This window comes from Ornithorhynchus anatinus, chromosome 2 (genome assembly GCF_004115215.2).
Source record: "Ornithorhynchus anatinus isolate Pmale09 chromosome 2, mOrnAna1.pri.v4, whole genome shotgun sequence".
NCBI lineage: Eukaryota > Metazoa > Chordata > Mammalia > Monotremata > Ornithorhynchidae > Ornithorhynchus > Ornithorhynchus anatinus.
The window spans coordinates 23,397,222-23,541,400 of NC_041729.1; the positions used below are offsets into that span (position 1 = coordinate 23,397,222).

A 144,179-nucleotide genomic window follows, 5' to 3' on the forward strand; every position below is an offset into this window, starting at 1 on the left:
ATCAATGAAAATTTTGAGTTACCCCATTTAAAATCCTTTTCCTTTTTGTGAAGTCGGGTATATTTGAAAAATGTTGACACCATCTAAGAATCAGTCACATCAGATTATATCTGCCAAGATGTCTAAAACCTAAGAGCAGGATGAGATTGTAGATTATAGGATCCTAAGCAGCATCAGATGAAAATGTCAACATTGTATGTGCCCGTAATGAAGTGCAAATAAAACAAAAATTGGACAGCAGAGTTAGTCTATGATGCTGTTGAATAGTTGAACAAGGAGTCCAGAGATTTAAAGACTTACATCTTGCTATAATTATCACTCAAACCTTCAAAACATTATTGATGAATCCTAATACGTCTGGTTTAACTTAGAAGGAAAAAGGGTGAGTTAATAAAATTGTGGCACAGTCAAAATTTCGGATCTCAAAAATCAAACTAAGAGATTCTGCTCAGAAATGGCATATGGGACCAAATAGGAAATAAAGTCCGAAGCAGAGAGGGGCACTCTCATACAACACTGCAAGCTAAAAAACAAAATGTGCATCATAGTGACTATTAAGCTGCTACTTACAACACTAGACTTCATTGCTGTGATAATGATCAACTTTTCTGACTGATAAAACCTGTGTTCCTTTTGACAGGTTAAACACAGATGCACCAAAGCTGTTTGTTACATATCAGCTTAGGATGCCTACTTCTGCTGTCATTTGTTTTTGACAGTAAGCTTTTATGAATATGCTGGTTTGCAGTATAAAAAAACCCCAAACCCCCAAAAACTTTGTATGTACTGGCCGAAAAATAAAAATTATGAAAATGTAAGTGAACTGTTGGTGTATTGCAGTACAGGTTACATCCGAGGACCAGGAGGGAGAAGCACAATAGAGTAGGAAGAGATAGTGAGATGGGGTAGTGACAATGGCCAGTCACCCAGGAAACTGTGTGTGCCTAAGATTGGAGGAAAGCAACTGTTTAGATTGTGAGCCACAGGTAGGACTAGTGTTTGGCACATAGTAAAGGCTTAAATGCCACAATTATTCCTATTAATAACTTGCTCCAAAGTGGCTTAAAATGTCCATGTCCTATCCCCTCAATGGCCTCACCTATTTGGCTAGGGTCCACCCCAGCTCAAGATATATCGAAGTGTGGGACAGTATTCTACGCTAACACACATTTTTTTTGCATGTAAGGGGTGCCTCAGTCATCAAGCTAGTGAGGGGCCCAAAAAGGACCCACGAATGGGGAGATACAATGGGGCAGACCACCCAGTTCAGGCCCGGCCCAGCCAAGGGCTGGCCTGGACCATTACCATATCAAGCTTCTATATTATGAAAGTCACCCAGCCAACCCAAGGAGAAATTCAGTGCTGATGGCCCTGAGGCACTGCTGAATTAACTAGTCGAACTTGATGAGTTTATCACTGCTGTTTAAATTTGAGCAGGATGAAGCACATTACCAAATGCTTCCAATTATTTTAGGGAAACGCAGACACTTTGGTTCAACAGATGGCCATGTGACATTTCTGTGAAGGTGGGGGGGAAAAAAGACAAGGCATATAGAGTTAATATCCCCAAAGCGGCATTTATTTTATCCATTTAATTCCAAAACATTTAATTTAGAAGTCTGGCATTTCATTATAATCCATCTTGATATGGGCTGACACACATGGTGCTGTCAGAATACACAGAGACAACAGCCAAAGAGTTACAAAAAAATAAATCCATGATTCTTTAAAACAACTGCAACCCAACAAAAAGTTACAAGTATCAAAACTTTAGGTGCATTGCATTAAAAGAAGGTTTGTGCACATCATAATTTAAAGAGGCAGAAACAGGGCGCTACTGAAACCTCACATTTTAAACAGTTTATAGTAAGCTGGTGCAGAGGGGCAAACTGTGTCAGCAACAGCTTCCACTCACTGTTTCCCAACAGCTCAAAGACAACGGTGGAGGGGGATGAATTTATTTTGCATGCACAAGATGTACTGCTTAACAAAACACTATCAGCTCGTATTAAATGGAAAATTTAAAGATCAATTTTAGCCACTTGGATTCATTTTCCATCCAATCTTTCATGACTTTTGTCCAGGTTTTCAGATCACTGGGCAAACTACAACGCCTCTTTAGAACGTACCCTTCTGAACAATTCGAGTGGGCTCAAACCAACCATCGATCCAGCAATGCCCTTGAAGACATATCTGAAATTGCTTCCCGATTAGCAGGAGAGCAAATCTGAAGAGCTGTGCTGACAATACAGACATGTTTAGCACTAGATATTTAGTGATCGTGGCAAGGAAGTATTGGTGATGATGAGGGGATGGTGGTAAGTGGTGAAGGGTTGTGGAACTGAAAGCTCTTCAGTTGTTGCCCTCTCCTGCTTCCTCATCCTGCTGGTCGCTTGTCCAGAGAGTGAGGTTGTCTCGCAGTAACTGCATGATAAGAGTGGAGTCCTTATAGGAATCCTCATTTAGTGTGTCCAGCTCTGCTATGGCGTCATCGAAGGCTTGTTTGGCTAAAAGGCAGGCCTGCTCGGGGGCATTCTGGATTTCGTAGTAGAACACGGAGAAATTGAGCGCCAAGCCCAGCCTAATTGGGTGAGTCGGCTGCATGTGCTCTTTGCTGATTTCAAAGGCCTCTTTGTAGGCGGCCTCGGAAGCTTCCACGACACTGTTCTTCTTCTCACCTGCAGCAACTTCTGCCAGGTAACGGTAGTAATCGCCTTTCATTTTCAGGTAGAAGACCTTGCTCTCATACTGGAAGTCATTGCAATTCTTGATTAGGAATTTATCCAGCAGAGCCAGGACGTCGTTGCAGACTGTCTCCAGCTCCTTTTCTATCTTCTCCCTATAGGCCTTGACCTTTTCCAGCTTCTTCTCATTGCCATCAGCCATGGTTTTCTGCTCAATACTACTGATGACTCTCCAAGAAGATCGCCTAGCACCAACCACATTCTTGTAAGCAACAGAGAGCAGGTTTCGATCTTCATTTGAGAGGGGCTCATTCAGTTCGGTCACCTGTAAAACCCACAGAAACAGCATGAGAATAGTTAGGCAGGCTTGAAGGGAGAGAGTCCTGTGTTTGTGACCCTCTTCTAATACCATTTGTTAAACCTTCCCAGAATCAGGCAAGTGTCAGGGAGAAAGCCACACTGGTCACTGGCTGGTCAGAAATCCTTATTCTGAGAGCCAAATAATAAGCTCTCTTGCATTTCTTTAGGAAAAAAGATCCAATTAAAATGAACTGGGATTCTACTTTTAGTTTCATTTCCCTGGGGCCAATGTCAGTTAAAAAATATATACACCTTTGCTTAATATAACTTCATTTCCTTACAGTTTCTTCAGGGCCAAAACATTTTGAACCCCATACTGTATATAGAAACTGACTGCTTGACCAGACAGTCATCCACTAGCAATGCTCATTTCTAACTGGAGACTTCAAAACAGAGAGGGCCCAGGATAAACTGAAATTTATTCATTCAACTGATTCATAAGAAGTCACGAGGTAACTTACCCACACTATTCTCAGACTTAACATTCATGTCCACCAGATAATGGAAACAGTGCTTTTGGGCCTGAAGAACTAGCACAATGACCGACAGAATAAATACTACTACTAATAATAATGATTATGGAATTTGTTAAGCACTTACTATGTGCCAGACACTGTAGTAAGCGCTGGGGTGGATACAAGCAAATGGGGTTGGACATAGTCCCTGTTCCATAGAGGGCTCACAGCTTTAATCCCCACTTTACAGATGAGGTAAAAAGCACAGAGAAGTCAAGTGTCTTGCCCAAGGCCACACAGCAGACAATTAGAAACCATGACCTTCTGACTCCCAAGGCCATGCTCCATGCCACACTGCTTCCCTGAGTGACATGCTGAACCTCCTACTATAAAGTAGCAATGCAATATGCAAAGACGTTTTCACTACACATGATGTTTCTGGGCATTCATTCAGGCAGACGTGGTCCCTGCCTCACAATCTAAAGTGGGGAAGGAATAGACACATACAGAAAATATGATAGGCTTAATTTAATAACTCTGAAACACAAACAAAAAAAAGTTTACTTCTCATCATCATCATCAATGGAATTTATTGAATGCTTACGCTGTGCAGAGCATAATAAGAAGCACTTGGGAGAGTACAACACAACAGAGTTGCAGACACAACCCCTGCCCACACAAGCTAACAGTCTAGAGGGGAGTTTACTCATCAGGCCCAATGCTCCAGAATGGGCTCCATTTGCCTCATCCATGCTAATGGAAGGGAGGATCTTCTATCCTAATATGGTGGGCAGGAGGATGGGGAGTGGTTTGTTTTCAAGCCAGACCCCCCTTCCACCCGCTCTAGACTCAGTGGGCTGGTTCAGTTATTTGGGGCCCTTAGGACTCGGATGCCAATTCTTTTTTTATGGGGCTCGATCCTGTTCCCTTCGCATCTCAGAGCAACCACACCACACGAGAGGATCCAAACCACTGAGACTTTACCCCCTCCTCACGTACCTCCAGATGTGGAACCCTGCTGGAAGACCCTTCTGAGGTCTGATTAGGCTTTCTGGATATTAACTTACCATTTCATGCGTATTTTAATTGCTACATTAAGAGAAATACTTGGTTTGCAACCAGAATCATACCATTTTTATACTCTCCCCAAAGTACCTTTCTTCCTGTTCTTCTCAGTTTTAGGCCACAGGCACCGAAACTGAGCTAGGTAGTGTGGGCCATTGAACTTGCCTAACTAGCTAAGTTACATTTTCAGCCCCACTGCTTGATGTCATTTACAGAATATTCTAATAAAATTATCAATACTACTATCAATTTTTTTAAAAAAGATATCCTCAGACCAGTGACTCCAAATTCTTCTCTGCCAAGGATTCATTTGGCATCTGAAAATATCTTGCCCCACCACTCTTCCCACCCCAACACTTCTCCCCTCTAGCCCCAATGCTTCCTTTCAGGCCCCATTAAAGCAGAAGACTTTGCCCTTAATTCCCTGGAATAATCCCTGCAGCACCTCCTCACACTCTCTAAAAGCACCCATTTCCTGAAATGCCCACACAATCCTGGGAATATGTTCTTACACTCTCTTGAGGTACTCCAATTAGAGAGAAATTACTTCAGAGCAACTCAGGGGGCTGGAACTAATGACTCAAAAAATTCCCTTGTAGTCCTAATATTTACAGGCTCATGAGTGCTACAGCCATGAATCACAAATTTTACATCTCAAAATGTTAGTTTTAACCCAGATGGGTAACCCACCCCCAATATTTCAATGCAACTGATTTACAATACAGTAGGCACAAATCCTTAAAGGGGGGGGGGGATATCCTCCATGTGTACAGCAAAACAAACTATACATACTTTGGTGAAACACAGTGGAATGACAATGCCTAAATTTTTTTTTTCTGTTAAATCTTGAATGAGGTTAAGTAGTTTCTCAAACTGAAAAATTGAGTTACACTAGCTAAATATTAAAACTCAGAAAGCTTTACATAGGTTTCACATTAATCCGAGATTCTCGTAAAAATTTTGGCGTAAACTTAATTCATATATTTTCAATTGTGTACAAATGATAAAAAGGTATACTTCAGCTGTAATCTACCCATAAATGAGAAACCAAAATACCCTAATATCATACCTAGCAAACAAATATTTCACACCATATATACTGTACTCTTCTTATTTACTGATGGGAGCAAAGAAATCAATCAGCATTTTTCTCCCTTCCTGCAGAAGGAGAAAATGGGCTGCCTGCCATAAGGCTGTGGAGGGTCACCGCTGCAGACCTGCAGAAGTCAAGGAAAAACACAAGTTTTAAAACCTCATTCAAGGTTAAAGAGTGATCTGTGGTTCCATCCTCTCTGCACTTTGGGTCTCTAACAATTGGGCTGGGAGAGACACACTCTGGAATGGAGGTTCTAGCATCACTAGACAGCTTCATATATATGCAGTTAGTTATATGTGACAAAGTTCATATGCGTTTGCTGGGAATAAGCTTCCCAACAATGCAAAATAATCACCAAGCATGACATATCACTCATGCATGATCTTTTTCCTCCCTCTCCCCTAAAATTGTGGAGATTCCACCCCACCCACAATGCAAGAATGCAATACCGCATTCTTGAGCTGACACAATGCCATTCAAGGGCACAAGAGTAGGGATATTTTCCTGGCCCTTCTGCTCCTCCAAAATATCTGAGAGGTGTGTTGAGACGCTGCTGCTACGGAGCAATTCTGTTGGGCAACAGGACAAGCTTGCCTCTAGGGAGCGTAGAGGAAGATTTGGAGAGGTTATTCCCCACCACATCGTTTCTGAAATATCTGAAATACCATGCCTACCCCAAAAACAGACAGATTTTAAATACTCTGAGCTCCCCACCCCTCAATTATCTTCAAGAGATATTAATCTTCTCATTTTCCCTCTGATATGAGTCTTAGTATTGTTCGGAGAGTGTTGTCTAGTTAGTTAACTACTGAAGGTTATATTGAAAATGAAACATACAAAAATAAAATTGCTAATTTCACAGCGGACTGCCCAGAACTCCTGTTTCACCGAAGGGAAACAGGGAAATGATGAAGTGGTGCTTTTCCCTAAAATTCAAACAACTCATCAGCCCAGGACAAAGGTAGTAAAAATCTAGCAAACCAGAGAAAATCCCCAAACCTCATTTTAGCCACCAATTTCAACATCCTCCTCCTACTGAGTGCATATTAGACGAGGGGGCTGCTGGGACTCACAAAGAGAGCGTGTAACATATATATATATATATATGTTCTATTACAGAGGAGCTTCCTTATAAAACTTTTACTATATCAAAAAGCTCTCAAAACAGTTACCTCCTGCCTACTCAGGGATCCTTTGCTTCTCCTATAAATTGTAAGCTCATTATAGGCATGGAATGTTTCTACTAATGCTGTTGCATTCTTGTATTGTACTCTCCCAAGCACTTAATACAGCGTTCAGCACATAGCAAGTGCTCAATAAATACCATTGATTGATTGATTCTTCTCTGCCTCTGACTGCCCGACTAATATTCCAGCAGTATCAGCATTCCCAAAGGTGGTTGGGGGGTAAAGGGGGAGGGGAAATAAGGTGAATCTGAGAGGCTGAAACTACTGGATGAAAATGGGAGTCTGGATTACCAGTAGATTTTAATGAAAATATTGTTACTTATTACCAAACATAAGCAGCGTGGCCTAGTGGAAAGAGCATGGGGCCTGGGAGTCAGAGAACCTGCGTTCAAACACAGTCATTTAACTTCTCTGAGGCTCAGTTTCCTCTAAAATGGGGATTAAATATCTCTTCTCCCTCCTGCTTAGCCTGAGAGCCTCATATGGCATAGGAACTGTGCCTGACCCTATGTTTTGTCCAGGGCTTGGCACAGAATTTAAGTGCTTAAATTCCACAATTACTACTATTATAGTCAAGGGTTGATTTTTACCCTATTGTGAATACAGACACTTTCAAAAGTGATTCAGTCTGACAAACTACCATTTGACTGTTTCATAAGCATTATTAAGACCAGGTGAGAATTACTAACATTGCCAACAGACATGTTGTGGAAAATGGATTGTAAAGGAAATAAAGCTGAACTCATCAGCTTTTGTTCATGGGGCAATTATTTTAACAAAGGAAAATATTTTATTTCAGTGATGAGGTTTCTTTACTACTAGTTTAGGAGACTGCAAAGAATTGAGACCTAAACGCATTATGGAAGTTAAAAAGCTTCATCCTAATGTCTATACGAAATAGCATCCCAACCTGCTCAACATCAATTCCAATTAGAGCAAAACACTATGTAGTGACTCTGAAAGAATTCAAATAGCTCATGAAAGTGAAAATAAGGAAACTATTTAGTGCTAAGCAGTAAGAAAATTTAATCCCTATCAAGTTTTGGGTGTCTCACTTTCCCCAGTCCCACTTTTGGGCTGTTCCTAAGCTCATAAGGAAAAGTGGTCACCGCTGCCTTAGTAATAAGACACTCAAAATGGTTCTCAGCAAAGCACCCTTTTTGAGAGAGGAGGTTCCTCAGCTCTTCCTGCCTCTATGAGGATCTTCGGCCAGATGCTGTTTGGCTTATAAATACATTTTTTCCTTATTTTCAGTTCAGTTTTGGAGGTTCTAAATTCTCTCACTTGCCTTTTTTTAATATATTAAATGCTAATCCCATTTCTACAGAGGATGGTTACTGATAAAACCAATTTTTTTAACCTACTCTACACTTTATCTGAATCTTTTTGTTCCCCCCGCCATTAGCTTGTAAGCTCCTCGAGGACAAGGGATCACAATTTTTGCTTCTACTCTATGTTCCCACCTGCCTGGCACACTGGCTCTGAACAGAGAAGCCACTAAAAATGTTGATGCAAAGGAAGAGCAGAAGAAAACAAAGAGAGCCGATATTTGGCACTTACTTCCAACCGCCCCCAGGTCTATTTCGACAAAGAAGATGGATGATCTTTCTTCCTGGCTTCTAAGTCAGGACAGAATATTTATAGAGTCCACTGCTCACTCTAGAGGTCTCCTCAATGTCCCGACTTCCATCCTGCCCTCTGTAACTAGACACTCCTGGCTCTTTTCTTGGCTTCTGACAACCTTTACTTCCCCAACCTCCCTTAGTAGTCAGCAGCAATGCCAGCTTCTTTCAACCCAAACTTCAGGATGAGGGAAAGGAGGGAATTCTCTATAGGTCCATAATGATTTACAGCACTGGCTATTCAGACATTTTGCTGGTTCCTCACTAATTGAATTTGAGTCCATTATTCCAAATGCAGCAGTTTCCTTCATGTAGACGGGCCAAACAGTAGATCCTTACTTCTGTATTGAAACACACACTTCCAATTTTGCATTTTCCAGATCTACCATATTTAGTTCCTTCAAACCCCAGGCCATTATGTCCTCGATTCTTCTTTTCATAAGCACTTGGCTAGTTAGACATTTCACAAGAGCCTTTTACAACTGTTAGAGCAAGCATTTCTTCCTCTCTGGCTCCTGCTTCCTGTTTCTTGCTCTTTCTTGACCTCTATTCCAAATTTTATTTGAAACACAAATTTCCCCCTCCATTGTTGGAAACAAAGTCACCGCTGTACCAAGTGTTTTGAGATAAGGTAGACGTGAAGTGACCCAAACAAGTGGTAAACCGGATTTGGAATTTCACATAATCATTCCATCCAACTTGGTTTTAACTCCAAAAAATGTCTAAGCACTAGAAAATGCTCCTAAATTATTCATAATGGCTCAGGGCAATCACTTGCTGAAGATTCATCCTTCAGATAATTAGCTGTCTCCGGAATTTTGTTGCCCCTAGAGGCATGACGCTTGCGAGACAAAGACAAGCGAAGGTCATATACATTAAAACACACATAAATCCAAGCTGAGAATGTAGAAAAAGTGGAGTTTAAAACTGACCTTTAAGTAATTGGAAATTACAGAATAGTTTCCTTCTCCTAAGGAGATTACATTAACAAAGGAGACTGACATAAAAATATTTCCAACGAGAATAGTCAAAGTAAACAACTGAGTACACACAAATACAGGAGTGCTAAGAAGGATATAATAATTGTGGCATTTGTTATACATTTATGTGCACAGCACATGAGAAGCAGCGTGGCTTAGTGGCAAGGGCATGGGTTTGGGAGGCAGAGGACATGGGTTCTAATCCCACCTCCGCCCCTTGTCTGCTGTGGGACCTTGGACAAGTCACTTCACTTCTCCATGCCTCAGTTACTTCATCTGTAAAATGGGGATTAAGACTAGGAGTTCCATAAGGGACAACCTGTTACCTTGGTTCCAGGACAGTGCTTTAAAACAGTGCTTAGCACATAGTATTTAAACAAATACTATTATTATTATTATACTTAGCCCTTGGGTGACACAAATTAAGCAGATGCCTGTTGCAAACAGGCCTTCTTCCTCTAACAAGCTTCCCCTGATTAATTTCACAGTAGCCTGAGCCAGATCATCCCTTCAGTCAATTCTAACACTGTTGGGAAGCTGTGTGACCTGGTAGGAAGAGCATGTGCTTGGGAGTCAGAGGACTTGGGTTCTAAACCTGGCTCCACCACATGTCTGTTGTGTGACCGGTCAAGTCACAACTTCTTTGTGCCTCAGTTACCTCTTCTGAAAAATGGGGATTAAGGCTGTAACAAAACAGGTACCTAACAAATACCATTTAAAAGATGGAGCTCACAGTATAAGAGAGGGGGAGGTAGAACAGGCATTGTATTCCCAGATGAGGTAATTGAGGCACAAATGAGGTGACTTGGCCAAGGTCATACTGCAGGCACACTGCAGAGCCAGGATTAGAACCTATGTCCTCTGACTCTCAGGCCCATGCTCTAGCCACTAGGTCACGCAGCTTCCCAAAAGCATCAGAGTTTGACTGAAGAGATAATTTGGCTCAGGGTACTGGGAAATTAATCAGGGAAAGCTTGTTAGAGGAGGTGGAATTTTAGGAGGACTTTGAATGTGGGGACATCTGTGGTCAGTCTGATGTTTCAAACTGGGGGAACAGGGTGAGCAAGAGGCAGGAAAGTCAAGAACAAGATATATCCAGGTTAGCTTGGGAGGGACAAAGACAATGAATTGGTCAATAGCAGGGAAAGAGAGCAGATAGACATGGCAGGATGAGATGGTGGAGTATTGAAGCAGATTTTTCAGAGGAGTTTTTAAGTCACAGAGAGCATTTTTAGTCACACACTGGAAAATGAAAATTTGGGCTACTCATGCTTCAACTTTCAGCAACTCAGTATGAAGAATAAATGGGGATGGCATGGACTGTGTCCAACCTGATTATCTTAGAACAGTGCCTGGCACATACTAAGTGCTTAGCAATACTGTTTTTTTAAAAATATTTTAACAGTCACTCCTGCTTCAGCAAGGGATAAATCCCATATTTATAAGACTTTATGAGAACTGTCTTGGGAATAGCACATAACACATTACCCATGATCACAGCAGAGTTATACCTATAATACAGGCAGTTTCTTTTTGAAAGCTCCCTGCCTTGTAAGTGCAAATTTATTTAAAAAATTACCTTCCATCTAAATTTGGCCTAGATTATATGTAGTTTTGCAGAGTCTAGTAGAAGCCTCCTTACAGTGCCTTTTCCTGTTATACTCATGAATGTTCTTCCAATAAAAATCAGCCCAATTATGAAATAAACTGTCTTTATTCAAGCCCATTTCAAATTATTTCTAAGCCTACCCTCACTTACACTATCTAGGAAAGTATTAACATACCTAAACCTAGAAAAGTAGACAGAAGATAGATATGGCTTTGCCAAATTTGACAGAATTTCCCCTCTCACTTGCCTCTAATCAGCAGAGGTTGAAAAAGAGTAAAGCCAAGGCTGAGATGGGGTCACTCCAGGGTCATGACTCCCCTTCTGGGAAATGAGGTGTTTAGGTCCACCCATAGCACTTATGTATCAAACAATGGTATTTTTCTGAGCACTGTGTGCAAAGCACTGTATTAAGTGCATTGGAGAATACAATGGGATTGGTAGACATTTTATACCCACATTTCCCCTATTTTGTAATTTTAAAATCTGTCTCGCCCTCTACTAGACCGTAAACTCCTTGTGGGCCAGGATGATGCCTACCAACTCTATTGTACTTCCCCAAAGTTTAACATAGTGTTCTGCACCCAATAAACATCCAATAAATACCACTGATTCAACGACTGGGGGTGGGGGGGGGGAGGGGGGAAAGTGTATCACAAAGACCTCAAAGAATATTCAAGCAGCAAAGAATTGGGATGACAATTTTTTTTTTCCAAAGGGTCTTTAAGGGCTTCTCAGACCCATTTAAAACATCAAAATTGCAATTTAATTATACAAAAATTGTCCTCCCCTCAATTATAACCAGCAGCTACTATCAAATTTCCCCTTCACCTCACTGTTCTTTTCTCCACCCAAGCCATCCTCACTTCTCTTCAAACCCAATCTCTGTTTGCTCTTCTGGTTCTCCATTTTATAGCAGCCTTTTCAAGCAACAAGGACCTTCACATAAGCAACTGCACATACCCTGGGTACCCTAGAATGGCTTAGACCTTGTTAAAAAAAAAAAAGTCAAAAAGGTAACACTGTCTTCATACATTTTAACACTAAACTATGAAAAAGGAGTTCAGGTACTTTAGTCTCCCAAGCACTTAATATAACGCTCTGCACACACTGTGCGTTAAATACCATTAAGGGATTCATTTTATGTAATATATACATTCAACTAGCACTGTAAACTTTCATTAAGTTTGTCAAAATTAGGATCATCCATTTGACCAGAAAATGAATTTTCCCTAGGAAATTATCTAGCTGACTTGTTCTTATGGGCAGTCCCAAAAACAAACACTTTTAGGCCTTGCATGGCCAAATTAGACTCTTTGTACTGAGAAAAATCAGACCAAAAGAAAAATTCTTCACTAGGTCTCAGCAGATCAAACTGAAGGAATGAAAATTGGTCAAACATCTTTCCTGACTTATAGACCTGACTCTAATCAAATGCCTTTTTACTAGAATCCTTAAGGATTTCAAATGCTAATTAGCCACTGAATAAGAAATGTCTTTTTCTATAACATGTTTGAAAAAGAATACATGGCAGACCTGATACAGTTTCAAGAGTCCTGAATTTGGGAGTCAGGCGACTTTGTTCTAGTTCCAGTGTGTGACCTTGGACAAGTCACTTCACTTTTCTCCACTTGCCAGAAGGGAGATAAGAATACTTGTCCTTTACCTATATAATTTTAAGGATAAAATAAATGTGACGGATTTGTTTTTCTCCGATTAGAATCCAAGGTATTCTAATCCAAGGTATTATCACTATGATTAGGTGATTGATTCCTTAACCAGCCCCACAAAAAAAAATCAATTATGAAGCAGTGTTCTATGTCCTGCAGATTAACACAGGGCAGAAAAGGTTTTAAAAAAAAATCAGATCTAACATACCAACTGGGTGTTCAACTTCCCGTTGCTGGGTGTTAACACAGCCAGTGGCTCTGAGGCACATGAAACAAACCTTGAAAATATGACTGCAGCATATCAAACAGCCACCAGAAAGTCAATATTCTCCCCAAGCTGGGGCAGCAGGATGTACAAGACAGATGGGCAGACTTCTTAGACAAAAGTAATTTTAAAAATACACCAAAACTAAAAGCAGTACTGAATTATGAAAATTCTATACAGAGAATGAAGTCTAAAGGAACTAGGCACTATTATAATAATTTCAGGAGGGTCAAACACAAACCTGGGCAACAGGCTGACATCCTCACACAAAAGAAATATTGAGAAGAATGCCGCTTCTATAGTTAACGTGTATTTTAACTGGATTAAAATAACCCTAGTACCCCAACTCCAAGAACCCCAAGCCTTTGAAGGGCGTGTCCCAGAGACGCAGCGTGGCTCAGTGGAAAGAGCACGGGCTTGGGAGTCAGAGGTCATGGGTTCGAATCCCCGCTCTGCCACTTGTCAGCTGTGTGACTTTGGGCAAGTGATTTAAGTTCTCAGTGCCTCAGTTACCTCATCTGGAAAATGGGGATTAAGACTGTGAGCCTCATGTGGGACAACCTGAATACCCTGTATCTACCCCAGCGCTTAGAACAGTGCTCTGCACATAGAAGCGCTTAACAAATACCAACATTATTAAAACCCAGATTCTCATTTCACGGTAAAAATCTGGGAAGCACGCTCATCCCTGAATGGCTAGAGGAACAGGAAAACCCAACAACTGCTCAAACTACAGAGAATAACAGCAGCCCGTCTCTGGCAGGACATGGGGAAGGCATGTCTGAGTCGGGGAGAGGAGAGACACATCCTGCCAAGGTGATGGATTAATGGACCCCAGGGAAGATCAGTGAAAACATATGTACAAGAGGGAAAGAGTGGAACTGGACAATTCCCAGAAATGGGGCAATGGAAAAACCCAACCTGAGTCAGACTGGTTGAAGTCTCTCCCTGGCCCACAGCACTTATGTATATATTTATAGATCTATAATTCTATTTACACTGATGCCCGTTTACCTGTATTGATGTCTGGCTCCCCCCCCATCTGGACTGCGAGCCAGTTATAGGCAGGGACTGTCTCTTTATTGCTGTATTGTACTTTCCAGGCACTCAGTACAGTGCTCTGTGCGCAGTAAGCACTCAAGAAGTACGAGTGAATGAATGAAGAAACCACCTACTGAGGGACACACCCAAGGTAGGTCAGAGGGAGGCACCAACGTGCCAAAGAGAAAGGGATCACTTTGCTTCTTTTTCTGAATTCTACATTGTCAGCTCGGTGGGGGCGGAGAACGTGTCTACCAATTCTGTCATATCGTACCCTCCCAAGTGTTTACTACAGCGCTCTGCACACAGAAAGCGCTTATTAAAGTGCTCAGTGGCTTTAGAGAGGCTCAGTGGAAAAGAGCACAGACTTGGGAGTCAGAGGATTGGGGTTCTAATCCGAGATCCGCCCTTTCCTCTCCACCCAAACAGCTACTTTACTGCTACGGGGGGGGGGGGCTCGTTATATCCCGGCTAGACTACTGTGTCGGCCTTCTCTCTGACCTCCCTTCCTCCTCTCTCGCCCCACTCCGGTCTATTCTTCACTCCGCTGCCCGGCTCATCTTCCTGCAGAAACGATCTGGGCGTGTCACTCCCCTTCTTAAACAACTCCAGTGGTTGCCCATCGACCTCCGCTCCAAACGAAAACTCCTCACTCTAGGCTTCGAGGCTCTCCGTCACCTTGCCCCTTCCTACCTCTCCTCCCTTCTCTCTTTCCACCGCCCACCCCGCACGCTCCGCTCCTCCGCCGCCCACCTCCTCACCGTCCCTCGGTCTCGCCCATCCCGCCGTCGACCCCCGGGCCACGTCCTCCCGCGGTCCTGGAACGCCCTCCCTCCTCACCTCCGCCAAACTGATTCTCTTCCCCTCTTCAAAACCTTACTTAAAACTCACCTCCTCCAAGAGGCCTTCCCAGACTGAGCTCCTCTTCTCCCTCTACCACCCCCCCCTTCACCTCTCCGCAGCTTAACCCTCTTTTCCCCCCATTTCTCTCCGCTCCTCCCCTCTCCCTTCCCATCCCCTCAGCACCATACTCATCCGTTCAACTGTATATATTTCCATTACCCTATTTATTTTGTTAATGAAATGTACATCGCCTCGATTCTATTTAGTCGCCATTGTTTTTACGAGATGTTCTTCCCCTCGTCTCTATTTATTGCCATTGTTCTTGTCTGTCCGTCTCCCCCGATTAGACTGTAAACCCGTCAAACGGCAGGGACTCTATTTGTTGCCGACTTGTTCATTCTAAGCGCTTAGTCCAGTGCTCTGCACATAGTAAGCGCTCAATAAATACTATTGAATGAATGAATGCTTCTCTGCTGTGTGACCTTAGGCAAGCCACTTCACTTCTCTGTGCCCGTTACCTCATCTGAAAAATGGGGGATTAAGACTGTGAGCCCCATGTGGGCCAACCTGATTACCTTGGATCTACCCCAGAGCTTAGAACAGTGCTTGGCACAGAGTAAGCACTTAACAAATACCATAATTATTATTAAATATGATTAAGGGGTCGAGGGAGAATAACATATACCGGGAAAAGCAGAGGGCTGATGAAGTGATCAATCAATAGTATTTATTGAGCACTCACAATGTGCAGAGCACTGTACTAAGCGCTTAGAAGAGTACCACACAATCCCTGCCCCTAAGGAACAGTAGATGGGGGAGATGGAGGAGTGGGTGGCCAGCATCCCGTCCTGGGGTCGGTCCTCAGGGTCACCTCATCTGGAAAATGAGGATTAAGACTGTGAGCCCCATGTGGGTCAGGAACTGAGTCCAACCTGATTAGCCTGTATCCACCCCAGCGCTCAGAACAGCTGCAGCAGCGGGGCTCAGTGTAAAGAGCATGGGCTTGGAAGTCAGAGGTCATGGGTTCTAATCCCCACTCCGCCACTTGTTAGCTGTGTGACTTTGGGCAAATCACTTAACTGCTCTGTGTCTCAGTTCCCTCCTCTGTAAAATGGGGGTTAAGACTGTGAGCCCCACATGGGACAACCTGATTAGCCTGGATCTATCCCAGCGCTTAGAACTGTGCTTGGCAGAGAGTAAGTGCCTAACAAATGTCATAATTATCATTATTACCCCGGTGCAAACAGTGCTTGGCACACAGTAAACGTTTAACAAATCCCATAATTATTAAGGGTTTAACAAATACCGTTACATCACACAAGTGTTTGGCACCAAGTATGGGCTTAACGAATGCCCTAATTCTCATTAGGAGGAGTAGAAGGGGAGAAGCACTATGGCTTAGTGGCAAGAGCCTGGCCTTGGGAATCAGAGGACATGGGTTCTAATCCCGACCCCGCCACTTGTCAGCTGTGTGACTTTGGGCAAGCCATTTCCCTTCTCTGGGCCTCAGTTCCCTGCTCTGTAAAATGGGGATTAAGACGAAGCGCCCCACGTGGGACAACCTCATCACCTTGGCTCTCTCCCAGCGTTTAGATGAGTGCTGAGCACATAGGAAGCGCTTAATAAATACTATCTTAAAAGAAAAAAAAGAGGGGAGGCTGGGCCCCACCCTCCCCATGTCCGGGTTTCATGCGCTTCACAATGGCCCTGCTTCCTTCCTCCCTCCCGATCTGACTGGGCCTGGGGGAGGTTAGGTTGCCACGGGGCCCCCCGGGAGTCACCCACTGGTGCCCAACTGTCCATTCCAAGCGCTTAGTCCAGTGTTCTGCACAGAGTAAGCACTCACTAAATACGACTGAATAAAAGAATGAATCCCCCCCCTTCTCCCGCCCTCTGCTCTTCCCCTCCCCACAGCACCGTGCATATTTCTACACATTATTTTCGACTATTTTGCTAATGAGGTGTCTAGATCTATGATTCTATTTATCTTGATGGTATTGACGCCTGTTTACTTGTTTTGTTGTCTGCCTCCCCCTTCTAAACTGTCAGCCCGTTATGGGGTAGGGATGGTCTCTATCCGTGGCCAATTGTCCATGCCAAGCGCTCAGCCCAGCGCTCTGCACATAGTAAGCGCTCAACGTTTAGACTGCAAAAGCCCGTTATGGGGCAGGGATGGTCTCTATCCGTCGCCCAATTGCACATTCCAAGAGCTCAGCCCAGCGCTCTGCACATAGTGAGCACCCAACTGCACATTCCAAGAGCTCAGCCCAGTGCTCTGCACATAGTGAGCGCTCAATGTTTAATTGTGAGCCGGATGTGGGGCCGGGATGGTCTCTGTCCGTCGCCCAAATGCACATTCCAAGAGCTCAGCCCAGTGCTCTGCACATAGTGAGCGCTCAAAGTTTAATTGTGAGCCGGATGTGGGGCAGAAATAGTCTCTATCCGTTGCCTAATGGTCCATTCCAGGCGCTCAGGCCAGTGCTCTGCACATAGTGAGCGCTCAATTTTTAATTGTGAGCCGGATGTGGGGCCGGGATGGTCTCTATCCGTTGCCCAAATGCACATTCCAAGAGCTCAGCCCAGTGCTCTGCACATAGTGAGCGCTCAACGATTAATTGTGAGCCGGATGTGGGGCAGGAATAGTCTCTATCCGTTGCCTAATGGTCCATTCCAGGCGCTCAGTCCAGTGCTCTGCACATAGTGAGCGCTCAGTGTTTAATTGTGAGCCGGATGGGGGGCAGGGATGGTCTCTATCCGTCGCCCCATTGCACATTGCAAGAGCTCAGCCCAGCGCTCTGCACATAGTGAGCGCTCAGACTGTGAGCCGGCTGTGGGGCCGGGATGGTCCCTATCCGTGGCCCAACTGCCCATCCCAAGAGCCCAGCCCAGCGCTCTGCACACAGCACTGGCTCAAGAAAGGCGACGGAATGAATAAAGGAGTGCCTGCGTGCATGCCCGCCCCGCGCGGCGCGCTCACCGCCTTCATGGCGGAGGCCATGTCGTCGTATCGCTCCGCCTGCTCGGCCAGCCGGGCTCGCTGCAGCAGCTGCTCCCGGTCCCCCATCGCTGCGGAACCCAAGCGGACTCGCCGCCGAGGCGCGAGGCAGCCCGCGCGGCCCTTCACCCCCCCCCGCGCGCCGCAGCCGGTCCCGGGACGCTCGCGCTCCGCCCGCCGCGCGCGCCGCTCGGCCTCGCTCTGAGACGGCAACGGGCGCGAGGCGCTGGCAGCGACTGCGCCTGCGCACTGCCACCAGACGGGCGAGGCCGGGGGGACCGCGGGGGGAGGGGGGAGTGGGCGGGCCCCCGACGTTCTATTTCAAGGTGACGTCATCTGCTATAAATAGCTACCCCCCTCCCCCCGACGCATGCGCGTTGCGAGTGGTGCATTTTACTGCTGCAAAGGTGGAGGTGGAAAACCCGGCGAGGCAACGTGCAGAGGAATGGCTGCAGTCAGAATAAGAATAATAATGTTGGTATTTGTTAAGCGCTTGGTATGGGTCGGCTTGTCCATTCCAAGCGCTTAGTCCAGTGCTCTGCACATAGTAAGCGCTCAATAAATACTATTGAATGAAGGTGCAGAGCACTGTTCGAAGCGCTGGGGGAGATACAGGGTCATCAGGTCGTGCCACGTGAGGCCCACAATCTTAATGCCCATTTTCCAGATGAGGGAACTGAGGCCCAGAGAAGTGAAGTGACTCGCCCACAGTCACACGGCTGACAAGTGGCAGGGCCAGGAGTCGAACTCATGACCTCTGACTCCAAAGCCCAGGCCCTTTCCACTGAGCCACGCTGCTTAGAGCTTACTATGTGCAGAACGGTGCTTGGCACATAGTAAGCGCTTAACAAATACCAACATTATTATGATTATGTGCCGAGCACTGTTCTAAGCGCTGGGGTAGACACGGGAATCAGGTTGTCCCACGTGGGGCTCACAGTCTTCATCCCCATTGTACAGATGAGGTTACTGAGGCCCAGAGAAGTGAAGTGACTTGCCCACAGTCACACAGCTGACAAGTGGCCGAGCCAGGATTCGAACCCATGACCTCTGACTCCAAAGCCTGGACTCTTTCCACTGAGCCACGCAATGATAATGTTGGGATTTGTTAAGCGCTTACTATGTGCAGAGCACTGTTCTAAGCGCTGGGGTAGACAGGGTAATTAATAATAATGTTGGGATTTGTTAAGCGCTTACCATGTGCAGAGCACTGTTCTAAGCACTGGGGTAGATACAGGGTAATCAGGTTGTCCCACATTAGGCTCACAGCCTTAATCCCCATTTTACAGATGAGGGAACTGTGGCACTGAGAAGTTAAGTGACTTGCCCAAGGTCACACAGCTGACAAGTGGCAGAGCCGGAAGTCGAACCCATAACCTCTGTCTCCCAAGCCCGGGCTCTTTCCATTGAGCCACGCTAGGTTGTCCCACATGAGGCTCACAGTCTTAATCCCCATTTTCATATGAGGTAACTGAGGCACAGAGAAGCTAAGTGACTTGCCCACAGTCACACAGCTGACAAGTGGCAGAGCCGGGAGTTGAACCCATGACCTCTGACTCCCAAGCCCGGGCTCTTTCCATTGAGCCACGCTGCATCTCTTACGTTCAAATATTAACATGCATCCAGTTTAGAAACAAGACCCACTGGTAACTATATTCAATGAGTTGCATGGTGTTTACCTATTTGTTAGTCTTGATAGATTATTTGTAATTATCTCTCAGTCATAATAAAATAAATGGTGGTATTTGTTAAGTGCTTACTATGTGCAAAGCACTGTTTTAAGCGCTGGGGGATACAAGGTAATCAGGTTGTCCCACGTAGGACTCACAGTTCGAATCCCTATTTTACAGATGGGGTAACTGAGGCACAGAGAAGTGAAGTGACTTGCCCAAAATCACACAGCTGGCAAGCGGCAGGGCTGGGATTATAACCCACCACCTCTGATTCCCAAGCCCGGGCTCTTTCCACTGGGCCATGCTAATTCCCAAAAGAGAATAATAGAGAATAATAATAGAGAACTATTGTAATATATTATGATTATTATAATAGAGAAGCAGCGTGGAAAGAGCCAGGTCTTGGAAGTCAGAGGTCGTGGGTTCTAATCCAGGCTCCACCACTTATCAGCTGTGTGACTTTGGGCAAGTCACTTCACTTCTCAGGGCCTCAATTCCCTCCTCTGTCAAATGGGGATGAAGGTTGTGAGCCCCACGTGGGACAACCTGATTATCTTGTCTCTACCCAGAGCTTGGAACAGTGCTTGGCACATAGTAAGTGCTTAACCAATACCAAAATTAATAATGGCATTTGTTCAGTGCTTACTGTGTGCAAAACACTTTTCTAAGCGCTGGGGGGATACAAGGTGATCAGATTGTCCCACGTGGGGCTCACAGTCAATCCCCATTTTACAGATGAGGGGAGTGAGGCACAGAGAAGTGAAGTGACTTGCCTAGAGTCACACAGCTGACAGGTGGTGGAGCCGGGACTAGAACCCATGACCTCTGACTCCCAAGCCCGTGCTCTTTCCACTGAGCCCCGCGGTATTATTATGCTTGCTTCTGCATCACAGATGTGGGCTAAATAAACTCACATCCAAACCATCATCCATGCAAAAACAAGCCTATTCAGACCAAGAGATTGTTAAATCACCACCTTTAAAAAAAAACATTAAAAGCATCACGTTAACGATTTGGCTTGAGAGTGCCCCGAGGCCAAGAAATTCAGGCATAACCCTTGTGCTCCACACTTTGAAGAGCGGCAACAAATTGAAGAAGACATCCAGAGAGACTTGGAGAAAAATCCACACGTTTGGACACGTAGAGGGATAGCTACAATTCGCCCCCACTTCAGGATGAAAGTGGCCGGGGAATCATCGCACAAAAGGCCGACCCCCAGTATTCCTGCAAGAATGAACCGCACCCATGACAAAAAACTGACTTTCTGGTCTGCAATACTGCATCGTGTCTGATAGGCTCACCGAAACGCCACACCCGTGATTCTGATCAAACTGCATTGCAATACTGTATTTCATTCAGTCCTATTTATTGAGCGTTTACTATGTGCAGAGCACCGTACTAAACGCTTGGAATTGCAGCTGTCAGCGATTGATAATACTTCACTTTCAAGAAAATGTCCAAAACTCTGGTGACAGCACAGATGCATGGGCATTTGACCATAGCTGCATTAATTACTATATATATGTATATGTAATATGCTGTGCATAGTGTGAAAAAATATTAACATGCACCAAGTTTAGAAACATGACCAAACTGGTAACTAAATTAAATCAGGTGATTGGTATTTACATATTTGCTAGTCTTTACAGATGATCTATTTATAATTATTTCTCAGTATTATTCTGCTTGCTTCTGCATCACAGATGTTGACTAAATAAACACATCCAAACCATCATCCATCCAAAAACAAGCCTATTCAGACCAAGAGGCTAATAAAAATTAAAAAAAATTGACCTTCCTTCCTTGGATAATAACCATCCAGTGATTCAAAAGACTATAGGGAACAGAAACTGCAATCATAAAAACGATTGAGGAAACACAAAAATCTCCTTGGAAATTTTTAGAGAACCAAGTCCAGTTGTAAACCAATTACGTCAACTAATTGGGGCAGCAATTTCTTCAAAAAACCCAAAATTCAAATAGCCAAATCCAATTTTCTTCGCTTCATCTAGGGGTATGCCTAATCTGGTCTATGGTAGTTACAAATTAATCAGCTCAGACTCAGTTCCCGTCCCATATGAGGCTCACTGCCTGAGGTGGGGGGAGAACCATTACTATGATTTCCCCTTAAACAGAAGAGAAAACTGAATCAATCAGTCAACCAATTGATAGTATTTTTTGAGCGCTTACTGGGTGCAGAGCTCTTGGGAGAGATCAATATAATGGAGTTGTTAGGCCCATTGCTTGCCTTGTATACAACGAATTTACAGTTGAAACAGGGAGACAGGTATTCATGTAAAGGAATATATTACAGAGATGTACATAAGAGCTGTGGGGCTGAGAAAAGGGTGAAAAAAGGGTGCCAAATCCAAGTGCAAGGCTATGCAGAAGGGAGTGGGAGTAGAGGAAATGAGGGCTTAGTTAGGGATGGCCTTCTGGCGAAGATGTGGTTTTAAAAAGGCTTTGAAGGTGGGCAGAGTCATGGTCTGTCAGATATAAAGGAGTGAATTCCAGGCCAGAGGCAGGATGAGGATGAGGTTTCTATAGTGAGATAGAAGTGATTGGGGTACAGTGAGTAGGTTGGCATTAGAGGAGTGGAGTGTGCGGGCAGAGTTGTAGTAGGAAATCATAAAGGCAAGGAGATTCAGGTGAGTGTTCTAAACACAAAGAAATGGGGTTTCCATTTGATGCAGAGGTGGATGGGCAACCACTGGAGGTTCTTGAGTGGAGAAACATGGATGATCCGGGCAGCGAGTGAAGTGGGGACTGAAGTGGGGAAAGATAGGAAACAGGGAGTCAGCAAGGAGACTGATGCAGTAATCAAGGCAGGATAGGATAAGTGCTTGGATCAATGTAGTAACAGTTTGGATGGAGAGGAAAGGACGGATTTTAGCCATGTTGGGAAGGTTGAACTGATGGGATTTGGTGATGGAAGCGCTTAACAAATACCATCATTATGATTATTATACGTGGGTTGAATGAGACAGATGAGTTGAGGATAACGCCAAGGTTTGGGCTTGTAAGGCGGGGAGGATGGTGGTATTGTCTACAGTGATGGGAAAGTCATCGGTAAGACAAGGTTTGGGTGGGAAGATGAGGAGTTCTGATTTGAATATGTTAAGTTTGAGGTGTTGGCAGGACATCCAAGTAGAGATGACCTGAAGGCAGGAAGAAATATAAGACTGTAGATTAGGAGAAAGATCAGAGCTGGAGATGTAGATTTGGGAATCATCCACACAGAGATGGCACTTGAAGCCACCAAAGTGAATGATGTCTCCTAGGGTGTGGGTGTAGATGGAGAATAGAAGGGGACTCAGAACTGAACTTTGAGAGACCCCCCAGAGTTAGAGGCTGGGAGGCAGAGGAAGAGCCTGCAAAAGAAACTGAGAATGAACGGAGAGATAGGAACATAGAGAAGTTAAATGACTTGACCAAGGTCACACAGCAGGCAAGTGGCATAGGTTCTCTGATTCCCAGGCCCATGCATGTTACCCTAGGCCTCACTACTTCTCCAGCTATTCAAATTTTATTATCATCTGATTTAGTTTAAACAGTTAACCAAGAATGGGTTGTTTAGCTTTTTACTATACCTGACTCTGAACACAAAATTAAGTTTCACTGGGACTGCAAACATACTTAGGGCTTCCCCGAGACAAGGTGAGGGTACCTGAAAGGAAGAAGATGATGGGAAATGGGAAGAGGGTGGAGATTGTGACTGGGAGAAAGACCCAAGAGGAAAGGTGCTAAAGGGACCATTGTGGGGTGTTGACAAAAGTGTGGGCAAGGTAGGGAGCTGAGAGGGCCCAGAAATAAAGGCTAAAATAAAGGCAGAAGGTAAGAAAAAAGCAACAGTCAGAGGGGAAGAAGAGAAAGGAACAATTAGCAGGGGAGATAAGGAACAGAGGAAAAGGAAAATGGAACAGGAGAGCAAATCAATCAATCAGGAATATTTACTGAGCCCTTAATGTGGGAGAAGCAGTATGGAATAGTGGGTAGAGCACAGGCCTAGGAGTCAAAAGGTCATGGATTCTATTCCCGGCTCCAACAGTTATCTGCTGTGTGACCTTGGACAAGTCATTTCACTTCTGTGGGCCACAGTTACCTCATGAAAATGGGGATGGAGACTGTGAGACCCACGGGGGACAGGGACTATGTCCAGCCAGATTTGCTCTTTTCCATCCAGCGCTTAGTAGTACAGTACCTGGTACAAAGTAAGCACTTAAACACCATCATCATCATTACTGTTATTATTAAGCACTTGCATTATACTAAACAAAAAATCAGACAAACCAATTAATAGGATGAGAGGTTCAGAAAGAGAGAGAACAACAAAATCTAATAGAAGAGACTAGAAGGGACAACAGAGAACCATGGAAGAAGGGAAAGAGGAAAGACAGAGACACAAAAGGAAAAAATACTGTGACTACTCCAGGAGTATTTTATCAGTGGGCCTACCATCAGAACAATTAAATACCTGATGTGTGTGGATAGTACAGTGCTAAACACTTAGTACAGTGCTCTGCACATAGTAAGTGCTTAATAAAGACTGTTGATTGAAAGAATGTAAATCTGGCTCTGAAATCAGGATTTCTGAGGAACAAGTTCCTCTAATACAGCCTGTCATTCTGAGTCACATTCCCAGACTGGGAAAAGAAACAAAATTGAGGTTAAAGAACCAGATTGGCCCTTCACCCACTGAACGTCTTTCAAGTGTTTTACGGATAGTAATTATTTCTCTAATTCAACATCGTTTTTAAGATAGAATAGGAAATAAGTGTCACTTAACGTAACACCCTGGAATGTGACTAATTTAAGAAGAATACAATGGATCACATTAAGCTGGAGTTTTAAGTGATTTCAGTAGTTTAGGTATTCAGAAATGATACCGTATTTCAATTATTCAGAGAGCTGTAGGAATAACTTTAATTTAAATATTTCAAAGATTTGTGTTTCCAAAAGTTCAAAAACAAAGAGTCCCATTATACTTGCCTAGCTATTTGCTCCCCTCAGGCCAGGAAACAGGAATTCGGCAGAAGTGTGTGAAGATGGAAGTTGCTGGAGCAGTGAGCAAGACGTCGGGAGTACTTGTTCAAAACCATCCTTCCTCTATCTCTTCCAAGGATAAAACTGAGATTATTCATTCAGTCAGTCAGTCATATTTATTGATCACTTACTGTGTGCAAAGTACTGCACTAAGGGCTGGGGAGAGTACAATACAGCAATAAACGGACACATTCCCTGCCCACAACAAGCTCACATCTATGGCAGGGAGAAAGACATTAATTTAAAAAAAAATTACAGATATGTACACAAATGTTTTGGGGTTGGGGGTGTGAGAGGGAAGAACAGAGGGAGCAAGTCAGGGTGGCACCGAAGGGAGTGGGAGAAGAGGAAAGGGGAGAATTAGCCAGGGAAGGCCTCCTGGAGGAGATGTGCCTTCAATAAGGCTTTGAAGGGAGGAGAGTAACTTTCTATCACATTTGAGGAGGGAGGGTGTTCCAGGCCAGAGGCAGGACACAGGCAAGGGATCAGGGTTGAGATAGGCGAGATTGAGGCACAGTAAAAGGGTCAGCATTAGAGGAGCGAAGTGTGCAGGCTGGGTTGTAGTTGGAGAGTAGCCAGGTGAGGTAGGAGGGGGCAAGTTGATGGAGTGCTTTAAAGCCAATAATGAGGAGTTTTTGTTTGATGTGGAGGTGATGGGCAACCACTGGAATGTTTTTATTAAAATTCAGATTAAAATTCAGAAATTACTCTTGTTAGCAATTGACAGAGGGAATTATAATAAAATTAGTCAATCCAGGTTTGCACAGGCTATGCCCATGAACCAATAGAGTAAAAATAGAGAGAATGGCATCTAGCCCCAAACCCTGCAGGTTTATAGGTTTGGACCTAAATCACAGAGATCTGGGAGCTTTCTCTGGTCTACATGAGCCCAGGCCCAATCTTCATCCAAGGACCCCCAGTAGACTGAGTCTTTTCTGGAGCAGTGGCGGGATGTACCTCGATATCATCTATTTTGCTGTTGACCCTCGCCCACATCCTGCCTCTCCTCAAATCTGATAGACCCCACCCTTCGAAGCCTTATTGAAGGCACATCTCCTCCCCAAGGCTTTCCCTAATTAAGCCCTCCTTTCCTCTTCTCTCACTCCCTTCTGAGTCACCCTGACTTGCTCCCTTCATTCATTCCCACCCCCCAGCCCCACAGCCCTTATGTACATATCTGTCATTTATTTATTTATATTAATGTCTGTCTCCCTCTCTAGACTGTAAACTCATTTTGGGCAGGAAATGTGTCTGTTTATTGTTATTTTATCCTCTCTCAAGCACTTAGTACAGTACTCTGCACACAGTAAGTGCTCAATAAATACGACTGAATGAATGGACTTGAACTAAGTCAGAACCTAGGCCCACCCTTAGCTGAACCATAATCCCTGAATGACCTAGGACAATCATTTACCTCAAAACCTACCCTCAACACCTGTAGTCTAAATCACAGCACAAGAAGTTGGTCCGGAGCTAAACTAGCCTCCAGGTATTGTGTTCAGCTAGAAGTTCACCTCCCTAATTTCTCATCTACATTAGCCTTCAGTATCTCCCAGTGGACCCATGGGTCCAGGCATCCACCCCAAAATTGAGCCAGGCCTAAAAGAAATCAAACTCTGGGGAAGTGAGAAATGTAGAGAGAAACTGTTGTGAGTCACAGCGTTAATCTATTCTTCAGGCCTCTAATTCTCATTGCCCTCTGATGCGTCATCACTTTAATGTTTGTGAATTCAGGAATGCCTAATTAAAATTTGCTTGGAGATGAAAATGTTTGGAAGGCAAAATATTTTCTAAGCCTACCTGTAAGGCTAAATCCTAAAGCCATCTGAGCTTAGTCAAATTCAATCTTTGGGGCAAATTGGCCATTTAAGAATGGCGCTTAAGAATGGATTTAAGTGGACTTCCCATGACTCCTCTTAAATAGTGTCCAGTGAATAGATGACCCAGGTAATAGATGTGTTTTTCCATAATGACATGTTGTTCTGCTGTGTGTCCTTGGGCAAGTCATTTAACTTCTCTATGCCTCAACTACCACATCCCTAAAATGGGGATTAAGACTGTGAACCCCATATGGTACAGGAACTGTGTCCAATCTGACTAGCTTGTATCTACCCCAGAGCTTGAAGCAGTGTTTGACACATAGTAAGCACTTAACAAATATCATCATCATTAATATTATTATTATTATTATTCTGACCTCCCCCTTGAGGCTCAGTCACACTAGAGTGAATAAAAAAGAATATCTAGTGTTGTTCTTGTAGAATTGTGCAGTGAGCCAACTGAGGAGGTGGTGAATTGGAAGGGAAGCTTCCAGTTACTTCATTGGATTTAGCAAACAACTGCTAAATTCCCCTTGGCTTCCAGTTTTGAGTTGCTGTGTAGGCTAGTGGAAAGAGCACATGCCTGGGAGTCAAGAGGACCTGGGTTCTAACCCCAGATCAGTCACTTGTCTGCTGTGTGGCCTTGTGCAAATCACAACTTCTCTGTGCCTTAGTTTCCTCACCTGTAAGATGGAGATTCGCTACCAGTTCTCCCTCTGACTTAGACCGTGAGCCCCATGTGGGACAGGAATTGTGTTCATATGATTAACTTGTATCTACTCCAGCCCTTAGAAGGGTGCCTGGCACAGAGTGCGTAACAAGTATCAATATAAATAATACATGACTCTGAATCAGCTGCGGTCCATACAGCCTGGAAAAACCTCACCTAGGAGAGTGGGAGTGGGGAAAGAGCTGCTCTCTTTGCCTCATTCGTGAACTTTAGCACATCTACTCAGAGAGTCCGGCCATGAATGTGTTCACTAAAGTGGGTACAGTGGCAGGGAATGGAGTCAGCATCATTCTATACCCTAGTAACAATAATTATAATAATAATGGTATTGGTTAAGCACTTACTATGTGCCAAGCACTGTTCTAAGTGCTGGGGTAGATACATAGTAATAAGGTTGGACATACATGGGGCTCACCACTCTTAATCCCCAATTTACGGATGAGGTAACTGAGGCCCAGAGAATAATAATAATTACTATGGTACTTGTAAAGCACTTAATATGTGCCAAGCACTGTTTTAAACGCTGGCGTGGCTACAAGTTAATCAGGCTGGACACAGTCCCTGTCCCACATGGAGTTCACACTCTAATTCTCCAATTTACAGGTGAGGTAATTGAGGCTCAAAGAATAATAATAGCAGTAATGGTAGCTGTAAAGCACTTACTATGTGCCAAGCACTGTTCTAAGCACTGGGGTAGATACTAGTTAATCAGTCCTGTTTTTGCCGCATCGTTCTCCCTTGGCTACATGCCTGCCTTGTCCTTTGATCCTGCCCTCAACCAATGGTCAATGCTGATGGGGTTACTACACCTATCCTCACCCTCAAAAGCTGAGGGCTGGGCCCCTCTGATAAGAGAGTTTGGCGGGTAGGGAAGAGGGGACGATCCAAATTAAATACTATTACCACTACCCTTCTGCCTGGGTCACAGAAATGGGTAAATCCAGTGGAGTCTTTCATTTCTAGTTATCTGGGAAAATACCTTTCCTTTTAGTAATCCAAAATGTAAAAATCAGGTAAGAACTGTAGCTACTAATAAATGCTCTACTAACAGAAATTAAATGGCTCTAGAATAGAATCGATTATAATCTATTTTAATTTAAAGACTGTCTTTCCCACTAAACTACTTGAAGGCAGGGCTCGTGTCTACCAACTCTATTGTACTCAATATATATCATTAATTGATTGATTGATTTGGGAGTCCTGTGGTAACTTGGGTATAGTCTACCAGCCTATCCCACCTTCTTTTTTTCATGTTTAGCCTACAGATTTTGTGGCAGTTTGGGCCAAAGATAAACTCTGAATCACATTCTGCCACCATGTCCCCTCTTTAACATATATTGATATATTACATCGTAACTCCAGGAACGGAATCTTATTAGGACTAAAGAGGATTTTTTTTCTTGTTTCCCATCACCAGCAGTCTTCCTATGAATTTTGTTATGAAAAATCCCTGGGTCTCTTTTTCCCCTCTCTATAATTCTAAAATAACAATAATAATAATAACTTTGTTAAGAACTTCTATATGCCAAACACTGTACCAAGTCCCGGGGTAGATTAAATATAAGAATATTGGGCAAAGTCACTGCCTGACTGGGCTCACAGTCTAATGGAGAGAGAACGTATCCCCATTTCTACAGATGAGGTAACTGAGGCACAGAGAAGTCAAATTACTTCCTCAAGGTGATGATGATGATGGTATTTGTTAAGCGCTTACTATATATCACGCACTGTTCTAAGCACTGGGGTAGATACAAGGTAATCAGGTTGTCCCCTGTGGGGCTCACAGTCTTAATCCCCACTTTACAGATGAGGTAACTGAGACACAGAGAAGTTAAGTGACTTGCCCAAAATCACACAGCTGAGAAGTGGTGGAATCGGGATTAGAACCTATGACCACTGACTCCCAAGCCTGGGCTCTTTCCACTAGGCCACACTGCTTCTCATATGTAGTTATGGTATTTTTTAAGTGCTTACTATGTGCCAGGCACTGTACTAAGTGCTGGGGTAGACACAAGAAAATCAGATTGGGCACAGTCCCTGCCCCACATGGGTCTCACAATCTCAATAATTCCCATTTTACAGATGAGACAAATGAGGCCCAGAGAAGTGAAGTGATTTGCCTAAATTCACACAGCAGACGAGTTGCAGAGGTGGGATTAGAACCCATAACCTTCTGATTCCTAGGCCTGTGCTCTATCCACTATGCCATGCTGATTCATCAAGGTCACACTGAGTTGCACTGATTCACACACACACACACACACACACACACATGCACGCACGCAAGCCACCCCCCCCCCCCCAATCTATATTCCAGGCAAAAATTACTCTACCCTTTAGATAAAATGTGGAGGAAAGGAAATCCCCACAAAAATGAGTTTTGTACATTATTTGCAGGGAGTGGATATTGAAATACTTCAGTAGATTCATTACAGGGGTCTCACAGAAATGAAAATCTAGTAACTCCATTTGGCAAGTGCTGGATCATGGCTAGAGAAATGACCTCTGGGCTGGCCTGAGGAGAAAAACCTACTCTATAGATCAGAAACAGAAGCAGAAACAGCTTCTACGGGTGCAGGAAACCTCCAGCCACATTATTCAGAAATGTTCCCTTTTGCATCTCATTGTCCAGTCGAAAAAGATGAAAGGTTAAAAAAAAACAAAACCAGGCCTTATTGAGTATCAGCTATGAGACGTGCTGCTTCTCAGTGTTTGAGTGCAAAAATTCCTTGCTCGTTTTTTCCCCTCCTCCCAGGGTGACTCACCAAAACAGGTATTCTCAACAGGATGGCATCCTCATCGTCACCTCTAACTCTTGGTCCTCCCTGCCAATTCATTCATTCAACAGTATTTATTGAGCGCTTACTATGTGCAGAGCATTGTACTAAGCGCTTGGAATGGACAAATCGATTACAGATAGAGACAGTCCCTGCCCTTTGACGGGCTTACAGTCTAAGTGGGGGAGACGGACAGGCAAGAACAATGGCAATAAATAGAATCGAGGGGAAGAACATCTCATTAAAACAATAGCAAATAAATAGAATTAAGGTGATGTACATCTCATTAACAAAATAAATAGGGTGATGAAGATATATACAGTTGAGCGGACGAGTACAGTGCTGAGGGGATGGGACGGGAGAGGGGGAGGAGCAGAGGGAAAGGGGGGAGATGAGGGTTTAGCTGCGGAGAGGTGGGGGCAGTGGTAGAGGGAGCAGAGGGAAAAGGGGAGCTCAGTATCCTGTAAGTAATGTTGGTATTTGTTAAGCGCTTACTATGTGCAGAGCACTGTTCTAAGCGCTGGGGGAGATACAGGGAAATCAGGTTGTCCCAAGTGGGGCTCACAGTCTTAATCCCCATTTTACAGATGAGATAACTGAGGCCCAGAGAAGTGAAGTGACTTGCCCACAGTCACACAGCTGACAAGTGGCAGAGCCAGGATGCGAACCCATGATCTCTGACTCCCAAGCCCATGCTCTTTCCACTGAGCCACACTGCTTCTCCCGTACTGTCTCTCCCTCTAGACTGTAAGCTCGTTGTGGGCAGGGAACACGTCCACCAACTCTGTTACATTGTACTCTCCCAAGTGCTTAGTGCAGTGCTCTGCACACAGTAAGTGTTCAATAATTACAACTGCTTGATGGACTGATCTCAACTCTGACAGAATCTCCTGGAATGTCTGCTTCCTAAATTCCATAGTCGGAGCACTTACAGGATTGTTTTTCTACATATTCTGCTGCTGCTTGAAAGCCACAGAGAGAAACCATAATCTACATGCTATTTGTTAGTATTTCATATCACACCTGGTTTTTGTTTGTTTTTTGGTTTCGTTCATTTATTCAATTCATTCATTCAATCGTATTTATTGAGCTCTTACCATGTGCAAAACACTGTACTAAGCACTTGCAAGAGTACAATATAACAACAGACACATTCCTGCCCACACTGAGCTCACAGTCTAGAGGGGAAGATGGACATTAATATAAATAAATATATAAATGGATAAATAAATGAACAATTTTATTTCTGCAGTTTCTGCAGTCTCCATGGGATGGGGGTCACCCTAATAACAATTATTAGTAATTGTAGTATGTGTTAAGCACTTACTATATGACAAACATGGAACTAAGTGCTGGAGCAGATAAAAGATAATCAGATCCCACATAAGGTTCACAGTCTAAGTAGTAAGGATAGCAGGTAAAGAGTCCCCATTTTGCTGTTGAGGAATCTTACAATCCTACCAGGTTGAAGGCAGGAACATATTTTAGAGAAGGTTTTTGTAGGGAAATTCCCTCTGGGCCAGAATCTCTAGGAGGTGAACATAATGTTAGGGTGTGTCCTTGCCAACAAGATTAATGTTTTGAGGGAGCCATATACCACTAACCCCTCCTTCTTAGGCACCGAGGAATCTTGATGTCAACATATTCAGGGACAGTCTTGGACATTCTTCAAGTCCCAGTGCCCTTTCTTTCTTCTAGCCTGGACAGCCTCTACATCCAAAGAACTATATAATTGTGCCCTTACTGCAACTGGCCACGTTCTATTTCAGGCGTTGGACGGAAATGGGGAGCGGAGGTGTGGGAGAGTTATATTCCAGCTCCACCACATGTCTGCTATGTAACTTTGGGCAAGTCATTTCACTTCTCTGTGCCTTTGTTCCCTCATCTGTAAAATGGGGATTAAGACTGTGAGCCCCACAAGGGACAGGGACTGTGAACAACCCGAATTGCTTGTATCCACTCCAGTGTTTAGTATAGTGGCTGGCACATAGTAAGTGCTTAACAATTATTACTCTATTTATTTTGCTAATGAGATGTACATCCCCTTGATTCTATTTATTGCTATTGTTTTTGTCTGTCTGACTCCCCCGATTAGACTGTAAGCCCGACAATGGGCAGGGATTGTCTCTATCTGTTGCCGAATTGTACATTCCAAGTGCTTAATACAGTGCTCTGCACATAGTAAGTGCTCAATAAATACTATGGAATGAATGAATGAATGAATGAAAATACCTGTGTGTGGCTGTGTCTAGTGACTCATATTTATGAACCCAGCCCAGCCAGCGACAGCAATTCTGGAAGATATGGAAACCAAACTGGAGCAGATGAATGAAAAGAATAAGGGGCTCTTACAGGCAGGAAAGGTACTTCAGAGCAAATTAATCCATTGTATTTATTGAGCACTTACTGTGTGCAGAGCACTGTACTAAGCTGTTGGGAGAGTGCATTGTAACAATATAACAGACCCATTCCCTGCCCACAACAAGCTGACAGTCTAGAGGATCTGGAGGTAAGCACTGTCTATCCAGACTATGGGGAATGGGTACTTGAAGAGATCTGGACAGAATCAATCCCTTTATGAACAGTTTTGAAGAAAAGTTTTTCTGTGAAGAAATTATTCGTCAATGCTACAAATCTCCTTAGTTTCCAGGTTTGTCCCCCTTGCCTCAGGCTGTCCTTAAGGATAGTCTGCAATCAAATCGGTACAATTTGCAAGGATATGTAACATGAAAGTCAGGTTCCTGCCAGGAAAAGATAATGTCCCCAAAGAGGTATGGTAAAAATCACTCAATTTCCTGTCTTTAAAATCATTCTGTTGATGTGTAAACAAATACCAAAAGGAATCCAAGGGAATAAGACACATTTTTAATATCCACTGTCTAAAACAGATATGAGTCAATAATCAGTGCCGCTTCAGTCTGTACTTCACTCTGTTGCCTGGCTCATCTTTCTGACAGAAAATCTCTGGGCAAGTCACTCCCCTCCTCAAAAATCTCCAGTGGTTGCCTTTCAACCTTCACATGAAGCAAAAACTCCTCACTCTTGGCTTCAAAGCTCTTCATCACCTTGCCCCCTCCTACCTCACCTCCCACACACTCCCAGCCCAGCCCACACACTCCGCTCCTCTGCTGCTAACCTCCTCCCTGGGCCTTGTTCTCGCCTGTCCCGCCATCGACCCCTGGCCCACGTCCTACCGCTGTCCTGGAATGCCCTCCCTCCTCACATCCACCAAACTAACTCTCTTCCCCTCTTCAAAGCCCTACTGAGAACTCACCTCCGCCAGGAGGCCTTCCCAGACTGAGCCCTCCCTTTTCCTCTGCTCCTCCTCCCCTCCCCCTCACTCCTACTCCCTCTCTCTGCTCTATGCCTTTCCCTGCCCCACAGCACTTGTGCATATTTGTACTTATTTATTGCTCTATTAATTTTATTAATGATGTGTCTATATCTATAATTCAATTTATCTATTTATGCTATTGATGCTTGTCTACTTTATTTGTTTTGTTTTGTTGTCTGTCTCCCCACTTCTAGACTGTGAGCCCGCTGTTGGGTAGGGATTGTCTCTATCTGTTGCCAATTGTACTTTCCAAGTGCTTAGTACAGTCCTCTGCACACAGTAAGCACTCAGTAAATACGATTAAATGATTAAATGAATGAATGCCAATAATCAGGACTTCATCTGATGAAGCAGCATGGCATAGTGGATAGAGCATGGGCGTGGGAATCAGAAGGTTATGGGTTCCAATCCCAGCTCTGCTGCTTGTCTGCTGTGTGAATTTATGCAAATCACTTCACTTCTCTGGGCCTCATTTACCTCATCTGTAAAATGGGGATTGATTGAGATTGAGAGGCCCATGTAGGGCAGGAAGAGTGTCCAACCTGATTTTCTTATATTCACCCCAGCGCTTAGTACAGTGCCTGGCACATAGTAAGCACTTAACTACCATAATTATTATTATTATGAAAAACTACCTCCCTTTTTTGCCAAGATATGCTTAAAAATGTTTTGAGCTTCAAGGATAAAGACAGCTTTGTATACATTTATATAAACTTTCTTATTGCTTCACAACCTCAGACTTACAACTTGGTTATCAATTGTTAATTTCCAAGTTATAAATAAACTCCCTAAAGAATGGATTTAAGTGGACTTGCCATTATTCCCCTTAAACAGTGTCCAAAGAATAGGTGACCCAGATAATAAATGTATTTTTCCATAATTCTGTGGTGTTCTGACCTCCCCCTTGAAGCTCCGGCACCACGGAGTGAATAAAAAAGAATATCTAGCATTGTTCTTGTAGAACTGGGATTTGAAACTGTTGGTTGGCATGGATACCACCTTGGACAGGAAGTTGCAACTTGCCACACTGCAAACTGGTGGTCCAGTTAATTCCTCTGTCACAGAATGAAGAAACAGCACCTTGTTAGAATCTCAGATTATTGTAAGTGAAAAAACGGCACAGTATCAGAGTGAGAAAAGGAGTTTAAAGAAGAGGGATGTATTTGTCTCTTGCTGAGACTGAGCTTTCTGAATGGATACAAAATCATAACGCTAACAGATTTTTTATCACATCATAAACCATAATTACTTAGTAATGCTTGCAAATCATACTTTGTAAACAGAACCATCCTCCACCACTCCCGGGTGGTTTTTAGCACTTTTAAAATGTATGAAAATATTTTGGCTCTTTGAAATCTTTAGTCTGGTAATAAAATGGAATTCATTTACCAGAACATTATCATGAGTCTTCATAAAGAGGCTGTGATCTGGGTTTTCAGGAATGAATTATCTAAGTGCCAGACTGCCAGCATTTTCTAATTGTTTCGGGGGAAATCATTTTGGGGCATGAAATATAAGGATAATAGCTTGTTGTGGGCCAGAAACTTGTCCACCAATTCCATTTTATTGTACTCTCCTAAGCACCTAGTAACAATAATAATGATGGCATTTAGAGCTTTGGGGCTTTGGAGTCGGAGGTCATGAGTTCAAATCCCGGCTCTGCCACTTGCCAGCTGTGTGACTGTGGGCAAGTTGCTTCACTTCTCTGTGCCTCAGTTACCTCATCTGTAAAATGGGGATGAAGACTGTGAGCCTCACGTGGGACAACCTGATTCCCCTGTGTCTACCCCAGCGCTTAGAACAGTGTTCTGCACATAGTAAGCGCTTAACAAATACCATCATTATTTAGTACAGTGCTCTGCTCACAGTAAGCCCTCAGCAAGTTCCATTAATTGAGTGATAATAGGGACAAAATGTCCTTTGAGGGTCTGAGCTAGGCAAGTCATTTACATGTATCTATCCAGGGTTGGTCTCTCCAGATAAAGCCAAGTGAAAGGTTAAGGCAATTATCCAGATCATTCAAGCCAAGAAAATTTTTAGCCTCAAGGATTCTGGATTTTTGCCCCGCTGACCTAGTTAGTTACCTAAACCCTCTTTGTTTGACCATGTAGACACAGTCAGACAAAAATGGGAAAAAGAAACTGGGTGAACATGGACTCTTGTCGAGGGCAGGGAATGTGTCTGTTTATTGTTATAGTGTATTCTCCCAAGTGCTTAGTACAGTGCTCTGCACACAATAAGTGCTCAATAAATATTATTGAATGAATAAAGTAACCCAGCTGTAGCTACCGCAGTGCTTCAATGCCGGCACATAAAAGCACTTAAATACCATAAAAAACAAACAAACAAACAAACCTAGCAGGTGAGAGTGATTCTGGGGCTGCTACCAAAGGGATTTCTAAAGTTGCAGTTGAGGAGCCCTTGTTTGGATAGCCTGGTAGTAAAAATCACCTATCGAAATATGGCACTGAGCATATCTAGACTATCTTTTAATATACCCCAGCCACCCAGCTCTTTGCAGCTGAGAGCTACGTTTTTGAACAGTTTTTCCACTTTAAGCAGATTCAGCCACAGCACTTGGGTCATATCCATAATTTATTTTAAGGTCTGTCTCCCCCTCTAGATTGTAAACTCCTTTTGACCTGCGAACATGAAGCAGCGTGATGTAGGGGATAGAGCACAGGCCTGGGATTCAGAAGGTCATGGGTTCTAATCCCAGATCTGCCACTTGTCTGCTGCGTGACCTTGGGCAAGTCACTTCACTTCTCTGGGTCTCAGTCACTTCATCTGTAAAATGGGATAATAATGTTGGTATTTGCTAAGCACTTATTATGTGCAGAGCACTGTTCTAAGCACTGGGGTAAATACAGGGTAATTAGGTTGTCCCACTTGGGACTTACAGTCTTAATCCCCATTTTACAGATGAGGTAACTGAGGCACAGAGGAAGTGAAGTGACTTGCCCACAGTCACACATCTGACAAGTGGCAGAGCCGGGATTCGAACCCATGACCTCCGACTCCCAAGCCCAGGCTCTTTCCACTGAGTCACGCTGGGATTGAGACTGTAAACCCAATGTGGGACAGGGACTGGGTCCACTCCGATTTGCTTGTATCCACCCCAATGCTTAGAAGAGTCCCTGGAACATAGTAAGTGCTTAGGAAATACCATCATCATTATTATATGTCTATCAACTCTGTTGTATCGTACTCTCCCAGGTACTTAGTCCAGTGCTCTGCACACAGTAAGCACTCAATACCATTGATCGAATGAATGATTGTTGATGTTCTAGTCTTTCATACTCTCCCAAGTTTTAAGTACAGTGCTCTGCACACAGAAAATTCTCAATAAATACTACTGATTGATTGACATAGATGTTTGAAGCCACATAAAGTTCCACTGCAGGGGGTACCCCCACTGTCTTGTCTTATGCCATCAAGTTGTTCTCGACCCACAGCGACACCACGGGCACATCTCTCCCAGAACGCCCCATTCTCCACCTGCAATTGTTCTGGTAATGTATCCCCAGAGTTGTCTTTGTAAAAATACAGAAGTGGTTTACCATTGCCACCTTCCGCGCAGTAAACTCAAGTCTCCACCCTCAATTCTCTCCCATTCTGCTGCTGCCCAGCATAGGTGAGTTTTGACTCGTAGCAGATTGCCTTCCACTCGCTAGCCACTGGCCAAGCTAGGAATGGAATGGACAGGCCTCTGCTTGACTCTCCCTCCCATAGCCGAGGCTGGTAGAGGACTGGAAACTCTCTAGGTGCGACCCCGAGAGGGGACCCTTACTGCACAACCAGCTAAAAACCCAAGTTAAGAGGGTAAGTTCATTGGGATCTTGGAGGTGACGGTTTACTTGTCCTGATTGTAGTAACCCATCTGATAATGCCCTTGTCAGTGATCATGCTCGTAACTTTTTTTTAATGCTACTTGCTAAGCGCTTACCATGTGCCAGGTACTGTACTAAGTGCTGGGATAGATTCAAGCTAGTCAGGTTAGACACAGTTCATGTCCCACATGGGACTCACAGTCTTAATCCCCATTTTACAGTTGAGGTAACTAAGGCACAGAGAAGTGGCTTGCCTAAGGTCACACAGTAGATAAGTGGTGGAGCTGGAATTAGAAGCCGGGACCTTCTGACTCCCAGGCCATGTTGCTTCTCTAGCTGATAAAAAGATCACTCCCTTGTCAGTGATCATGATCTCCATTTCTCTGTGACTCAGGGATTTGCCCAATATGAAGCATGCCTACAAGGGAAAAAGTTGATTTATTAATGATCACGATCAGACTATAATTCAGAAAAAAGCTTATTATATTAAATGTTTTGGGTACCAGCACAGGCTATTTTAATGGCATGTCCTAGGCCAGGATTGAAGACATAAACTGAGCTTTCTAAGTCAGAAATCCAAAGCTCCGTTTTGTCGCCTTCATTTTGCCGCAGTCTTCTCTGGATTCCAAGTTCCCTGATTTCTTGCCCAAATTCACTGGGTCTCAGCTTCCTGACATCTGTCTGGAAAGAGACAGAACACTGTGGCAATCTGCTTAACTCCTACTGACATATTAGGGAAGAAGGATATTTTTCAGTAAAGAGCATGCCCCTACTTGCAAGCTCGGGGCAGGATCTCTGCTATCTTGCCTAAAAAGTAATCTTTACTTACTCTCACAATTAAGTCTTTAAAAGCAACCTAATACTGTAATCACCTGCTTGAAACACATCCCTGACACCTTGACAGCTAAATAGCCTAGACACCTAAAGACTCATCTCAAGATCAGGAAGATTCTTCATTTACATTTTGATTTGCCTGGGCTGTGAGATACCTGATCTGGAAGGTCTCTGGCAGGAAAACCACATCAAAGTGTTAACTGAAAAGTGGTGTTAGGACTTCCGGAGAGCAAAAATGTACTTCTTTTTTCTTCCCCACAGTTTTGGTAAATGCTTATTATGAGCCAGGCAGTGTACTAAGCCCTGGGGTAAATACAAGCTAATCAGGTTGGACATAGTCTATGTCCCACATGGGGCTCACAGTCTTCAATCCCCATTTTACAGATGAGGGAACTGAGGCAAAGGGAATTTAAGTGACTTGCCCAAGGTTACACAGCAGAAAAGACCTTCTGACTCCCAGGTGCATGCTCTATCCACTAGACCATGAGGCTTCAGAAAAAAAAAAAACCTTCCAAAAAGATTTCTGAAGCTAGCCCAAACAGAAAATTTATACTTAAAATAAAAAATCCAACCTTATACTTCTGAAGGAAAGTACAATCTCAAATATGAATTATGTAAATAGTATTAGGCCATCTTCAGTGAAATTCACTTCATTGCCTAAATTTCAACAAGGCAGCGACAGGTATCATTGGCAGGGAAGACCCTGAGGAAAAGTTTACTGGGGCAGTTGCTAGGGGAGCAGACATTATTATTACTATTGAACATTGGAGTTGACAAGGCTTTCTTATTTCTAAGCAAAACTAAAAGATCATTTACTCAGGAAATACAATTACCATTTCCTTCTCTCTATACCCAGGGAAGTCCACCTTGAGTTAATGTCAGGAGGCCACATGGCACTTCCTGATTCTAATCTAGCCAAGAAGATATGAATGAAAGTCCTCTGGACTGGAGATGACCAGATCCCCTGAGACTATAACAGAACAAAATGGCCTCCTCTCTTCCTTCCCTCAGAGCTCAGTCCAGCCTGGACCTATAGCTCCAGGGAAACAAACCAGCTTTCAAAAGAATGAGGCACCATTCATCTGGCCTCTTACCCCTCTTGAGTTTGATATGGTGGTAGAAACCATTAACCAAGGATTGGTTTGGCTCATCCCAGTTAGGCTATTAACTTTCCTGCAGGAGCCAAGGCTCCTCTCTGCCTTCTCCAACAAGCCCTTATGGTCTGAGATTTATTGCTGGTCACGGACAGGGGCTGGATGCACATATATCCTGTTAATCATTGCAGATGGTGAAATCATTTTAATCAGCGGGACCATGATCGCTTGCATCTCGATTAGTTACAACTCCCAGAATTCCTGTTAAAAGCTGTGTTTTTCTCCAGAGTTAAATAGCCACTGATTTATTCAAGGGTCTGTGAGGCGAGACCCCTGACTGACTAGTTATGGGACATCCCGAGCTGCTGACCTCACTGCCTCCTGTCTCTCCCTACTCCAATCTATACTTCACTCTGCTGCCCAGATCATTTTTCCACAAAAATGTTCAGTTCACATTTCCCCACTCCTCAAGCACCTCCAGGCGTTGCCCATCCACCTCCGCATCAAACAGAAATTCCTTACCATCGGCTTTAAAGCAGTCAATCACCTTGCCCCCTCCTACCTCACCTCACTACTCGCCTTCTACCACCCAGCCTACAAGCTTCGATCCTCTAATGCTACTCTTCTCATTAATTTTAATGTTTATGATATTTATTGAGTACTTACTATATGCCAGGCATTGTACTAAGCGCTGGAAGGTTTTTTTTTGTTTTGTTTTTACTGTATTGATTAAGCATTTACTATGTGCCAGTCACTGTAATAAATGCCGGGGTAGTTACAAGGTTGGACACAGCCTGTATCCCAAATGGGGTTTGCATTTTTAATCCCTATTTTACAGATGATGTAACTGAAGCACATCAGTTGTGCTTCAACTGAAATGACTCACCTAAGGTCACACAGCAGAAAAGTGGCAGAGCCGGGATTGGAACTTAGGTCCTTCTGACTCCCAGACCCATGCTCTACCCACTACGCCATACTGCCAGTCCATGTCCCACATGGGGCTCACAGTTTTAATCCCCATTTTATGGATGAGGTAATTGAAGCACAGAAAAGCTGAGTAACTTGCCCAAGGTCACACAACAGACAAGTAGAGGAGCTGGGATTAGAACCTAGGTCCTCTGACTGCAATTTACTATGTGCCAATCAATCAATCAATCACTTGTATTTATTAAGCTCTTACTCTGTGCAGAACACTACACTAAATACTTGGGAGTTAATTGATATATTCCCTGCTCTCATCTATTATCTATAGGGGGAGTTTACAGTTTTAGGACTTTGCTAAACCCTGGAGTAGATACACTATAATCTGATCAGACGGTCCTTATCCCTCCCTGGGATCCCAGCCTGAGAAGGAGAGAAATCAGGTATTTAATCCCCATTTTACACACAAGGAAACTGAGACCCAAAGAGGTTAAGTGACTTGACCAAGTTCACACAACAGGCAAGTGATGGAGCTGGGAACCCTGGTCACCTGCCACCCAGTCCCCTGCTCTTTTCACTAGGCCATGCTGCCTCTCTACAAGAAAATCAGATTTAAAAGCATGGTCTGAGCCATTCTACTGACACTGTAACGACAAGAGAGCCATCTGTGAAGGGTGTTTGGGGAAGGATCTGGGTGCAGAATGCAGTTTTGAAAGAGTTAAGGTCCCCTTGGCCAATATCAAAAGAAAGGTCAAGGCTCCACTGGGCCACCAAGGGACAGATGAAGAGTGGGCAAATAGAGGTGTGGCCGTAGGGAAGAAGTTAAGTTCACAGACTTAGTAAACAAGATGAGGGCATATGGGCTTGTCTTTGAGCAATCTGTTTTGTGTATTCCTGGAGAGGGATGGGTGGGGAATCCAACTGCTTGCAAAGAGGGTTGGGGGGATTAAATTCTGCCCAAGCCCACACAATATTGTGAAAAACAAAGCTCTTCCTAACAAGTACCCTGGGCCAAAAGAGAAAATGAGTATTTGTTTGCTTCAAAGCCCACTTTCAAATATTCTTTCTTGATTAATAAAATCACCATATTTGCAAATGGTCCAGAACAAAATGCAGCCTCTTTTTCTGTGGTACTCAGTCCCACATTTAACAACCACATGAGAACTAGGCTCATCAAGAGAGTTCAGAGGGTGAAGAAAAATATCAAGCAGGTTTGACTCAGCTGGAGAAAATATGGGTGATCAGAACTAATTATCCTAGGTATAATCTGGCCCCAGCATCAGTGAAACATATTTGCTCTTGAAAAAGAATCATAAATAATCATGATTGGGTTGGGGTTTTTTTCTCCTTTTTCTTTCTTTGGTTTAAAATACAGCTCTTTCAGCAGCCCATAATACACTACTGGGCTACTGATTCTGCAACAACTAATGGAGATGGGGGAGGAAGGGAAAAGTTGTAAAAAACAAAGCTCTTCCTAGTAAGAACCCTGGCCAAAAGAGAAAATAAGTTTATATTTGCTTCAAAACCCACTTTGAAATAATTTTTCTCGATTCATAAAATCACCATATTTGCAAATGGTCAGGACCAAAAAGCTTCTTCCTTTTGTGTGGAAGTAGTGTTGTCTAATGGTAAGAGCAGAGGCCTGAAAGTCAGAGGACCTCATCTAATCTCAGCTTGCCATTCATCTGTCTGCTGAGTGACTTTGGGCAAATCATTTAACTTCTCTGTGCCTCAGTTACCTCATCTGTAAAATGGGGATTAAGACTGCGAGTCGTATGTGGGACAGGGACTGTATCCACCCCGATTATGATGTGTCTACCTCAGTGCTTAGTACAGAGCCCGGTACATAGTCAGTGCTTAACAAATACCATAAAAAAGTCTTTCCTAATGAATTCCTAATGCCACTCCCTGCAGCAGCTGCATGTTCCCTCCAGCAATTCCTTTCCTGCTTTCTTACACAGCTCAGCCCTGCTTAGCAGGAACTGTCAGAACAGCAGCACTTCTGGGCATGTCAGCACCTGTTTATGCAGAATTTGAGGGATTTGATATCATTTTTGAAACAAATCTTTAATCTTACAAAACTCCAACTTTTCAAAAGCAAGAATAACATGACCCCTTCCTCATATCTGTTAATATTTCACATGGACTTGGATGATTTTCAGAGAAAGCTCCAGGAAGTGTGAAACATTTTGTTCAGGAAGGGACTTGGGTTTTGTGGGAGTGGGAAAATTTAAGAGTCTGAAGCCAGGATTTGGGGAAGCTCAAGATGGATGCTGATTTATCTGGGACATCTTACTCTAAAATGTTAATCTATGGCTCTCACTTCAAATGGACCAGATGGGAAAGGGCTGGCCAGGGAGAGAGAAAGAAGGGCAAAAGGTGGAAGAAAGGGGACAAAGAAGAGTGGGAGAGGAGCAAGAGGTAGAGGAGATAAAGGCAGGAGGGAAAAGGAGGAAGAGGGAAGAAAAGAGGGAGGCCCAAGGGGTGAAAGGTGAAAGACTACCCTCGTTTTTCTCTTCCATCTATGCCACTTTAGGCTCGTGGCCCCAGCAGAGATTGATCCAGGACCAGTAGTGTGGCTTCTACCCCAGTGGCAGAGGTGGTTAAACCTGGGTGAACTGGCCAGAGGGTAGCAAGGTCCAAGGCAAAGGGAAGCAGCATGGCCTAGTGGAAAGGGCCCGGCCTGGGAACCAGAGGACCTGGCTTCTAAGCCTGGCTTCGCCACTTGTCTGCTGTGCGACCTTGGGCAAGTCAGTTGACTTCTCTATGCCTCCTCCGTAAAATGGGGATTTTCCGCTCATCCCTCCCAAACACCGTCCTCTCCCTGACTTTCCCGTCACTGTGGACGGCACTACCATCCTTCCCTTCTCACAGGCCCGCAACCTTGGTGTCATCCTTGACTCTGCTCTCTCTTTGACCCCACTCATCCAATCCGTCAACAAAACCTGCCGGTTTCACCTTCACAACATAGCCAAGAACCGCCCTTTCCTCTCCATCCAAACAGCTACCTTGCTGGTACAATCTCTCATAATATTCCGACTGGATTATTGCATCAGCCTTCTCTCTGATCTCCCATCCTCCTGTCTCTGCCCGCTTCAGTCTATACTTCACTCTGCTGCCTGGATTATCTGTCTACTGAAATGCTCTGGGCATGTCACTCCCTTCCTCAAAAACCTCCAGTGGTTGCCTATCAACCTTTGCATGAAGCAAAAACTCCTCACTCTTGGTTTCGAAGCTCTCCATCACCTTGCCCCCTCCTACCTCACCTCCTTTTTCTGCATTTACAGCCCAACCCGCAGACTCCCGTCCTCAGCCGCTCACCTCCGCACGGTGCCTCCTTCTCGCCTGTCCCAACGTCGACCCCGGCCCATGTCCTACAACTGATCTGGAACGCCTTCCCTCCTCACATCTGCCAAACTAACTCTCTTCCTCTCTTCAAAGCCCTACTGAGAGCTCACCTCCTCCAGGAGGCCTTCCCAAACTGAGCCCTTCCTTTCCCTCAACCCCTCTTCCCCTCCCCATTCCCTCTATTCCCTCTCTGTGCTCTACCCCCTTCCCCTCCCCACAGCACTTGTGTACATTTGTATATATTTTTAGTCTATTTTATTAATGATGTATATATATATGTATATATATATATCTATGATTCTATTTATCTATTTTGATGGTATCGATGCCTGACTACTTGTTTTGTTTTGCTGTCTGTCTCTCCCTTTTAGACTGTGAGCCCATTGTTGGGCAGGGATTGTCTCTATCTGTTGCCAAATTGTACATTCCAAGCTCTTAGTACAGTGCTCTGCACACAGTAAGCGCTCAATAAAAATTATTGAATGAATGAATGATTAATAATAATAGTAATAATAATAATGGTAAGCGCTTACTAGGTGCCAGGCATAGTACTAAGCACTGGGGTGGATACAAGCAAATTGGGTCATACACAGTCCCTATCCCACTTGGGGCTCACAGTCTCAATCCCCATTTTACAGATGAGATAACTGAGGCACAGAGAAGTGAAGTAACTTGTCCAAGGTCACACAGCAGACAAGAGGAGGAGCCGGCATTAGAACACAACTGGGTTCTACGAACCTTATGTGGGACAGGGTCCGGGTCCAATTCGATTTTCTTTTAACCACCTCAACACTTAATACAGTGCCTAGCACTTAGCAAGCACTTAACAAATACCACTGAAAAAAATAAAAAGGCCAAGAGTTGAGCTTGAGCTAATAATAATAATTGTGGTATTTGTTAAGCCTTTACTATGAGCCAAGCACAGCCCTAAGCTCTGAAATGGACACAAGATAATTAGGTTAGACCCAGGTCCTGCCCCACATGAAGCTCACAATTTAAGTAGGAGGGAGAACAGGAATTGAATCCCCATTTTAAGATGAGAAAGTTGAGGCACAGAAAAGTTAAGTGATCTCCCCAAGGTCACACAGCAGGCAAATGGCAGAGCTGGGATTAAAACTCAGGTCGTCCAACTGCCAAGCCCGTGTTCTTTCCACTAGGCCATGCTGCTTCTCATTGTCACTTTGAAGGGCACTGGTTCTGACTTAATTCCAAAGGTGTTTGAAACCCTGTGAGCCCCCACCCATGGGTTGTGGGTTTGAGATGTGTCAGCTGTGGCTCCTGCTTATTTTTTCCCCTTTAGGAATTTTGGGACAAAACATGCTCTAAGAAATCTAAAGTAGATATCAGGACCCACCCTGAAATTTTGCGTCTTATTGAAATCAAGACCTCAATTTACATCATCTTTCCTTACTTTTAGACTATATGGCCAACACTTCTAGCCGGTTGTGGGCAGGCACTATTTCTTCTGACTCTGTTATATTATACCCCCAAGCACTCAGTACAGTTCTCTGCACACAGTTTCTTACTAAATGTGACTGATTTATTGATCACTACCATTATCCTGGGGTGCAGTATGGAGCATTTTGAAGACATCCTGTCTCTGATTTGTTCTACAAGAGCAGGATGTAAAATGTAAGATGTAAAACTATAGATAATTCACTTTTCATTAATATTTGGTTTTCTATTTTTATTTCCCCTTCTTTGTCCTTAATCAAAAGTAGATAACCTTCTACTTAGGACCCTTGGCAGAGAAGAGAAGTAAGATTATTATTTGGATCACTCAGGCTACAAACACCTCCCCAAAACTTCGCCTTGATTAACCAGATAATTACATCATTTCTCTGCTTGCCTTCACAAGTGGAGATTAGCTAATAGCTATCAATATGAATAAATTGGTGTAATTGTAACCACCAAACTCACTTTTTTATAGTATTTGGTAAGCACTTGCTATGTGCTAGGCATTGTACTCAGTGCTGAGGTAGATATATGCTAAACAGGTTAGACACAGTCCACGTCCTACATGGGGTTTACAGTCTTTGTCCCCATTTTACAGATGAGGTAATTGAGACACAGAAAAGTTAAGTGACTTGCCCAAGGTTACACAGCAGAAAAGTGGCAGAGCTGCTCTGAAATATAATGCTTATAGAACCATAGACTAATCAAACTCAGAGGGACTGTAAGAGGTCATATGACCTAGATCTCTGTCTCCAGCTAGGTGAATGACTAAAAATCTAGGACAGATATTCTCTGTTCTTTTCTTAAACCCTCCCCAGACTGCAGTCAAAAAGTTCTTTCATGTATCTAAATGAAATCACTCCTGCTTTAATTTAAGACCATGTCCTTTAATTCAGTCCTCAGTGAACATGGAGAACGTCACAAAAACCCTCATATACTGTACTTGAAGAAGTGAATTTTCACTCCTTAACTGGCTCTTCTCCAGGGCAAATAATTCCAATTCTTTAATTACATTTTTCAGGGAAATTGAAAGGTAGAGTGGAAAGAAGACCAGATTGCATTTGAGTCAGAGTTTCTGGCCATTTTCCCTAAACTTGTAGGGAAGAATGAATTGAAAATCAACTTATCAGGAGTTAGCCTGGGGAAATGTTAATGTTCCTGGCCTTGGTTACCACATGGGAGGAACCTTAAGGAAAAAGGAGGAGGGTTAGTGGAAAAAGAGTCTAATCAATCAGTCAGTCAATCGTATTTGCTGAGCACTTACTGTGTGCAGAGCACTTTACTAAGTGTTTGGGAAGGTACAATATAACAATATAACAGACATATTCCCTGCCCACAACGACCTGCCAATCTAGACTTTAAGCTTCTTTTGGGCAGGTAACCTGTCTACCAACTCAGTTATATTGTAATCTACCAGATGTTCAGTACAGTGCTCTGCACACTATAAATGCTTAATAAATACAATTGACTGATTATGAGAAAATGGGACTGGGAGTCAGAGGACCTGGGTTCTAATCTAGGTTCTGCCAGTTGTCTGCTGTGTGGCCTTGGGCAAGTCACTTTGTTTATCTGGGCCTCAGTTTCTTCATCTGTGAAGTGGGGACTCAATACTTGTTCTCCCGTTTACTTAGACTGTGAGCCCCTCATATCTTGCATCTACCCCAGATCTTAATTCAGGGCCTGGCACATAATAAGCACTTAACAAATCAATCAATTGTATAAGCTCACAATTCTGTTGTACTGTACTCTCCCAAGCCCTTAATAGAGTGCCCTGAACATATTAAGTATTCAATAATTACCACTGATTGACCAATTGAGTGCTTACTGTGTGCAGAACACTGTACTAAGTGCTTGGGAGAGTACAATAAAACAGAGTTGGCAGACACATTCCCTGACCATAAGGCGCTAACAAATGCAATTATTATTGTTATTATTATTGCAAACATGGGCACTGAGGTTCCAGAACGCAGAAGGGGAAGCATTTCCTTGTGTTTGTTTATTATGGTATTATACTCCCCCAAACACTTCAGTGCTCAGCACACTGTAAGCGCTCAATAAATACGATTGAATGAATCTCTTGAACCTCACTCTGATCCCTGCTTCTCAAATACATCCTGTTCTGTTTTCTCGTGCAGCCATTTACCCACGGTACCATGTAGAAGAATTTTTTCAAAATTCTAGGCAACAACAATCTTGTGAAAGGTCAGGATGGTACTGCTGGGGTCTCCCACTTATGGGTCAATCAACTTGGTGATATCATTTTCAGGATTCTAAAGAACATTGGGTAATTATGCAAGGTTTAGACAAGTTCTCAGGATCTTATCCAACTGCCTGGTAGCCAAGCACCAATGAATAACCCCTCTATACTTTTAGTTCCCTCTCTAGACTATAAGCTCACTGTCGGCAGGGAACATGTCTACCAACTTTCTAATGTTGTATTCTCTCAAAAGCTCAGTTACAGTGCTTTGCACACAGTAAGCGCTCAATAAATGCGGTTGATTGATTGGTTGATTGACTGCTACCCCACCCCATTAGGTTCTAATTCCTAATTCCTTCTAAAAGGTAATAGCATTGGATCACCCTGAGAAATGACTGTCTTCGGAAAAGCAGTTCATGCATTCTACTCTTATTTACCAACTAATTTGTTAGACACCCGGAGCACATAAACTAAGGTCTTTTCAGCCAAGAAGCAACATGCACAAGAGTTTTTGAGGTATGATCCTCCGACTAATACTGGCATTAGTGCATGAATGAGATTCAATCAGCAGCAAATCATCTGGGTTAACATCTTTATGGCTGCCAAGCGGGAAAGTTAACAGCTAGCTAAGAAGCAATTCTTTGAATTGTTTATTTTCTTTGACAATCATTCCTTGAATGTGCTTGATTACATCTGCTTTCTTTGTAGTTGAATTATCCAGGGTGTGACACATGAGGATGAATTGGTGTGACCTGTTTTGTTATTGAAGAAAATGTTTTAAAAATTAATTTTTCAGTGTTAGGATATATCTCACTAGTTTTAATGCAAAGGAATAACGCCCACTGATCTAGAATTATCTCCAATCTGATTATTTTATATCTATCCCAGCACCTGCAAATCAATCACCCAGTCAATAGTATTTGAGGACTTTGTGCAGAACACTGCGCTAAGAATTTGAGAGACTATGCTAAAGTACAATAGAATAAGCAATAAGGCATGTTTTCTGCCTTCAAGGATCTTACAGTACTTAAAAAAAAATTACCATTAGTAGAAAAAATAGAAATTGTTTTAGTAATGGCATTTACTGAACATTCCATTGACTGCAATGCACTTACTGTATTAAGTATTTGTGAAAATACAACAGAAACACAAGACAAATTCCCTGATTTCCCAGAGTTTACACTCTACTGAATGGTCATAATGATGATGTGAAATATTTTCAAACTTATCTCTCCAATTTTTGTAAAAGTTTACTTAAAAGCAGTAGCATTCACAGAATTTCCCCTGGGAAAATAGAATTACTTCCTCACTTAGGAACTCATGTTCTGATCTCTAAATGGTATCCAAATAATGAACTAAGAAGTGAACATCACATATTAAACTGTGATAATTTTATGTAATTTAGCTTGCCTAAACTAGACTATGTTTCTCAAGAGCATTCTCTGCATGGTCTGTAATACCACAACCTGGCGTGTTTAGTAAAGTTCAATTCAGAAAATACTTAATATGCACCCATTGAGTGCACTCCAATATCCTCAAAGTCCATGGGTATCCAGTATATATCAATGATGGCAAAAATGCCTTTTCTGGCTTATAATTTATGAGAACCGGTGTAGCTTAGGAGAAAGATCAATCCCTGCTCTGCTACGTACCTACTATGTGATCTTGGGCAAGTCATTTCTCTGTGTTTCAGTTCTCTCATCGGCAAAATGGGGATTCGATACTTGCTTTCCCTCCTACTTGGACTGAGCACCCCATGTGGGACCTGATTGTTTTGTCACTCCAGGACTTAGTATAGTGTTTGGCACATAGTAAATGCTTAACAAATACCATTACTAGGATCTTCATGATCTCTAAGTTGGTCTGAGTCTTTACATCAAGTGTAGCTCACATTCTATGGCTCTCCACTTGGAAATATTAGACTTGATTGTATTCCATACAGGATTATGTAATGACTCAGCTAAGGATTCCTAGACTGCTTTAGTTTGGTTCAATTGAAAAAGAATTACTTCAACAATATGTATATCACATCGCTTTATCTAAGAGGTTAAAAAGAGACTCGAGCAAAGATGTTCTTGATTCAATTGTACAGATTCATTTCCCCCTTTTCTAGGTGGTTGCTAGTGAACTGGAATGCAGCAGAAGGAAATTAAGCTGATTAAAAGATTGCCCAGTTTTCAAGATGAATGAGAGGAGATTGGTCAATGTTGACTCTCTAACCCAAATTCTGCTTTAATGAGATACAAAAGAACCATTTCTTTCCTTTTGCATCAGCTTATGCTTTGGATTTAAATCTACCTCATTAGTTTCTTAATATTGCTTCCTTGGTTTAGGAGGCCTACTGGGAAACTCTTTTAGAAAGACTAATGTAACTGTGGGAAGAGAATACAGCGATGCTGAGATGGAGATTGTAGTGTATATTAAAAGTGCAAGAGATTTCTGCTCTGTTAAACCTAAACATCTCCTCCTCAGTTAAGAAAATGTTCTCCCTCATTTGAACATTGCTTTTATGTGGGAGATTCCCAAATGTCTCCCACCAGCCCCAATTCCCCACCTGCCTTATAATAATAATTGTGGTATTTGTTAAGAGCTTACTCTGTGATAAGCACTCAACTAAGTGCTGGGGCAGATACAAGATAATCTGGTTCCAGTTTCTTAAGCAATATTAAGAAACTAATGAGGTAGATTTAAATCCAAAGCATAAGCTGATACAAAAGGAAAGAAATGTCTACATTCAAAGTCTACATTCGAGGGAGAACAGGTATTGAACCTCCATTTTGCACATGAAGGAACTGAGGCACAGAGATGCTAAGCAATTTGCCCAAGGTCCAACAGCAGGTATGTGTTGGAATGGGAATTAGACTCCAGTTCCTCTCACTCCCAGGTCTATACTCTTTCCACTAAACCATACCGCTTTATGATATCACATTTCCTCCTACCCTCAGTACATCTCCCCATGGATGATCCACCAATAACTCAAACCCCATGTGGCAAAGGCAGAACACCTCATCCTACTCTCTTAAACCCAAATCCTCCTAACTTTCCCACCACGGTTGACACCAATGACAAACTCCCCATCCCAGAAGCTCACCACCTCATTTTTATTTCTGAATCCTCTCTGCCTTCCACCTCCCACCTTCAGTCTGTGTCTAAATCCTGTCTTTCCTTCACAATATTTCCTGGATCTTTCCCTTTCTCTCCATGTTTTCAGCCTCCACCTTGGTCCAAGCCCTGGTTTAAGCCCTCGTCATTGCCAATCTGGATAACTACATCAGCCTCCTTACTGACATAGGACACACCTCTCTTTCTTTGATACTTCCAGTGGCTCCATTTCTCTCCACATCAAACAGAAAAACCTAACAATTGGATTTGACTCTCAACCAGCCATCTCCGTTTTGGCTCTTTGCTCCCAGCTCTCCAGCTTACAATTTTACAGTTTACAATCTCCCAAGCTAACATACTGAACTACCTTGTTCTCAGTTCTCCCAACTCTGACCCAATGTGCATGGCTTTCCCTCAACCCCTCCTTTTAATCTGCTAAACCACATCCTTCCCTACTTTGAAAGACACATCCTATGAGAGGCATTTCTTGACTAATCATACCTCTTTGGCACCATTAGCATTCATGTGTACATCTCTTTATTTTTCATTTATTATTTATATGTTTCAGAACTGATTTTTTCATTAGTCGCATCCCAATCAATCCATCAGTCGTATTTATTGTGTGCTATTCTGTTCTTTTATGTTTGCTCCTACTGTATGTTAACAAATTGTGTCTGTCTCATGAGCAGAGATTGTGTCTTCTATTCCAATTGTATACTTTCCACCTGCCCAGAGCAGTGCTCTACATCTAAGCACTTGGCCCAATTTCTTTTATCATCAGTTTTTATTGAGCACTGACAACTAGTGATATTTGATCTAGTCGATGCTCAATAAAAACTGATGATTAAAGAAATTGGGTCAAGTGCTTATTTGGGATGAAAAGTTCATGTTACTCCTTTGTTTCTTTTAAATTTTCCTTCATGCTTGACTCTACTTTTTTATGGCATTTGTTAAGCGCTTACTGTGCGCCAGGAACCGTATTAAGCACTGGAGTAGATACAAGCTGATCATGTTGGACACAGTTCATGTCCCACTTGGGGCTCCCAATTTTAATCCCCATTTTATAAATGAGACAATTAAAACTCAGGGAAATAAAGTGACTTACCCAAGGTCACACAGGTGACAAGTGGAGGCAGGATTAGAACCCAGGTCCTTCTGACTCCCAGGCCCATGCTCTATCCACTAGATCCACTGTTTCTCTAACTCTAAGACCAAGATGACAGTTTGTGGTCCTGTCTGGAGCCAACGGGATGAAGGGGACCTCGGTCATGAAAGGTTTAACATCTCATATCCCAACTGAGGCTGGATGCTGCAGGACAGAAGTAAGAGCAAAGATTCTCCCATCATCTTGTCATTGTTTGGGCCTGAAGTGCAGGACTACGGATTGTGGATGTAAGTACTGAGATCCCTTATCCGCCAGTTCCTAGGCAGTATAGGGTCCTAAAGTGGTTTATTAAATCCTATTTTCCTCTTGAACAAGCAGGAAAACCAGGCAACCTAAAATCACGGAAGCTGGTCTCCTCAGCTTTAAGCAAAGAGGTGGATCACCCATGTGACTTGCTTTTAAATCAGGTGTGGCACCATGGTAGGCCAGGGCAAGATAGCAAGGATTCAGTCTCCCCTGCAAGCCTGGTGGAGGCCTGGTGGAGGCCTGGAGAAGGCACGCTTTTCTCGCCTTGGCTACCCAATCCTCCAGAGCAGTTAGTTGGTCTAGTTGGGAAGTAGAATGGCCTTGTGGAAAGAGCCTGAGCCTGGGAGTCAGAGCACCTGGGTTCAAATTCCAGCTCTGCCATGTGCCTGCTGTGTGACCTTGGACAAGTAACTTCACTTCTCTGTGCCTCAGTTCCCTCATCTTCTGAATGGGGATTCAGTACCCGTTCTCTCCAACTTAGACTGTGAGCCCCATATGGGACCTGGTTATCTTGTATCTACCCCACTGCTTAATACAGTGCTTGGCACTGTACATGGGACTGTTAATACAGTCTGGGAAGCAGTGACATAGTGGCAAAAGCCCGGGCTTGGGAGTCAGAGGATGTGAGTTCTAATCCCGACTCTGCCATTTGTCTGCTGTGTGAGCTTGGGCAAGTCACTTCACTTCTCTGTGCCTCAGTTACCTCATCTGTAAAATGGGGATTAAGACAGTGAGCCCCATGTGGGACACCTTAATTACCCAGAGCTTAGAACAGTGCTTGACACAGTAAGTCCTTAACAAATACTATAATTATTATTATTATTGGCACATAGAGCTTAACAAATATTATGATTATTATTACTATGGCATGCAATGCTGCTGGAGTCCCCAGCCAGGGCTGGGGAACTTCTGGCATCCTGGTCCTATGCCCTGAGGGGATCTGGCCTGGTGTGGTTGTTCTTGTTTCAGGTACCCCAGGGGACAATGTACAGAGTGAGATGATTCCCTGGACCCAGCCAAATCTTCAAGGTCAGTTTAGAGTCTCCGGGGGTATACTCAGAATCGGCTGCTCAGTGCAGTCGAGGGCAGGGCTTCCAGCCAGGCTGGCAGAAGTGCTCTGAGCTCTGCCAGCACTCACTTCCTCTCCTCCAGTTCTCTCCTTGACCCCTCCTATCTTGTTTCTGCTCCCTTCACTCCACTGAAACTGTCCTCTCCAGGGTCACCAATGACCTTCTTGCCAAATCCAATGACCTCTGCTCTATCCTAATCCTCCTTGATCTTTCAGCTGCCTATGACACTGTAGACTACCCCTTTCTCTGGTTCCCTCTATGCCTCCCTTCCTTTAAGAATGGGAGTCCCTCAAGGCTCAGTTCTGGGTCCCCTTTTCTCCATCTACATCCACTCCCTTGGAGAACTCATTCACTTCCATGGCTTCAACTATTCATTCATTCATTCATTCAATAGTATTTATTGAGCGCTTACTATGTGCAGAGCACTGTACTAAGCGCTTGGGATGAACAAGTCGGCAACAGATAGAGACAGTTCCTGCCGTTTGACGGGCTTACGGTCTAATCGGGGGAGACGGACAGACAAGAACAATGGCAATAAACAGAGTCGAGGGGAAGAACATCTCGTAAAAACAATGGCAACTAAATAGAATCGAGGCAATATACAATTCATTAACAAAATAAATAGGGTAACGAAAATATATACAGTTGAGCGGACGAGTACAGTGCTGTGGGGATGGGAAGGGAGAGGTGGAGGAGCAGAGGGAAAAGGGGAAAATGAGGCTTTAGCTGCGGAGAGGTAAAGGGGGGATGGCAGAGGGAGTAGAGGGGGAAGAGGAGCTCAGTCTGGGAACGCCTCTTGGAGGAGATGATTTTTAAGTAGGGTTTTGAAGAGGGAAAGAGAATCAGTTTGGCAGAGGTGAGGAGGGAGGGCGTTCCAGGACCGCGGGAGGACGTGACCCAGGGGTCGACGGTGGGATAGGCGAGACCGAGGGACGGCGAGGAGGTGGGCGGCAGAGGAGCGGAGCGTGCGGGGTGGGCGGTAGAAAGAGAGAAGGGAGGAGAGGTAGGAAGGGGCAAAGTGATGGAGAGCCTTGAAGCCTAGAGTGAGGAGTTTTTGTTTGGAGCGGAGGTCGATAGGCAACCACTGGAGTTGTTTAAGAAGGGGAGTGACATGCCCAGATCGTTTCTGCAGGAAGATGAGCCGGGCAGCAGAGTGAAGAATAGACCGGAGCGGGGCGAGAGAGGAGGAAGGGAGGTCAGAGAGAAGGCTGACACGGTAGTCTAGCCGGGATATAACGAGAGCCCGTAACAGTAAGGTAGCCGTCTGGGTGGAGAGGAAAGGGCGGATCTTGGCGATATCGTAGAGGTGAAACCGGCAGGTCTTGGTAACGGATAGGATGTGTGGGGTGAACGAGAGGGACGAGTCAAGGATGACACCGAGATCGCAGGCCCGAGAGACGGGAAGGATGGTCGTGCCATCCACGGTGATAGAGAAGTCTGGGAGAGGACCGGGTTCGGGAGGGAAGATGAGGAGCTCAGTCTCGCTCATGTTGAGTTTTAGGTGGCGGGCCGACATCCAGGTGGAGACGTCCCGGAGGCGGGAGGAGATGCGAGCCTGAAGGGAGGGGGAGAGGACAGGGGCGGAGATGTAGATCTACGTGTCATCTGCGTAGAGATGGTAGTCAAAGCCGTGAGAGCGGATGAGTTCACCGAGGGAGTGAGTGTAAATGGAGAACAGAAGAGGGACAAGAACTGACCCTTGAGGAACTCCAACAGTTAAAGGATGGGAGGGGGAGGAGGCTCCAGCGAAGGAGACCGAGAATGACCGGCCAGAGAGGTAAGAGGAGAACCGGGAGAGGACAGAGTCCGTGAAGCCAAGGTGAGATAAGGTATGGAGGAGGAGGGGATGGTCGACAGTGTCAAAGGCAGCAGAGAGGTCAAAGAGGATTAGAATGGAGTAGGAGCCATTGGATTTGGCAAGAAGGAGGTCATGGGTGACCTTAGAGAGAGCAGTCTCGGTAGAGTGGAGGGGACGGAAGCCAGATTGGAAGGGGTCTAGGAGAGAATGGGAGTTAAGGAATTCTAAGCATCGATTGTAGACGACTCGTTCTAGGATTTTGGAAAGGAAGGGTAGTAGGGAGATAGGACGATAACTGGAGGGGGAAGTGGGGTCAAGAGCGGGTTTTACCATTTCTACATGGATAATTCCCAAATCCACATCTCTCACCCTGACCTCTCTCCTTCTCTGTAGTCTCACATTTCCTCCTGATTTCAGGACATCTCTTCTTGGATGTCCTGCCGACACCTCAAACTAAACATGTCCAAAACAGAAATCTTCATCTTTCCACCCAAACCCTGTCCTTCTCATTTCTTTCCCATAACTGAACATAACACCACCAACTTCCCTGTCTCACAGTCCTGAAACATTGACATTATTCCTGACTCATCTGTCTCATACAGCTCACATTCTCCATTTGTCACCAAATCCTGTCAGTTCTACCTTCGCAACATTGCTAAAATCCACCTTTTCCTCTCCATCCAAACTGCTACTACGTTGATCCAAGCACTTTACCTATCCCGCCTTGACTACTGCATCAGTCCTCTTGCTGACCTCCCTGCCTCCTGGCTCTCCTCATTCCAGTTCACACTTCACTCTGTTCCCTAGATCAGTTTTCTAAAATGATATTCAGTCCAACTCTTCCCGTTCCTCAAAACCCCCAGTGGTTGCCCATCCACCGCTGCATCGAACAGAAGCTCCTTTTCATAGGCTTTAAAATCCTCAACCAACTCACCTCCTCCTACCTCACCTAGCTGATTTTCTACTACAGTCCAGTCTGCACACTTCTCTCCTTTAATGCCAATCTACTCACTGTACACCAATATCATCTATTTTCCTGCTGGCCTGGGACTCTCTCCGCTTCATATCCTACCAGTGATCATTCTTCTTATCTTCAGAGCCTTATTAAAATCACATTTCCTCCAAGAGGCCTTCTCCAACTAAGCGTTCATTTCCCCTACTCCCTCTCCCTTCTGAATCACCCTTGCACTTGAATCTCTACCTATTATTCACCCCACCCTCCACCCCACAGGGCTTATGTACAGATCCCTAATTTATTTTAATGTTTGTCTCCTCCTTTCAGTCAGTCAGTCGATCAATAATGTTTATTGAGCACTTACTGTGGGCAGAGCACTGTACTAAGTGCTTGGGAGAGTAACAAAATAAGGGACAGTCCCTGCTCACGAGTCCTCTAGACTGTAAACTCCTTGTGGGCAGGGAGCATATCTACCAACTCTGTTGTGCTCTCTCAAGTGCTTAGTACAGTGCTCTGCATATAGTAAGGGCTCAATAAATACTACTGATTGATTGCAATTCCCCCAGGGCTGATGGGGGATCATTTGAGATCAGATTCACAGGCTACCACAATGGGGACCAGGCCGAGCATCTCTGCGACTGTAGTAATTGACTTTGCCCTTACGCACTGAGTGCAGGAGTTGTCCCAGAGCACAGAATGTAATATGCGGTATTTGTTAAGCGCTTACTTTTCTTTTAATAGTGCTTGTTGAGCACTCACTATGTGTCAAACTCTGTTCTAAGTGCTAGGGTAGATACAAGTTAATCAGGTTGGGCAGAGTCCCTATCCCACAGGGCACTCGCAGTCTAATAAGGTAGGAGGACAGGAATTGAATCCCCATCTTACAGTTGAGAAAACTGAGGCACAGATAAGTTAAGTCAGAGGTCATGGGTTCGAATCCCTGCTCTGCTACTTGGAAGCTGTGTGACTGTGGGCAAGTCACTTCACTTCTCTGGGCCTCAGTTACCTCATCTGTAAAATGGGGATTAACTGTGAGTCTCACGTGAGACAACCTGATTACCCTGTATCTGCCCCAGCGTTTAGAACAGTGCTCTGCACATAGTAAGCACTTAACAAATACCAACATTACTGATTAGCCCAAGGTCACACAGCAAGCAAGTGGTGGAGCCAGGATCAGAACCCAGATGCTAAGGCTCCCCGCCCTGGGCTTTATTTACTAAGTCATGCTACTTCCCACTGGGCCATGCTGTTTCCCAGTGTTCCAAGCCCTATGCTAAGCATTGGGGTGGATACAAGATAATCCATCCGGGTAGTTCCTGCCTCATATAGGGCTCTCAGAGTTGATTCTAGGCACTGAGCACGTGAATGGCCATGGTGCAGAGTATAGATGTAAAGTGGGGTGAGGGAGGAAGGGGGTAGGATGCAATTCCGGAATAGCGTACAGAAACAATGCCCCTAAAAGATTCCCTAGATGCACAGTATGTACCTTAAAGTCTCAGGGGCAATCATTCAAGTGGAACCTTTCAAAACCTAGTGATTTTCCAAAACCAGAGTAAGACAGTACCTGCTCTTGGGAGACAGGAGACTATATTTTTTAGCTCTGACCTCTTTTTGCCTCTAGATCCCTTCTTTGTCCCTGTTGTTTCAAGAAGCTATCTATAAAGATCCAGTTCTATTTTCTTACCATTTATTTACATCCTTAGCAGGCAACATCTTCAATCTAGGTATTAATGCGATGGTACCAGGAGTAAATTGCCTCTGAATCCAAGTAATTTTTCTTTGCTCTTGTGACTCTTTCAGACTCTCCTTGGAATACCTTGTTGACTCGCCTCCTGCACGCTAAGGGAAAGTGGTTCTTGTGAAATGCACTGGGTTAGATCCTCAGCCAGAGAAAGACCATCTTCCTCTGTTGCTATGGCTCTAGTGGGGTAATAGCCAATCAGAACAGAGATGAATATATTTGTCTCTGTTGCTAAAGGCAGATCAGGTTCATCAGCCAATCGAAAGGAGAGATAATCCTGCTCTGAAACATCAGCTTTAAAATTAAGGGCAACATTTTTGCTTGTTTTTTTGTTTTGTTATTTTTTTGGTTAGGGGATTTTTTTATTCATCATTTATTAAAAGCTCTCTTTTCACATTGTACTATGTAGAAGCCTGGGAAAATGCAAAGTATCTATTAGGATGTATTCTTGGCCCTTGAGGAGTTTATAATCCTAAGGGGAACAAAGGAAAATAGGGCAAAGTCACTCCAATATAACATTCCTGCTTTGCTCCCCGGGGTCGGCTTCAGGTGGTGATGTGCCCTGAGTGGGGAGCTCAAAGTGTCATCCCTCAAATATCACAAAGCATGCAGGATGTGCGTGATGTTGTGTGCCTTTCTGCACGACATATCGACTTGCGCTTTTTCACCATGCAGTGAAGCGGTGGTCTCCAGACTTAGTAGGTATCCCCCTAACTCTAACCCCACTCATACCCTGGGCCCTGGGGCTGAGTCTGCTGGGTTCTTCCCCCAGTCCTGTCTCTGTCCTTGTCATTCCTGGGTCTGCCCTATCCCCTCCATTTTGTTCTGTTTTGCCTTGCTGTCTATCTCCCCCATTTAGACTGTGAGCCCATTACTGGGCAGGGTTTGTCTCTATCTGTTGCCGAAATGTACATTCCAAGCGTTTAGTACAGTGCTCTGCACATAGTAAGTTCTCAATAAATACTATTGAATGAATGAATGAATCTTCACCACTTTTGTCTGCACACCCCCTGCCACTCTCTACTTTGTCCCTCTGGTCTCAACCCAGAGGCGCTCTGGGCTGAATCTCAGGCTGGAAAAACCCAGGATAGGGGTGCTGAGAAGAACTGATCCTGGGCCACTGGGCCACCTTTGCTGAGCAGGAAGAGCCAATCTCTTGCCTTGTGAGCAGCCCCACTCTCTCTGTGGGTGACCCTAAATGTAAGAGGCACCCACACCTTCCTCTCTGGTTTCTCTCAGCCCCCGGCTTGGAACGGCTTAACTGCTTCCCTTTCTCCATGGCTGGCTGCTCCTCCACCTGGATGCTGGCAGGGAGCTAGTGTTTGTCAGGTCTGAAACCTTGCTCTGTGTACCCCTGGAGCCCACAGTAGGGGACAAATAAGGTAGGACTAGCTGGCGGCCTTCCCCGGGGTGAAAGAGAATCCCAGACTCCCTGCCTTTGTTCACCATGAAAAGGGCCAATCCTGGCCTCTGCCTTCCCTGGGGCTGAAACGCCCTCTGACCTGGGTTGCATGATGACCCAGATCCAAATAAAGAGAAGCTCGTGTCCCACCAAACTGAGTAGCTCTCTGCCCCTCCTCAGTCTTAGGAAGGAGGAGGAAGGGGGAGCAGGAGAGGAGGCCTCCCCCAAAACTTATATTTTAAAAAATCAAACATTTTAAAGAGACTTCTTTTATTTCTGAGGGTGGAGAAGTGGAGGATCCATGTAGAACTATAACTAATGATGGCGGCTGTGACTCTGAAGAGATGCAATGGCCATCTTGATAAGGAAGTCTGATTTGGGCACCATCTTGAATGTCCCAAGTGACAGCCATCTTGAGAGCATTGGGTGGCACACCGCAGCCCCCAACAGAGGTGCTTACCTTGCTTAAAATTTGAAGCCGCCCTGTCTCCCCCTTCTCTGATACACCTTCTATTTTTTAGAATATTAATCGATATAAAATGTACTCAAGAATGGGTTTTCAACAACTTTTATTTTGTAAACATTTCCTTCCCTTACAACCACAAATGCAGACATTTCCTGCCAATTTCCCACACCTGCTTTATCTCATAGGAAGACCTTTTACCAATCAGCGGTGAAGGTCATCACTAGTCCCATAAAATCAACAACGAGGTGAGTTACTTCCAAATTAGGCAGTACACAGAGCTGTTCCTTGTTGGGTGGGTGGCCTGGAATAAATCAGTCAGGGCAGGGTTGTCACTCAAGTAGACTCAGTCTGGAAGCTTAAGGAGAGGGCATTAGTTCCCACTCCTTAAATCACTGCCCTTGGACTCAGGTCATTCTGGCTGATTCAGCTGGACCCAAGATGCTCTGCCACTCAGATGGGAAAGATGAGGATTCCTAAGGAAAGAGGCCAAAGGCAATTGGGCCAATTCACTCTAACTAAAGGATTGGCCTAGCAGTAAATACCTTTAGTTGATCTGATCCTAAATCAGGAGATATTCTTTCTCTCCTTCACCTCCCCGAGTCCTGGGAAGTAGCTCTAGAGGAATTCTAGATGATTGGAGTTAAAGAATCTAGAAAAGTTGTGAATCTAGGACTCCATGTCCTGGATTGAGGAAAATAATCAACCAAAACAAATCCTGGCCTCTGGAGAGGCTGCCACACCCCTAAGTCCAAAATTTCCAGTGACATTAAGTCATGTCACTTCTGCCTGGACCGCGTCTTTTTTACTCACTAAATCATTTGTGCATAGGCTGACTGAGAAATCCACATAAAATGTGGGCTCAGGGTGATGTTTCTGAGATTAAACTCCCTCTGGGAGACCTAATAGAACTTTGCTACCTTGTGTTTTATTTCAATGTTTATCGGAACTGAAAACTCTGAGGTAGGCTCCTCTTCTTGATCCCCAACTTTCCATAGCCTCGTTATTAACTTCGAAAGTAGAATCTCCCAGCCTCAAGCCCACCTTCCTTCCCTCAGGAGAAACACCTAAATCATTAAAACACCTAGAACCATCACTACAGGGATGGCTCTCCTCAGGTGCAACAACTGAAGAGTCTCTGATGGGCAAAACTCATCAAAGCTAACTTGGTAACAGTCCCCGTTTGCTGAGAAATCCATTTTGCCACGGAGGCTTCTATGCATTTCAACAAAAAATCACTGGAAGTCAGCTCTCTGAGGGGGTTCTCCACCAGGCCCTGAAATACCAAGATACAGGATTATCCATGGAATTCCTTTGCGCATCAGGGGAGATGGGCGGAAACTTGACCAAAAGAGCTGAGCTTAACTTCTGCCCTTTGGGTCCTGCCCAACTCCCCCTCCTAAAGGATTCAATCATCATCTACTTTAAAAAATAATGATAAAAGTACATTTATCCTTCCTTTTCTTCTGGGCTTAGACAGAATGCCTGCTTCGCTGTATGTTGTCTTTCTTCTTCTCTGTAAATGGCTTTGGATTAACTTTTGCACAGCACTTAAATATTACTCAAGAGGAAGGATGACGATAATGTAAAATGGGCTTAGCAATGCCAACTTTCTTCACAGAGGAAGAGCGACTCATAAAAATAACCATAAAGCTCTTCACAAATGTAAAGTGATATAGAAGGCATAGCAGTAATAATGAAAAGAGATTCCTTTTCCTTCTCCTCTGCTAAGACCTCACAATATCTCTCAGGCCACAAGAGAAAACAATCCTGCTCAAAAACCACAGACTAGGAGGTGACATTAGATGAGGATAATACCACAGTGAATAAGGAACAAATATGAGACAGGGTCATCCACGTGAGAGACTCAAACTCGGGAAGGAGGCAGACTTTTTCCAAAGAGATTTAACCCCATTTTTTCTCAGTCTTGAAGCGCTGACCTAATAAAGGCAGGCTGGGAGGAGAGCCAGACCTGAGAAGCAGGAGCTGTCCTTATTACAGCTGAGAAAATGGCTCCCACTGGCACAGCTCTGTAACATGATTTTTAAGGACACTATGCTGAGCCTAAGGCTCCCACTTAGATATCAGACATTGGTGTGCTTTCAAATCTGGTTCACAAAGGTGAAATAGTGCAGGAAGCACACCTGAGTAATGAAAGCAGCCACTAAAATTAATTTCCATCTCTCCCTGACTACCTCTAGATAGGATTGCATCGACAACAGATGTGTCTAAAAAAAACATCACCTTCCTCATTTCCTGAAAATCCCAAGTTCACACTGAATGTCTCACCATGATCCCAAGGAGGCATAATAAGGTAGGGAGTTCTCTGAGCTTTCCTCATCCAGAAGGTGGTGAGGCTTCCAGGGAAATTATACCAACATTCCAGGAGGAGAAAGGAACTGTGTCCAACATCGATGTTATTTTTCAAAAAATCATGGAAATGGCTCAGCTTGGTGGCTGGTAAAGAAAGCTCCCCTTAAAGATAGACATTTCTAGCCTGCTAACCTCAGAGCCTTAAGGGATGATTCTGTTGCTATCCATTAAACCCCAGCATTGTTCAAAACCTCTTTTTACACAAATGCCTCTGACATTAGTTTGTACCGCCTAAGCCTCATGAGGGTATAGATGGTGCCTACCAACTCTTGCCCATGTCCTGCCTCTGGCCTGGAACACCCTCTCTCTTCATATCTCCAACAGCCAATCACTCTTCCCCTCTCCAAAGCCTTATTTTTTTATGGCATCTGTTAAACGCTTACTATATGCCATACACTGTTCTAAGCACTAGGGTGGATAAAGGTAATCGAGTTGGACACAGTCCATGTCCCACAGAGGGTTCACAGTCTTCATCCTCATTTTACAAATGAGGTACCTGAGGCGCAGAAAAGTTAAGTGACTTGCCCAAGGTCACACAGCAGACAAGTGACAGAACAGGGATTAGAACCCAGGTCCTCTGACTCCCAGGCCCCTGCTTTAAGCACCAGGCCACACTGTTTCATTTTAAAATCACATCTCCTCCAAGAGGGCTTCCCTAAACTCTCATTTCCTCGTCTCCCATTCCCTTCTGTGTCGCCCCTGCTCTTGGATTTGTTTCCCTTATTCACTACTCAGCATTTATGTATATATCCATACATTCATTCATTTACATTCATTTTTGTCTCTCCCTCTAGACTGTAAGTTTCCTATGGGCAGGGAATGTGTCTACATTATGCTCTCCCAAGCGCTCAGGACAGTGCTCCGCACAGGGTATGTGCTCAATAAATATTCATTCATTCAATCTTATTTAATGAACGCTTACTGCGTGCAGAGCACTGTACTAAGTACTTGGAGAGTACAATTTGGCAACAAATATGACTGATTTAGCGATACTTTTCATAAATCATGGAAATGGCTCAGGAAGTAGCTGGTAGGAAGACTCCTGTTACAGATAAACATTTCTAGCCTGATAACCTCAGAGCCTCAAGGGAGGACTCCATTTGAGCCCTAGAACTGTTCAAAAGCTCTTTTTAAACAAATGCCTTTTAGTTTGTGCCACCTAAGCTCCTAGAGGGTATGGATGGCACCTATCAGCTTTATTGCATTATCACCTCCCAAGCGCTTAGTACAGGGGTCTGTATACAGTAAGCACTCAAATTGATTGATGGAGGGTAGATTCAGGAGTTTTCTATGCTTGACAAGTTGTATGTGATGCCAGAACAACTAAGGGAGGCTGTGAAATTTCCCAAACAGGATACATTCTCAAGACTCTGTAATGGCACAAATTTGGGTCTAGTCTATTGTCAGGGAGAAGAATTAGATGGTTCCTCTAGGTCCTCTCCAGCCCTAGGATTTTTTTGAGTCAGACTTCTGGGTGCCAAAGCGCTCAAGAGCCAGTTATGAATTGTTTCTGTCTTCTTAGGTCACTGGAAGAAATATGTATTTTATATATTTGTGGAAGTGGGGAAATGGAGAGCCCTAACAAAGTGTGATTCTCATGTACTTATCTTCAAATTGTATCTTATAAATTATCTATTTATATTAATGTCTGTCTCCCCCTCTAGATGGTAAGCTCCTTATGGGCAGGGAACGTTTCTGCTAATTCTGTTGTGTTATACTCTTCCAAGTATATGCCTTCCCTGACTAAACCCTCCTCGCCTGTTCTTCAACTCCCTTCTGGGTCACCCTGCCTTATTCCCCTCAGTCATCCCCCTTCCCAGCACCACGGTACTTATGTATATACCTGTAATTTATTTATTCATTTATTCGTGTATGTTAAGGTCTGCCTCCCTCTTTAGACTGTGAGCTCGTTGTGGGCAGGAAATGTGTCTATATATTGTTTTATGTACTCTTCCAAATGCTTAGGATAGTGCTTGGCACACAGTATGTACTCAATAAATGACTGAATGAATGAATGAGCACTTAGTACAGTGCTCTGCACATAGTAAATGCTCAATAAATATCATTGATTGATTGATCGACTGGCCAGGATTTCAGATCTCAAGAGCAGAATTGATCAAAATTTTGCTGGCCCTGTTTAATCAAACTGAATTGAAATATGCCCAACAAAATGACTGTACTAGATCTTTTTTAAGAAATCCCACAGTCTTCCAAACTCAGAGAAAGCAGGACCCAGAGAAAAGCAAAACTTTATTTACATAATTTATATTTCCATATGACAAGATTATATAACCTTATGGCACTTCTTTTTGTTTCAATAATGAGTTCACTCCCTGGAAAAAGAACAGCCTTTTCTGGGGGTAAAAAAACTCCATTTAAATCAGGGAAGAATATCTTTTCTCAGGTGTGAGAAAGAACTCAAAATATGAGGCCTCCTGAATGCTGCTCTCTTTCAAAGTTCAAATTATTGGCATTTAATCATTCATTCCTTCAGTGGTATTTATTGAACACTTACTGTGGACAGAGTACTGTGCTAAGCACTTGGAAGAGTTCAGTACAGTCAAGTTGGTAGACATGATCCCTGTCACAAGGATCTAGACTGTGAGCCCCTTGTGGAACGGGGACTGTGTCCAACCTGGTAATCTTATATCTGCTCAGAAGAGTGATTGACACATAGTAAGCACTTAACAAATACAATAACAAACAAACAAGGAACTTCCCAGTTAATCATATGGAGTTCATAGTCAGATAGTTAATTATAAGATTTAAGAGTCTGAAAAGACTGTTACGATGTATTCATTCATTCAATCATTTATTGAGCACTTACTGTGTGCAGAGCATTGTACTGAGCGCTTATGAGGTTGAATGCTACATTTCTGCACAGGCTGACTAGATTCAGGCCCAAATCACAAGTTCAATAACCTCGTGTTTCAGTCATTTAGCTGTTCTTTGCTCACATTACACCTTACCTCATTCTCTTTGCTTCTCCCAAACAAATGTTTTAACTTTCCCTCTCCTCCTTTAGAGCCTTCTTAAAAAGCCCACAATCTGTGTTCTCTTTGAAGCAGGTTGGTCTACTGGAAAGAACATATAGGCCTGAGAGTCAGGAGCCCTGGATGCCAATCCGTGGCTCCACCAATTGCCTGCTGTGTGACCTTGGGCAAGTTACTTGATTCTTCTGTGCCTCAATTTCCTCATCTGTAAAATGGAGTTAAAATATCTGTTCTCCCTCCCCTTTAGACTGTGAGGCCCATGAGCGACGGGGACTATGTCCGATCTGCTTACACTGTATCAATCCCAGCGTTTAGTACTGTCGTTTAGACTGTGAGTCCATTATTGGGCAGGGATTGTCTCTATCTGTTGCCGAATTATACACTCCAAGCGCTTAGTACAGTGCTGTTTACATAGTAAGCGCTCAATAAATACTATTGAATGAATGAATGAATGATTAGCACATAGTAAGTGCTTAACAAAAAATTCAAATATTATTGACGACTCTATCATTTGCCTTCCACATTCAACCTGTTACTAAGACTTCTTCTAGGATGTGCCACATCCTTCCCTCTCTCCACTTCCTCCCTTAAGACTACCACCCTGGCTCAAGTCCTCAGTACCTCCCAGCTGGATTAACCTAAGAGACTCCTTATTGGATGCCCAACCTCCAGTCTTTTCTGTCAACTTTACCCTTGACAACACAACTCATCTTCTTAAAAAGTAACTTGGAACACATCACTACCTTCAAAAGATCCAAATGGCTATTTATGCAAGAAAACAAAAACCCAACCAACCTACTGTAGTCATTGCAAGTCTCCTGAATGTAGGGTACTGTACTAAGCAGTTTAGGAGAATGCAAGAGAAGTAAAAGACACCATCCCTATCCTGAAGGAGTTTACAAACTCATGATCAACAATTCATGGCTTTCTAACTTAACTACCTGCTCTCTTTTTCTTCTATTTCCCATCCTGTGCTTTCTGCCCCTCCCTGCAAAATTGAACCATACTATGCTTGTGACTCTCCCACCTGCGACCAATTGATCATGCCTTTCTCCTCCATGGAACAACCTTCCAAACTATGCTCCTTCCTCCCTTCAAAATCTTCTTGTAGAGTTTTCCTCTTCCTCCAGGACAACTTCCCTAACTAATCCAATTCCTCTCTGCTGATCCCATCCCATCCATTCATCAATAGAATGTATTGAGTCTTTATATCACAGAACGTTGTACTTAGCACTTGGGAGACCACAATATAGCTAGTAGATAGGATGCCTGCCCACAGAGAGCTTACAGTCTAGGCATACGCTAAAATAAATTACGGATATTTACGGAGGTGCCACGGGGCTGAGGGTGGGGTGAATATCAAGGGTTTAAAGGGTATAGATACAAGTGCAAGGATGTCACAGAAGGGAGAGGGAGTAGGGGAGGACTTAGTCAGGGAAGGCTTCTTGGAAGAGATATGATTTTAATAATTTAATAATAATTTAATAATGATTTTTGAAGGTGGGGACAGTGGCAGTCTATTAAATATGATGGGGAGGAGTTCCAGACCAGAGGGAGGACGTGAACAAGGGGTTGACAACAGGAGAGATGAGACTGAGGTACAGTGAGAAGTCTGGCATTGGTGGAATGAAGTGTGTAGCCTAAGTTGTAGCAGGAAATCCGTGAAGTATGGTCGGAGGGGGTGAGCTGATTGAGTGCTTTAAAGCTAAAGGTGAGGAGTTTCTGTTAGGTGTGAAGATGGATGGGCAAACCCGGAGGCTCTTGAGGAGTGGCGAGATGTGGACTGAACATTTTTTTAGAAAAATGATCCGGGAAGTAGCGTGAAGTGTGGACTGGAGTGGGGAGAGACAGCAGGCGTGGAGGTCAGCAAGGAGGCTGATGCAGTAGGCAAGGCAGGATGTGATAAGTACCTGGATCAGCAGAGCAGTAGTTTAGATGGAGAGAAAAGGGTAGATTTTAGTGATATTGTGAAGGTAAAACTGACACAATTTGGTGACAGATTGAATATGTGGGTTAAATGAGAGAGATGAGGGGAGGACAACACCAAGGTTATGGGCTTGTGAGACAGAGAGGTTGGTAGTTGTCTACAGTGACAGGAAAGACATGAGGAGGACAGGTTTTATGTAGGAAGATGAGGAGTTCTGTTTTGGGCATGTTTAGTTTTAGGTGTTGGCAGGACATCCAAGAAGAAAGTAGGAGAAAATGTCAAACTGCAGAGAAGGAGATAGGTCAGAGCTGGAGATATAGATTGGGGAATCAACTGCACAGAGACGGGAGTTGAAGCTGTGGGAGTGGGAGTGGGAGTTAAAGCTCTAAGGGAGTGAGTATAGAAGGAGATTAAAAGGGATAGCAGTGGAGAAGCAGTGTGGCCTAGTGGATACAGCTTGGGTTCTAACCCGATCTCCGCCACTTGTCTGCTCTGTGACACTGGGAAAGTCACTTATTTGTGCTTCAGTTTCTTCATCTGTAAAATGGGGATTAGGACTGTGAGCTCCATGTGAGTCATGGACTCTGTGTAACCTGATTATCTTATACCTACCCTAGTGCTTAGTACCATGCTTGGCAGATAGTAAGTGCTTAACAAATGCCATTAAAAAAGAAAATAGAAGAAGCCACTCTACCATGGGAACACAGAACAGAAGTAAAAGATCTAGTTCTTTCCATGAAGGACTTACAAGCCAATGAGAGAGATGAGAGAGAAGATGAGAGAGACAAGTAGACAGGGGCAGTATGACCTAGTGGAAAAAGGACGGGCTTGGAGTCAGGTAGATAGGGGCAGTATGGCCTAGTGGAAAGAGGATGGGCTTGGAGTCAGGTAGATAGGGGCAGTATGGCCTAGTGGAAAGAGGATGGGCTTGGAGTCAGAGGGTCTGGGTTCTAATCCCAGCTCTGCCATGTGCCAGATATGTGACCCTGGGCAAGTCACTTCACCTCTCTGAGCCTCAGATATCTCATCTGTAAAATGGGGATTCAACCCAATTCCCTCCAACTTAGACTGTGAGCCCAATGTAGGAGAGGGACTCTGTCCAACTGATTATCTTGTATCTATCCCAGCACTTAGAACAGTGCCTGGCACATAGTAAACACTTAACAAGTACCATAGTCAATCAACTGCCGGTTGGTTAGAGAGAAAGATTTTAGATATGAATGATTAAAAACAAAAATAAGCAAAGTAAATGAACGGATATACACATGATGGTGTGGCATGAACAGGGAGAAGGGGGTTAGTCAGGGAATGCTTTTTGGGGGAAGTGACTTAACCCAAAACAGAAGTTCATCTGGGCCTGCTTTCCAGGGGAGCTTCCGCAGTTACCCCGAGACTGCTGAAAGGGTATCTGTGGTTCAGCCTGAAAGCAGGGGGATGGACTAAGTGACCTCAAATTGCCTCCAGTTCCAGGATTCAAAATGACTGCCTCTTTGCTAAATGTAGTTCTGCCATTATTTGACCTCCAACAGATAATCAAACAAGCAAGGATCTGTTTGGGAATCATTGGAGAGAGAGAGACAGTAAAGTCAGACACCTCATCCCCAACTAAATAAATCCTTTTTCCTTCACATACCTAAAACTAAAGCAACGCACCTGACAACATCACCTCTTCTGCATTTGCTAGTGACTTAGTGGAGCAGACAGTACGTAGTAAGCACTTAACAACAACTATGAAAAAAAGAATAAGAGGAAGGAAGCAGAAGTGAAAAAGTTGAGGCGAGCTCCGGCTAGACTTTGTTCTCATCTCGAGAGGAATTATACTGAGTTTCACTTCTGTTCAGAGGAAATAAACGTCACTGGACATGCAGGATAATGCCTAGTCACACCTCCCTCACCCTCTTAGGGCAGACTGCTGAGAGAAAGGGAATTTCAGCCCTATGACAGCAGATACTAGGGAATGTCACTGGAAAATCCTTCTCCCAGAAGATGGACAAAGTAGCTCACTGTGGGCAGGGAATGTGCCTTCCAACTCTGTTGCATTGTACTCTCCCAAGAGCTTAGTACAGTGAGCACACAATAAATACCACTGATTGACTGATTAAAGCAGATAGAATTCTGAAAGAGAAAACTCAGAGTTTATCAATCAGGCAAGAGGCATTACCACCATCTGCCATGATCTGCCAGGTTTACTGCCATGTTTACTGGATCCCTGCTGGGAATGGCTGAGACTAGACCAGATGAAAGCTCTAAAAAATCTTAGTTCAGGCTCCATTAGAGCAACTCTTGAGCTCTCCACGGTGAATGTCCTCACCTCTTTCTAATTTCTTATTTAGTCAATTAAATCTATCTTTTCATTGAGCACTCACTGTGTGCAGAGTATGGCACAAAAACTTTCCAGGAGAGTAGAACAGATTTGGTCGACATGTTCCCTACCTATAAGGAACTTGTTTAAGTCTCTCACTCTGGGAACTGACTTTGAGCTCCTCTCTCTAAAACATGATCTAAAGAGAAATCAGGCCATCAATACAGGCTTGCAGAAAGCCATCAGTTGGTCTCCTGGGATCAGCCCTTGATCAAAAGGGAAGGGAGCCCTGTCTCACAATAGATTAGGCTCTCACCTGGCTGATTTCCAAGTCCTGGGTTCCCGCCTCTACCAGGAATCTGGCCACAGAGTGGGCATATGAAGGGTCGCTGGTGTCACCTGAGGTGAACTGGAAAAAATCATTGATCTGGTTAGAAAAACACGTGCATCATCCAGATTTCCTTCTGCTACTGTTGTGACCTCACCCTCTTTTGCTTCAACTATTCAGGTCTAGAGCAACAGAGCACAAATAGAGGGAAGAGGATCAGATCTGCTGCTAAAAACTCTGCTAATCTGAATCATGAATAAAACAGGTTGATGCTAAGAACTCAGCTAATCTGAATCACGAATAAAGCAGGTTGACAAGAGTGACAGCAGCAATGTTCCGCTTTTCTGTCTGAGGTTGAAGTGTTAAACTTTAGAGTCGGGACTCCGCAAAACACAGAAGTAACAGAAATAGTTTACAACTACAGTACAGATTACTGATTGGGACATTCCCTCAGGAGAAGGCAGAATGGGTTTAGGTCCAAAGACGAGGATAGGGAATGGCTATTAAATCTAGTGGAAAGAGTACGGGCTTGGGAGTCAGAGGTCGTGGGTTCTAATCCCGGCTCCGCCACTTGTCTGCTGTGTGACCTTGGGCATGTCTCTTCACTTCTCTGTGCCTCAGTTACCTCATCTGTAAAATGGGGATTAAGATTGTGAGCCCCACCTGGGATAACCTGATTACCTTGTATTTCCCCCAGTGCTTAGAACAGTGCTTGGCACATAGTAAGTGCTTAATAAATGCCACCATCATCATTAAATTCATCATCAGATCCTCTGGTGAGGATGACGATGGCTTGTTCAAATGGCTTTAGGGCTTCTCAGGCATCATTTTTTTCTTTAATCTCACTCGACTGAGTGCAAATCTGGACCCTGTCTGAAACAGCAAATTTCTTGGACTAGCCTCCTCCTGACACCTAAGAAGTAGATGGGATGATAATAATAATAATGATAATTTGGTACCTGTTAGGCACTTATTATGTTCCATGCACTGATCTAAGTGCTGGGGTAGATACAAGTTAATCAGGTTGGACATAGTCCCTGTCTCACACAGGGTTCACAGTCTAAGTAGGAGGGAGAAAAATTAATCCTTATTTTACAGATGAGGAAACTGAGGCCCAGAGAAGTGAACTGACTTGCCCAAGATCACACAGCAGGCACGTGGCAGAGCTGGGACCCATGTCCTCTCCCTCTGTGGCCCATGCTCTTGCCACCAGGCTATCCAGTTTCAAGTATAAACAATGATTTGTTTTGCCATGCATAGCTCACTAGCCTAGGGTCTACCATGCCACAAGGTCAGATCTTGGACCAGTGTTTTAGAACTGCATTGACAGCTTCAGACTTCATTAAGAATAATAACAATAAAAGGCACTTATAATAAGTGTTTACTAAATATCAAGCACTGTGCTAAATGCTGGGGGCAGTTAGGGTACTTGTTAAGAGCTTACTAAGTGCCAACCACCATTCTAAACACAGGGGAAGATACAAATTAATCAGGTTGGACATAATCCCTGTCCCACATGGGGTTTACAGTCTTAATCCCCATTTTACAGAAGAGGGAACTGAGGTCCAGAGAAGTTAAGTGACTTACCCTAGGTCACATAGCAGACACGTGGTGGAGCCAAAAGTAGAAACCAGGTCAATTGTATTTACTGAGCACTTACTGCATGCAGAGCACTGTACTAAGCACTTGGGAGAGTACAATATAATAGACACATTCCCTGCCCACAACGAACTCGTGCTCTTTCCACTAGGCCTTGCTACTTCTTGAAGGTTGACATATGATAGTCTGAAAGCTCCTTGTGGAAAGGGAACTTGTCTAACAACTCTGATGTACTGGATTCTTTCACGTTTAGTACAGTATTCTGCACACAGTAAATGTTCAATAAATGCCATTGAGGGAGTAGCTTGGTCTAGTAAATGTTCAATAAATGCCACTGAGGGAGAAGCTTGGCCTAGTGGATAGAGCCTGGCCCTTGGAGTCAGAAGGACCTGGGTTCTAATCCTAGTTGCGCCACTGTCTGCTGCTGTGTGACCTGTGGCAAGTCACTTCATTCCCCTGGGCCTCAGTTACCTTTTCTTTGAAATTGGGATGAAGATTATGTGCCCCATATGCGACATGGACTATGTCCAACCCGATTTGCTTCTATCTACCTCAGCGCTTAGTACAGTGCCTAGTACAAAGTAAGCACTTAAATACCATAATTATTACTATAGGGACTTGTCCTTCAGGAACTTCCAAGTTGAGATCAGCCGGAGCCACCTTCTGCTGCTATTAAAATGAGAGAAAGTAGAATCTCATAAGGACATATGGATGGATCAGTAATCAGTTGTCAGTTGCCAGATATCTGCTATGTGACCTTAGGCAAATCACTTAACTTCTCCGTGGCTCAGTTTCCTCATCTGCCAAATGGGGATTCATTGCCTGTTCTCCCTCCTACTTATTTATTGATGGACAACGGGAGTTGCAGGGGGAAGAGCCTAGAAACTGCTCTGTCCTACACTTCATTCAAGCAAATTCCACATTCCTCTTTTCTAATTATCTCCATACTCAGTCTTGGCTTTGGGCTAGAAACAAGGTTGTCTTGTCTAATCCTGTCGAGTCGCTTCCTACCCATAATGACTCCTTGGACACGTCTCTCCCAGAATGTCCCATCTCCATCTCAATCATTCTGGTAGTGTATCCTTAGAGTTTTCTTGGTAAAAATACAGAAGTGGCTTACCACTGCCTTCTTCGTGCTGGGTCTCCACCCTTGACTCTCTCCCATGCAGCTGCTGCCCAGAGCAGGTGAGTTTTGACTTGTAGCAGATTGCCTTCCATTTGCTAGCCACTGCCCAAGCTAGGAATGGAACGGGTAGGCCTCTGCTTGACTCTCCCTCCCATAGCCGAGACTGGGAGTTGTGGAAACTCTCCAGGTGCGATCCTAAGGTGGGGAAAACTAGATGGAGAAGCCTAAAATCGAAACAGCTCCTCTGAACACACGGAATCTTCTGCCCCTTTACCTTTGAGGAAAAATGGACTCCAGGGTACTCAGTTGCTCTCCAAGGGCGAAACTTCCCTCTTCTAAGCTGGCCAGTCCACAGTCGACTTCTGAACTAGCCTCAATCGTCACCCCCAGGGGGTTCTTGTACGTGACTTCTTGGTAACCTGTGTGGGAAAAAAACCCTGCCATTGAGCTGGAAGAGCAGAACTTTGACTGCCAATGTCTCTGGCCAGGCACAACCCCACAGCCACCAAGTGGAAAGATCATCCTGTTCAGGGTCACACAAAGGAGTCGCTTGATAACATCCAAGTTTTCCTACCCCCCTCCTTCCCTAGGTGGACGAAGAAGAGCTTTTCTTAAGAGAAAGGACAGAGAAGAGGCGCAGCGGAAGACATAAGTACAGCAGCAGGATGGGAAAGGGAGGGGGAGGAGGGAAGAGCAAGCAAAGTGAGAAATCGCATTGGAGTGGGCTGCAAGGGACTGTGCTGTTGGAGCACAGCCTGCCGGGAGGGAGCAGCCTGGGTGAAAGGAGTGGATGAGGGGACGAGGCAGAAATCAGGGCACAGGAGCTCAGCGGGATAAAGGCGGAACAAATGCAGATGGAGAGAGAAAGAGGAGCAGAGGGTCTGTGGCAGGAAATGGACCGGAAGAAAGAGGACCTGACCAAAATTAGACAGAGCTATTTCAGAGTTGTCGGAGGAATGATGCTCGGACAACCAGCTCAGCGAACTAGCAGGAGGCAGCAAGCGTCGGACAAGCTGACGGCCGTCAAGGGGAAAGGGAAGGGATGCCTCATTTCTGGAGCCTTCACGAGCTGCACTCAGAAGCTGCAGGAGGGGCGGTGTGGTCAACTGGAAAGGCCACAGGCCTGGGTGTTGGAGGACCTGGGTTCTCATCCTGCCTCTGCCAGTCGTCTGCTGTGTGACCTTGGACAAGTCACTTAACTCCCCTGCGCCTCGGTTTTCTCGTCTCTAAAATGGGGACTCATTGCCTGTTCTCCATCCTACTTGGACTGTGAGCGCCATGCAGGACAGGGACTTCAACTTGATTAACTTGTACCTACCCCAGCGCTTAGAATAGTTCTTGGCACATAATAAGCGCTTAAATACCAAAATACAAATGATGATAAGACGCTATGCCACTTCTTCAGAGCACTAGATGGGTAAGTCTTGTGAAGTATCAATACCGGTATCAAAGAACAGAGGACAAAAATATTATGGATCAAGAGAAGCCAAGGCATAAATACAAAAGATGATGCATTTAAACAAAATGGGTTCAGCAAAAACGAAGCAGAAAGAGGGGGAACTTGGCATGGAGCCCAAGAGACCAACCTGGACTTGGGATCTGGTGAGGACCCCGATTACCACCGCTGGACTCTTCCTTTGCCAAATCCCAAAAGGGCTCCTGGAAGTTGAATTCCTTGTAGACCAACTGCTCTGGATTGAATGGCAATTGCTCATTTGAGTCTAACATTAAATGTTCCAGCCAGAGTTCAGGAGTGTGACTGGCTGTCTCATCGATGCTTGAGGGAGCAAGTGGCCAGTGATCTGTCCTGGGTTCTTCAGAGTAGAAGGTGTGTTCTGCAGCGGTAGGAGTCTCCAAGTCCTTGCTGGGCTGCTCAAACTCATTTCCTTGCTGAAAGCTGCAGTGAAATACAGGAAAAAAAAGGGCATGGGAATTTGTCCCCTCTCAGGACCCTTAGTGCCCTCCTAGGCCTCTCATTCCGCCTCAGGCCTGAACTCTAGGCCTCAGCCCTGTTCTTTCTCTGTTCTTTTGGGCTTCTCTCTCTCTCCCTCTCTCTCTTTCTGAATCCCATTCTCCCTTTCCCACAAATCCCTTTTCTCTGAGGATAAGCCCTGGGGAGAGCAATGGGCCAAACAAATTAGCAGGAAAATGCCCTTGCATTCCAAAGATTTGGCCAGAGGATATTAGGGACAAGCCAGTGGAGACAGACCCTCCCCAAGTGTGAGGCCCTTTGTCTCTTCAGGGACCCCCCAAGGCAGAGAGTTGATTAAAAGGGAGTTTGACCACTCTCCCCAAAGTTTCCTCAGATGTGCCTATTCTCCACGTGAAAAGCCATATAAAACAAGTTTTCATGTAACTAGTTGAGCAGCATTATTTCCATTCTCCTCTCAGGATCTCACCTGGAGAGTTTCCAGTACTCTACCAGTCTTGGTATGGGAGGGAGAGTTAAGCAAAGACACACTCATTCCATTCCTAACTTGGGCAGTGGCTAGCAAATGGAAGGCACTCTGCTACAAGTCAAAACTCACCTGTGCTGGGCAGCAGCGGCATGGGAGAGACTCGAGGGCAGAGACTCAAGTTTACTGCACGGAAGAAGGCAATGGGAAACCACTTCTGTATTGTGACCAGGAAAACTGTATGGATACGCTACCAGAACGACTGTATATGGAGGTGGGGCTTTCTGGGAGAGATAAATCCATGGAGTCGCTATGGGTTGGGAGGGACTCAAGAGCATAAGAGCAGACATTTCCATTTCCATTACCTGGAATTCGGAAGTTCCTCTAAAGGCATGTCCACAGGATACTGAAGTTCCAGGGCTGATTGCTCCCAATCAGCCTCCCAAGGAACTAACGAAGTTTCTAACTCCTTCATATGAAAAACTCCTGGAAATCCAGCTGAAAACAGAGGATAGGAGGTTAGCACTTCAGCCCATATTCTATGGTTCTGATAATCCATTCACAAGAGGACCCTGTACACTTAACCTCTGCTTAGTAGACAGAACACAGGCCTGAGTGTCAGAGGACCTGGCATTAGAACACGTCTGCTATGTAATCTTGGACAAATCACTTAACTTCTCTGGGCCTCAGTTAGAGAAGCAGCGTGGCTCAGTGGAAAGAGCAAGGGTTTTGGAGTCAGAGGTCATGGGTTCAAATCCCGGCTTGGCCATTTGTCAGCTGTGTGACTTTGGGCAAGTCATTTAACTTCTCGGTGCCTCAGTTACCTCATCTGTAAAATAGGGATTAAGACTGTGAGCCCCACGTGGGGACAACCTGATTCCCTTGTGTCTACCCCAGCGCTTAGAACAGTGTTCGGCACATAGTAAGCGCTTAACAAATACCAACATTATTATTACTTCACCTTGAAAATGGGGTTTAAGAGTGTGAGCCCCATGTGGCACAGGGACTATGTCCAATCTGATTAATTTGTATCTACCCCATTACTTAAAACAGTGCTTGGCACATAGTAAATGCTTAACATGTACCATATAATTATTAAATACTACAGATTGATGAACCCCAAGAATCAGTCTCCCATTTTAAAAGGTATAGATATTAAGAGCCAAGGCAGGGAATTTGGCCGGCAATTCACTGCAAGACATTGGTAGAGTCAGAAATGTATCACCTTTGGCTGTCCTAATCCCCAAGCATCAAAATTCCTCTCTAAAGACAATTTAGGAGCAGAGCAATTAGCATCTCTATAAGTGCTTCCTCTTCCGGGAGTTTATGGGGTTTTGTTCTACTTCCCCGTGTGAGCAAGGGAAAAGCTAGAGAAGCAGCATGGCCCAGCGGATAGAGCATGGATCGAGGAGTCAGAAGGATCTGAGTTCTAATCCTAGGTCCGCCACTTCTCCGGTGTATGACCTTGGGCAAGTCATTTCACTTCTCTAAGCCTCAGTTACCTCATCTGTTAAATGGGGATTAAGACTGCGAGCCCCATGTGGGACAAGGACTGTGTCCAACCCAATTACTTTGTGTCTATTTTGGCACTTAAGTACAGTGCCTGGCATCTAGTAAGCACATAATAAATACCGCTATTATTATCATTACTGTATTATTAAATATCAGAAGTCTGAAATGGAACAATAAGATTCTGCTAAAAGAGGGGGGGTGGGAATTGTCGACTACCTCCCTCCAGGCTGTACTTTCCCAAGCATTTAACACAGTGCTCCACAGAGAGTAAGCACTCCATAAGTATCACTGACTGAATGATTATAATTTACAGACATGACAATGCAGAGAACTGAATGTCAACCTGGGGTCAGAGCCATATTCATTTGCACCTAGGAGGCCCAAAGCCCCATTTGTAATTTGAAGAACACGCAAGTCTAGATGCGTGGGATATTGGACTGCGTTTCTTAAAACTGTATGCTCCATGTGGGTAGGGATCACGTCTACCAACTCTCTTGTATTGTACTTTCCAGGTGCTTACTATAGTGCTCTGCATACAATAAATGCTCAATAAATACCATTGCCCGATTGACATAAATGACTCAGTTAACCTCCGGAAACCAGCCTTTTTTACAGAGGGGTTTCTGGTCACCACAATAGTCCTCCTTTCCTCTCTCTCTTTAAGCATCCGTTCTTATGCTCACAGCAATCACAGGAAGCTGCCAGTAGAGCCCATCAATCAATGATATTTACTGACTACCTCCTGAGAACTAATAAGGGGAGTAAACACTAGGGAGTCCTCTGCTGCTAACAAATCGTGAAAAGAGCTTGCCTGCAAGGTGACCTGCCAAGTCACTTTTAACTTAACTGGGCCTCCCATTTTTCATCTATACAATGGGAATTACCTTAGACTGTGAGCCCCATGTGGGATAGGGCCCCTTTGATCTGACTGTATTACATCTACCCTGGCACTTAATACACTATCATTATTGTTATTATTATTATAAGGAGGCAAGGAAACAGAGCCCCTCTCTATATTCTCAAAAGGCTTTCCCCACCTACCTGCAAATGAAGAATCAATCATATTTATTAAGATTTACTGTACGCAAAGCACTGTACTAAGTGCTTGGGAGAGTACAGTCTAACAGGGTTGGTAGACATGTTCCTTGACCACAACGAGCTTACATTCTAGATGACCATAATCATCATTATTATTCTAGAAAGCAGTAATTTTGAATGGAAAATGTGGAATGAAGTAGGTGGTGATGGCGAAGGGGACAGAGCATGGGCCTGGGAGTCAGGTCATGGATTCTAATCCTGGCTCCACCCTTTGTCAGCGGGGGGGACCTTGGGCAATTCACTTTACTTTTTTGTGCCTCAGTTAGCTCATCTGTAAAATACGGATTGAGACTGTGAGTCCCATGTGGAGCACGGACTGTGTCCAACTCGATTTGCTTGTATCCACTCCAGTGCTTGACACATAGTAAGTGCTTAATAAATACCATAACTATTATTATTGTTATTAAAACATTCTGGTTTATGCTACCTTGTCTAAGGGTCTGGTCACTAACATAACTGAACTCAAACAACTGGAGAACTGGAGGAAGCCTCACCTGATGGCTCTGAGAGGTAAGATTCCTTTACTGGCTGGGACCTTGAGTCTTCTGTTGAATTCCCAATTGGGGCAAGGTGCCACGGTGGGTCCTGCTGTCTAGGAACAGTTTTCTGATAACGACGACGATAATTAGCAAACCAGGTACTGACCTGGTGAAGCTGCAGGTTGGTCTCAACAGCCAAGCTCTCCTGCCGGGCCAGAAAGGAGACAGAACCATTGCAAGACATCAAGTCCGCATCTCCTGAATTGCATCCAGTGAGAGAAAGACAGGGAACTCCTTACAGAACAAGGGATCTGCCAAGACTCTCTTCCACCAAGAGGGATTGACCGGCCAATTCCGACTGTACATCTCTCACCCTGAGTCAGGGGAAGAATGACAGAAAGGCTTCAATTCGCCAGAGCACCTTAAGGGAGTTGCCAACACAGCTGTAGGAAGGAAAGGCTTGATTATGATTCCTCCCACAGTGTTAAAAAGGGAAATAAAAAAGGGGGCAGTACGTCCCACTGACAGTGTTTTGAAAAGCACTAATCTGGTAGAGGGATGAAAATCAAGAGCACGGTCTTGTGTCCAGAAGATTCTGGTATTAGGTGTTCTGCTTTTCCCCTAGTCAGTACCTGGTCCCACACACACCTGCTACTACTTGTTAATCAATCGTATTTATCGTGCGCTTACTGTGTGGAGAGAACTTGGGAGAGTACGTTACAACAGAGTTGGTGGACAGGTTCCCTGGTTACAATGATCTTACAGTCTAGAGGGGGAGACAGACATAAATATAAATTAATTACAATCATGTACATAAATGAGGCTGAGGAGTAAGTGAATAATAGATGCAAATCCAAGTGCAAGGGTGACCCAGAAGGCAGAGAAGAGGAAATGAGGGCCGAGTTGGGGAAGGCCTCTATAAGTACAATTGACCGATTGACTGAAGGAAACCCTTGTTTCTTTCATACGTACCTGCTGCTCCTTATTAGGATGGACAGTCACTTCCAAGGCAAACCTCAGCAGTTTCTGGCGCACCTCTTTTGGGTGGTTTCGGCTCTTCACACCCTCAGGACAGAGGGAAGGTGGGGGAGGATTCCTTCAGAGGAGAGAAACTAAGTCTGCAAATCCTCCAACGAAGCGTATACATGTATGTGTGCGTTGGGGGTAGTTAGACTCTCCAAATGTAGCCCCTATTTCTACCCTCCCTCTGCCCACGAGAAACACATTTCCCCTCTTACTTCCCACATACCTCTTCCTGGAGCGATACTTCTGCACCGGTGTCAGGAAGCTGGCATTGCACTTGTCCATGGCCCTGTGGTAATGGATCTCGTTCCACAGTTGTACCAACTCCTTCCTGCCTTCCACAGCCTTGCAGCCCTAATCACAGTGACCAGAGTGAGCCCAGGCCCTCCCACACTCACCGCCTCCTGACGGGGGTGAACAAAAGTGGTGACTGACACGGGACACTCCGGTTCTCAGCATGTCCGTCTCCTGTCCAATTTGGATACGGCACTGGACACCTTTGCCTTCCCCGCCACGGTTTCCTGCTGCCGAGTTTTGTGGCGCAGACATGGTGCCTATGCTCAGAGTGCCCCGGGAGGAGAGCAAGAAGGCTCGGGAGTAAGGGGGGGTGGAAAGGAGTCCCCCTGAAGAAACATTTGAGATGCAGGCAAATTAGGCACATGAAAATGTTTCACATGGCATCACCCTGTCACACTGCCTATTTGGTGTAATGCATCAGTTTTATTTCTTCAGGTTGCTCCCTACAACATTCTGTTAAGCAGAGGGGCTCTCGGGGATATAATAACAATGAACATAATAGTATTTGTTAAGCATTTATTATGTGCCAAGCACTGTTCTAAGTGCCGGGGTAGATTCAAGCTGATCGGGTTGTCCCACATGGGGCTCACAATCTTAATCCCCATTTTACAGATGAGGTAACTGAGGCACAGAGAAGTTAAGCAGCTTGCCTAAGCTCACACAGCAGACAAGTGGGATATCTCCATCTTTTGGTGTAGCTAATAACTGATTTGTCACCCACCTCGGGATGCCTAAACAGTATGTTATTTCTGCTCATTCACAATCATTTCCCAGTTTTTGAAAATTAAATAAATTAATTAATAAATAACTCTTTCCCTAGGAAAGGACTAAAGGAGAGGTCCCTACCTCCAGCAGCTTGCAAGCCGCCTGATGTTGCCTCCTGTGCACGTAGAAGAACACACATGCTCGGACCACATCAGAATTGGTGAGGAAATATTTTAGGTACTCAGATTTAATCAGAGCCTCTACCAGTGGCTCCAGCTCCAGAGGGTTATCTTGGAAATCACGGCAGAACTGTCCAGCCAATTGCACCAGCTCGTCCTGTGGAGGGTGGGAACTGGGGGCCTGGTTCAACAAGATTAAGAGCTCCTTCATCTTCGGGTTTGATCAATCACCTCTTCCGTCCTACAGAGAAAACAGTTGGGAAGGTTGGGAAGGTCCTGCTGTTGGCCCCGGAGTTGAGCTCTGCCCTGAACAATCAGGCTTGAGCAGGATTTATGCCCCTATGGGCAAATCGTCCCAGAACCCCCTGCAAAAAGAACACTTTGGAATCTAGTTGTACCCACTGGAATCACATATAATAATATCTGATTAAGCAATTGCTATGTTCCAAACACTGGGGTTGATACATAGTAATAATAATGGTAGTTGTTAAGCGCTTACTATGTGCTAAGCACTGTTTTAAGCGCTGGGGTAGATACAAGAGCATCAGGTTGTCCGACGTGGGGTTCACAATCTTAATCCCCATTTTACAGATGAGGTACCTGAGGCACAGAGAAGTTAAGTGGCCTGCCTAGGGTCACACAGCAGACAAGTGGCGGGGCTGGGATTAGAACCCTCCTCCTCTGACTCTCAAGCCCAGGCTCTTTCCACTAAACCAAGCTGCTTCTCTAGGGTTCCCCAGGGGGATCAGGGCTGCCTCCACACCCCGGTGCCCCTGCCCAAGATGGATCCCACCACATGACCCGGGAGAGAACCAGCCCCCAGAGATCAGAGGTGAAAGGCCAGCCCAGGGGCCCAGGCAGCGAGTACATGATAATCAGATTGGATTTAGTGCGTATCGCACACTGGGTTCAGAGCCTAAAAGGGTGGGAGAACAGAAAGGAAACTGAGACTAACAGAAGTTAAGTGACTTGTCTAAGGCCATAGAGCAGAGCTGGAACTAGAACCCGGGTCTTCTGACTCAAAGTCCCTGGGGCTTTGTGCCCAGGAGCACCTGCAATTGTGCAATACCTTTCAGAAACCAACCCTCTTTTTATCCCAGGGAGTCAGGTCAGACCAAAATAAAAAGAGGTGCTGGGTCATGTATGGGCTCCAGCAGGGTCAGATCTCAAAATTTCACTCCAGACCTGAGAGCCAAGGAACTAGATGCCATCGAGGGATAGAACAGCTAACCCCAACTAGCTAAGATATAAAACAGATTTCCTCCAGAGATGAAAAGGATGCATAACCCACTCATAGCTTTTATTTTTCTTCACTCTATCAACTAGTCCAACCTCTCTATCCATTTGGCTTCTGGGTGTCCCCTGGCAGGAAGAAATACTGTTCTCAGTGGCAGGAGTTCTTTCACTTCCTGAAAAAATCCAGAAGCGTCCTCCTAACAAGCAGTTTTCAAAACAAAATGGAACTGGATGAGATGTACCTTTCCCAAAGAAGTTGCCCGAACCAGCTGTTTCACATATTTAACTCCCTCCTCAAACCTCCTGTCTTCCCTCCCCGCTGTCCCATCTCTTGCCCCTAATGACCGGGCCATGTACTTCATTGATAAAATTGAAACAAACAGGTGTCATCTCCCTAAAATCTCTCCTGCTCCTCTCCAGTCCCTCCCTCCTCCAGTCTCTTCTTCGACTCTCCCATCTTTCCCAGCAGTATCGCTCCCCTCAAAATCTATCCCCTCTACCTGCATCACCAACCGTCCGGCCCCGTCCTTTGCACTTTATCAGAACACTTGTCTCTTCCCTTCTTCCCTCCCTGACCGTTCAACTGTTCTCTTCAGTGGCTTTTTCCACACTGTTTTCAAACATGTTCTCGTCTCCTCTATCCTAAAAAACCCCTCCCTTGACCCAGTGGCTCCCTCCAGTTATCACCCCGTCTCCTCCACTACCATCCCTCTCCAAACGCCTTGAGCAAGTTGTCTAACAGACACCACAATTATTATGGGGACCAGCTTTGCATAGTGGATAGCGCACAGGCCTGGGAGTCAGAAGGTCATGGTTTCTAATCCCGACTCTGCCACTTGTCTGTTGTGTGACCTTGGGCAAGTTACTTTACTTCTTTGTGCCTCAGTTACCTCATCTGTAAAATGGGGAATGAGACTGGGAGCCTCATGTGGGACAGGGACTGTGTCCAACCTGATTTGCTTGTATCCACCCCAGCGCCTAGTACAGTGCCTGACACATAGTGTCATAAATACCTTAATTATTATTATTAGCACTAATGATAATAATAATTATTACACTCTCTGCCTCCATTTCCTCTCCTCCAATTCTCTCCTTGACCTTCTCCAGTCTAGCTTCCACCCCTTCACTCCATGGAAGCTGCCCTGCCAAAGGTCACAAATGATCTTCTCTACTCCCTCTACCACCGCCCCTTCACCTCTCCGCAGCTTAACCCTCTTTTCCCCCCATTTCCCTCTGCTCCTCCCCCTCTCCCTTCCCATCCCCTCAGCACTGTACTCGTCTGCTCAACTGTATATAATTTCATCACCCTATTTATTTTGTTAATGAAAGGTACATCGCCTCGATTCTATTTAGTTGCCATTGTTTTTACGAGATGTTCTTCCCCTCGACTCTATTTATCGCCATTGTTCTCGTCTGTCCGTCTCCCCCGATTAGACCGTAAGCCCGTCAAACGGCAGGGACTGTCTCTATCTGTTGCTGACTTGTTCATTCCAAGCGCTTAGTACAGTGCTCTGCACATAGTAAGCGCTCAATAAATACTATTGAATGAATGAATGAATGAATCTTCTTCTTGCCAAATTCATCGGCCTTTATTCCATCCTAAATCCCCTCAGCCGCTCAACTGGCTTTGACGCTGTGGACCACTCCCTTCTCCTGGAAACATTACCTAACCTTGGCTTCACCACCCTTTCCTGGTTCTCCTCCTATCTGTCCGGTGGTTCAGTTTCAGTCTCTTTAGCTCGTCCTCTGCCTCCCCCGCCGCCCCAGTTGTGGGAGACCCTCTAGGCTCAGTTCTGGGTTTCCCAAGTCCTCCAGGTACACCCACTCCCTTGGAGAACTCATTGGCTACCAGGGCTTCAACTTCCATCTCAACAAGGATGATTCTCAAATCTCCATCTCCAGCCCTGGGCTCTCTCTCTCTCTGCAATCCCACATTTCTCCCTGATTTAAAGACCTCTCTATTTGGATGCCCCATGGACCTCTCTATTTGGATGCCCCACCAGACACCTCGAATTAACATGTTCAAAATAGAACTCCTCATCTTCCCACCAAAACACCATCCGTTTCCCCCTCCACCCCAACTTTCCCATCACTATAGGCAGCAACACCATTCAATCTCTCATTCAACCCACATATCATGGCTCAGTGCAAAGAGCCCGGGTTTGGGAGTCAGAGGTCGTGGCCGGCTCTGCCACTCGTCTGCTGTGTGACCGTGGGCAAGTCTCTTCACTTCTCAGTGCCTCAGTTACCTCATCTGTAAAATGGAGATTGACTGTGAGCCCCATGTGGGACAACCTGATTACCTCGTATGTCCCCCACCGTTTAGAACAGTGTTTGGCACATAGTAAGTTCTTAACAAATGCCATCATCATTATTATTATTATTGTATTCGATGTCACCAAATCCTGTCAGTTCTGTCTTTACAACATCACTAAAATCACCCTCTCTTCTCCATCCAAACTGCTTCTACACTGATCCAAGCACTTGACTACTGCATCTGTCTCCTAACTGACCTTCCTGCCTCCTGTCTCCCCCCACTCCAGTCCACACTTCACTCTAATGCCCAGATCATTTTTCTAAAAAAAGTTCAATCCACATCTCTCCGCTCAATACCCTCCAGTGGTTGCCCAGCCACCTCCTCACCCTCCTTACTATTGGCTTTAAAAAACTCAATCGGCTCACCACCTCCTCCTTTACCTTGCTGATTTCCTACTCCAACCTAATCCATTCACGTCTCTCCTCTAAAACTCTCTCCTCTAACTTCAACCTACTCACTACTCATCTATCTCACTGCCGACCTCTTGCTTACATCCTTCCTCTGGCCTGGAACTCCTTCCTGCCCCCATCCAACAGACCACCACTGTCCCCACCTTCAAAGCCTTATTAAAATCACATCTCCAAGAAGCCTTTCCCTCACTTCCCCTGCTCCTTCTCCCTTCTGTGTCGCCCTTCCATTTGGATCTGCACCTTTTAAGTGCCTGATATTTACCCCACCTTCAGCCCCACAACACTTTTTTTAAAGTGTTAAGTGCTTACTATGCGCAGGTACTGTACCAAGTGCTAGGATGGATAAGTAAATAAATAATTATGGTACTTATGTACCAAGTACTGTTTAAGGACTGGGTAGATGTAAGATAATAGGGTTGGGCACAGTCCCTGTCCCATTGGGGCTCACAGTCTTAATCCCCATTTTATAGATGAGGTAACTGAGGAACAGAGAAGTGAAGTGATTTGCCCAAGGTCACACAGCAGACAAGTGGCAGAGTTGGAATTAGAACCCAGGACCTCTGACTTCTAGGCCCTTGCTCCTTCCACTAGGTCATGTTGTTCTTGTCTGCCTGTCTCCCCCGATTAGATTGTAAGCCCGTCAAAGGGCAGGGACTGTCTCTATCTGTTGCCGACTTATACATTCCAAGCACTTAGTACAGTGCTCTGCACATAGTAAGCGCTTAATAAATACTATTGAATGAAATGAATGTTTGGGCACAGTCCACGTTCCTCTTGGGGCTCACAATTTTAACCCCAATTTTACAGGTAACAGACACAGAGAAGTGAACTGACTAGCCCAAGGTCACACAACAGACAAGTGGCAGAGGTGGGTTTAGAACTCAGGTCCTTCTGACTCCCAAGCCCATGCTCTATCCACTTACGTGTTTCACTTAAGTACATATCCCTACTGTATTTTAATTTCAGGCTCGCCCTCTAACCTGTACGCTCCTCGTGGGCAGGGGATGTGTCTACCAACTATGCTTTATTGTACTCTCCCAAGTATTTAGTACAGTGCTTAATATTAATATTGATATTATTAAGAACAGTAACAATGATATTAGCATTTGTTAAGCACCTACTCTGTGTCAAGCAGTGTTCTAAATGCCTGGGGGGTGGAAGTTTGGAGAGTAGTAGCCTTTTTTTCTTAGGACATTTGTTAAGTATCTCCTATTTTCCAGTCACTGAACTAAGAGCTGGGGAAGATACAAGCTAATCAGGGTGGACCCTTGGTACAATGGCTGGCACTGAGTAAGCACTTAACAAATACCATTATTTTATTATTGGGCACAGTCCATATCCCATAATGATAATAAAAATAATAATAATGGCATTTGGTATCTGCATACATGCTCACAATCTTAATCCCATTTTACAGATGAAGAAATTGAGATACAGAGAAGTAAGGTCACACAGCACACAAGTGGCAGGGCAACCCTGGTCCCCTGACTCCCAGGCCTGGGCACTTTCCACCGAGCCAGGCTGCATCTTCAACCCCTTTCCCAGCTCCTTTGCACTTCAAATAACCGGGGCCTGCCGGGCAGAGATGATCTCTTCATGCCCTGTCACCCATCCCATAGGCAGACTAATAATAATGATAATTATGGTATTTCTTAAGCACTTACTCTGTGCCAGGCACTGTTAGAAGCGCTGGGGTGGGTACAGGGTAATCAGGTTGTCCCACACGGGGCTCACAGTCTTAATCCCCATTTTACGGATGAGGTAACTGAGGCAGATTACTCACCGGGCAGAGATGCTGGGACGGTGGTTTGCAAAACCTTCAGGGCCTTCGATAGGAAGTTGCTAAAGGAAAAGATTTGCAACTGTGAGTGATTTCACACTTTGTGGGGCGGGGGTGGGAAACAAGGAAAGGAGGCCTGGGGGCAGGAGAGGGCTCACCTTTCATTATTTTTTGGCAACCCCTCCAAGTCCTCACCTCCCATAAAACTCGTGCACTGTATTTGTTAAGGATTTCCTTCTCTCCGGCAACTCCCTCCGGATCGTTGGGATCCCAGGTCAATTCCGATGGACTTCTATCCAGATCTGGAGGGCTTCCACCTCTCTTGAGGATTTTGGGGTGGTTTTTTTTTTGGCACTTTCCACCCTTGCAGCCCCGCCCTTCCCTCGGGCCTGGGGGGTTTGGGTGGGAAGGGAGGATCTCCCGACGCCTCCCGGGTGTGGAGGACGTTTAGGCCTCCTGGGGTGGAAGGAGACCAGGAGCCAGACGTGGGGAGGGGTGTTATTGTTATTGTGCCCAGATGCAACGCAGTGTTTAGGAACCTGACGGCCGCCCTGCTTCCCCGAGCAAGCCTGCAAAGAGCAGCGCGGTCTAATGGTTAGAGCCCGGGCTTGGGAGGCCGAAGGCCTTGGGTTCCAATCCCGCCTCCGCCATTGTCATTCATTCAATCGTATTGAGCGCTTACTGTGTGCAGAAGAGGGTACAAAGCGCAGCAATAAAGAGAGGCAATCCCTGCCCACAGCCGGTTGTCTGCTGGGTGTCCTTGGGCAAGTCACTTTACCTCTCCGGGCCTCAGTTGCCTCATCCGTCCCAAGCGGTTAGTACAGTGCGTTGTATTCATTCATTCATTCAATCGTATTTATTGAGCACTTTCTGTGTGCAGAGCACTGTACTAAGCGTTTATGCAATTAGTTGCATGCAATAAGTGCTCAATAAATACGTTGATAATTAATACTTTTCTGCTTTGTGAACTTGGGCAAGTCCCTTTAATAAAATAATAATAATAATAATGTTGGTATTTGTTAAGCACTTACTATGTGCCAAGCACTGTTCTAAGCGATGGGGTAGATACAAGGTCATCAGGTTGTCCCATGTACGGCTCACAGTCTTCATCCCCATTTTACAGATGAGGTAACAGGCACAGAGAAGTGAAGTGACTTGCCCAAGGTCACACAGCTGACAAAAGACAGAGCTGGGATTAGAACCCATGATCTCTGACTCCCAAGCCCGTGTTCTTTCCACTAAACCACGCTGCTTCTCTGGGCCTCAGCTGCCTCATCTGTCCCAAGCGCTTAGTACAGTGCTTTGCCTGCAATAAGTGCTCAATAAATACAATTAATAATTAATAATAATTGTCTGTTCTGTGACCTTGGGCAAGTCACTTTCCTTCTCTGGGCCTCAGTTCTCTCATCTGTCCCAAGCGTTTAGTTCAGGACTTTGCACACAGTAAGCACTCAGTAAATATGATCAATAATAATGATTATCTGCTGTGTGGCCTTGGTCAAGTCACTTTACTTCTCTGGGCCTCAATTCCCTCATCTGGAAAATGGGGATTAAGACTGGGAGACCTATGTGGGCCTGGGGACTGTCCAACAAGATTAATTTGTATCTACCCTGGCGTTTAGTACAGTGCCTGGCACATAGTAGATAACACCCACACCCCAGACCGAACGATAATGGGGTGTAACCCGGCTAGGACCGAAACCTCTTCATCTCTGACCCTCCGCAACCTTCTTGTCCAATGCAATGCAACCGTCCTCCACGTTGCAACCCTTCCTCTTCGCCGAGAAATGGAAAGTCAGTTTTGCTACCGATTTTATTTGTTTGTTTTGCAAAACCGCGGTCACCCCCTCCAGAGTGTTAGCAGGTCAGCAAGCTTTCTAGCCTCGAGGCGGCTCCCAAATCACCCTCCTGCTGTGGAAAGGGCTCTTTGCTTCTCAGAAAAGAATGCAAAAACCTGAAAGCACCCCGACGCTTTTCCCACGAGATAATGGATGACCACGGCAGAAGTACCTTAAAGTCCCTAATTTTAATTAATGCACAGTTTATGTGCTGTGAGCTTCCAGCCCCTGCTCTCTCAGCTCGAAAGCACAGTGCTCAGTACCTTTAGTCGTCCCACCACCACAAGGCTTTAGAACTGAAATAATTGCTAGCATTGGATGTGAGGGGTGGAGCACCGAGCAGGCCTAACCCCCAACAACCCCCTTGGTGGTCAAAGAGGAGATATGGAGACCCCTTCTTGGCCCCCTCCCCTTGCAATCTTTTTTATTTTTAAAATGGTACTTGTTAAGCGCTTTCTCTGGGCCAGGCCCTGACTAAGCGCTGGGGAAGATACAAGCCAATCAGGTTGGACCCATTCCATGTCCCCCATGGGGCACAGAATTTTAACTCCGATTTTACAGATGAGGTAACAGGCACAGAGAAGTTAAGTGACTTGCCGTAGGTCACACAGCAGGCAAGTGGAGGAGGTGGAATTGGAGCACAGGCCCTTCTGACTCCCAGGCCCGTGTTCTAGGGAGTGTGCTTGTTTATTGTTATATTGTGTTCTCCCAAGTGCTTAGAACAGTGCTCTGCACTCCGTAAGCGCTCAATAAATACAACTGGATGAATGAGTGAATTCTATCCACTAGGCCACCCTACTTCTGCACCAGATAAATCAGCTTCCTCAATGGAAAGCTGCCCAATTACAAGATAAGGCAAGAATTCTGATGGGATTTTAAATTCATTCATTCAATAGTATTTATTGAGCACTTACTATGTGCAGAGCACTGTACTAGGCGCTTGGAATGGACAATTCGGCAACAGATAGAGACAATCCCTGCCCAGTGACGGGCTCACAGTCTAAAAGTCTAAACTGGGGAGACAGACAGCAAAGCAAAGCAAAGCAAAACAAAACAACATCATCAAGATAAATAGAATCAAGTAGATATACACCTCATTAACAAAAGAAATAGGGTAATAATATATACAAATGAGCACAGTGCTGAGGGGAAGGGAAGGGGGAGGAGCAGAGGGTGAGGGGGCAGGGGAGAGGGAGCAGAGGGAAAGGGGGGCTCAGTCTGAGAAGGCCTCCTGGAGGAGGTGAGCTCTCAGTAGGGACAGGGAATAAACAAACTGGATCGGGACAGGGAATAAACAAACTGGATCAATAAAGGATGATGGGAAAAACGTGATTAGCTCCCAGGTCTTTGGCTCTCCCTATTGATAAATCCAAGCTGTTCTCCCTCAGGGCACCCCTAAGTGAAGAGTTTGGCTTTGTCAAAATGCAAAGCTCCCTACCTCCTGCCTCTCCCTTCTGCAGTCCATAATTCACCCTGCTGCATTGACCATTTTTCTAAAACGCTGGAATGCATTCGACTGCCCACTCCTCACGAATTGCCAATGGTTGCTTATTCCTCTCTGCATCAACAGAAACTCCTGAGGGTTTGCTTTATTCATTCATTCAATCGTATTTATTGAGCGCTTACTGTATGCAGGGCACTCTATTAAGCACTTGGAAAGTACAATTCAGCAACAAATAAGGATCTTTAAAGATCTCTCTCCACATTTATCCTTGTTCTTCACCACCATTCTACCCCAGCTTGTATGCTTCATTTCTCTCAACCAGCCTACTCACTATGCTTTCTATTCTTCCTGCTCACACCCTTCCTCCTGCCTAGAACACTCTCCTTTTTTTTAATGGTACTTGTTATGTACCAGAAACTGTACTAAGCTCTGGAGTAGATCATTGGTATTTCTTGAGGACTTAACTGTGTGCAGAGCACTGTACAAAGCACATGGGGGAGTACAATTCAACAGAAGTAGCGGACACGTTCCCTGTCCATAATGAGATCATCAGGTTGGACACAGTGCATGTCACACATGGGGCTCAGTCTTAACCCCCATTTTGCTGATGAGGGAACTGAGGCAGAGAGAACTTAAGTGACTTGCCCAAGATCAGACGGCAGGCAGGTGGCAGAGCCAGGATTAGAACCCATGACCTCTGACTCCCAAGTTCATGGTCTTTCTATTAGGTCATGTTGCGTGGCTCAGTGGAAAGAGCTCGGGCTTGGGAATCAGAGGTCATGGGTTCGAATCCCAGCTCTGCCACTTGTCAGCTGTGTGACTGTGGGCAAGTCACTTAACTTCTCTGTGCCTCAGTTACCTCATCTGTAAAAGGGGGATTAACTGTGAGCCTCACGTGGGACAACCTGATTATCCTGTATCTACCCCAGTGCTTAGAACAGTGCTCGGGCACATAGTAAGCGCTTAACAAATACCAACATTATTACTATTATTATTTCCTCTGCTTCCCACACACAACTGTTCTCTCAAAGCCCTTCTGATACTACATATCCTCCAGGAAGCCTTCCGTGACATTTCTCATCTCCCCTCCCTATTTTCCCCACTGCTGCCACTTCTGTCAGCTGGCTTCCTGGTTACTCCCTACTTCCTTCGAAACCCCTCGTTACTATTGCCAAAAACTCTCTTTTCTTAACTTCTTGCACTCTGATTCTCAAATAGAAAGAACAGTGGTACTGATTTTTGAGTAGCCTCTTGGTGCAGGGTACAGTGGTAGGTCCTGTGGAAATACAAAATATAGAAATGAAGTGTTCCCGGCTCACAAGGACCTTCACTGTTACAAGGGAGACAAGCATAAAAACACAACTACAATAGTCCAATTGTATGGGGCTCACAGTCTCAATCCCCATTTTACAGATGAGGTAACTGAGGCCCAGAGAAGTGAAGCATCTTGCTCAAGGTTACACAGCAGACAAGTGGCAGAATCAGGATTAGAACCCATGACCTTCCAACTCCCAGTCCCATGCTTTATCCACTATGCCATGCTGCTTCTCCTATAATTATGGTATTTGTAAAGTGGTTACTACCTGCCAAGCACTCTTCTAAGCACTGGTAGATACAAGCTTACCAGGTTGTCCCACATGGGGCTCACAGTCTTAATCCCCATTTTACAGATGAGGTTACTGAGGCAGAGAAGTTAAGTGACTTGCCCAAGGTCATACAGCAGACGTGTCGGTGTCAGAATTAGAACCCACATCCTCTGAATCTCAAGACCATGTTCTCTCCACTAGGCCATGCTTTGGAAAGGAATGGGCAATATTTGGGGATTTTTGAGGAGTTTGCAGATGAGGGCAAAGCTGGGTTTTAGAAACACAGTCTGGGCAGGATCAGCTGGAGAGGAAAGAGACCGAAGGTTGAGTTTGCCTGGTGTTAGTGGCTAGAGCACGGGCCTGGGAGCCAGAGGTCATGGGTTCTAATCCCAGCTCTACCACTTGTCTGCTGTGTGACCTTGAGTGAGTCACTTGACTTCTCTGGGCTTCAATTACCTCATCTATAAAATGAGGATTGAGACTGTGAGCCCCGCATGGGACACGAACTGTGTCCAACTCGCTTGTATCCACCCCAGTGCTTAGTATAGTGTCTGGCACATAGTAAGCACTTAAATACCCTCATCCTTATTATTACTATTTGGCTGCGATACAACAAGTGCTTGGACCACCATGGTGGCAGTTCGGATGGAGAGAAAGGGGCAGATTCTGAATGTTTTAGACTGTGAGCTCCAAGTGGGACAGGGACTATGTCTGACTGCTTGTATTGCCTCTTTCCTAGGCTTAGTATTATTGTGAAGAGATAATTGATATAATTTCTTATTTGGGTTGAAAGAGAGAGAGGAGTCAAGGATAATGCCATAGTTGAGAGAAGAAGTTGGTGGTGGTGTCAGCTGTGAAGAGAAAGTTGGGAGGAAAAATGAGCTGTTTGGTACATGTTGAGCTCATTGTGCAGACAGGACATCCATGTAGAGATGTCCTGGAGACAGGAGGTGATGCAGATTTGCAAAGAGGTCATCACTGATGGTATTTACTGAGTGCTCACTGTGTTCAGAGCACTGTACTAAGCGCTTGGGAGAGTACAATACAACAGGATCGATTGATACGTTCCCTCCCCACAGTGACCTTACTTCCCTTCCTCTTCTCTCCCCACTTGGGTTGCCATTAAGGAATCAACAATGAATGGATCTTTGGAGGAAGGCCTGCCTGTTTGGATCAGATTTTCAAGACACTGAAGAAACCCCTGAGCGGATAAGTGGTTGAACCGGGAAGGCAGATTAATTTAGAAATGGATAATGTAGATGTCAGAGTTAATTGAAACCTCATTCATAGGAATCCACCACCAAGCAGCTCATTCAACTCTGACAATCCCCTGCATCTTTGTACGATGTCAAAATAGATGAAAGGTAGGATTTCCTCACCATCAGCAAAAATTTTAGAATGAAAAAGTCTTGCATCCATTTTCAAGTAAGTGGATGAACCTATGAATATGATTGAAGACGCTAATGGAACAAGAGGTTCAAAGGTGGGCAGAGGTATTCAGGAGTTAGCCTGTCTACAAAGTGCTTTAGGAAGAAAAGCACTTCTGTTCAACCTCAACTGGACAAATTCTTTACTAAAGTTGAAAAGCCACTCCCATAGTCAGCAAAACATGTTTCTACTTCTCCAGCCTTCATTTTCTTGACATTATGACATTATGCTTTGAATTACTTTAAGATTAATGATAGCCATTACAAAACTATTGTTTGTAGTATTTGGCATGTAAAGGAAGCTCATACTAATTTTTCAGGGGCTCTGGAAGAGATCCTAATTTATACCGTATAAAACTGAGGGAAAGCCAAATCCACAATACAGCCATTCACAATACACCACTTTTTCTGGGAAGGTAAGTTGGTTGTATCATGTAACAGTCCTAACGATATAACTGATAAACTGTTCACTAAAGTCTGAATAAACACAGCATGTGTGAAACCACTTTAAGATTCCTTTCCTTCACTTACTTAGTTACCCCATCTATAAAATGGGGAATGAGACTGTAGCCCCATGTGGGACAGGGAATGGGTCCAACCCAATTTGGTTGTACCCACCCCAGCGCTTAGTACAGTGCCTGGCACACTCAACAAGTGCTTAACAAATACCGCAATTATCATTATCAGTATTACTCAAAAATCTGTTCGGAATTTGGAACGGCACCATCGTTATCTAAAGAATGGTCATAAGCAACAACCTCCTTTGCCATTTTTGTCTGCGGATTTCGCTGTGCTCATTAGTTACCAAAGGATGGATGGTCTTTTTTAGGGTCTTAAACATTCTTGGACGAGCACCCGTGTTTATCTTGGGGTTCCGCAGGTGGCAAGCCAAGGTATTCTGGCTAGGATGCAAGCCCGGTCACTCCCTTCCTGGCACCACTTATGGTCTCTCTGGAGACCCTTGCACTATTCCTGGTGCCAACATTGTCTTCTCCTCTACCAAGTGGAACGGGGGAATTATGTAGAAGCAGTGTGGCTTAGTGCTTAGAACAGTACTTAGCACATAGTAAGCGCTTAACAAATACCATCATTATTATTAGTGGATAGAGCACGGGCCTGGGAGTCAGAAGACCTGGGTTCTAATCCCAGTTCCGCCATGTCTTCTGTATGACCTTGGACAAGTCACTTCACTTCTCTGAGCCTGTTACCTTGTCTGTAAAATAGGGATTAAGGATGTGAGCCCCAGTGTGGGACAGGGACTGTGTCCAATTTGACTGACTTGCATCTACCCAGCGCTTAGAACAGAGCTTGGGCACATAGTAAGCGCTTAACAAATACCATCATTATTATTAGTGGATAGAGCACGGGCCTGGGAGTCAGAGGACCTAGGTTCTAATCCCAGCTCTGCCACATGTCTTCTGTGAGACCTTGGGAAAGTCACTTCACTTCTCGGAGCCTCAGTTACCTCGTCTGTAAAATGGGGATTAAGGATGCGAGCACCATGTGGGACAAGGACTGTGTTCAACCTGATTGACTTGTATCTACCCCAGCGCATAGAATACGGGTTGGCACATAGGACCTGCTTAAGAAGAATCATTATTATTATGTAGTTAGCTCCAGCCACATCACCCTGGACCCATCATGGACTCAGCATCTAAGACTAGTCAAGCAGCACATGGCCCTTTAGATTCTCCCTGCAATTATAACAATAGGTGGTATTTATTAAGTGCCTTCCCTGCACTCTACAAGAGCTACGCACTGAGGAAGATACAGGATAATGAGATCGGACAGTCTCCGCCCACACGGGGCTCACGATCTAAGAAAAGACAGGTATTTTATCTCCATTTTACAGGTAGGGAACCATAACCAGAAAGGTTATGTTCTTTCCCTGTTGTTTCCCTTGTTCTTTCCCTGAAGCCATCTTGCAGTGGTAGAGAAGCACTTGCAACCATTTTGGATTGTTGATGCCTGCCCGGACTCTAAAATAAGCCCGACGCTCTTTAGGGTGCTCTATTCAGACTTGCTCCCTTTTGTTAATGCTTTACAATTGATTTATTTTGGATATTTACAAGTATGTACAAATATAGGCATATAATACATTATTTCACAAAATTCTATCTTACATACCTGCCTACCCCACTTGGAGAGGGAAGGCAGAAAGATTTTGCTCTAAATATCACAAGGATGGTAGAGACAAAAAAACATAGTAACAGCAGCTGCTCCCTCCCAAAGGACACAGAAATCACCAGCCCCCTCCTGTCTCTGCACACACTCCTACTGACAATCTGCAAGCCTCACGCCTGCTCACTCCAGCTGGGACTCCGGCAATAGCGGCAGCTGCTTCAAATGTGCTTCTCTTCGGATTAAAAAGCCCTCGTTGGATCAAGACAACCTAAGGTGGGGCTACGGACAGCAGCGAACCGGAACCTGATCGCGGCAGCCTGACCGGAGTCTATTGAATATCAATAGCAAAGTCACTCGCGTTGCTCCGGTTTCAAGTATAATCCCCTCAGAAATGATATCGTGGCTGTTCCGCACGAGTGCAGCTTTTGGTTTCCTTTTATCAAGGATGGTAGGTCGGCCTCAGGGGGCACTGGCATGCATTTTCTCCAGACAGCCGGTCCAGAAGGCGACCAGCCTGTTGTCTCGGTTAACACAGAACTCCGTAAAGTCCTTCAGCAGCCTATCGGCAAACTTCTCGTCGCCCGTGGCGCTGGAGCGCCAGGTTTTAGTCAGCATAGTGTTGTAGGCCCAGTTGTAACCCACCCGCTCCTCACAGAACATGTTCTGGTTGGTGGAGCTGGTGGAATTCCGTCGGCGCCGTTGCTGTCCAGAGAACTTCCTCTTGGAGTAGGGTAGTTGCAGGAAGACGGTCCCTGATGAACAGAGAGGGAGCATCAGTACAAGTAGGAAGTTCCAGAGTTTCAAAGCAAGCTCCACCTGATTGTATTCTATCTACCCCAGTTGCTTGGCACAGAGAGCTAACCCAACAGCACACATTATTAGTTACAACTGAGAAAAATGCTTTCTTGAGCCTATTACCACGAAGCTAAGTGTCAAGGAAAAAAAAGAACTGTCTTTTTTCACCAATAGGCTTAGTCTCCTTTCAACCAGCTCTATTCCACACCGCCCTAGAATGTGCTGAAGCCATCTGTTTCCCTGTCCACCTAGCTTCTTAATCAACTCAGATCCACCTTTCCCAGGATCATTTCACCGGTGTGCCAAGATCACTGGAGATTCACTATTAAGTTGGAGCAGGAGAAGCAGCGTTTTGGTTCAGTGGAAAGAGCCCGGGCTTTGGAGTCAGAGGTCATAGGTTTGAATTCTGGCTCTGCCACTTGCCAGCTGTGTGACTGTGGGCAAGTCACTTAACTTCTCTGTGCCTCAGTTACCTCATCTGTAAAATGGGGATTAAGACTGTGAGCCCCACGTGGGACAACTTGATTCCCCTGTGTCTACCCCAGCGCTTAGAACAGTGCTCTGCACATAGTAAGCGCTTAACAAATACCAACATTATTATTAAGTTGGAGCTAGGCCAGAGCATTTGTTTCCACCCTATTTCCTTCTTGGTACACTTAGCCTATCAACTCTTACAAATCATTTTTCACTTTTTAAAAATCTAGTATTTTCTTCTTTCTCATGTTTCACAGCCTATTCCTGATGTCCGGAACTCAACAGGTAGGGATGATGGGAAGATCAGAGCAGCGGTAAGCAGCGGAAGACTCCGTTCTGGGAAGCCTCATTGAGAAGAAAAGGATTAGGAGCTAAGTCTTGAGTTCCAGGACAACCTCCACCTACTTGGGGGCTCAGGTAAGAGTCACTTAACTTATATGATGTAGATTGACCCTCTCTAAAACAGATGATAATCCTTCTGTTTGAAATACACATGCAAAAAGATCTCGAGAATCACCATGGCATAGTGGAGAGAGCATGGGCCCAGAAGCCAGAAGGACCTAGGTTTTAAACCCGGCTCTGCCACATGTCTGCTGCGTGACCCTGGGTGAGGCACTTAATTTCTCTGTGCCTCAGTTATCTCATCTGTAAAATGGGTATTAAGACTGAGCCCCACATAGTAAGCGCTCAATAAATACTACTGAATGAATAAATGAATGAATGACAGGGACTGCATCCAACCTGATACTCTTGTACCTAACTCCAGTACTTAGAAGAGGGATTGGCACATTGTAAGCACTTAACAAATACCACTATTATTATTATCTCTCTGAAAGTGCAATACAAGAATAACTGACTGAATTGGTTCTTCAGCCCCATTTTGGAAAAAGCTACAAGGAGGGAAAAGAAATGCACTTTGTTCCTTAACAAATACAGTCTCGGGGATACCTGCTTACCTTGTATCAACCCCAGTGCTTAGAACATAGTAAGCACTTAAATACCATAATTATTATTATTATTATTGTTATGACTAACCAATTTGCCTCCTCATTCCAAACATCCTCTGAGATAGGGCTTACTAACTTTTAAAATGAATATTTAACCCATTTTTCAGATGGAAAACCTGGAGCTGAAATGTTAAGTGACTTCCTCAAAGGTGTAGTGCAGCTGAAACTAAACTGCAGACCTACTTTCAGTTCAGGTGTTTCTTTGATTAGACCAAGACTGTGAAGGTACGGGTCAGAAACCACTGCTGCCTCTTTTGGTCCCAGTCTCGCTCTTGTTTCTTTTTTTGTTTTTTAAGATATTAGTGCTGTGTGTCAGACACTGTACTAATCACTGGAGTAGATTCAAGATCGTCGGGCTGGATGAAGTCCTTGTCCCACATTGGGCTCACAGTCTTAATCCTCGGTTTACAGATGAGGGAACTGACGTACAGAACAATTAAATGATTTGCCCAAGGTTGCACAGAATGCAAGTGGTGGAGCTGCGATTAGAACCCGGGTCCTCTGACTCCTAGCCTGGTGCTCTTTCCACTAGACCTCACTGCTTCTCTGTTTCACTGTCTCCTGCCCCATTTCCTCTGACTTATTTGGCCATAAATAACTCCAAGGGAAGCGGAGACAGCAGTAAAGGACACGAAGAGCAGAACTAGAGAGTAATTCCTTGCCTCTTCCTGTACTGAACTGGGCTGCCTCCTAATCAACCAAGCAACAAATACCTTTCAATGGAGGCAAAGCAAATGATGAGAATCCCCAAGGCAAGACTACTTGTAATTTTTTTGTATCTGTCTCCCCCACTAGACTGTAAATTCTTGTCTCCTAAGAACTGTACTCTCCCACACACGTAGTTCAGTCTCTGCATGGAGTAAGTGCTCAATAAATTCTCTTGACGGACTGCAGCAAATGAAACTCCTTTGAGACAAAAATCTACACCTGGTTTCTCAGTCAGGAGGCTGTCAACTTTTTGCTAGTGTCTACTCACCTGTAACATGGATATACTGTGGTTTATTCTCTGATGGAAAGTTGAAAGCAGAAGCAGAGTATTTATCCTGCACGAATCCAAACCTGAAGAAACAGTGAAATTTAATATGATTTGACGTAGGGGCAATACAACTCCTCCACCCCTCATCCCACACAAAATCTCTTCTGGAAGGACTTCTTTATTAAAGTAAGAATCAAATGGAAGGAGCTAGGAAGCAATCCTATTTGGAAAATCTCTTAAAGAAAGGGAAATCATTCCAGGCCTTTTGCCCTCACTCAGCACAAGGGAAAGAAAGAGAAGATGAATTTTTCATGCCTCCCTCTACTCCTGATTTTCTTTCTGGGTCATTAGTAATAGATGTGGATTCGTGACTCCAGACCTGCTCTCCTCAGAAATGCAGTAAATTTGTAGGGGAAAAGATAAATGAAATTAAAGATGGATAACTTTAAGAATGCTTCAATACATGTTCCCTGTTAATGAATATCATACCTGTGAACAATGGCCTCCTGAAAGAGATGCATTCGATCCCAGTAAGTTTCGGGTTCAAAACCTGAAATAAAAATTTAGCTGAGCCCAAATGCATCCAAACAACCTGCAGCAGTACAATAGTTCAGACATTTCCCACCTCCTTTTTCCTTTATCCTAACGATGACATTTCTCACCAATCGATCTCATAAGCAAACTCCGAATCAGAAATTGGACTTCTTGATAAAAACTGAGGGAGATGAATATTATAGTTTGGAGCTCATATGGTGCTTTTTCCCAAGGTATTTAAGTTCCCAGATGATGAAATGTTCTAAATAGTGATTATGAGTCATACATAGGGCACCATACTAATTGAGTTTTAATAGTGCTGACAAGCTATGGCATTAAATTAACTGAAAACTAAAGTAATATTCTGTGCATATATTGCTTGCCTCTAAAGAGCTTAAGTGATTTCTCATTAATCTTCAATATCCTCATGAGGCAGGAAGGAGATACGCATTTACGCTACTCATTTTAAAGGTGGGGAAACTAAAAGTTGTAAATAAATCGTCTATGGTGCTGTTGGGGGAGAGGAAACAGGAGTAAACAAGTCTTCCGAATGACCAGGCCTCCAGTTTCTACTTTCTCTGCTTCACAGTTGCTAGGGAATAAGCCCTTGAGCAAAGGGAAGGGTGGCGACTGCAAAATTGTTGAAGGTAAAAAATGCATAGTTCTTTCTGCCCTCAAGATTTTGATTCTGATATTAGAGAGCAGCAATTGGACAGGATCCCACCCTCAAGTGTACTGTGCAGATCCTTTGTCATTTCCTTAAGTGCAATTTTCTATGCTGAACAAACTAGTTTTTTGGAATTTTTTAACAGAGGGAAAATTAGAGGTGATTGGCTTATTTTTTAAAGAATAGCATTTGTGTTATTGCTTTCATCATATCAGTTAAAATTAAAAAAAACACAAAATTTGCTGGTCACATTTTAAGCCATTTCCTGGGGCAGAGCTGAGAATCACAAACTGTCAAAGTTAACGGTTGAGAAGTATCAGGACAAAACACATATATTAACCTAAACTTTATTACACTTGATCATGGTTTCCAGTAAGTGACACGTTTCACCATTCTCAAAACAAGGCCCAAGCAGCATGGCCTAGGGGATAGAGCATGGGCCTGAGAGTCAGAAGGTCATGGGTTCTAATCTCCGTTCCACCACTTGTCTGCTCTGTGGCCTTGGGCAAGTCACCTCACTTCTCCGTGCCTCAGTGCTAAATTTGGCTTAGTATAAGTGCTTAACAAATACTCCTCCCTACCCACCCTCCCCAGCCCACAAAAACGCTGAAGAAAATGGTCTTTTCAAGTGAGGTACTTCGGAGTAAAGAATGTAACGCATTCAGAGACGTTTTGGGAGAAGCGACCTTATGGGGGAATTGGATTCCCAAAGACAACATTTCTTACTATCGAAGAGGTGTTCACTGCCTTCCTTCAGTAAGCAGCTGATGTTGAGCGGAATGAACAACTGGGCTCGAAGTGGGTCGCCATAGAGGTAACTGGGTAGTGCAAATGGGCCTTCCAAAACTGGAACCAATAAGAAGCCGCAGGAGGTGGCTTTCCGATGCCAACCTTGAACCTGGTGAAGAATATAGCCATGAGTAAAATTCTCTAGCAACTGAAAATAATGTTCTCTGCAGCAAAAGATCTTCTGGCCACTAAACATCTTCCTGTTTCTTACAAATCATCATTGATTTACTAACATGCCTAGAAGAGCCTGGGCACTAAACAGTACATGAGAAATATACATTTCCTCCACATTCCCAACTGGAAGCTTCTAACCGAGTAGTTTCATTTTCTAATAAGTATTTCCACCTTTTTACTGTGCCAGTTTTATGGCACTTTTCTTTTTGTACTTTTTTTAAGTTGATTTTTTTTCTCTGGGACGCTGGAGGGAAAAGTCCTGGGAGGTGAGTCGTAATCAAACAGTTATGTTTTCCTTTCATTTAATAAACCTGAAAAATGACCAAAGTACTACATTCAGATCACTTTAGGAAAGCACAAGACATATAATAATGTAAGTCCTCAGGGGCAAATTCTACAGAAGCAGTCTATTATTGATGAATAATTAACCAAATTACCTCAAGAGCCTATTTAAGAATAATGTGCTGCATTTACAAAAGAAAAACAAATAGCTGAAATAAAAGTTTAACAGCATGATGTTCTTAGAGGAAGCATGAGAATTTTTAAAAAAATCGATTGGACAAAGAATTGGAAAGTATAAGTACTTATACTTATAAGTACTTACTGATCTTAGGAGAGTACTATTGATGGCAAGAAAACCCATTAGGGTTGAGAAGTAAGGTGGCCTAGTGGATAGAGCCCAAGCCTAGGAGTCGGAAGGACGTGGGTTCTAATCCCGCTTCCACTGCTTGTCTGCTACGTGACCTTACGCAAGTCAGTCAACTTCCCTGCGCCTCAGTTACCTCATCTGTAAAACGGGGGTTAAGACTGTGAGCCCACTGTGGGACAGGGACTGTGTCTAACCTGATGATTTTTGAATCTATTCCAGCACTTACTACAGTGCTTGACGCATAGTCAGCGCTTAACAAATACCATTTAAAAAAAAGTCTAGGACAAAGCAGATACTCCTTCAAACTAACTGCCTTTGCATTTCTCACGTGCTTCACAAAAGGCAACGGAAAGAATTCTCTTGGATGACCAAAACCAAAAAAAATCTTCTACTATAGAGGACTCCTCTAGACTGTAAGCGCCTTGTGGGCAGAGAACGTGCCTACCAACTCTGTTACACTGTACTTTCCTGTGTGCTCAGTACAGCGTTCTGCTCAGAGTACATGCTCAATAAATACAACTGGCTGATTGAATGTTCGGTACCAGGTGCCTAGATACTTAGTACCTTCCCGACACTCACCATCTCAAAGAGTACAGCAGCAGTCACCGCCATCCAGTGAAGTTTGATCTCAAAGGCAGCATTCAGGGAGAAGTTGCCGTGATAATAACAACTACACCACTCCAGCCGGTCTGTGCGGTTGTTCACATCGACATCCAGGGTCACTGTCCGCTGCTCTGGTACTGTGGCAGCTATGCACAGGGTGAGAACAGATTTTTTAACCAGGAAGCAGGGAAAATGGCATATGTGAAATAAGTAACTGGGAGAGATGACTGATAAAAGGAATCCGACAGGAGATCAAACATCATGGAATCATGCTCCCGTCTAGAAGACCACCTCCCGCAACCCTGGAAAAAAACATAAGGAGTGGCAGGGCCTAGGCATTTGAATGTCTCACTGGGGAAATAACTAGCTTCAAGCTCCCTCCTCCAGCAAGCACAGGAAATGAAGCCTTTTAATGCAACTCACTTTTATTTTTCCTATGGAAAAATATTCTACAATAATTGTCACACCACTCTAACAGGTTCATGTACATCCCAGTTTGACTAAAAATTTTCGTTTGAGAAATGATACGATAATTTTTAAGAGATGTAAAAATGACATATTAGAGAGAAAGTCCAAATAGTTCAGGAGAGAAAGCTCTCAAATTTGGTTTTTGCATGCCGCTGGATAATATAGTTCCAGAAACTGCCCTCCTCTTTTGAACTAAATGGATCATGAACGCCTGAATTAACTTTTTTTTTTTTTAACGAAGAAACAAGCCCCACCCTATCTTACTTCCTGGAAAGAAAAGTGTTAAGAAAGGAACACTAGGCCAATCACATTCACAGTAGCATGAGAACGCCTAGGTAATCCTGAAAACATCCTAGTGGAGTGGATAGAGCACAGGCCTGAGAGTCAGAAGGTCATGGGTTTTAATCTCCACTCCACCACCTGTCTGCTAGGTGACCTTAACCAAGTCACTTCACTATTCTGTGCCTCAGTTACCTCATCTGTAAAATGGAGATTGAGACTGTATGTTCCCCATGGGACAAGGACTGTGCCCAACCCAATGTGCTTGTATCTGCCCCAGTGCTTAGTACAGTGCCTGGCCCACAGTAAGCACTTAAATACTGAAATTAATCCATAATTAATATTATCACTATTATGCAGCCCACCATTTTTCTTCTTTTTCTGGGAAAATTTCACAGACCTCTCCTCTTTAAATTCAGTTTTTGGGACTAGATACAGATGACCATTTACAGATATGAGCAGCAACTAACATAAAAGCTGCACATAAAGTGACAATACTTTAAAAAACAAAACAAAAACCAAAGTGTTGTTAGGAGGGAACTTTTTTTGCAAGTGTCTTTCACTGTTTAGATGGTTAGCGGCAGATTGACAGTTTATACACAAAGAATTATGGTGAAAGAACCATGATCTCTGTAGTGCTATAACAAGCTTAGTATATGGTAGGAACAAATTGGATCAAGCTGGCCTGGATTAGATACAGCCGCCCACACATTCTAACAATATACATTTGGCATGATAGAGCTTGTAGGTTTCACTGGCTGACAGTGATCTCAGAGGGAGGGATATATAAAAGACCTTATATTTTGGTAATGCTAGTGAAATTGCTTTGATTTGTTAGTTTTTTTGGAACGCAATCAAATTGCCTCCCTGTGGGTCTTAATGTTCCCAAACTCTGCCTCACGACTGGGTAGTTTGTTCCCATCCTGAACGATGGCTTTATAGCCAGAACCTGAAGGTCTGTGCTTGAGCTCTACCTAGCCCAAAGAGACAAATGGTTCCTAGCTGCCGGGAGAGCGCTTAGATAATCGCGAGGTTATAACTTGGAGACTTATGCTTCCATCCTAATGCTAAGGCCCCATTTATCTTTTATGTAATGTTACTTATTTTCGTTCGGCTAGACTTGCTTTCCAATTTTTCATTCCTACTGTTAGGGTGAATAATTCCCTAATCTGGATTAAAACTCTGCAGACGAGCTGGACACTTTAGTACACTGCTCTCTGCAGAGCAAGTGCTCAAGAAATACTACGGAAGGAGCAGTTGATAGTATTGAAATCTTCAGATGAGAACCCTGGAGAAACCCTTGCTCAAATTGTCTCACATAGAAGCTGAAAACAGAACTTTTGCTTTTTGGGGGTGGGCCTAGAGTTGAACAGGCCAACATTGCTCCACCCAAAATAGAGTCAGGAAAGCCACTGACCGACCTCAAGGACTACACTGATTTTATTGAGCTTTTCCATCTTACTAGAGCTTTTAGCTGGGATCCTTCATTTGACTCTACTGGACTCCTCTGCTCTATCAAGGGGAGTCCAGAGTGAGGCAATGCCCCCACTGCACATGGATGAGGATTGGAATAATTGGGTATGCTGGGCCTTTCTGTCCCTGCAAAAGGCTTTCTGGAGGGGTTGTGGAGAAGACTGCAGAAAGGGAAGAATGTTGTGGGAGTTCAGCGTTGCTTGCTGCTGCACTATTTCCCTACCACACATTTTAAAAAAAAACAAACTACCAGGGCTGGGAATTTTGTTCAGATGCTCAGGTGCAGAGAGTGAGACGCACAAACCCCACCATGCTGACCACAGAAATGAGACAAAAAGATTTTGCTAATGCTCAGACCTGGAGCTTACTGTGTCTTTCGGCAAGTTCAAGCGGGAAATAGAAAGTAAGGATTAACAATATAGTTTGGAATCACGCAGCCGAGAAGTGATAGCAGCTGCACCCATTTTTCTTCACTGAGCCTACCATCTGGCCGCTAGACCGCATCGCTATTCGCTGTTCAGCCCACTCAGCCAGTGAAACATACTACCAGACACCACCACCACCAGCTCCATCTGATGAATGGCTAGCCTGACATTTACTGCTTTGATCTTGGATCCCCTAGAACCGCTCCCTCGGCTACCTGCCATCGCTGGCTTATCCCCAGCTGCCATCTGTGCACCTACCTAATAGTGCAGCTGCTTGGCTCCGTCCTCCAAAACTGCGACTGAAGGAGCTGTGCCTACTTGCGTAAGAGGCTGGGCGGCTGGGCAGCCAAGGCAGGAGGAATCCTGGGATTTCAGAGTGCAAGAGCTCTTCTGCTACAAACGCTACCTCAAACCACTTCCTCTGGAAGGTGGTAAAATCATCCACTGCTGCTGTGTGCCAAGCGGCAGGCTGCTGCATGCCCACTGGTTGGGGGGAAAAAGAAATAAGTACCAGAATCAGGGCTCTGCACACCGGATGCACCCTCTTCTCAATGCTATGCCCAGTGCTCTAAATACTCTGAGCACTTAAATATCGCTCCTGCTGCTTTTAGGGTTCCATGGTTAGGAGGGGATGAAGTCGTGCCAGGATTTCTGGAAGATACATTATATACACCTGGCTAGTGAAACATGCCCATGTGGAGAGGCACCAGCACAGGAGGCTCAAGGATAAGAAGTTACATAAAAGATGAAGCGGAATATCCTACTAGCAGGAAGCCGGCAAATCACCTGGACAGGCAGGATGGGAAGGAAGGCTTCACTGAACACTGAGTGTTGCATTTTATTTAGCACTCTTTAAAAAGAGCAGCTTGATAATCAGTCATCTATTAAGAAGGACCTGGGGAGAAATTTCCAGTTTATCAGCCTAAGGGGAAATCTGCAGCATCTGCCCTAGAGACCTCCTGGCTAAGAGATGATGGCTTATTTCTGGAGCAGAGATAGAAAAGGTATATGCTCAACAGAAACCTATTTTTTTTCTTATCTTTTAATGCTTCCAGAACATTCAAGAAAATTGTCCCAGATGCTCTTCCTTCTCACCTGGACTTGAAAGAAAAAGGACTTGGACAAACTCACTAACCTAGGAAAGGGCAATTATCACACAGCACAAACTATGAACTATCAGAGCTGTATCAAAAACAACCACCTCCTCTGGTGAACAAATTTTGTTCCAAAATGAACAGACCAAAAGACTGTACCAAAAGCATTTTCCAAGTTTCAAATATTAAAAGGTGGGGAGGTTGATGACATTCCAATTAAAGTACTTTTTTTCCTTTAAAATAATAATAATAATGATGATATTTGTTATGTGCTTACTATGTGCAAAGCACTGTTCTAAGAGCTGAAGTAATGCCTGCTCTAGGACTTAAAAGCTCACAGACAATTGGAAAAAATATATCCCTGAAGCCCATTTTAAAGTTTCCCATCTATGACCTCGGTCTGGCTCCTTGTCCATGACTATCTTGTAGAAATAGAATCCATAAATGAAGGTTCGCAGGGCTTCCCCAGAGGCATGTGTGATCAGCTGCTCCTCCAACATTTTCTAAGAGAAAAAAGAGATCTGTTCAAATTCCAGAAAAAGTTACTGTAGAAAATCCAGAGGGGACGGGAAAGGAGCAGTCATTCATTTTGCAATAATGTTCCTGACTCCTGAAGAATAGAAATGACAACAGTATTCAGAAGATGAGGAAACGGAGACCCAGAGAAATTGTGACATTCTGTTAAGTGCGTAAACACTTAAATATGATTTTGATTGATTTAAGATTGTGATTGATTTAATAAATACGATTGTGATTGATTTAAGAATTGAAAGGTCTCCCTGAATTGCTCCTACTCCAATCAGTCAAATCATTCATATTTATTAAGCGCTCACTGTGGGCAGGGCACTGTATAAAGTGCTTGGGAGGGTAAAACACAACAATATAAAAGACACATTCCCTGCCTACCTTGAGCTAACAGTCTAGAAGGGAATAAATAATCATAAATATGGTATTTGTTAAGCACTTACTATGTGCCAAGCATTGTTCATTCATTCAATTCATTCAATAGTATTTATTGAGTGCTTACTATGTGCAGAGCACTGTACTAAGCGCTTGGAATGTACAATTCGGCAACAGATATAGACAATCCCTGCCCAATGATGGGCTCACAGTCTAATCGGGGGAGACGGACGGTAGAGCAAAACAGAACGAAACAAAAACAAGACAACATTATCACGATAAGTAGAATCAATGGGATGTATACCTCATTAACAAAACAAATAGGGTAATAAATAATATACACGAATGAGCACAGTGCTGAGGGGAGAGGAAGAAAGGGCAGGAGCAGAGGGAAAGGGGGCTCAGCTGAGGGGAGGTGAAGGGGGAAGGGGGACGAGCAGAGGGTGGAGGGGGAGCAGAGGGAAAAGAGGGTAGCTCAGTTTGGGAAGGCCTCTTGGAGAAGGTGAGCTCTCAGTAGGGCTTTGAAGAGAGGAAGAGAGTTTCTTTGGCGGAAGTGAGGAGGGAGGGCATTCCAGGACAGCGGGAGGACATGGGCCAGGGGTCGATGGCAGGATAGGCGAGAACGGGGAACAGTTAGGAGGTGAGCGGCAGAGGAGCGGAGCGTACGGTGCGGGGCAGGCAGTAGAAAGAGAGAAGGGAGGTGAGGTAGGTGGAGGCAAGGTGATGGAGAGCTTTGAAGCTAAGAGTGAGGAGTTTTTGTTTCATGCGGATGTTGATAGGCAACCACTGGAGGGTTTTAAGGAGGGGAGTGACATGCCCAGAGTGTTTCTGCAGGAAGATGATCTGGGCAGCGGAATGAAGAATAGATTGGAGTGAGGAGAGACAGGAGGAGGGGAGGTCAGAGAGAAGGCTGACACAATAATCCAGCCAGGATATTATGAGAGCTTGTACCAGCACGATAGCCGTTTGGATGGAGAGGGAAGGGCAGATCTACGCGATATTGTAAAGATGAGACCGGCAAGGCCTTGGTGACGGATTGGATGTGTGGGGTGAATGAGAGAGCTGAGTCAAGGACAACACCAAGGTTGCGGGCTTGTGAGACGGGAAGGACGGTCATGCCATCCACAGTGACAGGGAAGTCAGGAAGAGGATAGGGTTTGAGAGGGAAGATAAGGAGCTCAGTTTTGGACATGTTGAGTTTTAGGTGGCGGGCAGACATCCAGGTGGAGATGTTCTGGAGGCAGGAGGAGATACGAGCCTGAAGGGAGGGGGAGAGAACAGGGGAGGAGATGTAGATTTGGGTGTCATCTGCATAAAGATGATAGTTGAAGCTGTGGGAGCGAATGAGTTCACCAAGGGAGTAAGTATAGAGAACAGAAGAGGAACAAGAACTGACCTTTGAAGAACCCCTACAGTTAGTGGACAGGATGGGGAGGAGTCCACAAAGGAGACTGAGAATGAACGGCCAGAAAGAGGAGAAACAGGAGAGGACGGAGTCGGTGAAGCCAAGGTGAGATAAGGTGTGGAGGAGAAGGGGATGGTCGACAGTGTCAAAGGCAGCTGAGAGGTCGAGGAGGATTAGGATAGAATAGGAGCCATTGGATTTGGCAAGAAGGAGGTCATGAGTGACCTTTGAGAGAGCAGTCTCGGTAGAGTGGAGGGGCCGGAAGCCAGTTGGGGGGTGTCCAGGAGAGAGTTGGAGTTGAGGAATTCAAGGCAGCGATGTAGATGACTCGTTCTACAAGTTTGGAAAGGAAGGGTGGGGGGAGATAGGGCGATAACTGGAAGGGGAAGTGGGGTCGAGAGAGGGTCTTTTTAGGATGGGGAAGACATGGGCATGTTTGAAGGCAGAGGGGAAGAAGCCATTGGAGAGTGAGTGGCTAAAGAGAGAAGTTAAGGAGGGGAGGAGGGAAGGGGAAATAGTTTTTAAAAGGTGAGAGGGAATGGGGTCCGAAGCACAGGTGGAGGGGGTGGCACTTGCGAGGAGGGAGGAGATCTCCTCTGAGGATACTGCAGGGAAGGATGGGAAAGTAGGGGAGAGGGTTGGGAGCGGCGGGGAAGAAGAAGGGGGAGGAGTGACTTTGGGGAGCTCAGACCTGATTGTGTTAATTTTTGTGATGAAGTAGGTGGTCAGATCGTTGGGGGTGAGGGATGGGGGAGAGGGAGGAACAGTGGGCCTGAGGAGAGAGTTAAAAGTCCGGAACAATTGGTGGGGGTGACGGTCACGGGCATCAAAGAGGGAAGAAAAGTAGTTTTGCCTGACAGAGGAGAGGGCAGAGTTAAGGCAGGAAAGGATAAATTTGAAGGCTTGATGCTTGGACCTTTGCCAGTAGCGCTCGGCAGCTCAAGCAAAAGAGTGAAGGAGGCAGACAGACGGTTTAAGTGACTTGCCCAAGATTCCACAGCTGACCCTAGTCCAGTGCTCCTTCCACTAGGTCACGAAGGTGTCTTACCTGCATGATGTCAATCGCCATGACTTGGGTCTGTATCCCTTCCACATTGTTCACCAGCCAGTGCACCACCTCAGCACTGATGAAGCAGTATGGTGAAAGTCCCTTCTGTTCAGACAGCAGCTGGATCCCTGTTCTAAAACCCAAGAAAAGCAGGAATTTAAACTAGATAAGGTGTGGGGGAGTGTTTGTTCCAAGAAATTTATAGCATAATCAACCCGAAGTCTCTCAAACACATGGAGGATGAATCTTTGCATATACGACTGAATGAATATATGCTTTTTCTACAAGTTAAGGAGTCCCTGAGTTCCAAAGGAACGGCCACTGCTTTGCAGAGTATGAAGGAGGCAAATTGAGGCAGCAAACTTACTAACCGGGTAGCCAAAAACAGCAAGCTGGGAGTCAAAAGCGACTGATGATCTCTGCGGCCCGGGGCTCAGCTGGTGCTATCCAAACCTCTTAAACTTAGGTCAAAGTCTGATGACTGGAGCCACCTGGGGGGACCAGTTCTTACCAGCAGCAGATCCCAGAGATACACACTTGCACCAGGAGGCTGTTGGCCCCCAGGCCTTCAGAGACCACTCCAGAAAATCCAAATTGCTATCTGGCCCATTAAGGGATACCCCAAGAACCTCAGACTGTCAGACCTCAAGGGAGTCTCCCCTTCTAGCTCCAGTTAGAGATTTGGAATCATTCTCATCTCCTCAGGATCTTCCAGTCCAAAGAGAAGATGGAAACTCCAGAATCCCTGAAGCCACAATCAACAGGTGCTGAATCCAGAAGGGAGCTTGATCCAAATTGAAAGGCTCTAGTGGGTTCCAACTTTCTTCAATAACAATAATAATAATAATAATGTTGGTATTTGCTAAGCGCTTACTATGTGCAAAGCACTCTTTTAAGCGCTGGGGGGATACCAGGTGATCAGGTTGTCCCACTTGGGGCTCACAGGCTTCATCCACATTTTACAGATGAGGTAACTGAGGCCCAGAGAAGTTAAGTGACTTGCCCAAAGTCACACAGCTGACAAGCGGCAGAGCCGGAACTCGAACCCATGTCCTCTGACTCCCAAGTCAGGGCTCTTTCCACTGAGCCACACTGCTTCTCAAAATGTTGGTATTTGTTAAGCGCTTACTATGTGCGGAGGACTGTTCTAAGCACTGGGGTAGATACAGGGTAATCAGGTTGTCCCACGCGAGGCTCACAGTCTTAATCCCCATTTTACAGATGAGGACATTGAGGCACAGAGAAGTTAAGTGACTTGCCCACAGTCACACAGTTGACAAGTGGCAGAGCCAGGTTTCGAATGCATGACCTCTGACTCACAAGCCCGTGCTCTTTCCACTGAGCCACGCTGCTTCCCGTACAATCCCAAGGGGCCAAACAACCTTTAGTTTACTGATTTGGTTCTACTGTACTTTCCTAAATGCTTTCTTCTCAATAAATACCACTGATTGATAGAGCACAAGTGTGGTAACAAGCCCGTCATACTACTTACGTAGGGTGCTTCATTGCTTCAAGGATCTCAACCAAAGTGGAGGAAGATGTCAAGGAGCTTGCTGAAAACTGCTGAGAGCTGAAACACAGAATATAAGTGTTCAGTCAGCAGGACAGACCGAGTTAGACAGAATACAGAAAGTACTTTTTCCTCTTTTTTAACTTCATGCTGCTGAAGTCATTAAAAATATCACCTTCCATTTCAATACAGCCTTTCTTCCCAAAAGCTCAAAGCACTTTAGTACATATTTATTTATCCTCAGTGCCATTTATAGATAAAGATAGGAAACATGGAGATTAAATGAGGTATGATTATTTAAGCTCACAAAGAGACAGTGCTAGAGCCAGACCTCAAACCGGGTATCCTTGACAATCCAGTTTCTACCCATTAATCTACCGTACTTCCTGTATCCTGAAGTTTATTGCTTGATCAATGCCCTCAGGAACAAAAGGGAAATGGGGCACAGCTTGGACTAGTTCCTATCAGAAGACATCCTGCTGCCTACTCCACAAAAAAGAAATAAATAGAAGAGGGAAAAGCAATCTAACCTGGAAAAGAGCACAGTGCAAAAATTAGGCTGGTGGTGTACTCCAGATGGACTTTGGAAAAGCAAAATTGGTAGCAGAATCAATGGTGATACTATCTGCTGAATGGCGTAGTGGATAGAGCATGAGCCTGGGAGTCAGACAAGTTGTGGGTTCTAATCCCTGCTCCACCATTTATCTGCTGTGTGACCGAGGGCAAGTCACTTCACTTCTCTCTGCCTCAGTTACCTCCTCCATAAAATGGGGATTGAGACTGTGAGCCCCATATAGGACAGGGACTCCACCCACTTCAGCACTTACTACAGTGCCTGGCACATTAGTAACTGCTTAACAAATATCATAATTACTATTATAATGATTCAAGGAAACAGAAACATTAATCTCATTTCCAGGTCACCAATAATTCTGTATTTTCTCTCAAGATCACTTCACCTTTTGCAACCCCAAATCAGGGGAGAGATTATTTTGTGGAATAATCTAAAGATTAAATCTAGTTGTAATGGAAACAAGAGAAAAGAGAGGAAGGAAAGGAAGGGAGAAGGAAGAGAATGGTAAGAGAGCACTTGAGAATGTGTCTCTTACTTCTATTGCCCTCTCCCATGTGCTCCATAAAACAGGCCCTCAAAGAATTAAGCCCTCTCTCCCTTCTCCTCTTCCTCTCCTGGAGTTGACAAGTTTTCAGTGAAGAAACTCAAGCCTGTGCCTGCAGAGTTAGCACATTCTGACCCTTTTCTTCTTCCTACCCTGGAGCATGCTGCTATCACTGCATAATAAAATCTTTTACTTCCTCCTCAAAAATCAGGGGGAAGGCAGGGGGAGGAATTACACAAGTATAGTGATAATAATTTGAATTTGCACTGTGCTAATTTTCCAAAGGGCCTTCCCATTAATAACGCATTAACTCAATTTGCCCTCGAACCAGTTTCAGGGAAAGTCTGGGGCCTCAGAGGGAGAGGGAAGTTTCTCAGCTCCTTTCCTTCCAACTAGAATCTCCCAAAGTTGTAGAGAAGACAAAAAGACAGGGAGAGTCCTTTAATGAGGCTCTGGCAGTATGAGGCTTCCAGAGTCATCTCAAGGAAATCCAATCTCTAACTCGCAAGGTTTGAAGCCCCAGTGGGCTCAGTGTGAGTAGGGCTTTAAATGTCTAGTTAATGTTTAAATATTGCTTGCCTCAAATGTTTCCAACTCCCCAAACAATTTACCTGTTCTCTGGAAAAGAATTCTTCTCTTTCACTGGGACACTTCTGGATGCACAGCACAGCCATGGATGAGCGGCATAACTACAAATCTTGCACCCAGAACCAGGGCTGTTATTTAAATACACCTTTCCCCTACATTAATTGTGATATTAAGCACTGCAGTAGACAAGATTATCAGGTCCCACTTGGGGCTCACAGTCTAAGTAGGAGGGAGAATAGGTACTGAAGCCTCGTTTTGCAGATGAGAGAACTAACAAAGAATTTAAATGACTTGCCCAAAGTCACACAGCAGGCAAGTGGTGGAGCCAATACTAGAACCCAGGTCTTCTGACTCCCAGGCCCATAGTCCTTCTGCTAGTCCATGCTGCTTCTCAATCTAGTTTGCAGTCTAGTTGGGGAGAAGCAGCATGGCGTAGTGGAAAGAGCCTGGGCTTGGGAGCCAGAGGTTGTGTGACTTTGGGCAAGTCACGTAACTTCTCTGTGCCTCAGTTACCTCATCTGTAAAATGGGGATTAAGACTGTGAGCTCCACGTGGCACAACCTGATTATCTTGTACCTACCCCAGTGTTTAGAACAGTGCTTGGCACATAGTAAGTGCTTAACAAATTCCATCATTATTATTATTATTGTGCTGTGGAGCATCAGAGTGCTTAAGGGATGGAGACCCAATCTTTACATCCAAAGTCCTGCACTGAAGTGGCAACCCCTCGTGCTAGGCCCTTGTCTTCCCACTCCACTATCTGGCACGGCCTTCACTTCTCCTCTGCCATAGCACCCCACACCAAAGTCTTCTGTAATATGCTCTCCCAAACGCTTAGAACAGTGCACTGCACATAATAAGCGCTCAATCAATACCATGGATCGATTGTTTGATAGAGCCCGAATTAGGGTGGTGTGAGCGGAGGAGCCGATGAGGGCGCAAAGTCGAGGTGGAAATGCCAGCGTTCTGAAGAAGCCTCCTGAACTCGATTCAGGGAGGGAGTGGTTCGGAGGGTCACGACGAGTCATTATGCTCTTTAAAACCCTCTCCCTGCCAGGAAGGACTGACTTGCCAAACACCTGCCACTGGGGCGGGGAGACCGAGGCAAGTGGACCCGCTGCCCTGACTGCTAAAATCTCTGTCTGTAATGCTGCCCCACCAGCCTCAGTTCCACAATCGCCTCCCTCGCATCACTATAAGCGGGACTGGGAGGTGGGGGGTGATTTGTGGATTGACCCCCAGCTCCCGAGGTCCAGAAGGGCTCCTGGCCAGGGTTTGGGGAAGGCCGCCAACCCCACATTGCAACCTCTAGGTACCGTAACTGCTGAAGCTGTTGGATAACCTCAACGTGCTTCGGCAATGGCAACGCTGCATCTACAAAGATCAAAAGGTCTGCTGCAGACCTGGGAGATGAAATCCCACCAGATGGAGTGTCTCTGGCCCACCGAGAATCTAAGAGCCCATCTCCAGGAGCCTTCCCTGGGCCTGGAGGCAGATTATGCCCATCTTCACCTCTACTATATTGTAGGGCTCCTACCATCAGCAGCATGGCCTAGTGGATAGAGCAGTGGCCTGGGCGTCAGAAGGAACTGGGTTCTAATCCCGGCCCCACCACCTGTCTGCTGTGTAACCTTTGGCAAGTCACTTCACTTCTCTGTGCCTTAGTACCTCACCTGTAAAATGGGGATTAAGACTGTGAGACCTATGTGGGACAGGGACTTTGTACACCTGATTTTCTTGTTATCTTCCCCAGAGCTTAGTACAGTGCATGGCACACAGTAAGCACTTAAATATCACAATTATTATCATCATTACCACCAACAACACTACTATCTAGTGGGCACCTACTATATGCAGAGCCCTTAACTAGCCATCTTCCCAACTAGCCCATACTCACGGCACCAATAAGTGTGCATGCCCAAGAGTGTTTAAAGGAGAAGAGTGGTGAGAGGGAGCCAGGTTTAGAGCCCCAGGTTCAGGAACCAAAGGTGAAACATAAAATCACCATTTCACTTAGAGGCCCTGGCTATGTTTCTTAATGGCAGTTATCACACTCACCCTACTTAAATTGAACTTCTGAACTACATTATGACAAACTCCTCTGGTGACCAACAGTAATAATAATAATAATAATGATGGCGTGTGTTAAGTTCTTACTATGTGCCAAGCACTGTTCTAAGCACTGGGGTAGATACAGGGTAATCAGGTTGTCCCTCGTGGGGCTCACACTTTTAATCCCCATTTTACAGATGAGGTACAGAGATGTTAAGCGACTCACCCAAGGTCACACAGCAGACAAGTGACAGAGACGGGATTAGAACCCACGTTCTCTCCTAAGCCTGTGCTCCTTCTACTAAGCTGCACTGCTTCTCTGTACTAGATACCCACCTGATGCCTGGTGTAGGGTTTCCCTCTTCAATTCCTCCCACCTCACTTCTGGTGCCTATTCTCAACCAACCGGAGCAGACACTAAAAACGAAAGAGGTTCCTCTCTGCCAACCCCAGAGAACTGGGAGTGGCTGCAGTTCAAAAAATTCCCTATGCCCCTTTCAGTCCTTAGCAAGTCGGAGTCCCAAAGTCCTAATAGAGCTGCTCAAAAAGTCCCCCAAATTCCTAAACACTTTGCTGCTTCTGCACCCGTCATTGTTGGCTTTGGGGGGCGGGGGTACCTTGGTATTTGTTAAGCCCTTACTATGTGCCAGGCACAGTACTAAAAACCGAGGTAAATGCAAGAAAATCAGGTTGGACCACTGTCCATGTCCGACATGGGGCTCAAAATCTTCACCCCCATTTTACAGTTGAGGTAGCTGAGGCACGGAGAAGTGAAGTGACTTGTCCAAGATCACAGAGCAGACAAGTGGCTCAGCCGGAATTAGAACCCAGGTCTTTCTGACTCCCAGGCCCGCTACCCACCAGACGACGTTGCGTCACAGGCGGGGTGCTCATCAGAACTTCGAGAGCGGATAACAGTAGTTGTGCCAGGGAGTCCTGGGAAAGTTTGGTGGGCATGAAGATAATAATAATGTTGGTATTTGTTAAGCGCTTACTATGTGCAGAGCACTGTTCTAAGCACAGGGGTAGATACAGAGTAATCAGGTTGTCCCACATGAGGCTCACAGTCTTCATCCCCATTTTACTGATGAGGTAAGTGAGGGACAGAGAAGTTAAGTGACTTGCCCACAGTCACACAGTTGACAAGTGGCAGAGCCGGGATTCGAACCCACGACCTCTGACTCCCAAGCCCGTGCTCTTTCCACTGAGCCACACTGCTTCGGCTGCAGGGGCAGCTAGTTACATCAGAACCACCAGATGGAACCCACCCTCTCCACCCAAAAGGCCCAGATTACCGCTGACAATATGGAGAGTCTCTTCCTTACCCACTTAAACAAACCTGCCGAGGACGGTCTTGAGGCACCAGGTGCTAAGAGAATTGTTAGAGCAGCTCTTAAAGGTAGCAAAAGCACCCAAACCATATGAGGAAAGAGATCTCTTGGTTTTCACACCAAGTCCAAAAGCCAGGGTTCTGCACCTGAGGCTCCTTTCTTTTAGAAGAGACCCGGGAAGGCCGAGGATGGCGAGGTCACCAATAAGGACAGCTCACCCCTGCAGCAGGCTCAAGATGAGTTCCTGAACAAAGCCTCGGCATTTCAAAGACATTGTTCTCACCTGCTGTCAATGGAACTTGCTGGGACATAGCCCTGTTCCCCTAAATTCTGGGAGCTCCCAAAGGGCTGGGTGCTGCTTCTATCAGTTGACTGGCCTGCATTTATCCCCAGGTTGGAGCCATCTAAGCTGGGAGGAACGGTCTGGTCCACTGAAACCTGCAAGGGGCAGGAAAAAAAAAATCCTGAAACAATTGACACAATCATTTCTAATGCCAGCCAGTCCTCAAATCAGTTTCTACGAACTGGTCCCTTTTGAAGGGAAGGAGATGGAGACCAAAGCTCAACCTTGTTCTAGTACCGTAACCTCCCGCCTGCAGAGCAAAAGGGCACTCGGAGACCAGCATGACAAAGTGTTAAACTGATCCAGACAAATGACCTTAATACTCACAGATTTCACTGTGGGAGGAATTGCTTCTAGCACACTGACCCTTATGAAATTCAAACTAAAGTTAGCCTCATCCAAAAGAAGCAGCAGAAGAAACATGTCGGTCATCAGATGGGACCAGTGAGAATGTGAATTCTGACATCTGACTAAATGAAATTCACTCTTCCCAGACTTCAATCCTCAGAACTGTTTCTACGTGTTTTAGGGAACCAAATAGCTCCTACTTCTTCTCTGAAGTTTAACCACTGGACCCTGCTTCTGTCCTATTTTTCTGGAGAAGACAAAGTGCTTCTTCTGAAAAAATGGCTTCATTCTTCTCTTGCAGACTGAATGATTCATGAAGACAATCATATATTTAATGCTTGTGGGCAGCATTCCAGAACTAAAAGATTCAGTGTGAGAAACTACAAATACTTACCATCATTTGCTCCTAACATGCATGATTTAGAGGAGCGGCACATGTTGGTAAAGTTTAATTAGAAGGGAATCTGAAGAACATTATAAAAACCCCAGTGGCGTGTTAACTTAGGGACAGGTTTGACTCTAAAGCCCGGTGAGGGAGAGTAGAGATTCAGAGCTATTATTGTTTTCACTTATCTCCCGGTATTTCCCTCCCAAGCCACCTTCTCCATCTGCTGCAGAATTTCATGGAGCATTATCTCATGTTATATTAGGTTTCTTCTGATGCCGCAGTCAACAGCAGCAGGCACCGCTCACAGAATCCCACAACAATGCTTCCCGGACACACTTAATCCTCTCCTGGAAAACTGGAAAAACAGCAGCTTCTGAGATCTCAAGCTTTTGCCTGTCATTCAGGAGCAGTAAAAACTTGCACTTCACTCTCTCTCACCTGGCAGGGATACAGGCCATACATATGGTGTTTCCTGTTTTGAGTTATTCTTTGAGCCAGGTCTTTCATGACAGCCTGCATCGCCTTGTGGTATCACAATCAAAAGTCATATAGGCTTTGAATCTAAACAGCTTGAAAGCAACTGGGCTGCCAATAACCAGGACATCTGTCATACCTCTGGAATATTAGGAAGAACACTACGTCAACCTCAGCCAAACACGAACCCACAGCTAGCCTACTCTAAATCGGACCCTAAGTAAGGAGCCGTCTTCGGCATCTCCCGCCCATTCGCTCACCTTCTGAGCATCTTATTTGAATTTTCGTTTGTAGACCACTGCGTAACTTTAGCAAATGGTGGCCACGCACGATACCATGAAGCAGATATCGCATCCCCGGTTCCCGAGCCTGAGTTCTGCCGCTCCCTAGGCTAGAGTCAGTCCCAACGTGCCCAGCACAACCTGGGGATTTGAGAGGACCTGGTTCAACTGACCTGTGGGTAGAAGGTGGAAGAGGCGGCACGTGGGCTGCGAACAAACTCCATAAAGAAGGCCCCATCCTGAAGGCATCAGAGGAGGAAGCAGCAGCAGCAGGGACGAGAAAGTAAAGACACGGAAATTTACGCAAGTGGGTCATTACCGAGGGGTGGGGAGGGAGGGATTGAAAGAAGGGAGAGAAGGAGAGAAACAGGATGCCATGTGAGGGGAGCAAAAAGAACCGCCACCCAGAGAGACATGATATCCCAACATAAAAGCATCAGCAGCAACTCAGACCCCACTGGACAGACAACCTTCCTGCTGATCTGCCAAGCACAGCTGCCTTTGATCACATCATTGTTTTGGTACTTTGGGGCTTTTCTTATGTTTCCCATAAAATTCTGAAATTTTCAGTGAAGGGCAAAAGGTGGAACAAAATGCAGAACAAAATGCAGTGAAAGGTAGATCCATGCCTTTTTTTTTTTTAGTGAAGACCCCACTGCCACTAAGAAATCAGTTACTTGAACTTCAAGACACAAAGGAACCTCTCTTCAAATTTGGATTCTTACCTGTGACTTGGGGGAAGCAAGGTTCCAGGAAGCGAAATCGTTTCATTATTTCCTTAACAACGGAGCTATGCAGATGCTGTTTTATCACAACATCTAAAATTTGCACCATAGATCTTACCCGATAGGTCCTATGCCAGCTACATTCCTTGGTGCTTCCTTAAGTTCTCTCAAAAGGCCTGCCCTGCCCTGAGGTCACCTAGCTGCCTTTCACCTGTGGCAGGAAGAGAGAGGAGCTGCTTCCTCAGACACCAACACCAAGAAAATCATTTACCCTTGTTTCTCAACACGCATCATCTCTCAGCTGCCATCAGTCTCAGAGGGACACATACCATCAGCTTTCCATGACCGATTCAAATTTTACATCAAAATTCACAAAGCATCTACTGCAGGATACAGATGGGGGGCACAGTGACACAGTTCAAAATATTTTCACCAATTAGGAACAGGAAAGGTGGCTTTTGGCAACCTTCGATTCAACAGCATCATTAAAGCACACCTGCATATACTAAGCACTCAATAAATACGACTGAATGAATACACAATGCCGGTTGGTCTCTTAAATACATAAGAAAAGACATTCTGGGTCAGGTCATGGACTCATTAAACAAGTATTCTGTCTCAGGTGGGTGCAACAGAGGATTTTGGGAAAAACACTGTGATGACTGAATCCCTTCATGGCTGAAGATGTACCAAACATCTAGCTTTACAAAATCTTTTTGGACTTACCTACAAATCTTTCTAACCCATCTCCAGACTTTTAATATCCCAAACTTTTCCCGTTTACATTCTAAACATCTAATTACCAATTCTGGACCTCTTTTCCATAAATTTATTCAAACTCTTCTTGAACCTATAGTTTCTGTCTGCACAACTTCCTGAGGGTTACCAATTTTTTTTATATTTACATACACGCATCTATTGGTCGATGGATAAATATATCTCATCTGCTTTGTAAAAACTTTGCAAAACTTCAGTTATGCTCTGTTGATCCAAAGAACCCTATTTCTGGAGAGAATTCCTGCTTCCTCCCATAGTTGTTTTGGTTGATTTTACCTTAGTCTATTACCCATTTGAGTTTTATTCAGTTTTTTTCCCCAGTTACAGTTTCCAAACTCATAATTACAGTCCGGCCAACCCCAAAGTGGCCACCTCCCATAAACATTCCTTAGAAACTGAAATATCCATTACTTTGGAAATCTATTTAAGACCAGTGCCATTATACATTGGCAAACAGGTTAGAGACAAAACTTGGCTGCTTCTATCATGTGGGTAATATGTTCTGAAACTAAATGTTTCATTTGGTAGCTGCTGGGATTCACCCAGGACACACAAGACTATCTGCTGGTCTCCAAAACAACATCCATCTACACATCTCCCAGAAGACACAATTACTTTTTTGATCTCAATTTCTACTTGATCTATCATCACATTTTAAGTCAGCGGGCTGCCACGTAGCAAGATGTGTTGCTGAACATGTCAATAAAAATATTTGGTTCTTCTGGCTTATTCCTGTGTCATAGGATTGTGCTGGCTCCACAAATCACCATCATCTTCTAGAGTTGGTGTTTCAGAGCCCATTTATTTAACAGAGCAGCTTCTAGATGATGATCTCAAAATATTTTTGATGCTATTTCAATGTAGTGAAAAGTTTCCTGAGAGACTAAATGTCTAGTTCGATAGTGGCTTTCAAATTCCATGTTCCACTCTCCACTGAAAAACAGACTGCAGAAAACTGAATACAGAGTAGGAGTTTCTATGTTGTTTCTTGAGCCTCTCCTAAATCTCCTGCCCACTGCTTTTTGCTGTACCCTAAAGCTACTGAATCCCTTCACTGCTTTTTGCTGTACCCTAAAGCTACACTGAGATTCTAAAGGACTCTTCAATTGACTGTCCTACAGATTCTAGTCAGGATCTTATCAGCAACAGAGAAATGAGACTTCATGGTATCCTTCATTGTTAGCTTCTTACTTTTCCTCTTTTTTATGGTACTTATTAAGTACTTACTTATGTGCCAGGCACTGTCTTAAGCGCTGGGGTAGATACAAGCTAATCAGGTTGGACAAAGCCCATACCCACAATTTACAGATAAGGTAACTGAGGCACCAAGAAGTGACTTGCCCAAGGTCACACAGTAGACAAGGGGCTATTACTAAGACTTTTAAAACTATTACTGAATAGAATTTCTTGGTCAATCTCAAAGTTCCAAACTGATGTTGGAATCTGACTAGTATACATGGGCCTGAATGGTTCCTACCTTGGCTCATGAAAGAACAAATCACATATCAGCCTAAGCAGAGAGTTAGCACTGTTGTTATTAAGTTGATGTCCAAAAGTGACCGTGGTAGGAAAGGTTCATCGTTTCAAGTTCCGAGTCCAGTAATCTGAGGCCTCTTTTCCCATATCAAGTCAGGGAATTTTCCATCTTAACCTGGACATGAGAAATTTAGGTGAAATTGACTCTTTTACCTTGCGAGGACTGTCCAGGTAAGTGGGTGTGATAGAAATACTGCTACTCTCCATTGACTGAACAGAATTCTTTCCAACATGCAGTGCTCCTTGCTGATCTCCCAGGGATCTAAAATAAGAGTAAAACAAAATCTATAAGCCTTACTGCAGATCTTGTTCTCTAGCATACTACCCTGGCCAGGATGAAAAACGTTTGCTCATCGTGAAGTATCTAGGATGTGGTCTTTTAAACATTAGCTGAAATTCTCATCTGGTAGAGTGTGAACATTTGCCCAGGCCGAATGGTTAACCAGCATATTAGTACCATATATTTCCCACCCTCCCCAATTCGGTTGGTTAGTTTAAAAATTATTTCATAGTGAAATACAAAGGGAAGTGTTTAATTGTCTTAGTTTAAAACTTCCTTAAAAAGTTACATTTATGACACCTGGCTAAATGTGAAAATCATTCTAATACTCCATGAAAAGAGACAGGACTGAGCAATTAAGAGTTTAAGTTTATCTATAATCTTCTTCCACAAAAACAAATACACAAATAGAGTGGTCGGGATGCTTACAGTTAGCAAGACAATGCCTACATTACATTCAACAAGTCAGTTCAATTTGCCACACCTAAACACTAGCTTCAAAATCCTTCTCCATGATTTCATTTGTTCTTGCCTTGATATGAAAGGGTTTAACCAATTGTGATGTTGCAGGGATGGGAAGAATCCAGCCTTAGGCTGGACATGATTTGCCAATTGGTTGGTGGCATGAGTGGCCAGAGTTTTGGCCAGGGATCCTCCTAACTAAAGACAGTCACAGCCAGCCACCTCTGCACACCCCAGCTCCTACTATGCCCAACATTCCTGGATTGCTGACGGCATCCATGGTGAGTTTGGTGTCGGTTTGGAGCCATCATGTGGACTAGAAGAAAGAACGTGGGCATGGGAATCAGAGGACCTGGGCTCTAAGCCCAAATTGGCCACTGCTGTGTGCCCCTGGCAAGTCACAACTTACTATCCTTATCTGTAAAATCAGGATGAAGTACCTGTTCTTGCTCCCCCTTTGACTGTGAGCCCCAAGTGGGACAGGACTGTGTCTGACCCAGTGCTTTGTACAGGGCTTGGCACATAAGAGCTTTACCACAATTACTACTATTACTAACTACAGCCACTTTTTTATGGTATTTGTTAAGCGCTCACCATGTCCCAGGCACTATTCTAAAAACTAAGGTAATCGGGTCCTACAATAGGTTCACAGTCTTAATCCCAATTTTACAGATGAGGTAACAGACCCAGAGAAGTGAAGTGACTTGCCCACGGTCACACAGCAGACCGGTGGAGCCAGAAGTAGAACCCAGTCCTTCTGACGCCCAGGCCCGTGCGCTACCCACTAGGCCATGGTGCTTCTCCACTTCAGTCATTCAAACTCCCCGCTCTCCTGTCTTCATTGGGAAAGATGAGAGGAGTTTGTGTAGGACTCCTGCAAGGTTTTTAAAATTCAGTGTGTGGCGTGCCAGCCCAAACGATTTCCCACTCCTGCATAAGTGGGTACTAACAAGAGTGCAGAGCAGCAGCAGATTATCACTATAGCTCAGGGCCCCCTCTCCCAAGGCTCCACAATATTCAAGTTTGACAGATGGCCACCACTACAGAAGATATTGCAGTCCACTCTCAATGTCCTCCCTCAGCTCCCCCTTCGCCATCCCTTTCTAAACAAGTGGGGCACTAGAGGCTGCATTCAGGGTTTAGAAGACACCTGAAGCTCTGCTCTAGAAGTTGCACACTGCATCGTCAGAAGCTGCCCGAAGTTCATCCCTGCTTCCACATGGTTTTTAGAGCTGAGTGGTTCGGGTGACCTTCCCACTGGGATACTCACTTCTGACTGGCTTCCATTTCCAGCAAGGCAGAGAGCGCTGAGGTTCCCTTCTTCCCGACCGGTGGTCCCGGGGGTTCGAGGGAGTGGGTGGAGATGGGGCCAGCCATCTGCAGGCCTTTCATAGTGGTCCCTTTCTAAAGGGGGAAGAGGAGAAAACTCCCATCAGGCTACAGCTAGTTACCTCAGAAAATGCTTCTGCCAAGCTCTTGCCTCTCAAATTCTGCTTTGTACCTTATAATCATCCCTCTAAAGAGAGCCAAAAAACACTGGTCAAATCCCACAAACTGACACTTGGATTTCAGATTGTCTTCTCTCTCCTTAAGGAATGCAGGATAAATAAACATTTGAATTCTAAGCCTACAGCAAAAGTTGCCAACAATGAGTGGCAACTTCTGAAACAACCACCTCTTTACGGTCTCGTAAGTGTTCCTTCCAAAACTATAGATTGACACTTTATTCCTTTCCAATGAAATGGAAACAGTTTCTCCTTCTACCTTCCTTCTAGTCCCAGTGGAAAGAATAGAAGGAAATTGAGGTCTGTTTCCAATACAGATATGGCTTTCGGTACATTTTTCATGGATCCCAGAGCCAAAATTGAATGTACAATGTTTCATCTCTAGCTGAGCGAAACATTCATTCATTCCATTCAATATTGAACGCTTACTATGTGCAGAGCACTGTACTAAGCGCTTGGAATGTACAAGTCAGTAACAGACAGAGGCAGTCCCTGCCCTTCGACGAGCTTACAGTCTAATTGGGGGAGACAGACAGACAAGAACAATGGCAATAAATAGAATCAAGGGGAAGAACATCTCATTAAAACAATAGCTGGTCACTGCAACCTCACCTCCCTCTGCACCCTCAGCCTGCCATCAGCAGGGCTGAGGAATTCTTGCCTGCTCCCAGCATGCTCTGTGCACCCCAGGTCTGGCATAAAAGGTTTTGCCGTACTTTCTCAGCCCCTCTTCACCTCCAGCGCCGAATGAAATCTCCGACATTTGCAGCCTTGCCTCCCTGTACGCTTTTCCCTGCCACCAGCTCTCTTCCACACCATCGCGGAGAACTCATCCTGCCCTGCTTTCCACCACCCTAGCATGAATGAGATGAACGCATGAGGCCTCATAGAGTCTCACAAAAGCTAATGGCTGCATATTCATTGCTGTGGACACAGAATCATGAGGAGAGATTCTGTTCCTTTAGCCGCAGCTCCTTACTGACTTTTGTTTTATTTTGTGCATTGCGTATTTGTCCTTGTCCCTTATGCTGTTTGTATGGTTTAATAATAATGGTATTTGTTAAGCGCTTTCTATATGCCAAGCACTGTTCTAAGCACTGGGGTAGATACAAGGTAATCAGGTTGTCCCACGTGAGGCTCACAGACTTAATCCCCATTTTACAGATGAAGTAACTGAGGCACAGAGAATTAAAGTGACTTGCCCAAAGTCACACAGCTGATAAGTGGTGGAGCCGGGATTAGAACCCACATCTTCTGATTCCCAAACCCGAGCTCTTTCCACTAAGCCACGCCACTTCTCGGTGTGTCTGTCTTCAGTCTTCCCTTGGCCCCTGCTCCCACACGCATCTATATTCACATGTCCCTCGAGGGACAGGGTCCAAGTCTAATTCCCACCTGCATACTCTACTCTTCACACGATAAAAGCTTAATACATACGATTACTACTTAAAGCATGTGTTGCTACACCTGTTGCCAGGCAGCAGGAAGAGATTCTCTCTTGATAGGGGCCGTCAGTCAGAAAAGGCAGCCCCTTCCAAAATTCTACTTCCTTGAAGTGGGAGGAATTCCAACTTGTTCCAAAAGGTCTCCTCACCCGAATCATGCGATCTGATCGATGACGCCTTCGAATCCGGTTCAAACCTTCCATGAAACGGATAAAGCCATCTAAGAGCTGCCACTCTTCCTCATCAGAGCGGGGTTTGTCCCCGTAGATGTCGCAGTGGGACTCGCCCTCGGTGATGCGCTTGGTGGCGGTGATGCAGGCAGGAAGCAGCAGGAAGCGGGTCCTCCAGAACTTCAGAGACTCAATTAAGCTACGGAAGATAAAATGAGAGAGCAAAATGGGGGCCCGATAGAGAAGGGCAGCTTGCTTTCTCCCTCAAACTTCCTTAAATGAACAGAGCTTGACTCCAATGCCTCACTATAGTCCGTTTGACTGTCAGATCATTCCCCAACACTGTTACTAAGGTGTGCGTATCTTTATAGTATATAACCCTAGTTTTAAGTGAATTCACATATGTGGTCATAATTACATAATTTAAGATCCAAGGACAAAGACCACGTTTACTCTTTCTTTTGTTGTCCGCCATTTCTAAAAACTGAAAGGTACATTCAATAAATTAATTTTTACAATGATTACAATTGTCCTGGTACTGAGCTGTTGGAATGAAAAAGCAACAGGGTGAAAACACAGAGAGAACATATAATGTTCCGAGTATTTGATGGAGAAGTTGCCTCCTTACTCCCCACATCCCTTAAAGAGCACATCTCCTCTGAACTAATCAATTTCTGTTCGGGAAATATTGATTAACAAGGGAATTAGCAAGAGGTAGCAAAAGAAAGCAAAGCCCCATATCTGACCTGAAGTCCTCGGAGCCAGCAGAGCAGATATATTGATCTAAATAATTCCACTTATACTCCTCCAGTCGTTCATGGGAGAACTCCACCCAGCAAGAGACAAATTCGGAGTCTGAATGGGAGGGACACAAGCTGTAGGTGTAGTTGATCTGGGCAGATTCATAGGGGTACCTGAAAATAAATCAGACTTAACTTCAGGATGTTTAGCAGGATAAAAATATCTTTCCTATTGCTCTCTTCCAGTAGCGGACTAGAGTCTTCCTGGTAAAACCCAATTTTCGCTAAGGAGTCAGGTCTTGCCCTGATAGAAAGTGGAAATGTGTGTGATTCAAATATACTCACTTGGGTAGGTACCGGGTGACGGTGATGATTTTATCCTTCAGCGTTACTTTGTGAAAAGTACGACCCATGCTCAGCCAGTATTGGTCTTCCTCCTCGGGGCGGTTACGAGACACAAGCCCTGACAGAAAGAGACACACAGAACTTCCTTTTTTCCTAGCTTAAAATCACTCCACCACAACAGGCAGACAGGCTGCGCATACGTAAAGGACTACGTGTGAATGATCTCTTTGTGGAAAATGGAACTGCCACATAAAATTCTTGAAATTCAAATGACCCTTTCCTGAGGTAAGTCTGTGAGACCTTAAATGATCTTGCTTACTGTGGAACCATGTGGCACTTCTCAACTTTCTGATACAGCAATCCTACTGGCAGACAGGAGATATAATGTATCATCCTCTGCCTCATTTGGCAGAAATCTCCCTCCATTAAGCAAGTTCTGGAAATAGACTTGGGGAAAGAAGGCAGAGAACTGGAGCTATCCACAGCAGTAAAATGTTAGCCTCTCCCACAGTAAGTGGAGAGAGGGCTATGGAGTAAAGAGAAAACACAGTCCTCTTTGGCTTGAAGTGGGGAAACAGCCTTCTAAAAATACTGAGATAGGAGTTAGGGATGGGTTGTGGGGGAAGGGGGAAGGGGAGGAGAGAGAGAAAAAGAGAGTGAGAGAGAGAGAAGGGAAGGGAAGATGGGAGAGGGGTTGGAGAGGTCAGAGTAAGCTTAGAGGAAGAAGCTTTGGAATCAATGGTGCAGAAAGTGGTGGTGAAGGGGTGTGATAGGTTTTATTTGTCTGGCTGATAAGAGGAGTGTCTTCTCATTAAGTGTGGGGTTCATTAAATAGGAGGCCACCTAGTAGACTGCATTAGTGAATTCACTGAGACAATCCCTGCAAGAAAAGGATGGCTACAATAGTGACGAAAACCTTGCTGTAGAGAGGAAGTACGTATGTCTTCTAATAATTACGGTATGTTAGGTGCTAAAGGAGATAGAAAATAGGTTGGACACAGTTTCTGTCACAAATGAGGCTCCCAGTCTCAATAGGAGGGAGAACCGGTACGGAATCCCCAATGTACAGATGAGGAAACTGAGGCCCAGCGAAGTTAAGGACTAAAGTCACTGAGCAGTCAAGTGGCAGAACCGGGATTAAAACCCAGGTTCTCTGACTCCCAGGCCCGTGCTCTTTCCACTAGGCCACCCTGCTTCTAATGTGGGTGATATGAATTAATTCAACCTGAAGGCAAACAACTGGTATAGCCAGAGGAAGCAGGGAGAGAAGAATATTTAATCAGTCAATCAATTTAACACTTACTGGGTGCAGACCACTGTATTAAGTACTTGGGAAGCAAGCTATATACTTGGGTGAAGGAATACACTTCATGTCTTAATTACGCCCAATGTTACACAAAGATCAACAACCTAACTCACTAGAACTACCATCTGAAGAATTGACAAAGTGGTTATAGGTCAATGATGGAGACAACTAAGGGAGGTTGCGGAGAACAGGCTACCAAAGGTGGCCCGAGAGAGCCAGAAGGGCCAGGCCAGATCATGGGAAAGGCAACACAGGTGAGAGAAGATAGAGATTATTTACAGCAAAGTGGTAAGCTACACAGGCTGGTAAGTAAAGGCAATTAAACGTACTGTAGGAAACGAGGCCAGGAGGAGGCCATGGAAGAAACAGAGATGGGCGGAGACAGCTTTGATAGAAGCAGCAGCACAGGAAAAGAAGGAAGAGTGGGTATTCCCTAAACCACAAGAATGAGGCAGGGATGAGAAGGGGGTTTCACAATATAGTACTATGGCCCAAATATTTAAATACCTTAAATTACTTCATTAGACAACAGTCCCCCTCAGACTTTCTATATTTGAATCAGAGGCAATGGATTCCACACTAATTATTAGCGTCTTCCAATCTCCCACCTCCAACCTATACCCCATACTGCCACACAGATCATGATAATAATAATAATAATGATGATAATGACGGCACTTTAGTGCTTACTATGTGCCAGGCATTGTACTAAGCTCTGGGGTAGATACAGGCAAATCGGGTTTGACACAGTCCCTGTCCCACATGGGGCTCACGGTCTTAATCCCCATTTTACAAATGAGGGATCTGAGGGACAGAGAAGTTAAGTGACTTACCCAAGGTCACACAACAGACAAGTGGTGGAGCTGGGATTAGAACCCATGTCCTTCTGACTCTCAGGCCTGGGCTCTATCCACTAGGCCACGCTGCTTCTCACATCTCTTCCAAGCCCTTCTTGGGCTTTCCATTTCTCACACCAAACAAAACTCCTCACAGTCAGTTTCAAGGCTCTCCACAGAGGCCCCGCTTTACCTATCCGCTCTCTTCACCCACTATTCCCCAGGTCAGTGCTTAGTTCTTTCCACGCCAATATTATTTTTTTAATATTTGTTAAGCACTTACTATATGTCAGTACTAAACTCTGGAGTGAATACCGGCTAATCAGATCGGACACAGTCCCACATGGGGTTCACCATCTTAATCCCCATTTAACAGATAAGGGAAGTGAGGCACAGAGAAGTAAGGTGACTTGGCCAAGATCACATAATAGACAAGTGGCGGAGCTGGGATTAGGACCCACATCCTCCTGTCTCCCAGGCCCCTGCTCTATCCACTAGGCCACACCGCTTCTAGCTGTACCTCATTACCAACTCTCCTGCTTCCGTCCCCTTACTCAAACTCGTCCCCCCTCTTGGAACCTGCCCCTTCCCCACATCAGCGGACCACAGCTCTCCACACATTCAAACCCCTTCTAAAATCTCACCTCCCACAAGCTTTCCACTATTCATTTTCCACCACCCCAAACCGCCTTCAGCCAACTCTAGCACTTATAAACTTATTTACACTCATGAACATATGTTTGCTCTATTTATTTTGACCACTTGAGTTCTAAAATTTTGATGTTTTGTCCCCCCGTTAGAGTGTCGGCTCCTTATGGTCAAGGAACCAATCATTTTATTATTCTGTAATTAACCCCACATCTAGTGCAGTACACTGCCCTAATTAGGATCTGAATATATGCTACAGCTACTGTCACTTCTCCCTAATCTCACCTTTACTACCTCACTGAACTGGAATACTTTCCCTTCCACTCCAGTAGTGTTCATGGTTTTTTTTTTCCTGCTGTACTGCTAACCTCAACTTGCCCTGTTCTCCGCTTTCCCACCACTGACTCTTGCTCACACCCTTCCTACCTGCCTACAGCATCCAAAAGACCACTGCTTCCCCCATTTTAAAGCCCTTCTGAAATCTTACCTCCTCCAAGCGGGCTTTCTGGAGTGATTTTTCCTCTTCCCACTTAGACGTCCCCATCTGCCACTTCAATACTCTGTGTCACACCTTGGCATTTGGGCATTCACTACCCCTCTCCGACACCTCACCCCCACACAGCAGTTAATTATATACCTTTATACTTTATTGCTTCCTCCTGTCATTTATTTTAGTGTCTGTCTCCCCTGTTATAGTGTAAACTCCTTGAGGACAGGGATCATGTCAGGGATTATGCACATATCTATAACACATAGTATTATTTAAACTAATGTCTTTCTTCCCCACTAGACTGTAGAGCTAGTTACGGACAGGGAACGTATCTACCAAGTCTTCTGCATTGTACTCTCTCTCAAGCACTCAGTACAGTGCTCTGCACCCAGTAGGAGCTCAATAAATACCACTGATTAGTGTCTACTAATACTGTTGTGGTCTCTCAAGCACTCAGTGCATTTCTCTGCACAAAGTAGGCACTCAACAAATACTACTGTTTGAATAAAGAAAACAGAGCCAGATTAAGCATGAAACTAGCAAATCTCGGAGGGGAGATTTTTTGAGGGAATCTTACTTCGGAGAGGAAGGTACTCACCTCTACTATAGAGGGGGCTGCTACTAAGTGGCGGTGGAACGGTTGGATTTGGTTTCTGTGGTTTAGGCTGAACTATAATCTGGTAGCCCTGCATAAGACGCTGGCAAATAAATTCTTCAAACACTTGCTGAGCTGTCATCTGCACACCCTCTTCATCTCTCCTAAAACAAAAACAAAACCCCCAAACAGTTTAGCTGTAAGGATCAGATTATTTATTCATTCATTCAATCGTACTTAATGAGCACTTACTGTGTGCAATCATTCCTAAGAAAGACATGCTTGCCTGCCCCCTTCCCAGAATTCTGCAGGAGCTCAGATCTGTCTAGAGGAGCCAAACCCTCAGGCCAAGTAAAGGCCTGGGTACTTGAGTCCCAGATTTGAGCTTAGTTCCCACTCCAGGATGTCCAAAAAGACTCTAGGGAGTGAAAGCCGGAAGACCAGAGGCAGAGAAGGGGAGACCAAAGTTTGCTCTCTTCCTCGCCTGCTAAGGCACACTCCACCCTTTCCTACTATGGCCAGAGCTGATTTTTCGCTCAGAATAATGACGGCATTGGCAGAGTAAAACAGTTGGAGAAGGGGGGACATGAAAGAGGGAAGGGGGGTGGGTGTGGGTGTGCATTTGTATTGGGAAGGGGGTAGAAGAAGGGGAAAGAGCAACATGCACAAGAGAAAAGGGGTGGGAAAAGGAGTCAGCAGGTGCAGGAAGGAGAGGCTGCTAGGATGGCCACTGTAGGCTCCCTCCTGACAACTGAGGAGGATGTGGCCGGCTAGTGTCTTTCTTGCTTAATTTTGAGAACAACCCCGCTCTCCTCTTCCTCACTCAGGCTGTAAAGCTTCTTAAGGGCAGAGACCATGCCTTCTACTCTCATAATACCCCAATGCTCTCTCTATAGGAATGTGCCCGTTCACTGTCCTACTGTACTCTCCCAAGCACTTAGTACAATGCTCTGCATAGGGTAAGCACTCAATAAATATGACTGACTGACTGAAGAGCATAGGTCCTCAATGAATGATTGACACAGAAGCACCTTGAACACAGACCTGTCAATATCCGCCTCCGGGAGCAGGTCGTAACAGCCTTCGGTGTAATCATTTTGCAGGCCCTGGCGATCCGGGAAGTAGTCCGTAGTGAGGGGGAGGCAGGCCGGGGTAGTGAGAGACTTCCAGTCCACTCCAACTGTGCAACAGAAGCCTGGCACTACAGGGGGAGCAGACAGTGTCAGAACTGCCTCGTTGCACAATGGAGAAAAGATAACGGTGGCATGCGTGGTCACCCGTGGAAAAATGAGAAGAAGGGGTGAAAAAGGTTGGAAGAGAGTAAAAGTTGAGAGGGAATAATTGCCACGGGGATGAGGGGAAAAGGAGAGAGAGAAAAGACAGAGTTTGTTAAATAATGCAGTGCACATGCTTATCCAATCCCATCATGCAAATGGGATTCACAACTAATATTTTTAATTGTCTGTTGATTGTAAGCTAGAGTTGACAGAGCTGAGAGCTTGTGAGCTTACTGCAGATCAGGCGTAATTTACTTTAAGGCAAATCAACATTTGAAGAGCAGATGAGACTCAAACCAGCTCTTCTTCTTAATGATTACAGAGCTGCACAGGGCAGGGGAAAGGAGGAGAGAGCTCAGCCTGAACCTGGAATGAATAGCAAATAGCGCACAGGGAATAATTCCAGAGTTATAAAAACAAGGGACAGATCCAAAAGAGAGGGCAGAAATAAAGGATCCTGTAAAGTCACAATGCCACAATTTTACAGTTCTGGAGATTAACATCCCAAAAATCAGAAACTCCATTAGTCGGCAGGCCCTGAGCCACATGGATCTTCTCAGTGTTGCCTATGTCGGAATCATCAAAATTAAGAAGCATATTAAGGCCACTTTCTTGACAGTTTGTACAAAGGATAAGTATTATTTTTAAATCACTGAGAAAAAAAGTGAGTCTGAACAGCCCTCCCTGTATCCATGCTTCAGAGTTTAAAACTGAAAAGTTTTAGTCCCACCATTTTTTTAAAATTCTCATTACGGTGTAGTAAAAATGCTGATTTTATTAGTAACTCCAAGCAGCTCAAAGCCCGTTCTATATTTAGTCGATGTCCCTGGCAGCCATGCCAAAAAGGTGAGGGGTTGGGATTTTTCCCTTCTGTGGGGAAGAGGCAAGGCTGGAAAGGAGAAGTATTTTGCTAAAGGTCATCATGTGGCCCTATTTGCATGTTACAAGCGTTTTGGGTGGTGGTGGGTTTTTTTTGTTTTTTTTTAAAAAAAGGAATTCTTTGGGGACTGATTCCCCTTTTTGAAACAGGCCTGCACAGGGCATTACTAACTTTAAATTCTTGGAATTAGCAGAGATTTCACAATCAGACAAAATGTTGTGGAATCACAAACCTCTAGTCCTACCTCAGAGCCCATCCTAGGAACTCTGACAGGGGAGTAGGGGGAGGAATTTTTCCAGCCCAGTCTCTCCCCATATGCCCCCTTGAGTACTAAAGGCAAAGCCTACAGGCCAGGCAGCCTAGCAGTGAGGTGGGATGAGAGGAAGAATAAATGATTCAGAGTTTCCAGGCCTTAGGCAGCTATCAGTAGGATGGATACCCAAGACAATCTGAAGGTTGATGCAAGAACATAATAGTACAGCAAGAAAATACCAGGTCAGCTTAATACTTTTCGGTTCTTCCAACTCAGTTGCAACCAAAGAAAACAAGGCTTCCCCCACTCCCGCTCTGTTGGTTAGCTGGCTGAGGTGTGGCCATCCAAAGTGGCCCCAAGGGAGGTTCAACAGGTAAATTGGCAAAACCAGGACACCTGACTCATGCCAAAGGGTGCTACTAGATCATCCGGTCTCTCACGTACTTCCTGTTAACTGAGGACCCCAAAATGCTTAAAAATGTTTTCTTATGAGATAACTGTCCGATTAGAGTTACTGAAACTCAGTAGCCAGTCATGGCTTTTCATCTAATGTTTTGTATAACAGATAACAGGTCATGTGTGTGATACAGTTCCAGTGGCAAGATTCAGAAACTGCCCCCAAATAAATGACCCCAACCAGAGAAATCAAACCATAAAAATTCATGCATTCCCACATCTCTTTGCCTGGCTTCCCCCTGAACCAACATAAAGCAGATAAGCAGGACAAAGAGGACAGTCAAACATGTCAGAGTCAACCTGCAGGCACAAAAGGAGACCAGGAAAGGGTAGGATGGCAGCCATTTTTCTCCCTCCCCTTCAGTCATATGAAGTAGAATGAGTGACCACTAGTCCCTTCTCTGTTCCACCTCACAGAGGCCTTTTTTGAAAAGCAAAGTGCTCCAGGACAAACTGTCTATTCACCAGGCAACCACTAATGCTGGCAGATCCCTTAACACGCAACCTCCCCTTGCTCCCAGTGGCAGATATTACACTGGCTCCCACCTTGTCCCCCAATTCCCAAAAGATTTCTGTCACTTCATCACACTTAAGTACCCCTCTCCTCTCCTCCAAGTTCCTCCCTCTTACTTGGATCGGCCGATACATTGTCTTCTACAGAGTCCTTGTTCTGGGTCCTAGGATTCATACCTAAGAAAAGATGGAATCACATATCATTACCAGGAAGACTGCCTCTTCTGCACAGATTGATGAATCTCATACTAATATTACATTTCTAAGAATTATTAATGATAGCATCAAGCAGAGGTTGAAGGAACATTTAGCTCGTCTGATTCATTTTGCTTCCTCCAGGTGGATGAACAGTTCAATTATCCAGCACCAATGAACATCCCGAACATTTAAAACATAAAAGAGGGTCAAAACCAAACTTCACATCATTCCTCCTAAACCCACTATCTCTCTCCATTTTTCAGTAACAGTTGACAATGCCACCATTCTCCCTGACTCAGAAGCCTGCAACCTTCTGATAATTAGTTAATACTTCTCCTTATCCACTCAGCTCGGTGTTCCATAGTAAGTGCTCAATAAATACGATCGAATGATTGAACGAATGACGGCGGCGACCAGCGACGCTTGGAGGAGCCCTCTGATGGATAGGGAAGATATTGTATCATCGCCGTCTTGGAAATTTTTCAAGTTTTTAGTTATCAAAATAGTTCCATCTACTATGGAAGGGATACATTAATATTTGTAACATCTTGCCTTATTTGTAAAAATAAAGGGAAGCCAGAAATCCAGCAAGCCCTTCACGCTGGAAGATTATTTAAGAGCTGGCACCTATCACACGTACTCAGGATATTCGAAGTCATCCCCTGCGGTAAATCACTGTAATGCTTGCTAAGGTACGATGTGGTCTCTAATGTAAAGCTCTTGTATATGTTCAAATTTGCTATTTACATAGAGACTTGTGTTACATCTCTAGTCTGTAAGCTGGCTGTAGGCAAGGAACAGGTCTACCAACTCTGTTGCATTGTACTCTCCCAAGCGATTAGTACAGTGCTCTGAACATAGTAAGCACTCAATAAATACCACTGATTGATTGATTATTTTAGTTCATTCTGGTTCTTCCAGCTGTTCCCCATCTTCTCTTCCCAGAAGCCTATGTTCTTTGTTTTTTTATTTTTAAAGAGTGGAAAAACAAATCAATCATTGGAATTTATTTAGCTAGCACTTACTGTCTGCAAAGCACTCTATTAAGTCCTTGGGAGAGAGCAATAGAGTTGGTTAATATGATTCTGGCCCACTAGGTACTTATAATGTACCAGAAATGTACACCTATAAAAGGGAACCATCTTCACAAAAACAAAACATGTTACATTTATTACTCTTGTCAATCACAGGAGGGATGCAAGTTCATAATAGGCAGGGAATGTGCTAATTCTTTGTACTGTACTCTCCCAAGTGCTCAGCACGTGCTCTGCACATAGTAAGGGCTTAATAAATGCCACTGATTAACTGAATGATAAAAGCAACAGATTAAATGTAGAAGCACATGGTTTCCTCTCCTCAGCCCAAAATTAAATGGTTCTAACATGAATACCAAAATTAATCATGTCAAGGTATAAGTGAAGTACTGAATAAAAACACAGTTGTTGCAGGTGTGTATGAAGGATTGGATGTAGAGGGCCGGCTATAAGGTTAAAGATTCTCAAGGGTTTAAAAGAAAACTCACCAGCATAAACAATTGTATAACCATGCTGGTATAAAATCTGCATTTTACACAGGAGTGCAAGTCAGGTCATGTAGTCCTTTGAAAAGCAAACTATGCGCCTGAAGAGATGAATGTTTTCCTTTCACTCATATTGCTTGTTAAGATACAACATTGTGTATTCCACCCAGGATAACAATACTTCTATTGGGGTATGATAAAAAAAAAAAAAGCCAAATCCAACCAGATGAAATAGGAGAAAATTGAAAGGTTAAATAACTTCACTTTAACAAAGCACAATTAAAAGACTGCACCTACTGAAGGTACTTTTCAATGATTTGCTGTGGAACGGTGGGAAGGGAGAGGGAGGTTTCTGGTGGTGTCCAACAAAATTCGGTTTTACAAAGGCTTGTTTTCATATACGGATTGATTACCAAGGTTGGGCAGGATTGTTAACAACATGTAAGACAGGAACAAAATTAAAAGTGACTTAAAACACTGGAAAAAAGGCCCTACAAATAGAGGGTGAAATTCAATAGAGACAGGGGTAATAAGTACGGTATCTTGCACTTTGGGCAGAAAAGCAAAAACCACAAACATGAGACGGAAAAGAGTAGCTTAGCACAGGTATGGCAGAAAAAGACCACAGGTGAGGGGGGTGAAGGAAGGGAGAAGACAGAGTCAGAGTTTATCAGATGCTGAATAAGTTGGCAATGCAAATTCAGTTATTAAAAAAAGGCAGTATTCCTATTGTGCATTTCTGGAGTATGTAAACATGTATAATTTGGGAGGTAATCTTTCAACAATTCTCCTTGATGAGCAAATTATTAAACTCTTGAATCCAGTTTTAAACTCCACTTTTTAAAAGGAATGTGGAGAAACTAGAGGGAACCCGGGAAGAGGGGCAAAAATTATTAAAGGGTTAGAAAATAGGTCTATGAGAAAAGCTAAAAGAATTGGGATAATCTATCCTATAAAAGAGGAGGTATGGGATGACAATTCCTGTCATCAATTAAGTACATGAAGGGTTTAAAAGTCCTACATGCCCCTAAGGAGCAAAAAAGGGAAATGGCTTTAAATTTACAAAAAGGAGATATCAATTGGACAGAAGGAAGAGTCAGGAATGGGTACTGAATCAGCATGACTTAGTGGAAAGAGTCAGAGGACATGGGTTCTAATCCCAGCTCTGCCAGTTGTCTGCTGTGTGACCTTGGGCAACTTCTCCGTGCCTCGGTTACCTCATCTGTATAATGGGGATTACGACTGTGAAGCCCAGATGGGACAACCTGATTATCTTCTATCTATCCCAGTGCTTAGAACAGTGCTTGGCACATAGTAAGTGCTTAATAAATACCATAATTGTTATTATTATTATTATTCCCTGGAGACCTTTAAGGAAAGAATAGACATTTACCACTCCCAGATAACTTATTCATGATTTTTTTTGTTGTTTTTTAAAGACTGGGTTTAACTAGGTGCTCCCTAGTTACCTCCAACTCTAAAATTTTCTGATTCTACAATTCCAAATAGTGCATGAAGATTATAGATTTCAACTGTTCTACCATTTTCCAGCATCTCTCTGCTGTGAAGATTCCAGACATGTCAGGAAATCCCAAAGCTACTGGGGTGCCCCAAAGTCTTTACTAAATATCAAATGGAACATATCGGGCATTGGAAGCCCCCAGCCATTCCTCCAGGGCTAAGGCCAATATAACAAGTACTTTGGGAAGATTCATGGACCAATTCAGTCCCTGACTTCCTCCCAGATACTGAAATCAATTGGGAAAAGCAGAATGGCCTAATGGAGGGAGGAAGGGCTTGGGAGACAGAGGACCTGGGTTCTAATCCCGGCTCTGCCAACTGCTTGCTGTGTGACCTTGGGCAAGTCACTTAAATTCTCTGTACCTCAGCTCTCCTGTTCTTCCTCCTACTTAGACTGTGAGCCCCATGCGGGACAGGGACTGTGTCCAACACAATTTACTTGTATCTACCCCAGCACTTAGAAGAGTGTCAGACGAACAGCAAGTGCTTAACAAATACCATAAAAAGAAAAAAAAAAGGAGGAGCCTTAATGGGTTCTTGCATCTCCTGCCACTGAGTTCCTTTCCAAACACTACTGCCTGCCTGGAACACCTTCTCCCTTCAAATCCAAGAGCCACAGAATTCCCTCTTAAAGGCTCTTCTGAAATTACATCTACCATAGGAGGCCTTCCGCAATCAATTTCATCTCTTCTTGGGTTATAGCCCTTGAGCACTTCCACACCCACTGAGCATTAGGGCACTCAGCCTTCTGAAGCACTTACAATCATATAACACATACCCTATATTAATCACCAACTTAAATACATATCCCCTTTTCCTTTTTATGGCATTTATTAGCACGCTTGCTATGAGCCAAACACTATACTGAATGCTGGGGTAGATACAAGTTTTTCAGGTTCCATCTTCCTCCTACCTGTAAACTATTAGACTGTAAACTCCTTGATGGCAGGGACCTTCCTTACCTCTACTGTCTTCGTTGTTAGCTCAGTACTCTGCCCCCTTCTGAAGCCCTTACATTCATATTACACATACCTTATTACTTAAGCACCAGCTTACATACATATCCCATTCTCCTTCACCCTCCTACCTGTAAATTACTAGATTGTAAGCTCCTTGATGCCAAGAACCATCTTTAACTCTAGAGTTGCCTCCCAAGGAGTTAGTTCAGTGCTCTGCCCCAAAATATGACTGATTAGATCTTGTTCAAATCAGGATCTACCAGGACCCTCCCCACACACAAAGGGATGAGAACCCCTAATTGGGCTCAAAAACTGACCCACTAATTTGGCCTGACTTCAGAGAACCCTCTGGTATGACTCCAAATCAGAACAGGTCCCCAAACCTGCCCTGGCCCAGACTCTCTCTCCCCCGGGGCAGAGCCAGGACTAGATCTATAAACAGAAAAGAGTGCCCATTTTATAGCTCCTTCCCTGGACTACTAGTAAATAGACCTTCTGGGATATAGCTGACGCAGCCCAAAGAGAGATTCAATGGTGCGGCATCCTGATCGCCATCTTTTACGGTATCTGCTGAAATCAAAACACAAGTCCTCTTCATCAGTTACCTGCACTGTGGTTGCTAAGGCTGACAGAAAATTCTTCTGTTCCACTGAAGCTCAGGAAGGACAAGCTGTCGCCAGGCTGCCGAGAAGCGATGTGCCTGCAGAGAAAGTACCAGACTTATGGGAGGGGAGAGAAAAGGACCTCCTTTTCATTATTCAAAATTCCCTCCAAGTCCATCAATTGCATTAATCGAGTGCTTACTGCATCTGAAACAACTGATGAGGGCAATGGGCATGAGAATCAATATGGATGGAGAAATACTGGTTGCCGGGCAGAGGACGGGGCAGAATTAAAGCAGGTGAGGGTGAATGAGATAGATGAGTTCGGGCTGATGTCTGGATTTCCTCTAGCAGCACTCTACAGCCTGTGCACAGGAGCGAAGAAAGCAGAATGGAGATGATCAGGGCTGTGGGTTAGTAATACAGGATCAGCAAAGGGATAAGGGAGCAAGTGAGTTGAGTTCAGTACAGAGAGTGAGGGGGAGATTGTTAATTTCGGCATCAAAGTAGATTGGGTAGGGAAGGCAGAATTTTCCAAAACCAGAGCAACCTAGTATTTTCACTGAGGATCCAGTCTTTCTCCACAACTTAATTGCTACCCAGCCTGATGCTGGATTGGATAAGGAGGGGACAGAGGACAGAATCCTTTCTATCAATCAATAGTACTCTATGCAGAGCATTGTACCAAGCATCTGGGAGCATATAATACAGTTGCTAGACATGATCCCTGTCCTCAAGAAGCTTACTATCTAAATCACTTCCCCTGTCAGAAGCCTATAAAGGCTCCCGATTGATGTTCAGATCAAATGAGAAACTCACCACCAGCTTGAAATCCAACTGGCCTCCCCTTACCGAAATGCTCTTTTACTTCCTTCAATTCCACTGCTCAGGCTTGGCTGTGGCCGAGCAAATGTGCATCAGACCCCACGCACGTAACTTTTCCTGCTACCAAGTCATCACATGTCATTCTCCCAGCCTGGAATGCTCACACCTCACTATGTCAAACCAAAAGCTGCCTCTATATATAATTCTGCTAAAAACCCACCTCCCCTATAAAACCTAGCCAGGGAAATCCCAACTGGCTCTAGGCATCACAGCAATGCCTCAGTTTTAAACATCCACATAAACGATTGTTATGTTAGTAACTTTGTAAGTACCATTTCTGCAAATTTTCTAAAACTTGTGTATCTGTGTATCTGTATATGTACTGCCTAGCCCAGTACACTCTCCCTCAAGGACAATGACAATCTCTTCACTTTACAGTACCCAATACAATGTTGCACAGATAATGGGACAGTTAATAGAATTCACTTCTGAAAGGCTTGAGGTAAATCATTCTACACAAATAAAGTGAATCCTAGTATAAGGATTTCTTCACGATAACTTCCCATGGGGCCATTTCTGTTTAACTGACAGATTAGATTTGCTTAGATTCACAATGTCGATAAACTATATTTCCCCTCCTAAGATGGTTTATACAGAACTACAGATATCTAACCAACAGCATCTCCATCTCCTTCAAGTATTAACTCTTCAAGCTATGTGATGTAAAAGTGCTTAAATTCAAGGTGGCATTATTGTATTCTGATTCAAGTGTAGACATTAAATCATCAAATCTTACACTGGTTACAAGGTCCAAGTCCAATACAGTTATTAGAGACAAGAAAGGTGAACTTGGTGTTAGGTCTTAGCTCTCTGTACCATTTCTATTCCCTCAACTGCCTTAATAAATATTTTCTCCTTTATGGTGAGCCCCTGTTCTACCCAGGGCTCACCATCTTATTCCCATTTTTCAGATGAAGGACTGAGGCTCAGAGAAGTTAAGTGACTTGCTCGAGGTCACTCAGCAGACCAGTGGCAAAGGTGGGACTAGTACACAGTTCTTCTGACTCCCAGAAGTATCACCTAAGAGCATTGCCCATTGTTTCCTCTCCCCCTTGCAAGGCCAAGCTCAACCACCTGGTCTTGCTAGCATTTTGCTAGCATCCAGCTCCGTGTGCTTGCACGTGGATCCTGGAAGCTCCTAAAAGAGCAATTTTCCAAGCCCTTTCTGCAGCCTCACCTGCCAGCCGCTTCATTATACGCTAACTCCAGCAGCTCCGCAGAAGAGTGTGTCAGGTCCCTCTGCCCACTGCCTTGAAGTTCTGCCATGTTCTGGCGAGTCTGGTGATGAATCTGAATGGCTTCTCCGGATGGACCTACGCAGACAAGCATCCAATAATCAAACTCCTCCTGATTTTCCATATGGCAATTAATAAGAACTTATTGTGTATTAAGCACTGGGGTACATATAAGATTATCAGATCCAACAAAGCCCCTGTTCCACCCAGGGCTCCCCATCTTATTCCCATTTTTCAGATGAAGGACTGAGGCCCAGAGAAGTTAAGTGACTTGCTCGAGGTCACTCAGCAGGCCAGTGGCAAAGGTGGGACTAGTACATAGTTCTTCTGACTCCCAGACCCGGCTCTTTTTGATCTTAATATTTACTTCTACCTCTCTCCTGTCCAGCTTCAGTGCTTCATGCTGCTACGGAGACTCTAAGATTTTTGATATGCAGACTTTTTTTTTCTTTAAATGGTACTTATTATGTGATTACTATGTTCCAGGCACTTTACTAAGCTCTGGGGTAGATCCAAGATAATCAAGTTGGACACAGTCCCTGTCCCGCATAGGGCTCACAGTCTTAATCCCCATTTTACAGATGAGGTAACTGAGGCACAGAGAAATTAAGTGACTTCGTCAGAGTCACACAGCAGACAAATGGCAGAGCCAGAATTAGAACCCAGTCCTTTGGACTTTCAGGCCCCTACTCTATCCACTAGGCCATGCTACTTCTCTGTGCTACAAAAAACTCTTCGATTCTTTCAGAGAACAAGCCTTGCACCCAAATAAGACACATTAATCGCTGAGTCCACGCACAGTACGTATATGAGGCAAACTTCATACCCTTACTATTTACAGTGGATACAACACCAAAGGAAAGGGAGGAAAGGTAAAAATCCACTTTTCAGCTCATGTTAAGAAGTCCCTCAGGAATCCAATTTGTCTCCAGTGGGGTCCACTCAAACAGCAGCTTGGGCTACAACTTTAACCTCAACCAGTCATCCTTCCTGGCTTAAAGTTTGACCTCTCCAGCTGATGGAGATAAAGTGAAAGGTAAGTGTAGAATATCTAACTGGAGAAAAACAAACTCTACTTCAAGATGTTATTAGAGATAGCTGGAGGACAGAACCAGGGAGAGAAAAATCTTAGAGTAGTGGGAATTAATAAAAATGAAAATTAATGCAAATAAGAGATATCACTCTTCAAAAATAGGAACTAAAAAGGAGGATATATCAACATGAATGTCAGCATCAACAAAGAAGTAGCATGGCCTACTGGATAGAGAGACCATGGGCCTGGGAGTTAGAAGGTTCTGGGTTCTAATCCCGGCTCTGCCCCTTGTCTATTGTGTGACATTGGGTTCTGATCCAGGATCATCTACGTGCCTGCTATGTGATCTTGAGCAAGTCATTTCACTTCTCTGTGCCTCAGTTATCTCATCTGCAAAATAGGGATTAAGACTGTGAGCCCCAAATGGGACAGGGACTGTGTCCAATCTGCTTAGCTTGTATCTACCCCAGCATTTAGAAGAGTGCCTGGCACAAAGCAAGCACTTAAAAAAAATTTAAAAAATTATTTTGAAAAAAAGAGCAACATTATTTGCTGGAAAAGGATGAAGCATTCTCCCAGAACAGAAAAAGATAAAAATCCTAGAATCCAGGCTCACCAACAGGGAAGGTGTGCATCCAGCGTCTTCTGTTAGAAGTAAGCTTCATTGGCATGCGAGACGGCGCAAAGGGATTGATCAGAGCCCGCTGAGGGGTGAATCCGCCAGGACGGACATGCAGCATGGATTCTGCACTGCCCACGTGGAACCTCCCTGGTGCACTGGAGTCCCGCTGTTGCGTCTCCATCATGTTCTCCAGGACATCTGGACATTTCCACGCAGCCAAATGCAGAAGAAATAGAAACTGTCATGTCTCAGGACCAGAACAATGGTAAGGAATAACACCATTACTTTGAATTTTAATAGCAACTTTCTTATAAAGAACTTAAAGCATTTCCACATCCATTATCATGTTTTATCCGCATGGCACTCATTTATTCATTCAATCGCATTTAATGAGCGATTACCGTGTGCACAGCACTGTATAAACACTTGGAATGTACAATTCGGCAACAGGTAGAGACAATCCCTGCTCAACAACAGGCTAAAACAGTCTAAAAGGAGACAGACAGCATCTCTCTAGGGTTGGGGAAAGGAGCAGGGCCTAGTGGATACAGCATGGGGCTGGGATTCGGAAGGACCTGGTTTCTAATTCCAGCTCCTCCACTTGTCTGCTGTGTGACCGGGGGCAAGTCACTTCCCTTCTCTGTGCCTCAGTTACCTCATCTATAAAATGGGGACTGAGACAGTGAGCCCCAGTTGGGACAGGGTCTGTGTCCAACCTGATCAGCTGTATCTTACCCCAGCACTTAGAAGAGTGCTTCACACATAGTGAGCGTTTATTCATTCAATAGTATTTATTGAGCCCTATGTGCAGAGCACTGTACTAAGCGCTTGGAATGAACAAGTCGGCAACATATAGAGACAGTCCCTGCCATTTGATGGGCTTACAGTCTAATCGGGGGAAGCGCTGGGGTAGACACAGGGGAATCAGGATGTCCCTCGTGGGGCTCACAGTCTTAATCCCCATTTTACAGATGAGGTAACTGAGGCACAGAGAAGTGAAGTGACTTGCCCACAGTCACACAGCTGACAAGTGGCAGAGCTGGGATTCAAACTCATGACCTCTGACTCCAAAACCCATGCTCTTTTCCACTGAGCCACGCTGCTTCTCAAAAATGTTATTTGTTAAGCGCTTACTATGTTAAGCGCTTACACTGTTCTAAGCGCTGGGGTAGACACAGGGTAATCAGGTTGTCCCACGTGGGGCTCACAGTCTTAATCCCCATTTTACAGATGAGGGAACTGAGGCACAGAGAAGTGAAGTGACTTGCCCACAGTCACCCAGCTGACAAGTGGCAGAGTCGGGATTCGAACCCATGACCTCTCACTCCAAAGCCCATGCTCTTTCCACTGAGCCACGCTGCTTCTCATGTAAATACCATCATTATTATTATTATCAGCAGATATTAGCCTCTCTGTTGCTACTTCCCTATGGACCAGCATAGTACCCAAGCCTCCTAACCCCAGTTCATTACTGCTTCCATTAAACCACACAGCCTCTTGGATAATGTAAGCCCTGGGAATTTGGAGCACAAAGAAGGATTAGCAAATATTTACCGAACGCTGCCCTTAAGGACAAAAATATTAAGGGAAAGGAACCAAAAGGAAGCAAACAATTTTGAACTGAAAGAAAAATTCATTTTCTCTTCAAGTACTTTGTGAAGGGAATGAGTCTGGGTGAGTGGAATCAAATCAAGAAAGAAAAGTCTTTGGGATGGGTGTTGGTGTTTCAAGTGGGAAACAAAGAGGATAGAGGAATAAGTGGGCTGATAATGTGCAAAGCAGTATCTTAGGAAAAAAGACTTAATGGAATCCTGGAGTGAGATATTAAAAAAAAAAATGTGAAATAGCAGTCTGGAAAACAAAGCATTCAATTAAGGTCGGGCACATTAGGCCGGTAATGCATTTCTCGGCTCCTAAAGACATTTGCTTTCTTTATTCATTCACTCAATCCAATCTGAGTGCTTACTGTGTGCAGAGCACTATACTAAGCACTTGGAAAGCCAATTGGGCAATAGACGGAGACAATCCCTACCCAAGAACAGGCTCACAGTCTGGAATACTACTGAATGTAAGGGGGATACAGACAACAAAACAAGACAGGCAGCTGAAACATCGGCAGTCCCAGGTGGCCTAAAAAATATCTGGCCAGAGGGGCACTAGGCTGGATTGGAAGTCACTGAGAGTCCTTTCCACTCTGTGATTCTTGCCTGATGTCATGTAGCAGCTACATGAATGTGTAGGGATTCAACTTAGTGCTGCCTAAGATTCCACAGGTAGAGAGTGATGACTGATTTATAAGCAGTGTGGGAAGTCTAGTGTCTAAGGCAACACCCAGAAACCAGCCAGAAGCTAACCTTGGTAGGTTAGCTCTGAGTGAGAGTTTGGAGGAATTCCAGCACATATTTTTTTGAGAAGGGAATTCTTGAGAACTCTGAGGGGCTAAAAGGATATTGAGTCATCTCTGACCATTCTTATATGGACAGGTCTTTCTTAGATATATAATAATAATAATAGTATTTGTTAAGCACTTACTATGTGTCCAAGTACTGTTCTAAGCACTGGGGTATATACAAGCTAAATAGGTTGGAGACAGTCCCTGTTCCACATACGGCTCACTGTCCTAATCCCCATTTTACAGATGATGCCCAGGGAGTTAAGTGACTTACCCAAGCGGAGCCAGGAATTAGAACCCAGGTCCTACTGACTCCCAGGCCTGTGCTCTTTCCACTAGGCCATGCTGCTCCCTGTGAGCCTCTATGTGGGACAGGGACTGTGTCCAATCCAATTATCTTGTATCTACCCCAGTGCTTAATACAATGCCTGGCACATAGTAAATGCTTAGCAAATACCATAAAAAATAGGTAAAATGCATGTTGTCATTTATCAATATAGTGCAGGGGTGGCAAAACTGGGGTTCTTCTTCAGATGCTGTGTAGTTTGGGCACCTGTGTTCTAAAAGTTATTACCCATTGCAAGGGTGGGTGACAGTGACAGCTGCCCTGTGCCACACTGCTCATAATAATAATAATAATGATGACGGTATCTGTTAAGCACTTACTGTGTGCAAAGCACTGCTCTAAGCACTGGGGGGATACAAGGTAATCATGTGGGGCTCACAGTCTTAATCCCCATTTTACAGATGAGGGAACTGAGGTACAGAGAAGTGAAGTGACTTTCCCAAAGTCACCCAGCCGACAAGCAGCAGAGCCAGGATTAGAACCCATGACCTCTGACTCCCAAGCCCGTGCACTTTCCACTGAGCCTCGCTGCTTTTCATGCCCCTTTCCATAAAAACTAATGCAGATCTATGATAAGCCATTCCCAAAAAACCCAAAAGCTTCCTGGAGTTGTTTGAAGGAACGGATATATATTAATCCCTCTAGACTGTGAGCTCGTTGTGGGCGGGATCCTGTCTGGTGGTTGCTATACTGTTTAAGCGTTTAGTACAGTGCTTTGCACACAGTAAGCACTCAATAAATACGATTGAATGAATGAATCCCAAGATAGAGAACAACTTGATATGGTTTTTTTTTCCCAAAAGCAGGCAGTAAATCAGCTAAACACTCTCTTGCAAAGGCCTGAGAAAACCCCGCCCCATTCAGACAAGAGATTGTTGACGGCCATCCCAATTTACGCAGCCAGTCATCCCTCAGTCTGACCTCGGGTGCTGGTGTAGCCCAAGGAGCTGCTGACTTCGTACTGGTGGAGGTGAGAGTGGGGAATCATCAGAATGTTGGAGCTCTTTCCCAAGGAGCTGTCGTCGGAGGCCTGGCTCCTCACCTCCTCGGCTGGCAGGGCGCGGCTCTGCAGCGAAGGGCTGGACGAGACGTCGTAGGAGCTGGAGCTCTTCCGGGTGTGGCATTCCCGGTCCCGCTCCCTCACTGATCTGAAAAACAAAAGCCAAACAGTCAGCAGCGATGTTGGGACGCTTTCGTCCCCAGAAACGTCTACAGTTCATTCATTCAGTCGTATTTATTGAGCGCTTACTGTGTGCAGAGCACTGTACTAAGCGCTTGGGAGAGTACAGTATAACAATAAAAAGACACATTCCCTGCCCTCAACGAGCTTACAGTCTAGCCGGGGGAGACAGACGTTAATATACATAAGCAACTGACAGGAAACCCTGAAAGCTTCCATTGCATCAATCGAAAGTGCTAATTGAACACTAAGGTGTGCAGAGCACTGTGCTAAGCACTGGGAAAGCTTAGCAAGGATTCAGACACATGATCCCTGCCTTGAAAGCTTTCAACCTATCTGGAGGGGAAGACAGATACAAATTAATTACAGATAGGTGGTAATAGGATATATATGATAGTACTTAAGTGCTTTGGAGGTTCTGGGGATTTTAAGTGCTTCAGTGACATGGAAGGGCTGAAGAGGCAGTTGGGAGAAAAGGTAGGAGATTAGAAATTAGTCAGGAAGGCCTCCTGAAGATGTGATTTGAGAAGGTCTTTGAAGATAGAGAGAGATAAGTGACCTGCTGGATATGAAAGAAGAGGGAATTAGAGGCAAGGGAAGGGAGTGAGCAAGAGTGATCGGTGGGAGAGACAAGAACAAGGTACAGGTCAATAGGTCAACTTAAAATGAAGAGAGAGAGATGGGACATGAAGCACTCTAACACATGTACACCTATCCGTAATCTTTAGTTTTCACAAACTTAATGGTATTTTTCAAATGGTATTTATTAAGCACTTACTCTGAGTCCAACACTGTTCTAAGCCCTGGGGCAGGTACAAGTTAATTAGGTCAGACACCACCCCTGTCCCCCATGGGGCTCAAAGTCTAAGTAGGAGGGCGAACAGGTATT

The 144,179-nt window shown here is 44.6% G+C and overlaps 3 protein-coding genes and 3 non-coding genes across 11 annotated transcripts in view; 1 reads left to right on the forward strand and 5 right to left on the reverse strand.

Annotated features, from left to right (window-relative positions):
* Nucleotides 1–1,552: 1,552 nt before the first annotated feature.
* Nucleotides 1,553–18,103, reverse strand: YWHAH (tyrosine 3-monooxygenase/tryptophan 5-monooxygenase activation protein eta). Its single transcript, XM_029057756.2, has 2 exons — nt 17,852–18,103; nt 1,553–3,009 (listed from the first exon to the last, which is right to left on the reverse strand). Exons 1-2 carry the CDS (start codon nt 17,936–17,938, stop codon nt 2,353–2,355), a joined length of 744 nt encoding a protein of 247 aa, XP_028913589.1. The 5' UTR covers nt 17,939–18,103; the 3' UTR covers nt 1,553–2,352.
* An 18,787-nt stretch (nt 18,104–36,890) lies between these two features.
* LOC114809619 lies at nt 36,891–37,028 on the reverse strand. Its single transcript, XR_003757395.1, has one exon. It is a non-coding gene; the product is annotated as a small nucleolar RNA SNORA7 (small nucleolar RNA).
* Nucleotides 37,029–68,784: 31,756 nt separating this feature from the next.
* ANHX (anomalous homeobox) lies at nt 68,785–85,011 on the reverse strand. The gene is made up of 9 exons (XM_029058263.2): nt 84,951–85,011; nt 79,167–79,445; nt 78,250–78,377; nt 77,973–78,096; nt 77,016–77,205; nt 74,277–74,409; nt 73,102–73,412; nt 71,790–71,934; nt 68,785–68,871 (listed from the first exon to the last, which is right to left on the reverse strand). Exons 2-9 carry the CDS (start codon nt 79,413–79,415, stop codon nt 68,811–68,813), a joined length of 1,341 nt encoding a protein of 446 aa, XP_028914096.1. The 5' UTR covers nt 79,416–79,445; nt 84,951–85,011; the 3' UTR covers nt 68,785–68,810.
* On the reverse strand, nt 71,585–71,721 carry LOC114809333. The gene has a single exon (XR_003757120.1). It is a non-coding gene; the product is annotated as a small nucleolar RNA SNORA7 (small nucleolar RNA).
* Nucleotides 73,897–74,033, forward strand: LOC114809867. The gene has a single exon (XR_003757640.1). It is a non-coding gene; the product is annotated as a small nucleolar RNA SNORA7 (small nucleolar RNA).
* Nucleotides 85,012–93,282: 8,271 nt separating the features above from the next.
* The window catches only part of DEPDC5 (DEP domain containing 5, GATOR1 subcomplex subunit), a 79,701-nt gene continuing 28,804 nt past the window's right edge, over nt 93,283–144,179 (reverse strand). The window contains exons 21-43 of one of the 6 annotated variants that reach the window (XM_029054873.2): nt 143,032–143,258; nt 139,367–139,570; nt 137,660–137,795; nt 135,601–135,695; nt 130,916–130,975; nt 128,464–128,647; nt 127,423–127,583; nt 123,545–123,662; nt 123,206–123,373; nt 122,439–122,658; nt 120,610–120,743; nt 118,751–118,859; nt 115,733–115,798; nt 114,009–114,163; nt 108,619–108,696; nt 107,127–107,259; nt 104,168–104,276; nt 102,938–103,162; nt 100,011–100,180; nt 98,546–98,717; nt 97,108–97,168; nt 96,619–96,701; nt 93,283–94,118 (exon numbers count right to left, since the gene is read on the reverse strand). In XM_029054873.2, coding sequence (XP_028910706.1) covers nt 93,826–94,118; nt 96,619–96,701; nt 97,108–97,168; nt 98,546–98,717; nt 100,011–100,180; nt 102,938–103,162; nt 104,168–104,276; nt 107,127–107,259; nt 108,619–108,696; nt 114,009–114,163; nt 115,733–115,798; nt 118,751–118,859; nt 120,610–120,743; nt 122,439–122,658; nt 123,206–123,373; nt 123,545–123,662; nt 127,423–127,583; nt 128,464–128,647; nt 130,916–130,975; nt 135,601–135,695; nt 137,660–137,795; nt 139,367–139,570; nt 143,032–143,258 — 3,361 coding nt within the window. In that variant the 3' untranslated portion in view covers nt 93,283–93,825. Of the gene's footprint in view, nt 94,119–96,618; nt 96,702–97,107; nt 97,169–98,545; nt 98,718–100,010; nt 100,181–102,937; nt 103,163–104,167; nt 104,277–107,126; nt 107,260–108,618; nt 108,697–114,008; nt 114,164–115,732; nt 115,799–118,750; nt 118,860–120,609; nt 120,744–122,438; nt 122,659–123,205; nt 123,374–123,544; nt 123,663–127,422; nt 127,584–128,463; nt 128,648–130,915; nt 130,976–135,600; nt 135,696–137,659; nt 137,796–139,366; nt 139,571–143,031; nt 143,259–144,179 lie in introns of those variants that run through there. The other 5 variants (XM_029054882.2, XM_029054896.2, XM_029054887.2 and 2 more) reach the window with 5 other exon arrangements.

Excerpts from the sequence above, each read along its gene's own strand:
- YWHAH (XM_029057756.2), bottom strand. The coding sequence starts at position 17,938 with ATGGGGGACCGGGAGCAGCTGCTGCAGCGAGCCCGGCTGGCCGAGCAG. Across the intron at positions 3,010-17,851 it reads TGGCCTCCGCCATGAAGGCG|GTGACCGAACTGAATGAGCC; the intron begins GTGAGCGCGCCG and ends TGGGTTTTACAG.
- ANHX (XM_029058263.2), bottom strand. The coding sequence starts at position 79,415 with ATGAAGGAGCTCTTAATCTTGTTGAACCAGGCCCCCAGTTCCCACCCT. Across the intron at positions 78,097-78,249 it reads AAGTATCGCTCCAGGAAGAG|GAATCCTCCCCCACCTTCCC; the intron begins GTATGTGGGAAG and ends TCTCCTCTGAAG. Across the intron at positions 74,410-77,015 it reads TTACCTCTCAGAGCCATCAG|CTGGATTTCCAGGAGTTTTT; the intron begins GTGAGGCTTCCT and ends CTCTGTTTTCAG.